The following is a 105670-nucleotide window of genomic DNA, read 5'->3' on the forward strand; positions in this document are numbered from 1 at the left end:
ACTGGAGTGAACAGGGATTGAGTGAGCAGGTCCTACTGGAGCAAGCAGAGGTCCTAAATCCAATTCTCAGCAACCACATGAAGGCTCACAATCATCTGTACAGCTCCAGTGTACTCATATACATAAAATAAAATAATCTTTTAAAAAGAAAAAAGGAAAAAAAAGACAGAAAACAAAACATAAAGAAACACAAAACCAAGAAACCCAACACTAAACAATCAAAACCAAAGAAACCCAAAACACTAAACTGTCCTAACTATGCCCAAAGGGCCTTCAGGAGAATGAGTGTGAGTGGGCTGGAATTTACCAGGTTTCTACTGAACCCCAGGCTCTGGACCAGTGAGGCACCTTGTTATATCTACTTATCTCAGAGAAAAAAAAAAGAGGAAAAAAGACCTCTCTTCAGGGTCTTGGAGCCAGAGAACATCAAACTGGGTTATTTGGATTCCTTGAGCTTCAAAGTATGCTGTGATATATTACTTTCTTTCTTTTTCTTTTTTTCTTTTTTTTAGGTTTATTTACATGAGCTCACTGTAGCTGTCTTCAGACACACCAGAAGAGGGCATTAGATCCCATTGCAGGTGCTTGTGAGCCACCATGTGGTTGCTGGGAATTGAACTCAGGACCTCTGGAAGAGCAGTCAGTGCTCTTAACTGCTGAGCCATCTCTCCAGGTCTGATATATTACTTTTTGAAAATGTATTTTTAGTATTTTGTGTGAGAGGGTGTTGCTCTTCTGAAGAGGCCAGAAGAGTGGGGTTGGAACCCTAGAACTGGAGTTCAGTTTGTGAGCTGACATGGAGGTGCTGAGAATCGAACCTGTGTCTTCTGGAAGGGCAGCCAGGCCTCTCAATCTCTGAGCCATCTCATGTCTTATTGATCCTTCTGTCTCTATAGCTAGAATGCTGGGACTACATATATACACTCTCACACCTGGTTTACACTTTGTGGACATCACACTCCAGGTTTAGTATGTTGGGCAAGCATTCCACTAACAGCTACAACCCCCAACTTTGGAGGGTTTATGTGCACTGCAGTTTTGCCTATGTCTGTGTAATGGTGCCAGATCCTCTGGAACATGGTGAGCCACCATGTGGGTGCTGGGAACTAAACGGCTGAACCATCTCTTCAGTCCTGGTTAGTTTGTTTTTAAGATTAAAAAAGCAGCGCTGTGGGGGCTGGAGAGATGGCTCAGTGGTTAAAAGCACCGACTGTTCTTCCAAAGGTCATGAGTTCAAATCCCAGCAACCATATGGTGGCTCACAACCATCCTTAATGAGATCTGATGCCCTCTTCTGGTGTGTCTGAAGTGTACTTACAGTGAGTGTACTTACATATAATAAATAAATCTAAAAAAAATAAATAAAAATAAAAAAGCAGGGCTGTGAAACCCTGTCTTGAAAAACCAAAAAAAAAACTGGGCAGTGGTGGTGCACGCCTTTAATCCCAGCATTTGGGAGGTAGAGGCAGGAGGATTTCTGAGTTTGAGGCCAGCCTGAGTAAGTTCCAGGACAGCCAGGGCTACACAGAGAAACCCTGTCTCCAAAACAAACAAACAAACAAACAAAAGATTTTTAAAAATTATTATTTTGGGGGGGGGCGTTGCATACATATATGATTGTGTGCCATGTGTCTCCTTGATGCCTACACAGAGGACATTGGATCCCAGGAACTGGAATTACAGATAGTTGTAAGTCACCATGTGGATTCTGGGACTCAAACCTGAGTCCGTCGGTGTTCTTCCCTGTTGCTGAGCCGTCTTTCCAGGTGCTGGTTGTGCCACTGTACCCAGCTGTGTCCCATCACACAGAAATGCCTACTGTATGATGAGTAATAACTATGAGGGAATGCTGTGGAGCAACATTCTATTAGCCCTTCTGTCATGCGGCCTGGAGCAGCCAAGTCCCCAGCCTCCAGGTTCTCACCTGCCTCATTTTCCTCAAAAAGGCAAAGCTCTATCTTCTGAGGCACAAAATCCAGGCAGAAAGCCACATGGCACCAAGCTCTGCACAGCCCTCTCACTCAGAGAAGACTTCGGGTCTTCTCCGTGCCCTGAGCTGCCCTGAATTTGGCTCCAGCCCACTTCCCTCTGGCTTTATCCCAAAACACCTTACCACGCCTACTCCGGTTACACACACAGGACAACACTCACAGGGCACTGCCCTCTAAGCCTTTGACCAGGCTGCTCCCAGTCATGAGGTACTAAGTCTCTAAGTTCCCTCTGCCACCAAATTCTTTATGGTCCAAGCTCAGACACCATCTTCTCCAAGAAGTCAGTGCCTAGCTACCTCGTACTTCTCACCGAGCACACGCTCACAGGCCAAAACGTAGTCTGGTCTCTGTATGCTCCTTTGCTAAGGATTCTGGATCTCCTCCCATGAGTTCCCTAAGGTGACAGCCCTGGCAGCAGGTCAAGGCAGAGTGTCTGGGAGGGTGGAGGTAGATGCTAGGAGACCAGTTGGGCACCTGCAGCCATCCAGACACAAGGAACAAGTCACTACAAGTCAAGACTTGGTGGCTTCTGGGCTGGGAAGCCATGTAAGACAGTGAGAAGGGAGGGGGTAGTGAGTGCGAGGGAGGGAAGAATGTGGCCTCTCCCTGGGGTGAGAGATACCAAAAACAACCCAGCATGCCCAGCACGGTGGGGTACAGTCCCCCTTCAGGCCTACACTTCAGCTCTCCGGCACAGTGAGTCACACAGGCATGCGAAGGGAAGGCAGAGTTCAGGAAGGATGGGATACAGCTGTGTGGAAGCAATCCTCCGACTTCAGTTCCTTACAACCAGCTGGCAGGGTAGGTGGGGCCTGACAGTGCAACCCAACCTGGGAAGACACTACCCAGAAGCCAGCCCTGGCTGCCAAGAGCCGTGAACCACAGCTCCTCAGCCCAGCTTTCCAGTTGTCTGTTGGAAGACAGGCCACTCCCTGGCATCCTCGGGGTGGAGAGGGTGGAGCCTACTCTGAGTCATAAAGCTCTTTGCCCAGGCTGGAAGTAAAAGCTGCAGATCATGCCACCAAAGGCCTCTCCTTCTTCTCTGGCCTCCATTTGCATCCTAGGATGAGTACTCGGCCAGAAACTCAGAACAAGCTTATAAGGCATTCTGAAAACTAAAGAGCCAAAGCACCTCGTGACCAGCCCAGAGAACAGTGAACTCTAAAATGGGAGCAGCCTACTGCACACCTGTACAACGGCAGGGTGGGGAATGAGTGTGGACGCTGATTTTCTAGTTAGATGCTTCTGAGGAATAGGTTAGCTACGTGAAAGAAAGAGACCTTCCTAGCTTCCAATTCTGGCTTTGGAGCAAAGGACTGTAAACTGTACATGAGAGGCAGAAGCAGGAAGACTGCTACAAGTTCAAAGCCAGCCTTGTCTACTTACCTACGTAGCAAACTGGAGGCTAATTGGAGCTATGTAGTGAGGCCTTGTCTCAAAATAAAAGGAGAATCCAGAAAGATTGTAAAGACACTTGCCACCAAGGCTAACAACCCCAGAGTCCCAGATCTCCAGAACCCAAATAGAGGAACAAACACAAGTTGTCCTCTAATTGCTACATGAACATGTGGGACGCACACAAATAAATACAAAAAATTAAAAAGTCCTAGCTGCATAATAAACCAAGTGTGTAGCCTTACTTGTTAGTTTGTTTCTGTTGTCAGAAATTTTCTGTTTTTATAGATGTATTTACTTATACGTGCATATGCATCCATATGTTGGATGTACATGCCTGAGGCCAGAAGAGGACATCAGGCATCCGTCCGTCTGTATGACTTTCCATCTCTTCCATTTTGGAAATATCTATCCCTAACCTCGGGGCTTGCAGTTTTCAGGTAAGTGGGAAGTAGAAAGCTCCAGATAACCTCTTGTCTCTGCCCCTCTTGGAGCTGGGGTCACAGGTATGAGTGTGTGAGTGTGTGTGTGTGTGTGAGAGAGAGAGAGAGAGACAGAGATAGAGACAGAGACAGAGAGACAGAGACAGACAGGCATCTGTCTTGTTACGTAGATTTTGAGATCCAATCCCTGATTGCATAGCAAATATTCTTCTTAACCACTGAGTCATCTCTCTGGCTGCTCCTTTTTTGTTTTGTTTGTTTTGAGACAAGTCTCGCTATGTGTAGCTCAGAGTGGTCCTGAACTGAAAAGATCTTCCTGCCTCTCTCAAGCTTCCTTATCTATACTTTTAATTGTCAGTTCCCTTATTCCCAAAAGCAGATAAGAATAGTACCTCTTATCTTAAGGGCTGGCTGAATTAAGAGTTAACACAACTTGGTTGTGTATACCTTTAATGCCAGCACTTGGTAGGCTGAGGCAGGAGAATCTGGAGTTCAAATTCAGCCTGCCTTACAGAGACACCCTGTCTCTAAAGAAGTTAACATGGGGCTGGAGAGATGGCTCAGCAGTTAAGAACACTGGTTGCTCTTCCAGAGAATCTAGGTTCAATTCCCAGCATCCATAAGGAGGCTCACCACCATTTGTAACTCCAGTTCCAGAGTACCAAATGCTTTCTTCTGACCTCTGTAGGCACCTTGTATACATGTGGTGCACATACATGAATGCAGACAAAACACCCATATACATTAAAAAAATACATTAATGCTAATAGTGTTTGTTCATTTATTCACTTGTATACACTGCTAACTAGTTATGAAATATAAAATAAAAGTAATTATTTATTATGCATGGTTGCTGCTGGCTCTGAAAGCCAGAAAGCAGAGCAAGCTGATAAATATGTTCAAGGCTGGTCCCTTCATCTCAACCTAAGAGAGAGGGCAGGGCCCTCAGACCCTCCAGGAGCCTCTGGGAGGAGAGGACTTGATGTTAACTTTCCTTCCTGCTGTGAGCACTGATGGCTACTGAGCAGTGACTGTGACAGGGACTGCAGTACAGAGGGCAGCATGTGTCCCTTGTCCTCCAAGTCCCATCTTTAATCCTGCATGAGAGCTTTGTGGACAAGATCACAACCAGCAGACTGGCATGTGACATGACATTGGATTTGCAGTCAACAGCACAGCTGGCCTCTGATATCAAGACGATGGATTAAAGGTACTTCTACAGAATGAAAGACCTTACATCTGCAACAGGACTGCTCTGGGACTCCTGTTCCTGTTTGTCTCAAGAAAAGTACTATAGTTGTATCTCTCTGGACAACCTCGGTGACATTTTGCCTTTCTGCCTCCATTGGTACCCACAATACTTCACTTTACAGATGAGGAAACCAAGGTCCAGGGTGAAGAAGACTGGTATTTAAAGGCAATGTGGGCTGACCAAGACTGGGTGTTTGGACTCTGAACCATGAGTTTCACTGTAGCTGGATCTCGACCAGTAGAGGGCAGCAGGGCCCAGGAAGAGCAACCTTACTTGGTTAGAGGAGGCTGGCCAGCCTGTGATTTGCCCTAGCATTTTGCAGCATACTTTCTTTCTGGTTGTCATCAGAGGGATGAGGCTTACTGCACCGATACTTTACTGAAAAAAAAAAATACCCAAGGTCCGGAGTGGTCCTGTTAGTTGCCAATTTGGTCAATATAAAACAAACCTAGATTGAACATGGTGCTGTCCCAAACCTACAGTCCCTTTGCATTTGAATCTGAACTCTGCGTGTAAGGACTACAGACAGCCCAGGTAACCCAGACCAGTCTCATTTGTCAGTGCAAATAAAGGAAGCAGTGGCTAAGGGCCACTAGTTGTCCAGTTCCCAACCCCTACCAGAATTTGAGAAGTTTTGGGAAAAGATTGGTGGGTCTCCATGTAGACTGGTCTACACAATTCGTTCCAGGCCAGCCAAGACAAACCAAAAACAGCCCACCTGGTTGGGAAGTTGGTTCAGCTAATGCTCACTGTCAAGCCTAATGCTCCAGGACCCACATAGTACAAGTGAGAACCTATGCCCACAAATTGTGCTCTGGCCTACATACTTCCTCCAATGTGTGCCCAAACACAATCAACAAACAAATATAACTATCTTAAAATTATTGTTCATTTGCCTTTTTATTTATTTATTTATTTTTACAGTACTAGGAATGAAGCTAGGTCCTCAGACACACTAGGCGAGCACATTAGGCTCCTGATCTTCTTGTGGAATCCTCCCTATGGGTTCTGCAGCTCAGCTGTCAGGCCCAGTCCAGGACAGTAACATTAACACCAACAAGGCAGAAAAAAAGACCTAGAGAACCAACAACCCTAGGGAGTTCCTCTGACTACTAAACAGATTTCTCCTGACTAATATAGTTAAATTTTTAAAAGTAACCACTTCAGGGTTGGGTTTGGTAGCACAGGCCTTTGGTTCCTGAATGGGAAAGGCAGACCAGCGTTGATCTCTATGCACCTACCCTGTTCTAAAACAAAACACACAAACCAAACAAACAAAACAAGAACCCAAACAGCCAAGGATCCCAGAAACAAATGGAAAACAAACACTAGATGCCTAGTGGTTGTATGACTGTCCTTCCTAGTTCTCCACAGTCAACAGGACTCAGCAGGCGACACCCTTGCAAGGGAGTATAATCCTGGCGGAGGAGGTGGCTACCTATAGGGAGCCAGGGTATGGAGAATTCACTGAGGTGTAAACAAATAACGGAGATGTAAATAACCCCAAGGACCACTCACCCTTTCTCCACCCTGGCTCCTTTCTCCTGGATTAACAGGAGGCTGTCTAAGTTAGTAAACGCCCAGGATTTCAAACCAGAGCACTTTATTCAAACTAAGCAAAAAGCTTAGTTTGGTGTCCCCGAGGCACTGTCCTGAGCAGCCCAATAGTCTAGATAGGGCCCTGGGTTTCTGGGCTGCTGGCACAGCTTTCCCCAAGGCTTTCCAAGAGAACTGGTCCTCTTATCAAAACCTGTCATTATCTGAAATAATTATGACAGGTATTAAAAGCTTGCTAGAAAACATCAGATAGCTCAGTCAGAAAAAATGACTTCCATCCCCAGAAAGCCACATAGTGAAACAAGAGAACCAAATTGTTCTCTGGATTTCCACATATGCACTATGGTATAGCGCACACATGTGCACATGAACACACACAGGACACAGTACCTGTGTGAAGATCAAAGGACTTGAGGTTATTAGTTCTTTCCACTGTGTGGGTTCTGGTATCAAATATGAAACTCAGGTAGGCAGGCTTGGCAGTGGGCATCTTTATCCACTGAGTCTTTGTAATGTCCCAATTTTTTTTTTTTTTTTGAGACAGGGTTTCTGTGTAGCCCTGGCTGTCCTGGAATTTGATCTGTAGACCAGTCTGGCCTCAGTCTTAGAGAGCCACCTGCCTCTGCCTCCAAAGTGCTGGAATTAAAGGCCTGTGCCACCATGCCCAGGTTTTAAATTGAATTGTGCGAACAGCTCCAGGGGCGCATTGCTACCCATCCTGGGGGGCAGTGAGTCTCTCAGTGATGCAGCTGCCTGAGTCCCTCAGGCTCCTGGCTCGCTGAACTACACTTGGATAGAACTGTTTCTCTGGTTTGTTTCACGATTATCTGAATGGATGCTTACATCTCAGGAAGAGTCATGTAACACAAGCAACACCCTGAGCTGTTTGTTTTTGTTTTTGTTTTTGAAATGGGATCTCATGAAACCCAGGCTGGGCTAACATTTCTATGTAGTTGATTAAGGCCCCTAATTTATCCTCCTGCCTCTGTTTCCTGAGTGCTGGATTACAGGAATATGCCACCAACCACCTGTTTTTTAGTTATTTTGGTGAGAGAGAGACACGCAGATGCATGTGTAGAGAAAACTAGTCAGTTTTCTTCTTCCAGTATATGAGGCCTAGGATTGACTCAGGTTATCAGGCTTGGTAGCTGGCACCTTTGCCTACTGAGTCATTTCACCAGTCTGATGGCCACATTTCAGTGTTATTCAGACATAGAAATCTTTTTTTCTTTTCCAGTTCCCATCTGCGCTTGGAACTGACCCTGTGCCACAGCTCTCTATGCCCACATCCTGCCTGGCGAGAGCTGGTCTCCTAGGAGTGCTGACACACCTGAGTGCACAGGTAAGACCACCACTTCTGCTCAAATATCTGGCCCAAGAGGGACCTGCCTGGAGCCCTCAGGACACAGGAACCAAGGAGCAGGAGCAGCCTGGGACAGGATCCTTCCGGATTCCATCTGCACTCCAGAGCAGACCCTGTGCTAAGCTTTCCATATCCAAATTCTGCTCGGAGAGAGCTAGTCTCCCAGGAGTGCTGACACACAGGCTTACAGGAGGGACAAGCCACAGTCAGGGACAGCAAGAGCAGCTAACACCAAAGATAACCAGATGGTGAAAGGCAAGTGCAAGAACATAAGCAACAGAATCCAAGGCTTCTTGGCGTCATCAGAACCCAGTTCTCCCACCACAGCAAGCCCTGGATACCTCAACACACCAGAAAAGCAAGATTCTGATTTAAAATCACATCTCATGATGATGATAGAGGACTTCAAGAAGGACATAAATAACTCCCTTAAAGAAATACAGGAGAACATGAGTCAACAGGTAGAAGCCCCTAAAGAGGAAACACAAAAATCCCTTAAAGAATTACAGGAAAACACAACCAAACAGGTGAAGGAATTGAACAAAACCATCCAGGATCTAAAAATGGAAATATAAACAATAAAGAAATCACAAAGGGAGGGATAGAAAACCTAGGAAAGAGATCAGTAGTCATAGATGCAAGCATCACCAACAGAATATAAGACATAGAAGACAGAATCTCAGGTGCAGAAGATACCTTAGAAAACATTGACACAACAGTCAAAGAAAATGCAAATTTCAAAAAGCTCCTAACCCAAAACATCCAGGAAATGCAGGACACCTTTGAGAAGACCAAACCTAAGGATAGTAAGTATAGAAGAGAGTGAAGATTACCAACTTAAAGGGCCAGTAAATATCTTCAACAAAATTATAGAAGAAAACTTCTCTATCCTAAAGAAAGAGATGCCCATAAACATACAAGAAGCCTACAGAATTCCAAATAGATTGGACCAGAAAAGAAATTTCTCCCATCACATAATAGTCAAAACACCAAATGCACAAAACAAAGAAAAGAATATTAAAAGCAGTAAGGGCAAAAGGTCAAGTAACATATAAAGGCAGACCTATCAGATTATACCAGACTTCTCAACAGAGACTATGGAAGCTAGAAGATCCTAGGAAGATGTTGTACAGACTCTAACAGAACACAAATACCATCCCAGGCTACTATACACAGCAAAACTCTCAATTACCATTGATGGAGAAACCAAGATAAGTCTATGACAAAACCAAATTTAAACAATATCTCTCCACACATCCAGCCCTACAAAGGATAATAGATAGAAAACTCCAATACAAGGAGGGAAACTACCCTAGAAAAAGCAAGAAAGTAATCTTCTTTCAACAAACCCAAAAGAAGATAGCCACACAAACATAATTCCACCTCCAACAACAAAAATAACAGGAAGCAACAACCACTATTCCTTAATATCTCTTAGCAAAATGGACTCAATTCCCCAATAAAAAGACATAGACTAATAGACTAGATACATAAATAGGGCCCAGCATTTTGCTGCATACAGGAAACGCATTCCAGTGATAAAGACAGACACTACCTCAGAGTAAAAGGCTGGAAAACAATTTTCCAAGCAAATGGTCCCAAGAAACAAGCTGAAGTAACCATTTTAATATAGAATAAAATCGACTTTCAACCAAAAGTTATCAAAAAAGATAAGGAAGGACACTTCATACTCATCAAAGGAAAAATCTACCAAGATGAACTCTCAATTCTGAACATCTATGCTCCAAATAGAAGGGCACCCACCCACAAAAGAAACTTTACCAAAGCTCAAAGCACACATTGTACCTCATACAATAATAGTGGGATCCCACTTCAACACCCTACTCTCATCAATGGACAGATCATGGAAATAGAAACTGAACAGAGACACAGTGAAACTAAAAGAAGTTATGAACCAAATGGATTTAACAGATATCTATAGAACATTTCATCCTAAAAACAAAAGAATATACCTTCTTCTCAGCACCTCATGGTACCTTCTCCAAAATTGGCCATGTAATTGGTCACAAAATGGGCCTCAAATCCATTGGAAGTCAGATCCAAAAAGACTGAAATAATCCATGCATCCTGTCAGGTCACCACAGGCTAAGGCTGGTTTTCTGGATTTTTTTTTTTTCGAGACAGGGTTTCTCTGTATAGCCCTGGCTGTCATGGAACTCACTCTGTAGACCAGGCTTGAACTCAGAAATCTGCCTGCCTCTGCCTCCCAGAGTGCTGGCTAAGGCTGGTTTTCAATAACAACAAAACCAACAGAAAATCCACATACACTTGGAAGGTGAACAACGCTCCACTCAGTAACAGGTCAAGGAAAAAATAAAAAAAGAAATTATAGACTTTTAAAAAGCAATTATACATCTGATAGAGGGCTAATATCCAATATATACAAAGAACTCAAGAAGTTAGACTCTAGAGAACCAAATAACCCTATCAAAAAATGGGGAACAAAACTAAACAGAGAATTCTCAACTGAGGAAACTTGAATGGTGGAGAAGCACCTAAAGAAATGTTCAACCTCCTTAGTCATCAGGGAACTGCAAATCAAAATGACCCTAAGATTCCACCTCACACCAGTCAGAATGACCAAGATCCAAAACTTAGGTGACAGCAGATGCTGGTGAGGCAAGCTGGTAAAACCACTCTGGAAATCAGCCTGGTGGTTCCTCAGAAAATTGGACATAGTACTACCTGAGGACCCAGCTATACCACTCCTGGGCAGATACCCAGAAGATGCTCCAACATGAAATAAGGACACATGCTCCACTATGTTCATAGCATCATTATTTATAATAGCCAGAAGCTAGAAACAACCCAGATGTCTCTCAACCGAGGAATGGATACAGAAAATGTGGTACATTTGCACAGTGGAGTACTACTCAGCTATTAAAAACAATGACTTCACGAAATTTGCAGGCAAATGGATGGGTCTAGAAAATATCATCCTGAGTGAGGTAACTCAGTCACATAAGAATACACATGGTGTGTACTCACTGACAAGTGGACATTAGGCAAAGAGTGTGGAATACCCACAATACAACTCATGGACCACATGAAGCTCAAGAGGAAGGAAGACCAAAGAGTGGATGCTTCAGTCCTCCTTAGAAGGGGAAACAATATAATCAATGGAAGTAGAGGGTGGGAGGGACTTGGAAGGAAGAGAGGAGGGGGAGGGAAAAAAGAGGGGAAGAATCAGGTAAGGGAGGAGATGGAGGAGATGTACAGAGGGTCAGGAAATTTAACAGAGGTGTGTGGCAATGGGGGATGGGGAACCAGGAGTAGCAACCAGAAAGTCCCAGATGTCAGGAAAGCAAGAGCCTCCCAGCACCCCATGGGGATGACATCAGCTGAAACACCCCACTAAGGGGATGGAGAACCTGTTGGGACCATATCCAGAGGTCAGGCATGGCCCCTCAGTTGAGGGATGGGGCCACCCACCCATCTCCAAAATTTAACCCAGAATTGCTTCTGTCTAGAGGAAATACCAGGGAAAAAGAGTGGAACAGAAACTGCCCTACCTGGGGATCCATCCCACATTCAGACACCAAACCTAGACACTATTGCTGATGCCAAGAAGTGCTTGCTGACAGGAGCCTGATACAGCTGTCACCTGAGAGGCTCTGCCAGATCCTGACCAATACAGATGCAGATGCTCACAGCCAACCATTGGACTGAGCACAGGGACCCCAATGGAGGAGTTAGAGGAACGACTGAAGGAGCTGAAGGGACCTTATCTGGCATCAATGGAGGGGACGCTCTTGATCCTGTGAAGGCTTGATGCTCCAATGTAGAGGAATGCTAGGGCAGTGAGGAGGGAGTGGGTGGGTGGGTGAGCAGGGTAAGGGGGGATGGGGGAGTTGCAGAAACCAGTAAAGGGGATAACATTTGAAATGTAAACAAATAAAACATCCAATTAAAAAAAGGAAATCTTTTTTCCTTATGTTTTTTATTTTATTTATTTTTGACTTTTCAAGACAGGACTTTTCTGTGTAACTCTGGCTGTTTGTCCTGTAACTTACTCTGTAGACCAAGCTGACCTCTGCTTCCCTCATGCTGGGATTAAAGGTATGTGCTACTAAGCCTGGCTATGATGTCCAGTGTTTATTATACAGTTCTGAGGATTGAATCCCAGACTTTATGCATGCACGATCAGCGCTCTAGTCTGCCAAGCTAGATCCCCAACCACTTCAACTGTGGTTTTAAATAACTTTCTGGGGAGCACAGGCCTGGGAGCCACACAGCTTGGGCTCAAATCCTGGTTCTTAAGAAAGCTACATAATCTTAGGCCCTTGGTAAGATCTCAGCATTTCCTCAGTCTCTGAAATGTGAAAAAACTATAGCAACAGTGGTGGCAATGGTTGGTGGTGGTTGTGGTGGGAATGTCAGAGTTGGGATAGGCAGGGACCTTTCTAGCCAGGGACCTCTGTAGTTCCACAGTTAACGGCTCGGTAGGATCAAGCTGGTTATTAGGTGGGTAGGATCATTGGTCTGTATGTCTTTTCAGTTCACCTACTTGGGGGTTTTAGTGGCCAGAGAAAAGGATCTGCTGAGTCAAAACAAAGTCACACAGGCTGTAACCAGATAAGGCCAGGAGAAGCAAGCTTCCTACCATCCAGAGGGAGGTGACTCTGAATTCTCCTGGGATCATCTTGGATGAATTTCCAAGAGAGTGACCGGGCACCTCTGAAATTTCTATGCTTGCTTTGCTTGCATGTCAGTCTGTCTGTGCACCATGTGTGTGCTTGATGCCTCTGGAGGCCAGAGAAGGGTGTTGGGTTCTCCGAGACCGAAATTAAAGTTGTGGGCTACCACATAGATGCTGGGAAAGGAATCCAAATATTTTGGAAGAGTGGCCAGTGCTTTAAACAGCTGAGCCATTTCTTCAGCCCTATCCTTTTCTTTCTATCACAGGGCAAAGCTAATACTAATTTACCACTTTCCATACTTGTGTGAATCTTGTGCCCACTGTGAATCTCTGTCTCACTTGCAGGTTCTTAACTCTCCATCAACACTCTATCTTTCAAACCTGCTAATTACACTCTCTTCCAGCCCAGCAAAGGCTGGCACTAGGCCAGGATAGTAACTTTTCCCACTTCTTGACTTCAGTTTATGATACAATCCCTTCAGAGGCTGTGGAGGCCATCAGTGACCAATCTGTTCCAACCTGAGCTTCAACTAACTCACCACGAGCTCCTTCTTGACCTTTTCTCTTTTTTTGTTCCAACCTTATTCCTATTGTTTGGCCCTTCCCAGAGCCTTCCAAAATTAACTGTTCCATCTTCCCAGCACTGCTTAGATGCAAATACTTGGTAAAGGACATATGAGAATTTGAAAAACAAGAGAGGGTTGGAGAGATGGTTTAGCAGTTAAGAGCACTGGCTGATTTTCCAGCGAACCAGGGTTCAATTCCCAGCAACCACATGGAGGCTTACAACTATCTGCAACTCTGGTTCCAAGGGGTCCCACACGCTCTTCTTGCCTTTATGGGCACTGCATGCACACGGTGTACAGAAGAACATGCAAGCAAAACACTTGGAGAAAGCATGCAGTAAATGTTGTAGAGGATGAATCTCCAGGGCTAGGGGAACACACAACAAGCAACAGGGAGGCCTGAGAACTGGTAGTTGGAGGTAAAGGAATAAATGGATGGAGAGTGACTCAAACCTATTTGGAGGTGATGAGGATGAGTACAGGTGAGCCCATGCTTTACATAAGACTAAGGGAATCTCCACCAGTGAGGTAGGTATCTAATCAGGTAGTAAAATAATGGTAGGTGTGGGAGGGAGTCAAGCCCACAAAGACAAGATAGTTGTGAGAATCCATAGGATTTTACTGGACTAAGAATATAGAGATGAAAACCAGATTATGTAAAAATTCTATAGGCAAAAATGTACAGGTTGATCCAGAGAAGGTAAAATTCTTATTTACCAGTTACTATGAGCTAGGGAATTGTACTTTGAATACAGATCTCCTTCCTATTTTAGATCTTTCTTTGGCTGTGCATAGACCTGCCCAAGTCTTCTTGCACCTCTGACACATAAGCATAAGAGACAGTAAGGCAGCTTGCCGTGACCCTTTAGCTGAGTTTCAAACCTACCCAAGCCTTTCACTTCAATGGGGTCCACATACAATTGAGAGAAAGAAGGAAGTTACAAGAGTGTTGATAGCAGGGCTGTAGAGAATAGAATTTCCAGGGCTGGAGAAATGGCTCAGCAGTTAGTGTACTGCTCTTGCAGAATTATGGATGTGATTTCCAGTACTCACAGGTGGATGAACAGTTCCAGGAGACCTGAGGCTTTCTTTTGACCTTCTCAGATTACCTACAGGTACATGGTACACCCACACTCAGGCATATACAAAGAAAAAAAAAATAGAATGGCATTCTCAACTGGGCCTGGTGGCCCATTCCTTTAATCCCAGCACTTGGTAGGGTGGATCTTGTCTACAGAGCAAGTTCTAGGATGGTCAGGACTATATAGAGAAATCCTGTCTTGAAAAACAAAACAAAACAAAAAACTGAGTTCTCTCTGTCTCTCTCTATCTCTTTTAATTTTAGCATTTTTAAAAGATTTATTTACTTATTAATGTAAGTACACTGTAGCTGTCTTCAGACACCCCCAGAAGAGGTCATTGAATCTCATTACAGATGGTTGTAAGCTACCATGTGGTTGCTGAGATTTGAACCTCTGGAAGAGCAGCCAGTGCTCTTAACCGCTGAGCCATCTCTCCAGCCCCTGGATTCTCTATCCCAGTCTTTTCATGCCCATGTATAAAGAACAGAAAGTTATTTCTTCCCATCTCTAGAAGTAGTAAGTAAAAGATCAAGATGCCAGCACCTGATGAAGGCCTTCTTACTATGTCTCTGCATGGCAGAACAGGGGAAAAGAGTCAAGTGTGCTACCTTACTACGGACATTGATGTAGGAATATTCCAGACAGAGGCTTTCACATATAAACTCCCTCAGTCTCCCATGTCATTATCTGAAAATGAGCTTTCTGTGCTAGCCATGGCGACCTCCTCCCAAGCTAGGACAATTTATCCCTTCTTAGCTGGTGCTGCTCTTGGTCACCAACTCTTCTGTATGCTGTGGCAGTGAACAGCTCTTGCCCTATCCCTGACCTGAGGTTCTGCCCTCTGCTCTTCACAACCAAATTCCTCAAAGGGGAGGAGGTGACATACTCCCTCTTCCCATTCATTCCATTCAGACTTCCTCAGGCAGCTGCCACACTCCCATCCTCCACACCAACCTTCTTCCTCTTCTCTTCTAATGAGACAGGGTCTAAGTAAGTAACTCTGGCTGTCCTGGAACTAGTTATGAGTTCAGGCTGACCTTGAACTCAGAGATCCACCTGCCTCTGCCTCCAGGGTGCTGGGATTAAAGGCATTTGACACCAGACCCTACTCACCACACCCTGTTCCTCCAGTTTCCTGGAGAATTTCACAAGTGATGTCACAATAGTTACACCCAGACTTGGTCTTGTCTACCCTGACTCTTCTCTTCCTCATACTGTCCTCTAGGTACTTTTGTCTTTCCTTCTTCTCTGGTCATTCCTTCCTAGCTGTTTCACAGGCTTCTCTTAAATTGGTAGTCATTTGGTATATCAATTAACTCCTCAAGCAGTTACAGGACACCTACCCCTGCCCCAAGGATTCTGGCCTCTCTCCTTTATCCATGCAGGGCATATTTCTCTTGTGACTTGATCTGCTGATGTCTCCAACCTCCTACTCTATCACAGGTTACTCTTCCAATCCTTGTAAAACCAGCAGGTGTTTCAGAGTCCCTCGGATATGCAGATGTGATGGTGTCCTTTGGGTAGAAACAGTCACCCTTGTCCTCTCCCTCTTCACATTCTATACAGGAATGTGTGGACAAATCTTGTTGAGTCCTCTTCCTTTACCTCTCATCTCTCTTCTGAAAAGAAGGGATTGTACCATGTTGCCTAGGCTGACCCCAAATGCCTGAACTCAATGATCCTCCTGGCACTGGTGCATGCCGGGCTCCTATTTCTCCCCTTCTCCTCTTACTCTTCTGTGTGGGCCTACTTTCTTGCTTTCTTCAGGAAAAGAAGATCTTTTTTTGCTAGCATTCTGTTTTTGTATGGGAGTTCTGAGACTTAATCTTGTCTTTGTCATTTCCTTGCATCTAAGAACATAGGCTGTTCCATCTTGGCGGTGCTCTTGGCCGGCTTCAGGCCACATGTGAACTGGCCAGGCCACAATGCAGCTCACAGGACCATTCACTTTCACCATATGACTCCCACTGCGTGGCCTGGTGCTTTTTGAGTATACGTCTTTTCTCTACCCAGAATATTTCTTTTCGTCTTCCAACTCCAAATGTTTCTGCCTCAGATAAACTGTCAGTTTTCTCTGAAGAGTCACAGACCCAGCCATTTGTTTTAGTTTCCCCAAGTTAACTTTTATCTTACCAACTTGTGAAAGTTTAACACTCACTTCATTTAAGAACCATCTGAATACAGGGACTATTAACCCTTTAGTTCTCCTAACAAATACCTGTGAGAAGAGATTCCTATCCCTATTTTGACAAACTGAAACCTTAAGGAATGTTTAGAGCAAAGTGCCATTCTTTTTTTTTTTTTCTTTCTGAGACAGGGTTTCTCTGTGTAGCCCTGGCTGTCCTGGAACTCACTCTGTAGACCAGGCTGGCCTCAAACTCAGAAATCCTCCTGCCTCTGCCTCGCAGAGTGCTGGGATCACAGGCATGCGCCACCACCACCCAGCAGGCTATTCTTATTGGATGGCGCAGAAGGGTGAATGGTTTGCTGTATGTCACTAGGATCATATTACATTGTAGTGTCTCTCAGGACAGTGTTATGTCCTGCTCCAGTGTTCTAAGTACTCACAGCTATAGTTGCCAGGAACTGTCAAAAAGTATTTGCTGTGGGCTAGAGAGGTGACTTAGCTGGTAATGACATTTGTCAAGCTTGACGTGTAAATTTGATCTTTGGGCCCCACACACGGCAGGAGGAAACTGACTCCCACAGTTGTCCTCTGATTCCAAAAGTGCTTCTTCTCACAACAAATATTAAGATTTAAAAATAGTCATCTGGAGGACTGGATGTGGTGATGCACACATTTAATTCCACGAGGAGGCAGAGGAAGGAGATTCTGTGAGTTCAAGGCCATCCTGGTCTACATAGTGAGCTCTACGACAGCCAATGCTACATAGAAAGACCCTGTCTCAAAAACACAGATCAAACAACCAAACACAAAGTTCCCTCATAAGCTCCTCCATTATGAAAGATTTCCCCTTGCTGAGTGTGCTGAGTGATTCTTTAGGATAGGCTCCTCTTCTCTCCCCTTTGCAGGTCAGCTCTAGGCTGTCACTGACCAGCTGAGCCCAAACACACCAGGGACAGGACTCTATCTCCCCCATAGTCACTAGTTTGCAATTCAGCTCAAGCATTCCACACTATGACACCTCCTCTGACTAGATGTCCTTCCACCTCGGCAGTGCTGCCCCCTCCCACCACTGTGCCTTTAACAGTCTGCATTGTGTGTTCTTCATATATCCTATGAAGACCTGGCGTCCATCACCTACCCATTCTGGTTTACACCTAATGTGTACATACAATTATTGGACCTGTTCTTTTTTTCAAAGGTCTCGGTTGTGAAGCTGCTTTCTTTGATCACTTGACTTCCTCCCTTGACCATATATCCCTCATGTTTCATGGTGCTCTTCTTGCAACCAAGTGCCAAGTGCAGTGCCTCGTATAGGCTGATGCTTTGCAGTGCCTCGTACAGGCTGATGCTTTTGCTTCTTCGTGGGAGGTGATGATCAAGTATGTCCATGCACCGTGTGCTTGCCTGGTGCCCAGGAGGTCAGAATTGTATTTAAGGATGGTTGCTCGCGGTTGCTGGTAATCTAATCTGGCTCCTCTGCAAGAACAATGTTCTTAACCACTAAGCCATCTCTCTAGCCCCAGGCCAAGTTCTGCACTGTCATTCTATCTCAGCTTTTCTCCTGATCTAGTCTTAAGAAGTCAGTCTTTAGGAATCCACTCCAGCCGGGCGGTGGTGGCACATGCCTGTAATCCCAGCACTTGGGAGGCAGAGGCAGGCAGATTTCTGAGTTTGAGTTTGGAGTCCACTCCAAAGCCCTTCTGCCTTCTACATTACCAGGGAGTAATCCCGAGGCCTCAGGCCCAGGCCAGACTCAGCTTGCTTGTTTCTGTTCTTTGTTTGTTTGTTTTGTTTTTGAGAGAGTCTCTGTGTAGCCATGACTGACCTGGAACTTTGAAGACCAGGCTGGTTTTGAATTCCCAGAGATTTGTCTGCCTCTGCTTCCTGTGTTCTAAGATTAGAGGCCTGTGCCAACAGCCAGGGCATGTTGTTTCTGATTTTTAAAATAGGATTTTATGTGACTCAGGCTGGCCTCAAACTGGTCTGTGAAGGAGGGTGGTCTTGAATTTAAGATCTTCCTGTTAATATTATAGGTGTGAGCCACCACACCCAGTTTATGCAGTACCTCAAATATACTACTGGCAACCTACCACTAAGCTATACCCCAGTCCCTTAGAGTACAGCTTTTGTTATTTTGTCTGTTTGAAACAGGGTCCCCCTGGGCTGGAGAGGGGGCTCAGCGGTTAAGAGCACCGACTGCTCTTCCAGAGGTCCTGAGTTCAAATCCCAGCAACCACATGGTGGCTCACAACCATCTGTAATGAGATCTGTTGCCCTCTTCTGGTATGTCTGAAGATAGCTACAGTGTACTTATATATAATAAATAAATCTTAAAAATAAAACAAACAAAAAAACAAAACAGGGTCCCATTATGTAGCCCTGATCAGCCTGTAACTGACTATGTACACCAGGCTGGCCTTGAACCTCAGAGATTCACGTGTTTCTGTCTCTTAGTACTGGGATTTAAAGGCATGCATCACCCAGCCTTGTTTTCTGTTTTGTTTTTTATTATTTTTGTTTGTTTGTTTGTTTGTTGAGACAGGGTTTCTCTGTGTAGCCCTGGCTGTCCTAGAACTCACCCTGTAGACCAGGCTGACCTCAAACTCAGAAATCCGCCTGCCTCTTCCTCCCTAGTGCTGGGATTACAGGCATGCGCCACCACCGCCAGGCTCTGTTTTTTATTTTTTGAGACAGTGTTTCTTTGTGTAACCCTGGCTAACCTAGAACTTGTTATATAGACCAGGCTGGCCTCTGAACTCAGAGATCCTCCTGCTTTTGCTAGGATCTAAGGCATGTACTGCCACCAGATGGTTTTTTTATTTTTTGAGATAGGGCATCATATACCTTAGTCTAATCTCAAACTCAATACATAAGTGAGAATGATCTTGAATTTCCTGCCTTTATGTCCTGAGTGCTGAGATTATAAGCATGTGCTACTACACCAGGTTTCATGAGGTGCTAAAGCTGGAACACAGGGCTTTGTGCCTGCCAGATAAACACTCTTACCAACTGAGTTCCATTTCAAGCCCAGAGCATGGCTTTTGCTGTGGTAATACAAATTTAATATCTCGGGGCTGGAGAGATGGCTCAGCAATTAAAGAGTATTGATTGCTTTTCCAGAGGTCCTGAGTTCAATTCCCAGCAACCATATAGTGGCTCACAACCATCTGTAATGGGATCCGATGCCTTCTTCTGGTGTGTCTGAAGACAGCTACAGTGTCCTCATATATGAGAAATAAAATAAACCAACAAAATTAATATCTTAAAACAACAAATTTAATATCTCTATTGTCATTTCCCCCAATACCTCTTCAATAATATTCATTATATTTGAGGTATATAAATTTTAAATTACACACACACATACGAAAACTGCTTGCTAAATGTTCCAACTCTGAAATGTTTTAAGACTTCACTTTTTAGCTCAGTCTGTCTTTCTTGCTCTCTGGAGGGACTCCAAGACAGTCGACTGTGTTTCAGGTAAGATTTTCATGTCATAGTTTTTGAAATTATATGTGATTTCATCATATACCACATATTGGAGTTCATGTTCTGATTTGGCCTTCATTTTATTTTATTTAAAGATTTATTCATTTTATGTATATGAGTACACTATAGCTATATAGATGGTTGTGAGCCACCATGTGGGTGCTGGGATTTGAACTCAGGACCTTTGGAAGAGCAGTCAGTGTTCTTAACTGCTGAGCCATCTCTGCAGCCCGGCCTTCATTTTAGATATAGCTGTCTTCTTGGTGAATTGCATCTCCTTAGATTTCCATTTCTGCCTCAAATAAATAAATATATACATATAAACATGCATACATAAATACATAAACAAAGTTTAAGATCCCTAGCATTGCTACCCAGCTCAAAAAATAAATAAAAGAAAAAAATAGAAAAGAACTGGCAAACTTTTAAAATATGTTGTGTCTCAGCTTCCAAGGGACAGTCATGTTTTTGTCTTCTGACTCTACAATGAGAAAAGAAACAGGCAATCATTAGTATCTGTTTTATTCAAGAGAACTAAGGTTAAGGCAGGAGGTTAAAAACACAAAACTGGTAGGCATTCCTCCAAAAGCAGCTGAAACAGTCTTAGCAGATCCTGAGGAGAGATGGTGTTCATCCTTGAAGAAGGTAAACAATGGTTTGACCTAGAAGGGTCTGGATACAGAAAAGTATCTGTGAAAGTAGCCTTTAGGGGTATGGTTGGAATTCCTCAGTTCCGGTTTGTGGCAGAGCAGCAATTCTTTCAGAAATGGTATGCATGGGTAGCCTAGCAATACTAAGACTGTAGGAATAACATGCAGATCACAGGCTGTCCCAGCTACCCCAACAGCCAAAGTCAACCCACTACTCAGGAGATGCTAGTCTGTAGAAAAACCAAATGCCAGAAGATGGTGGTAGAGAAGCACTGGGTCAGAGAAAGCTGAAGTTTCCTGATCTTGAGGAAATGGCCAACTACATTCCATGTAATTTATGAGTTCCATATGTGTCTTAGTTTCATGTGGCCTTATCAGAAGAGATGTGTCACTTAGAGCAGGCTTTGAGGTTTAAAGAGCCCACACCGGGCAGGCCCAGAGTCCCTCTCTCTGCCTGATGATCAGGATGTAGCTCTTCGACATTTCTCCAGCACAATGTCTTGTCTGTTGCCTTGGCCATGTGCTTCACCAAGATGATAATAGATTAACTCCTCCTCAGATAGTTTACCAACTGCGAACTAAGTATGAACATATGAGTTTATGAGAGCCAATCTCATTCAAACCACTACAATGTGTCATCCATCCTCAATGACAGAAGAATTTACAGGGCATTTTTGGCTTTTCCCCTCCCCAACCCATTTAGATTCTTTTTCAGGATGCAAAAGAAAATTACTCATCATTCCTTTATGTCATGATCATCTAACATACAGTTTTTATTCCTAGAGTTAATAGTAGTACTGATTTCAGATGCTTTTGGATGATACCCTTGTGGCTCAGTTCTCCTCCACAAAGAGCTTCTCTCATATGCTCACTGTGCTCACTAAATAACGAATCTAAAGATTTAAGTGCACTAGACAGTAAAGGAGAATAGGTACACAGGCCGGGTAGACAGTGCACCAAAAAAGTAAGAAAGAACATGGACACAGAAGGTAGGGATAGTACAGAATAATGGAGAGAAAAAATAGAGACCAGAGACACAGAATGGGAGAGAATAAGAGACCAACCACCCTGACTGAAGAGAGCAGCTATGAATAAGTAACAATCTGAACTCTAGAAGACTTGCGCATCATGTGAACCCTCTTCATTTGCTTAAATACCAAGCATCTTTACTCAAAGCTGTTTTTCTGTTTATTCTGTTTACAGATAAAATGTAGCCTAGGCTGCAAATAAATAGGCAATACAACCCTGAACTTCTGATCCTCCTGCTTCTCCCTCCTGTGTGCTGGGATTATAGTTATGCAACATCATGCCCTGTTCTATGAAGTGCTAGTATGGAATCTTGAACTTTGTTCTTACTAGGCAAGCAATCTACCAACAGTTTCCAGCCTATTCTTAAATTTAGACGTCAGAAATATAGCACCTACCAGATGGCTAAGTGAATAAAAGTATTTGCCGTCAAGCCTGACACCCTGAGTTCTATACTTGGGACCCACAGGTGGGGAAGAAGAGAATCCTCTTTCACAGGTTGTCCTTGGTGTCCATATGTATGCCTTGGCATACACAAATAAAATCTAATGTTTTTAAGCACATGCTTGTTATCCTAGTTGCTCAGGAAGTTCCTGCTGAGGCAGGAAGGTCTTTTGAACCCAGGACTTTGGGGCTAGCTTTGGTAACATAGTGAGACTATCACTGAAAGAGAGAAATCATAAGCATTGGCTACTATGTCACAAACACTAAACTTTAAGAGATTATTCATTTCACAACTGAGACCTTGAAGAGCTCCTTAGGAAGGAGTATTGGAAACCAGCGGGGGAGGGGGGAGCATGCTGTCTCTGATTTCAGAGCTATTTAAGCTCTGCTGATTATGCTGCCTCCTGGGAAATCTTCAAGACCACCTTCTCTGTTCTGGCTCAGATCTGCAGATTTAGGGACATTCTTATTTTCTCTTTAACATTTAAAAACAAATTGGAAATAGTTTAATACAGTTAATAACAAAGTTTTTGTTTCATCCTCCATTGCATACACAAGGAAAGTGAGTGGTCTGGATACTTTTTAAAAACACCTTTTGAAAAAACAGATTTGAAAATTCTCTGGATGGGGCTGGAGAGATGACTTAGTGGTTAAAAGCACTGACTACTCTTCTGGAGGTCCTAAGTTCAAATCCAAGCAACCACATGGTGGCTTACAACTATCCATAATAAGATCTGATGTATTCTTCAGGGGTATCTGAAAAATAGTTACAGTGTACTCACATACATAAAAATAAATAAATCTTTAAAAAAATTCCCTGGATGCATGTGTGTCTTGGGGTGGGGGTACGCATATATGAGTACAGTTACTGGTAGAAACCAATAGTGGTTGTCAAGATATCCTGAAGCTGTAGTTGCAGGTTGTTAATGGGTGTTGGGAACCGAACACACGTCCTCTGCAAGAGCAGTACATGCTCTGACCTGCATTTATTGGGTGTTACTTTTGTGAAAATGAAACTGGGGGCAGGAGCACTGACTGTTCTTCTGAAGGTCCTGAGTTCAAGTTCCAGCAACCACATGGTGGTTCACAACCATCTGTGACTCCCTCTTCTGGCGTGTCTGAAGACAGCTACAGAATACTTAGATATAATAATAAATAACTCTTTAAAAAAAAAAACAAAACTGTGTGGTGATGGTCACCTGTAATACCAACGTCAGAGACAGGCAAGTGTCTAACTTTAGGCCACCTTGGTCTACATAGCAACTTCTTGACTTTTCAGGACTGTACAGTGAGACCTTGTCTCAAATGAAAAACAAAACAAAAAACAAAGAGAAAGAAAGATGGAAGCTGGGTATGGTAGCATTTACTTTTAGTTTCATCACTTGGGGAGGCAGAGGGAGGCAAATGTGATGGCTATGCCTGGTTGTCAACTTGACTACATCTGGAATAAATTACAATCCAGAAATGGAGGGCTCACCTATGATCTTGACACAGGCTTTTGATTTGGATCTTGACATGGGATGACACATGCTTAGTAGGTAGCCATGGAAAGCTCAGGATTAGGCAAGGTAGCACAGGAGATAGGCAAGCAGATCTCTGAGTTCAAGGCCAGCCTGGGACAGAGCAAGTTCCATTTAAAGAAAAGCTGAGGTCCAGACATGGTTTCATACACCTTTAATGTTGGCCGTACCTTCTGCTGGAAGCCTGCGTAGGGACAATGGGAAAAGGAAGGTTCGTTCTTCTTCACCTGCTTGCACTTACCTGCCAGCATAGCTGATGGAACCTACTTCTTCAGGATTCCAGCCTATACAGAAGACTGGCTAAACACCCAGCCTTGTGGGACTGAGCAACCACTAGATTCTTGGACTTCCCATTCATACCTGCCCATTGTTAGGTTAGTTGGGCAGCAGACTATAAGTCATTCCAATGAATTCCCTTAATATATAGAGACATTCCATAAGTTCTGTGACTCTAGAGAACCCTGACTAATACAGCAGATCTCTGTGAATTCAAGGCTAGCCTGGTTTACAAAGTTCCAGGACATCCAGGGCTCTGCTATACAGAGAAACCCTATAAAAACAAACCAACAACAACAAAGAAAGATACTGGGGCTGGTAAAATGGTCTAGTTGGTAAAGTGCTTGCCTGAGTTTGAGCCTCAGAATTCATGTAAAAAGAGATAGGTACTCATAGAGTCCTTGCAATCTTAGTGGTGGAAAGGCATAGACAAGTATTCCCTTAGAGTTCCCCTGCTAGCCAGCTTACCTACTTGGGAGTTCGAGGTCAGTGGGAGACTTTGTCTCTAAAAGAAGAAAGAGGTCGACAGTCCCTGAGGAGAATGATAACCAAGGTTGCCCTCTAGCCTATACACACCTTGCCTCCATATATACGCTCACATATTTGGGTATGTATGCACTGTGAGGACATGCAGACACAGACACTGACACACATGTGCATAAAAAGCTGAAATGAATTTACAGCTTATTAAGACACCAGATTATTCTAGATAGGGACCATTTTATCAAGGCTTCTAGGATATTTTTTAGTTCCTTCTCATAAACCACTTAATCTCCTCTTCCTTTAGCGCCATAGTTCAAAGGTCTAGTGGCCTTCTTGGGGAACTGCCCCAGTTCTAGACTTTCTGGAATGGTTCTTTAAAAGCAAAACAGTAATCGTTCTCACAGATCTGCCCCTACCTACCAGAGCCACTATGACTTGGGGTGATGGTGAGCCACCTGCATAGCCAGCCTGTACAGACAGTATTGGACACATTTGTTTAGTCAGTTTACTGCAGCGTAGTTGAGATTTTTGTTTTATAAATACAAAAATCCAGATGTCTTTGGGGCCACACCTGGCGTGATTATTGCCTTTTTTTTTTTTTTTTTTTTTTTTTTTTTTTGAGTGACGGTTGCGCTCTGTAGACCAAGCTGACCTGGAACTCATTATCTAACACAGGCTGACTTTTAATTTATGGGAATCTTCCTGCCTCAGCCTCCGTGGAGTCCTAGGTTTACCTTCCAAGTGTGAGTCACTATACATGGGTAGAGTACTAGTTTAAAACATATTTTACTATAGCCTGGAAAATCAAAAAAGGCCTTCAATCTGGCGAAGTTTCCGACATTATCTCTTTGAAGCAATGCTCTAAAAAGTCTGAAAAGCAACTGGTATCAGAATAAAGCGACTTTACTCAGTGACTGGCTGCGAGATAATGAGACCATACAAACCAATCATGTTTGTTGTGAGATGTTTTCGATGGCAGTTGCAGAACTGTGCACCTCTATCCCAGTAATATGCACACGTTTAATCTTATATTCCAATTGCTTTGTTTTAAAATGAGTTTAGAAACACAAAAGGATGTGAAAAGCAGCAGAGAATGTCTGTAAAAATCCTGTGTGCTTTAGCAGAACTTTTTGCTGTATTAAAATAATACACTGGGTTTAAAGAGTGTCTTTCTTTTACCCCAGTTCAAACTGTGATAGCAAAAGAAAGTATCATTTTTCCAACTGTCGATCACTAACGTCTTCCTAAAAGACCTAGAAGGCTGTTTATGAACGTTATTTGTTAGCTGTACCACGGTGGTCGGTGGTCGTCCTCTTCCAGTCCAGACTCTTCAGGATCAAGCTGAAGAGTTGGAAACCAAGGCAGGGAGAAAAAGATGTGACACCAGTCAGCGTGGGGAAAGTGCCAACCTCAAGCACTTGGATGTGTAGCGTCCAGGCCACCGTCCTTTGTGGGATTTACAATTTAAACGGGCCTCAAAGCACGAGATTGGCTGGGGAACTGCCCTGAGCGCAGTTGGGCTGCTCGCATGGCACCGCTGTTACCTCTGGCTGGGCTCCGTCGACGTCCGGAGCCCACTAGCCCGTCGGGCAGCTGTCGAGCCGCGGGAGCCGGTTCGTAGGCAGGGCCGAGCAGCTTGGGCCGCCGCTGCCCCGTCGCTGACCCTCGCGCGAAGCTGCGCACACAGACTGGAGACATTTTCCCGGCTGGGCCTCCCTCGCAAGCCGCGGCCCCGGGGTTAGGGGCGGCCCGCGCCCCTCTCCGTGGGGGGTGCCCCGACTCGCCGGGGGCGGGGTCACGTCCCACCCGGGCCGCCGAGGGCACCGGCGCTACGGAAACCTGAGCGTGGCCAACAGCAGGGGCTTCCTGGGCCACCTCCCCGGGAGCCTGCGGCCCGCAGTGGGTGTGCTAGCTGCTGCCACCCCTGAGCCGTCGTGGATCCCACTCTCGCGCACAGCACCTGTGGACTCCCTTGTCAAGCGGCCGGAGCTCCCCTGAGGGACCAGAGCCCAGGATAGACATGCTACTACTACCGTTTCCTGCCCCTGCCGAGCGGCGAGAGTGGGTGAGGCGAAACCGGTTCGCTGCACCGAGAGGAGCCCCCCGAGCGAAGGGCGGCCAGGCCCTGCAGCGGGGGCGCAGGGCCTACTCCGGGATGGCGAGCAGGTGGGCCTTGGCCCCCCGGCCGGCGCGAGAGGGAGGGCGCCCGGCGGGAGGGCGCTGCTTCTCTGCACCCCTGGGTCTGAGAAGGCCGCAGCGCAGCGCAGCGCCCGGGTCTGGCTCACTCCCATGGCGTGACCCCGGGGGGACCCCGCGTTGAGGCGGCCAACGGCTGCTCTGACCCGGGCCGCCTGGCCCTCATTAGTGTGACTGTCTGACCACCTAGCAGAGGTGGCTGTAAGGGGACGGGGAGATGCTTCCTACTGCTAGGGTGGGGTGTTGTGTTTTGTGGGGGTCGGGGGTCACAACCCTCCCTAGAGTAGTGGGGGAGGGAGGCTGGCGCAGCTGGCCGGCGATGGGCGGGGTCACAGGCGAAGTTGTGTGTGTGTGTGTGTGTGTATGTGTGTGTATGTGTGTGCGCGCGCGCGGCTGTGTGTCTGTGTGTGCGTGTGTGTCTGTGTGCGGGTGTTGAGAGTGCGGGTGTGGGGGAGAGAGCGCGCGGAGGAGGCTCGCGACTTGCGCGCAGGCGCAGGCATCCGGCCGTGCCAGAAACCCGAAAGGAGGCGGGCAGGGAGCGGGGGCGGTAGGCCGGCCAGAGGGCGTGCGGGCTGACGCGAGGGGGGAGGGCGGGGAACCGCGTCGGCGTCGCGGGGCGCGGGCGATTCGAGGCCGACGCATCCGCGCGTGCGCGCTCCGGCGGTGTGTCCGCGTTAGAGGGGGAGTGACGCGTGCGCGTTCACGTGTGTCCCGGAGAGCGGTAAGACGCGTAGAGAGGCTTGAAGGAGGTGGGGGTGGAGAGACAGCGGGAGGAGGGGGTGGTGGTGGAGAGAGGGCGCCTGCGCAGTAGGCCCGGAGGAGCTGTGTGTATGTGAGAATCTGACGGGTTCAAAATGGCGGCGGCTGCTTCAGCGGATCCTCCTGTGTGAGGGAAACAACACCCCTCCCCAGCAGCGGCGGCGGCGGCGGCGGGCCGCAGAGCACCTTTCCAGCTCCTGGGCCTGTCGCAGCTGTTTCCCTCCCGGGCAGTGGGCTCTTCGTGCGGAAGGGCAACGTCAGGGGGCCCATCCCCCGGAGTCCTTCCTCTGCTACTGGGGAGTAGCTGGGGGTGTAAGGGGGATCGTCCCGCAGCGCGGAGCCCCGGCTCAGGGGACGACGCAAAGGCAGCCGAGGGCCCTCAGTCAGGGCGCTCCGCTGCTCCCGCCCTCTCCGCCCCCCGGGGCCGGGGCCCGCGTTCCGGGGGGCCGGGCGGCGCGGGGAGCGTCGGCCGGGCGGGTCTCAGCTGATCGGCCGCGGCTCCTGGGCTTCGGAAGCGGCTGTAGCCGGCTGAGGGTACCGAGAAGAGGGTGTTTCCCGCGGCCCGCTTGGCCGGGGTCTCGGGCTGGGACTGCTGCTGACCGCCAGCTTGGGGGAGTAGCCGAGTGGTCTTGCTTTCCTGACGCCTCGGACGCGGAGTCTGTAAAGCCAGAAGAGGAGGTTTGATTCAGTAACTGTTTCCTCTTTTCCGGGTCGCTCTGACCCTTCTCTGGATACTGGGTTAATATACAGAAATACCGAAGACGACGTTTGGGATTTTAATTTTTCTGTGTTTGGAATTTTACTTCTCTCTTGGACAAGAACTCAAGAACAAAATCCTCGGTGAGATTTCCCCTCCCCCCTCCCCCGCCCTGGGAAGTTTGGTTCCCGGTCTTATCTAAAGACTTAACGTAAAGTTTTTATTTCTTTGAAAGGGGTGAGCCATAGAAACGCCTTTTTCCTTAGAGGAGCAGTCGAGGTTTACCGCTTTGCTGTCCGGCCCTGGCGGCACTCGTCCAGGGGGTGCAGACTGTGTCCCTCGAGACGGAGGCCGAGGAGGACAGTGCCACGAACTGCTCTCGCAAACTATGTCATCGGGTCCTCTGAAAGGATTGTTAGTGTGGCTGTATTATATTTACAAGAGAGAAAAACATTTGTATACCCAATGGAAGCCATTATTCAGGAGAAAGATTATTTAGAAAAACGAACCTTGCTTGGTGTTGTGGATTGATTGACGTGCCAACCGGTCTTTATTTAATGGATATTTCACCCGTATCCATATATCGAGACTTTTCATTTATTATTTACTTTCTACATTAGATAGTATTTTTGCCTCTGTTTGCAAGTCTCAAATTTGTTCCATAGTTGTATACCTTGAAGTGGATGGAAGTTTTAGGAAGGCAATTCCTTAGGATATGAGGCATTGGTTTAGAGTCTTTCTGTAAAAACTAATTTTTCTTGTCCTCTTTTTTTATGAAAGTAACCCGCCCGTTTTGCTCATAATTTGTCATTACCTGTTTGAGAACTCATTGGTTTAGGATCTGGATTAGTTTTATGTGTTCTTCACCTGGCCATTCAGCACTTTAGAAATAAAAGTCCTTCTTGGGTTTGGTGCTGCACACCTTTGCCAGCACTGGGCAAGCAGAGGCAGTCGGATCTCTTATAAGTTGGAGGCAAGCCTGATCTGTCTCGTGAGTTCCAAGACCACCAGGGCTATGTAGAGAGATCCTGTCTCAAAACAACAACAAAACTTAAACATACACACACACACACACACACACACACACAGAAAACATACAGAAGAAGAGAAATAAAAGTCCTGCACCTTTTCATATGCGTGTGTATCAGTGTAAGGGTGTTGGATCCCTTAGAACTGCCATGCCGTTGCTGGGAATTGAACTCCGGATCCTCTTGAAAGCTCAAGCACTGAGCCATGTCTCCAGTCCCATCTGTCTGTCAGTCAGTCTGTCTGTCTATCTACTTATTGCTAATGTTAGCAGGAAGAGTTTTGCTAATTGCAATCCCATGAGCAGAAACAAGTGATGTGGCTGGTCCTAAGGAACTGAAACCAAAGTCTCCTTTTGCTTAGGTCTTTTATAGTTGTGATGTGATTAATATTGACAAGACACGGCACCATTTGTCCAAGAGGATAAAAGATTCTCAAAGAGCCTTTAACTTAATGAGAAAGAGGTATAAGTTCCAGAATGAGTTCTTATTTCTCTTCATTTCCTTTGTAAATTTGGATCCTTAGGAAGAGGAAGGCATCCCCGGAGTGGTTTCTTTACAGTACTTCTATCAGAAGAGTGAGAAATGGAACCTGAAGAAGAAAGGATTCGGTACAGCCAGAGATTGGTTAGTATTTTCAATTCTCTCCTTTTGGAAAAAAAATATTTTAGATAGCTTTTCTATGTACCAGAGGAGTGAAAGTATATTAATATCTCACTTTTTTTTGTTTTGTTTTGTCTTTTTGTTAAGTAGTTAGAACCATAATTTATAGTGTTTGGAATTGGAGTTAAAGCCATAAGTTTTATAGAAATCATTGAAGTTCTGTAAAATCAAAGGATTTTTGTGGATTGTAATGAAACAAAGATTCCTAACTTGGCAATAATGACATTGTAGCAAAATCTAATTGAGTAAGTTATATTAAAATGTAAATTTTAAGAACAAACCAAGGAAGGGTAGTTTTATTTAATATTTTAGCATTAGTGTTATTTAACTATTTAACAATTGTAGTTTCTGAGCTGGGGAGTTAATAAGCTATGGATATTTTTGGTAAGTTAATAGTATAATTATTTTAATAATTTAACAGTTTGGTAAATTTGGAGTATTGCTATGACTGATTTGAGGACAATACTGGATGCTGATAAAGTTTTTTGTCTTTTAATATTTTAGAAGGAATTTATGAGACATGTTACTGAAAGAAAACTTTATAGTTTAGACATTAGCTCATACATGGGTTTGAATACTTTTAGTTCTGTTTTTCTTTCAAGGTTACTCTACTGGAGTTTAATGATCTTTTTTTTAAAGTCAGAGAGACCCTTATTAGTATTGTTTACTATGTATTTATTTTGAATATTTGAATTTGTGTTTGTAGAGTAGGATAGGAGAGACACAGGATTGTATGTAGTATGTGAATTCTAGACCTAGAATATTGCTGAAGATTTTATGTGGTTTCATTTGGCACTGTTTGTTTTGTTTTGTTTTTTGAAGAAAAGTGAGAAATATAGTTCTCTAATCCATTTTCTGTTGAACTTCATTCTTAGGAAAAAGGCTATAGATTTCTTTTATTTGTTTTTTTGAGATAGGTTCTCACACTGTAGCCCATGGCCTGGAATTTGTGGCAATCTTTCTGTCTCAAACTCATGAATGCTAGAAATTCAAGTGTGAACTACCTTACTTGCTTTCTTTTGGCTTTTTATTTTGTTAACGTGCTTGTTAAAGTGCATTTTGAAGTGGAGGATTGAAGAGATGGCTCAGTGGTTAAGCGCACTTGCTGCTCTTCCACAGGACTTGGTTCAGTTTCCAGTATCACATGGAGGCTCACAACTATCTGTAACTCTAGTTCTAGAGACTCTAATATCCTCTTCTGACTTCCTGGATACCAAACACATACACGGTGCATAGACATACATGCAGGCAGAACTCACATAAAATAAGATGTCTAATTCAAAAAAAATTAAAGGTTGATATGAATTGGCAAGTGGATCTAACATGCATATGTTCTGGTTAGCCTTATTTTAGGGACTTTGTATTTCTAAAGATACATTCATAAGATTTTATCCCAGGTCAGTGGTGCTGCACACCTTTAATCTAGCATTTGGGGGACTGGGATAGGCAGCTCTCCTAGTTCTTAGACCAGGTTGGCATCAACTGGGAAGTCTACCTGCATCTGCCTCCCAAGCACCAAGACAGAAGGTGTGTGCCAACATGCCCAGCCAGATATTTTCTAATGAATGTAAATTTTAAATACTTAAAATGAACTTGTTTATTTATTTACTTATTTATTTTAGACTGGGACAGGGTGGCTGTAGACCAGGCTGGCTTCTAACTCAGATCTCCTTTCCTCTATGTCCCCAGAGCTGGGTTTAAAGTTGGCAATGCTACATTGCCTGGATCTTGATATTTCTTGAATTTCTTTGGGAACAGAAAAGAAAATGCTACAGGAACTTAGCCATTGATGATTGGAATTATTGTTTAAGGATTTCTTATTTTATGTATATGAGTGTCTACCTATATCTTTGAATGTATACCATATGCATTCAAATGCCACAGAAGCTAAAAAAGAGTATTGGATCCCGTGGAGTTGGAGTTAGATTTTTGTGAGCCACTGTGTGGGTGCAGGGTACTAATCCTGGATCTCCTTCAAGAACAGCCAAGTACTCTTAACTGCTGAGACATCTCTCTAACCTCTGGAATTAATTTTTCAAGTTTATAGAATTGTTGAACTGTTTTAATAGATACCTGGAAGGTCTTAGAGTCTAATGTTTAAAGGGATTTGCTCTTTCAGCAAACAAAATTTCACATTTTTAGCAAAGTTTTGTTATAAGGATATCTAGAATTTTTGTGACTTTTGTCCTGATGAGATTTTTTTTGAAAATGTGTTAGGGTATTAGATGATTTTTACCTGGACACCTTTTCTAGCATTTTTTTTTTCTTAGTTAATAGACTGTCGCACAGTTGTGTAAAATAATATATTTTATGTTTTAGGAAAGTCTTTCTTAGCATTTTGAATAATAATTTTGAGGTTTAGAGTGACTGATGTCTCTTCCTTTTTAAGTCAGTGTCAAAGTTTTTATCTCAGACAGGCTAAGGTTGGCATATACCTTTATTCCCAGCAATTGAGAGGGAGAGAGAGGCAGGCTAGTTAGTAGTCTCTTGAGTTCTAGGCCAGCCTGGTCTATAAATCACGTTCTAGGACAGCCAGGAAATCCTGTCTCAAAAAAACAAAACAAACAAATATATATGTGTGTATCTCAATTATAAATGCTTTCCATAAAGAGCTTTTTTGTATGTGTGTATATTTGTGTGTGTGTGTGTGTGTGTGTGTAGTGGTTATGGTTATCTTTCTTGGTCACTTCACCATCTCTGTTTTCTGTGTGCCCGTATTTGTGTTCACCTGGAATGTTTATGCAGGCCACAGGTTAACATTTAAGTGTCCTCTTCTACTGCCCTCACTGTTATTTGTAAAAATGTTTTTGAAAGAGGCTTTCACTGACCCCACAGAACCTGCCTCTTTGTACCTCCTTTAGCTTGGGGTTACAGTTGTTCATGACTACATTTAACTATTCAGCTTTAACATTAGAGCCATCTTTCTAGCCTTCCACTTTTTTTTTTTTTTTTTTTAAGATAGGGTCTCATAGCCCCAAGTTGGCCTTTTGTATTTTTGTATATAGCTGAGGATGACTTTGAACTTAATGATGTTTCTACCTCCACCTAAGTGCTAGGATTATAGACATGTTTCACAATGTTCAGCTTTTTACCAGGGTGGTAAGGATCAAACTGAGATCCTCATGATTATAGGGCAAATTCTTTATTAACTGGGCCATCTCTCCAAGCCCCATAACATAACATTTAAATTATATATATATATATATATATATATATATATATATATAGAGAGAGAGAGAGAGAGAGAGAGACAGACAGACAGACAGACAGACAGACAGACAGACACACACACACACACACACACGCACACATATGTGTGTATATATATATATATATGCACACACTTACATATACATGTGTGTATTTAACATTTATCCTTTTAAAAAAATAGGGTTTCCTATGTAGATAAATAAGGCTGATCTAAAGCTTCTAGTGATCCTGTCTCCTTCCATCTTGAATGCTAGGATTATAGGTCCCATACCTGGGTTTAGTAAGATACTATATTTTTAAGTGAGTTTTAAGACTCATATGAAGCTACACCACCCTCCTAATTGCTATATAACTCTAGTTCCAGGGGTTCTGATGCCCTCTTCAGATCTCCATGGGCTATTGCCTTCTTGTGCTAGATACCCTCCCATTCCCTGCCAAGACAACACCTGGGCAACACTGAGAAACCTTCTCTCTCTCTTTCTCTCTCTCTTTTTTTTTTGGTTCTTTAAAAGTTACAGATAGGGCTGGAAAGATGGCTCAGTGGTTAAGAGCATTGACTGCTTTTCCAGAAAGCTTGAGTTCAATTCCCAGCAACAGTGTGGTAGTTCACAACCACCTGTAATGGGATCTGATGCCCTTTTCTGTTGTGTCTGAAGACATATAAATAAAATAAATAAAAAATTTTTATAAAAAAATGAGAGTTTAGAATTAAGAAAAATAGTTATATAGATAAAGAAAGTATCTCACTGTGATAGGGGAAAAACACACTGTTACTAGATAATAGCACATATTAATTGAATGTGTAGTTGGTCCTTTGAGTTTCTAATTCAACCAGCCACGGCTTGAAGATAGGTCTTACATTGACCATGTACAGACATCTTTGTTTTTATTCCCATACAATACAGTTATTGATTGCAGTGATGTGTCATAAAAATAACATTGAGGACAGACTGTGTGTTATATAGGTTATGCCTATAGATTTTTTAAATTATTTTTTAAAAGATTTATTTATTTATTTTTATGTGTGTGAGTACACTGTAGCTGTCTTCAGACACACCAGAAGAGGGCATCAGATCCCATTACAGATGGTTGTGAGCCACCATGTGGTTGCTGGGAATTGAACTGAGGACCTCTGGAAAAGCAGTCAGTGCTCTTATTTACTGAGCCATCTCTCCAGCCCATGCCTATAGATTTATATAAATGAGCTCTATGATGTTTGCACGACAGTGAAATTACCTACCTAAGGGTGCATTTCTCAGAGTGTATCTCTGTCTTTAAGTAATGCAAAACTACTTGCTAGTTTGTTTTTTTAGCAGCCTTTAAGGTGGATTCTTTTTGCCCTGGCTGTTATGAGACTAACTCTGTAGACCAGGCTGGCCTCAAACACAGATAGCTATCTGCTTCCTCTCTCCCAAGTTCTGGTATTAAAGATATGTACTAACACTGCCTGGCATAGGTGGATGCTCTGATTCCCATTTTACAGATTTGGAATACTCGTAGTGCCTTAAGTAATTTGTTCCAAGTTACCCAGCAAGATGGAACAGAGGTAGGATTCAAAGTTGACATTTTTTTTCTAGAGTGTGCTATAAGCTCTACTGAACTGCTCAACATTGTTGGTTGAACACTTATGTTTTTGTTTATATATTACTTATAAAAATATTTTATATGTTTTTATATGATAAACTAATTTGAGATATTTACCAAGTTATCGTTCTCATTCAGAGGATTAGTTCAATTAAATGTTTGTTGAGTGCTTATGCTGAGCCAGACACTTAAATTTTCAAATATTGTAATGTCGGTACTGAATACTTTTAAGGAAATTTGAGGGTCATAGAATACCTATAGAGTTAGGATCACTTCTTTTAGTGATTAGTCAGTGAAAGGTTTTCTAAGAAATGGCATTTTATTCTGAGACCTGAAGCTGCTCTTGTGGACTAGCTAATGCAAAGTCTTAAATAGAAATGAGAAATACCAGTAACATTTAACTATGTGTTGTTTTGTAAGCAAGACTCTTAGAATTTGCAAAATAGATATGTTTGCCATGGAATCTCTACTTTGATGAGTCAAACATTTAAAAATGTTTATAATAGTCATGTAAATTATGGTCATGCAAAGGGCTACAAAGCAACACAGTATGCTATCAGTGTAATAATGACCTAATCTAGTCTATCTACTCTACACTTAGTAATGGGGCTGAGGTATCAGATGACACTTGATAAAAGTGTTCAAAACTGAAACCTGAAGGATAAGGTAAGAAAGGCAAAATGGAGGACTGATTAGTATATATAAAAACCCTAAAACTGGAAAGGATTTGAGGTTTTTGAGAGACTTCTGAAGCAATTGAAACTCTAAAAAGGCTGGGCAATTTTGGTTTACACCTTTTAATCCCAGCACTCAGGTGGATCTTTCTCGAGGCCAGCCTAATCTACAGAGCCATTTCCAGGACAGCCAAGGCTACAGGATTAAAAAAAAAAAGGTCAGTATAACTATAGAGGTATAATTGAAGGAGTTAGAATATTGTCAAAGTAGTAGGAGAGGTCAAGCATTACAAATGCAGTGGGAAGAGGGTGCAGACTGAAGACTCTGAAGATTCAACAGAGTAGTCTTATGTTTAGATTACAGTATCTGTGACCAAATTGCAGAAAAGATTGGAATTATAATACATAGATAATCCCAGGGAGAGCACAGGAATGGATTTTTTGACCAGTTAGGACACCATGGTGGTTCAAGTAGTATGTTGGTTTTGGATTGTTGAGAGTTGAAAGAAAATTAGAGGAAATATTTGAAAAATACTTACAGAAAGCTTCATAGACTTTTCAGTCTATAGACTTAGATGTTTTGAGACATGTAAAGGAGGTGTAGATGTGATTTCCAGGTTTTCCTTCTGTGTGGCTTATAGTGTACTACCTCCATTAAGATAGGGCACACTTATTAAAGAAGAATACATTTGGGGATTGAGCAGAGGAGCACACTTTTTTTTTCATTTTATTTATTATGTACTCATTTGTTCCATGTTGCATATATGGAGGCCATAGGACAACTTGGGAAAGCTTGTTCTTTCCTTCTACTACATGGGTTTTGGAGATTACAAATTTAGATTGTTAGCTTTGTCATCATCTTAATGAACCTGCTGTCCAACAATTAGTCTAGACTGGCTAGCCAGCAAATCCCAAGAATCTCTTTCTTCTTTCCCAACACTGGGATTATAGGTATCATCTCTGCTACCACTTCGACCTCTAGCATTTTGTTATTTGAGGAGGCTTGTTAAAATGTTGGGGTACATGGGTGTGGAGTTGGACATGTACATATGGGTTTGGAGAGACCAAGTATTGGCCCCCATTTGCTCTTCTCTTTCCTTACTGAGTCAGTTCTCTTCCTAATTGCTACTCTAGATAGCCAGCTTGCCCTAAAGATTCCATCTCTGCTTTCTGAGCACTGAAATCATGTCTATCATGCCCACCCAATTTTATGTGGGTGGTGGGGATCCAAACTATGATCTTACTACATATCTGTGGGTTTGGGGAATTGAACTTATGTCTCCATCCCAGACCTCTGCCTTGTCCTTCTGAGTGCTAGTATTACAGGCATGTATCACCACTTGTAAATGCTTGGTCTATGTGGTAATCAAACACAAGGACTCCTATATGCTAAGCAAGCACTCCTTTAATTCAGCTACAGCCCCACCCCTAATTAACCTTGGTGGACTTTAATTTTTTTCATCTGTTGAAGAGTGAAAGTAAAACTAAGTATTGGAATTGTATTCCATCATCTTCTGAGCTCTGGGTTCAAGTGTTAGTACCACAGAACAAAGGTGGAGGAAATAGTGTAAGTTTTTAAAGCTTTTTAACATTGTAGGGCAAACTTACTAGCCTAGTGTTTATGCTCCAATTATCACAGTGTTGTTTTTATTTTACTTTTATCCTGGGTGTAATTCTGACCAAACCAAATTACCTGCTTAGGTTTTTCCACTTCTATGTAATACTGTTTTCTGATTCCTGTTTTAGTTCCCACTTCTCTCTGTCTCTCTTTCTAGCTCTATGTAGTATTGACTGGCCTTTGAGCTCACTATGTAGACCCTCCCTCTCCAACCCCCCAAAACTCAAGAGATCTACCTTTCTTTGCCTTCCAAGTGCTGAGATTAAAGGTGTATGCCACCATTGCCCACTCCAGTCAATACTTCAGTTTGCAGTAATTGTATGTTGGAGGAAACCCCTTGAATCCTCATTTTTCCTGTGCCTCTTGGTATCTAACAATACAAGATAGAAAGCTCAGTTTTGTCTGTGTAGTATGGTAGTATGTTTCCTACGGCCAAGCATGATTCGTTTTTCATTGCATATACATAGCATGGTACCACTTACTATTGAAACTCTCATGTTACTGTGGTTAACTGAATACACAAGGACACACTAGAACGTAACAATTTAATCTTTTCTGTGTGGTAAAGTGCTGGTGATGATGCTATACTTATCAAGAGAAAGGTGGTCAGGAAAGAGTCAAAGGGAAGCAGGGTGCTAAGGAATGATAATTTGTTCTGTCTTTTGGCCTCATTTTTGGAGAAAGAGAGTATTTATGTTCCTTGAGACCATTACTTTTGTCCTGTTACTGTATTCTCCAGTTTACTGTCATGATTAGTTTGGGTTCCCTGGTTCTTTGATACTGGAAAATGGTTTCCTTGGATAGCAACAGTCATGACTAAAGTACAAGACATCCTGAAGACATTAATTTAGCAGTCTTTTGGTTTTGCAGAGCTGAATGCTAGTCTACCAAGGTCTTTCCTTTTAACTTTAAAGAAGAAAACAAGGTCTGCCTAACAGTAATTTAAACTGTAAACACTTCTCTTTTTTAATGTTTTTTAAAGATTTATTTATTTATTATGTATACCACAGTCTGTATTGCATGTATGCCTGCAGGCCAAAAGAGGGCACTAGATCTCATTACAGATGGTTATGAGCCTCCATGTAGTTGCTGGGAATTGAACTAAGGACCTCTTGAAGAACAGTCAATGCTTTAAACCATTGAGCCATCTCTCCAGCCCCTATAAACACTTCTTTTACATGCAAATATTCCCCTATTTCTATAGAGACTATTCAAATTTTTATATGGACTGCTAAGGGATTATCCTTTATGCTTACTCAGTTTTTTCTCAAGAAAGCATTTTATTGTACTATTATTATTTTATTTTTAATTTTAAAAACTTTTTCCCAGACAGGGCTTCATTATATGGCTCTGGCTGTTCTGGAACTTACTGTATTTACTAGGTTGGCCTTAAATTTACAGAGATCTGCCTGCCTCTTCCTTCTCAGTGCTGAAAGGTGTTTAAAGGATTAAAGATATATACCACTATGGTTGGTAAGCATTTTCTTTTATTTCGTTTTATTTTTTTAATTTTTTTTGTTTTTCTGAGGCAGAGTTTCTTTGTGTAACTTGTCCACCTACCTTTGCCTGGGGTGAAAGGTGTGCACTACCACTGTCCAGCTTTATTTTTAAGATTCTAGCATTATTTATTTGTGTATGTATACATGGGAGCATGTGCTTTCAGAAGCATGAAGAGGCTATCAGATCCCTTGGTGCTGTATTAAAGGCACTTGAGAGCTACTTGGCATGAGCACTAGAAACTGAACTCAGGTCTGCTGAACTTTTAGAGAAGCAAACACTTTTGATCACAAATAACTGCATTTCTTGGATCCTGGAACCCTGACTGGGACTACTAGAAACTACAGGACAGACACACAAAAAGTCGAAGTTAGGTGGCCTGTGATAGAGTGGCACTACCTATGCAACACAGAACCTAAGCACCTTTCTTATGTACAGAACAGGGTAAGTTAGCTTGTCTTGGTAGGAGATGTGCTTAGGTGAGCAATCTCATACTGTAAAATTGGAGGAGGGGGGGCTTCATTTTATTTTATTTTATTTTATTTTATTTATTTATTTATTTTTAGTTTGTACCAACATTTGCACTTAACCAAAGGAAGCCATTGCTATTCCTCTGAGCCTTACTGGGGAGTCAGGAGGCACTTTGCCATTCCAATGGGACTGAGGCATTGGGTCCTTGGCATGGCAATGCCATGTTAGCAATACTCATTGACTCAGGACTTACTAATCTGTGCATACTCACTCAGGGCTTCATTTCCTCTCTTCACACTTAGCTACTAAACAAACCACCTCTCCAGCCCTATGAAAGGTTTGTTTAAGTTTTTATTTTTCTTTTATGCATATGAGAGTTTGACCTGCATGTATGTAAGTGCCTGGTGCCCTGAGAGGCCAGAAGAGGGCACTAAACCCCCTAGAATTGGAGTTGGGACCTTTATAAGCACCATGTGGATCCTGAGAACTGAACTGGGTCCTCTGTAATAGTAACAAGTAACTCTTAACAGCTCAGCCTTTTCTCCAGCTCTCTTATTTTTATTTTTATTTATTTTTAAAAAAGATTTATCTATTATATATGTAAGTATACAGTATCTGTCTTCAGACACACCAGAAGAGAGCATCAGATCTCATTACAGATGGTTGTAAGCCACCATATGATTGCTGGGATTTGAACTCAGGACCTCCAGAAGAGCAGTCAGTGCGATTAACCACTGAGCCATTTAGCCAGCCCCTTATATTTATTTTTAACAGAGATAAAAGAACATAATGAATGGTCATTCGATGCTTGGTATATTCACACCAAGTGTGGTAGCACATACCTTTAGTGTCAGCTCTGGGGAGGCAGAAGTATGTAGCTCTCTGAGTTTGAGGCTAGCTTAGTCTCTTTGGAGTTCCAGGATAGCCAAGCTACATAGGGGGACCCACTCTCAAGACAGCCACTTGTATATGTGAGTTCAGGAGCCCACAGATGAGATCAGAATTGCCAAATCCCTCTGGAGCTGAAGTTACAAGGGCTTGTGAGATACTCAACATGAGTGTTAGTAAACAAACCCAGGTGATCTGCCAATAATGCTCTTAACCATTGCTTTCTTTGTAGCTCAGGAGTTCTGGGAATAAAGACATGCAGCAGCACCAGGCCTACTTGCCTTCTTTCCTTCTTTTTTTAAAATTTAAGATAAGAGCTCTCAATAGTGCCCAGGTTTGCACTCATGGTAGACTTTGTGTTTTAACTTTCTTGGTCTAGGGATTATAGGCATGAGCCACCATGCCTGCCTAAATAAAAAAATAAAGATATTTATTTATTTATTTATTTATTTAGGTCAAGACAAGGTTTCCTCTGTAGCTTGGCAGTCCTTGAACTCAGAGATCATCTGCCTTTGCCTCCTGAATGCTGGGATTAAAGGTGTGTGCTGCCACCTCCTGGCAGCCTGCCTGAATTCTTTAATAAACATTTTAAAAGAAATTACATGTGTATGGTGTTTTGCCTGCATATGCTTGCAGAGGCCAGAAGAGGGTGTTGTATATACTGCAACTGGAGTTACCACTAATTTTGAGCCACAGAGTGGATGGAATTCCTTAGTTCATAACTGCTGTGAGCCATTGGAAGGTCCAGTTTGACTGAGGATAACACAGACATAAAATAGGGGCTTTCCTGAATATATTATTAGAATGGCCACATGGATTCCAGAAAAGGAATTATTTAGAAGTAATAATTTATTTACAATTATAAAAAACGAGAACCACCTGGAAGCAACTTGAGTCAGGTTACTGGGTCTTCATTCTCAGAGTTTCTGATTAGGTTTAGCATAAGATTTGAGCATTTTATTCCTATATATTTCCCAGATAATGTGGTCAGGAATTATATACTGAAAATAACTGGGTACAATGTTACACACTTGGAGTCCTAGCACCTGGGAGGAGGTAGTGGCCAAAAGATAAGATTTGAGGCCTGCCTTGGCCATTTGAATATGTGGGGACACCATGGGAAGGGAGAGAAAAAGAAAGGGGAATTTTAAACTATAAGAGCTGGTTAGCACCCCCAGGAGTCATGACCAGAGTTCTGTTAGATCTCTTGGGAGGTCAGTTTGGTCTTCATAGTAATATAAATCTCCAAACAAAAGTTTTGGAACAGGGCATGTTATACACCCTATAATCTCAGTACTTAGGAGATGAAAGCCAGAGGATCAGGAGTTCTGAGGCTATCCGTAGCTAAATAAAAATAGTAAGTTAAAGGCTAGCTGGAGCTATATGGAACCCTGACCTAAAAGAATGTAAGTCTAGTGTTTTTTGTTGATTTTATTATTTTACTGGTTATGCTTTTTACTTATTTTCTTACTATAATTTTGTTTTGTTTTTAGAGGCACAGCTTGCTCTATGTAGCCTTGGCTTTTCTGGAACTTTGTTTTACCAGGTTGGCTTTGATCTCAGAGATCTGCCTGCCTCTGTTTCCTGAGTGCTTGGATTAAAGGTCTGAACTGCCACCATCCTGATTGCTAATTACTTTTAAGATTAATTAATTTATTAACTAATTCATTAATTTTGAGACAGTTTCACTTGAACTCTGACTTTGAGGCCTCCCAGGTGCTGGAGTGAGAAGACATGAATCACCATATACAACCCTATTCTTTTTATTTCTATTTTTATTTTTGTTAAATGTCTTTTATTGGGACATTTTCTTTTTTTTAAAGATTTATTTTATTTATATGGGTACACTGTAGCTGTCTTCAGATACACCAGAAGAGGGCATCAGATCCCATTACAGATGGTTGTGAGCCACCATGTAGTTGCTGGGAATTGAACTCAGGACCTCCAGAAGAGCAGTCTGTGCTCTTAACTGGTTAGCCATCTCTCCAGCCCTTATTGTGACATTTTCATGCATATACTTTGTTTGTAATTTTTTCAAAATGCTTTTACTTAGTCTAAAGATTTATTTACTTTCTGTAGATGAGTACACTAGCAGTACAGATGGTTGTGAGCCTTTATGTGGTTTCTGGGATTTGAATTTAGAACCTCTGCTTACTCCGGTCAATCCTGCTCGCTCCAGTTAACCTTGCTCTCTCAGGCCCAAAGATTTATTTATTTTTATAAATAAGTACATTGTAGCTGTCTTCAGACACACCAGAAGAGGGCATCAGATGTCATTACAGATGGTTGTGAGCCACCATGCGGTTCCTGGGATTTGAACTCAGGACCTTAGGAAGAACAGTCAAATGCTCTTAACCTCTGAGCCATCTCTCCAGCCCTGCTTTTACATATTCTAAAGCAATCAATTTCATACATATTTACATGCATCTTTGTTCTGTCTGCTTTCTAGATCTCACCCTGCATAGCTTACTAGAACCCTTGTTCTAGTTTGCCTCTCTGGCCTTGCCCTGCTCTTCCCCTTCCCTTCTTGATCTACTTTCTTCCTCTAAATTGTATCCCCCCTGCTTTCTTGTCATATTCCATTAACCTCTTTTGTTTCCTGCCTTTTAAACTTTAATCTCCCATAGTCTTTTTCTACTGTTAATGCCATTTATCCATCTTACCTTGCTTTCTATCTAAATTTAAATCTTAGGTTACAAAAATGAGAGAAAACATTAAAATATTTGTTTTTCTGAGCCTATCTTTATTTTTCTTAACACTGTTAAAATTTTATTGTCTTATAGCTGAATAAAATTTTGTTTATATGTCACATTTTCTTTGTCTATTTCATCTGTTTGATAGATAGGCTGTTTCGATATGTTGGGTATTGTGAATAAGTGCAGCATATTGATAGTTTTAGATTTGAGAAATCATTATTGTATCTCTAAGCTACTTGGCCTTTCCTGTGTATGAATAGGAACTTTAGCTGGAGAATGGTTCAGTTGATAAGAGCATTTACTGCTTTTGCAGAGGACCCAAGTTAGTCCCCAGCACCCACAGTTTATGGACCTAACCCCTTTTCTGGGGAATATAGGGGATGGGGAGTGATTCCAGGGTTCTTCTGGACTCCACAGCCCTCTGCGCACCCATGTGCACATAACCACACAGATACACATATGCATAAACATTTTAAGAATCTTAAAAAAATATGTATTTTCCTTTTTTTCCCCTTTTTTTATTTATTTGCTGTATGGATATGAGTGCACTGTAGCTGTCTTCAGATACCCCAGAAGAGAGCATCAGATCCCATTACAGATGGTTGTGAACCACCATGTGGTTGCTGGGAATTGAAGTCAGGGTCTCTGGAAGAGCAGTCTGTGCTCTTAACCGCTGAACCATTTCTCCAGCCCACATATTTCCCTTTTCATAGATTTTTGTTTTTGTTTCTAATTGTGCCTCTATATACTTGGAAAGAGACAATTGTAGACTCACCTTAAGACAGGACTAGTGTCAGGCTGGAGAGATGGCTCAGGTTACACTGGCTGTTCTTCCAGAGGCCCTGAGTTCAATTTCCAGCAACCACATGGTGGCTCACAACCATCGGTAATGGGGCATCAGATGCCGCATTCTGGTGTGTCTGAAGACAGCAACAGTGTACTCACATACATGAAATAAATAAATATTAAAAAAACAAAACAAAACTAGCGTCTAAATTTTTTTGTCTTATTCTGATTTAATAATCATTTGAATGGTTTGTGTGTCCCTGGCCTATTAATGTAATTCATTGTTTTCTGTGAATAGAATGTTGAGCTGACACACTTTGCTTTGAAATCTTTTCATTTTACAGGTGATAAGTTCTTTGTCATAGGATTGGAAATAAATATCATTGCCTTAGGTATGTAACAACCCTTGTTTAATTTCTGAGGAAAATTCTTTTTTGTTTTTTGAGACAGGGTTTCTCTGTGTAGCCCTGGCTGTCCTGGAACTCACTCTGTAGACCAGGTTGGCCTCCAACTCAGAAATCTGCCTGCCTTTGCCTCCCAAGTGCTGGGATTAAAGGCATGTGCCACCACCGCCCTTCAAGACTGTTTTTCTATACACAAAGAATAGTAAGGACTTGAATGAAATTTAAATAATCCCTTATGTTTACTTATCTCCCATGTTAATTATTATCTATCTAGCCGTCTATCTGTCGTTATTTTTATGAGACAAGGTTTCACTATATAGCTTTGGTTGGCCCAAACTCCCTATGTAGGACACACTGGTCCTAAACTCACAGACACCCTACCCTGACCCCTGAATGCTGGGATTAAAGATGTGTGCTACTGTGCCTAGCAATTGTCTGTCTTTCCCTCACCCATCAATTTAATAAAACATTTAAAAAAAAACAAACAAAACTGTTCTAGCAAATTGATTTGAAGACGATAAAAGAATTTCCTGTTTTCTGAATCCCCAATAGTGGAAATTACCCATAGATTACCCCTTTTTACCTATGTATGGATAAGTAATCACGTGCCTTAGAATTTAACCTTTTGGATTTTGTTGACTACATATCCATAGTGGTTTGTTTTCATTTACTTTTAAATTTTCATATAGCATCTCAGTATCAGTGTGTGGCTCTGGTTGGTATTGAACTCATGGTGATCTTCCTTTTTAGCTTCCTGGGTGCTGTGATTATAGGTATATGCCATCATTTCTAGCTGTGATAAGGAAAATTGTAAAATCATGTTTTCTTTTTATCATGATTTGTCAAAGTTTGAAAAAAAATTGATCTTAGCCTGGTTGTAGTGGCACACACCTTTAATCCCAGCACTCTGGAAGCAGAGGCCTGAGTTCAAGACCAATACAGTCTGTAAATAAGAGATGTAGGACAGCCAGGGCTGCACAGGCAAATACTATCTCAGAAAACCAATAGTAACAACAATAATAATAGAGTTCCCTTTTTTGAGGGGAAATGTGATAATATCCTCATTTTGCTCATCAAAAGATGGCTCAGAAAAGTATGAAGACTTGCCTGGGAGTTGAACACCTATGGAATGGTAGAGATGAGAAATAAGGTTATTTTATTTGAGGTTGAATTTCTCTCATTTATACCATGTTATCCCTTTCTCTTTCCCACTAACTGAAATGATATAACACTCAGCTACTTTTCCTAAAGCTCTCTCCTAAGACTTACTGTTAGATCTTTATATATGCAGTTCCTTCAGTATTGACCTTAGCTTTCAACTGTATGCATCAGACCTTAGTTAAGATTTTACAATAGCCTCTTGAAAGTTTTAACATCTTCATCTTCATTCCTATTAGATAAAGGTTCCTCTTCTATTATTTTAATATTTGGGTTTTCTGTTGTCAGAGTAAAATAATAATGCTATTGTTCCATTTGCTCTTTCTAGACTTTTATTTTCTTTTTTTGGTTTCTTTCAAGACATGGTTTCACTGTGTAGCCCTGGATGTCCTAGAATTCACTCTGTTGACTGTGTGGACCTCAAATTCATACACCCACCTGCCTCTGCCTCCAAATGTTTGATTTAAAGGAATGCAACACCACACCTAGCTGCTCTTTCTAGATTTGGAAGACAAGAACCATGAGTCTTACTGATCATAGTAACGATGCCTGGTACATGGCAGATGTTGAAAAACCAAACCAACCAAACAAAAAGTTTGAACTTGTTATGTAGACTAGAATGACTAGGGATATCTAATCCTTCTGCCTTTTACTTTCTGAGTGCTGGAATTATCATGCCTATTTTATGCAGTTCTGGGGATTGTTTTGCTTTTCATGCTACATCTCCTCAACTCAGACAATCAATATATATATTGATATATATATATAATGAAAAATAGACTATTTTGTGTTTTTAGTGTAGCCATGAACGCCATGCTCTGTGTTCAGGTCAGTGGACAACTGTTTTGAAGTTTTTTCCCCATGATGGGTTCTAAGTATTGAGCTCTGATTATCATGATTGCACAGCATGGTGTTTTTGACCCATTGAGACATCTTACTAGACCCCAGAAACATATCTTAAAAGTGTTTTTTTTCCATTGACTTTTTTTAGTAGGTGTGCAATGTAGTGGGTTTCATAATCATTTCATATGTATATTCCACTGTAATTTGTTCATATTTGTATCTTTCCAAAGAAAAATACTATTCTGTGTATGAGGGCTCATCCCTATAATTCCAGCACTTTGAAGGCAGGGACAGATGGAGGGGTTGGCCTGGGGTTGTATTGCCATGAATCTAAACCATCTTGTACTATGTAGAGTTTCAGGTCAGTCTGGGCTACAGAGTGAGTCTTTTCTGAAAGACAGAAAAAGCTAGTCAGAGTGATGCACACTGGCAGATCTCTGGTATTGTCAGTTCTAGACCAGCCAAGGACACATAGTCAGACCCTGGTTTGTTCTCTTTTAGGATGGAGGAGTTGAGACAGTGTCTCATGTTAAACTTACCTCGCTATGTTTGGAATTCACTATGTAGACCAGGTTGGCCTCCCAAACTCAAGAGATCTGTCTCTACCCCCTCATTGCTGAGATTAAACATGTGAACCACTATACCCAGTAAAGCCCCTGTGCTTTTTTAAAAAAATATTGTGTGTGTGTGTGTGTAGGTGTATTGTCTGCATGTATATTTATTTGTGCATCATGTCCATGCTTAGTGCCATCAGAGGCCAGAAAAGGGCATCATATTTCCTAGGACTGGAGTTACTGATGTTTGTGAACTGTTTGTGGGTACTGGGAATCAAAACAGGAAAATAGCCACTCCTCTTAACCATCACTGAACTCATCACTAAGCCATCCCTCTAGCCCTTCTCCCCCAAACAGAGAAGAAAAAAACAAACAAACAAAAATTCTGAAGTGGATATAAGTAACCAGAAAAGTTAGAAATTGAAACAGATCCAATGCTTATAAAATCCAAGCGTATCAGGTTGAAAACAAACACTGTTGGTGATTTGGTATAGGGGAATAGAAACAAATCTTTTGTTTTATGCTGGCTTAAGGTTACTTACTTTATTTATTTATTTATTTGCTCATCTTGTAAAAGGTTGGATAGAAATATAGATCTTTCATTAGTTTTCAAGTTGTTGTGACCCCCCCAACCATAATTATTTTCATTGCTACTTCATAATTTTGTTACTGTTTTAAAGCCTAATGTAAATACATTTTCTGATGGTCTTAGGTGACCTTTGTGCAAGGATCATTCAACTCCCAAAGGTATTGCTGTATTGCTGTATAAGTTTTTACAGCAATAACCTCTCTTGGATATTTTACTGGTAATGTAGCTGAGTGTGGTACTTTGAATGCTAAATGTCCTCTGTAGTCTGGGGGTTTGACTTCTTGTTCCCCAGTTGGTGCAAGTATTTGATTAGGTTTAGAAGATGTTGCTGGAGATGCGTCACTAAGGGCAGTCTTTGAGATTTAAAATGCCATTTCAGTTTATTCTCTTGCTTTCAGTGCCATTTTCGATGTGAGCTCTTAGCTGTTTGCGCCACATCTGCTACCTGCTGCCACAAATCCCTGTCATGATAAATTCTTTTGTAAGGTGCCTTGGCCATGGTGTTTTATCACAAAAGGTAACCAGCCGGGCGGTGGTGGTGCACGCCAGTAATCCCAGCACTCTGGGAGGCAGAGGCAAGCGGATTTCTAAGTTTAAGACCAGCCTGCTCTACGGAGTGAGTTCTAGGACAGCCAGGGCTATACAGAGAAACCCTGTCTTGAAAAAAACCAAATCCAAAAAACCAAAAAAAAAAGTAACCAAAACACTGTATTGGTAGGGTGGGAATAGGGGTGGATTCTCTGGTTTCTCTTTATACAATCTTTATACAAATCTCTGACCTTTTACATAGTTGACTTTGTTTTTACTAAGATACTACTTGATACAGTTATTTGTCTTTATTGCTACCCTTTAAGAAAACTATGATCTGGATTTGGTATTATTGCAAGCCTGAAATCCCTGGCTACTTAAGAGACTGCAACAGGAGAGACAAGTTCAGTTCCTGCCTGGACTACAGAGTTAGCTCATGGTTATCCCTAGCAACTTAGATGAAATAAGGACTTGTACGTGGTTCCACACTTGATATGCTTAAAATCTCTTTCTAAAAAAATTTTTATAGGTGTGGCATGCTGTATATATACACACCATGTGTAATGAATAGGTCAAGACATCTCAAAATTTTCATTTTTACTTCCTTTACACTCTGGTTGATTCACAAACATACCACTTTTTAGTTTGTTGGATTTTTGAGCCAGGATATCTCTGTTATGTAGATATGTAGATATGTTATGTAGATATGTAGATGTGTTATATCTGTCCTAGAACCATGTAGACCAGTCTGGTCTTGAACTCAACAAAGATTCATCTGCTTGCCTTAAGAGATGAGATTAAAGGTGTGTGCCACCCCATCTATTTCTTAAAAAAGTTTTTCTGTTTCTAATGAATCAAGTGAATATTCCTTTCCTGAATTAACTGCATATTTACTTAGCAGTGCTATACAATCCAGATGGTATAATTCTTCTTAGGTCACATTTATGTGACCTCAAACTTTGGGGACGTTGTGCGTGTGTGTTAGGCATGTCAAAGGTCAACCTTGTTCGTCATTCTTCATCTATTTTTTTAAATTTATGTTTGCCTGTGTATGTATATGTGTCCATGTGTGTCCTGATGGCTAACTAGCATTATATACCCTAGAGTAAGAAGGGAACTGTAAACTGCCGAATGTGGGTTCTGGGAACTGGACCCTAGTCTGTAAAAGTGTTGGGTTTAAAGGCATGTGCCACCATGCCTTACAAAATTGAATTGATTTTTTTTTTTTTAAGATTTATTTATTTTATGTATGTGAGTACACTGTCATCTTCAGACACACCAGAAGAGGGTATCAGATCCCATTATAAATGGTTTTGAGCAATCATGTGGTTGCTAGGAATTGAACTCAGGACCTCTAGAAGAGCAGTCAGTGCTCTTAACCACTAAGTCATCTCTCTAGCCCAAAACTGAATTGATTTTTAACTATCATATAGATATGTAATATATATAATATGGATATGGATATTATACGTCCATATGGAAAAGAGCTTAGTTTTTCTAATTTTTATCTGTTCTGTCAGTTTGTGTATTTATTTTTCCTCATTGCCTTTTTATATGTACACATACACCGCCAGAGACTCTTTATATCAGGACTAAAAGAGATAATTTTATAGAAATTTTGTAAATACTATAATTACTGGGTATTAGAATCTATGTTTTACATATTTAGCAATCAAAGAATAGCAGAATTCAATAATCTGTTTTGTGTTGACATCTCTTACACCAAATTATATAAAAAAGGAAAACTAGAAAGAAGAAACACAGCTTCAACCAGTAAAAGTGATGTGTGTGTGTGTGTGTGTGTGTGTGTGTGTGTGTACATTTATAAAGTTTTGTGTATTCTGATCATCTGGCTTCTACCTGATTGGGGATTACAGGAATTTGCCACTGTATCTGGTTTCTACAGTGTTGGGGATCAAATCCAAAACTTTGTGTATGCAGGCACTGTAAACAACTGATTTACCAGCCACACAACATTTCCTTCACTGAAAAATACACATTTCCTTACTACCTTTTGGGGCCTGGAAAGATTTGAGGGGAAGATAGTAGTTGAAATTGTTCTTTTCATTTCCTTGATTCTTAAGTGTACTATTTATGTTTTTTTATAGTTACTTATAAAAGTTTAGTATGTTGTTTACTTGTACACTCTTAGCAATCAGATTGATTTTGAAGTGACATTACTTTTTCTAGAGCTAGTTCAGTCAGAATTTTCATTTAAATAAGGGAGCATCAAGACAAGGCTGGTGAAGATGGGCATGGTGTTGAACACTTTAAATCCCAGAACTCAGGAGGCAAAGACAGGTGGACCTCTGGTTTACAGAGTTACTGAGTTCTAGGACAATCACAGCCAGTACTATGCAGAGAGGCCCTGCCTCCAAAAACAAATAATTAAAAGGAAAAAGAAGCCAGAATTATTTTGGAATATCTGAATTGGAAAGTGTCCATTTGACATGGTCTCTTCTCTCTGAGGAATTAAACCAAAACAGTAGAAAGTTGGTAGTAGTAGATAGAAATTAATCACTTGAGAGTGAGGATGGGTTGGAAGGTGGAGCTGAACTGGAGCTGAATAGAGTGAGGCCTTAAGGGCAGGACTCCCACCCGTCCTTGGTGTGAGTGATGGGAATGTGAGGTGGCATCTTGTCAGCGATGATTTCCTTTGGAGGATATGGAAGTAAGGGTTGAGGTTAGTGTGCAACACCTTGGAAAGTAAAAGTTTGACTGAGTTACTATATTGAAAACACAGAATGACTTCAGTATATATGGAAGATTTCATATAATTAAATTGCTTCTCTAGTGACTGGTTTTCTCAGTTTTGGTTCTGTTGCTCGCTTGAACAGTTTGGAGTTGTGCTGTTCAGTATATAAATCACTTAACTCCAAATTTTGGTAGATGGGACAAGAGGACAAGGATATAGAGAATTTGAGTCTACATGAAAGAAACCATGTTTCAGAATACAAAAGCAAATATATATAAATATATTATCAAATAAAAATATGGGTATTAGAAAATTTAAAATTGTGAATGTGGTCACGTTAATTTTCTGTTTACTTGAGTGGCCTAGAACAACTCCATTAGAAGTATTTTGCCATATACCAAGAAAAAAAAAAGTATTTTGCTGTAAGCATCTTGTAGATCCCTCTAGAGATGATTTGATTTGATTAGGAACATTTGGCTCCATTGATAAAGTGCTTGCCTAATATGCATGAAACCTCAATTTTAATCAGTTTGTTTTGTAACCAACTAAGGCTCTCATGTAGCCAAGGCTGGCCTTTAACCCTGATCCTCTTTGTCTCTCCCTCCCAAGTACTGGGATTACAGCACTCCCACTTAGCTTTGTCACCAAACTTGGTACTTTGCTGTATAAAAAGAAGAGTCCAGTTCCAAATTTGTGTAATGTTGTCCCCTCTCAGTTTTTTGTCAGTGTTTGTATATGCTTTACCTTGAGTTTTCAAGTGTTAGGGGAGCAATATATTTAAATATTTCTTGGTTTTTGGAGACAGGAAGTCTCTACATAGTCCTGGAACTCGATGTGTAGACCAGGCTGACCTTGAACTCAGAGATCCACCTGCTTCTGTCTCCCAAGTGCTAGGGTTAAAGGAATGCACCACTGCACCTAACTATATATTACTATTGACATACCTAATTGCAAATAGTTTGCACACTTTTTTTTTTTTTTGGATTTTTGGATCCCCTTACCCCCCCCACCCCCCCAGACAGAGTTTCTCTGTATAGCCCTGGCTGTCCTGGAACTCACTCTGTAGACCAGGCTGGCCTTGAACTCAGAAATCCACTTGCCTCTGCCTCTCAAATGCAGGGATTACACGCGTGCGCCACCATGGCCCAGCTTAATTTGCACATCAAAGTATAATATCTGAATTATTTTAGCACTTAAAATATATGTGGATTAGGACTAGAGAGATGGTTTTGCAGTTAAGAGCACTTGTTGCTCTTCCAGTTCTACATAGTGGCTTAGAATTATTTATAACTCCAGATCTAGGGAATTCCTCTCCCTTTTCTGACCTCTGTTGACATAAGGCATGCATGTATACAGATATATATGCAGGCATAAGACTAAAAAATAGAAGCCTTTTTGTTTTTATGTATATGAATGTTTTGTCTACATGTGTGTAAATGCACTTTGTTCATGCGTGGCACCATTGGAGCCAAAAAAAAAAAAGGTTTGGGCCTCCTAGAATTAGATTTACAGAATGACTGTAAGCTACCATGTTGGTGTGGGGGCTCTAAACTCAAGTTCTCTGCAAAGCAGCAACCCCTATTTAACTACTGAGCTCTTTGCTGGTATTACAGATGTATACCAATATGTATGGCTTATTATAGGATTTCTTGTCAAAGAATGAGGACACAATATTGCCAGAAATTTTGTCATGATTAAGGGAATTGCCATTTTATAATAACTAATGATCAGAATTTTCCAATGTACGAAATAAGTCTTTGTTGTTTTTTGAGAAAAGGTCTCACTATGTAGATCAAGCTGGCCTCCAACTCTGAGATTCAGGAGTTTACTACTACATTTGCCCTAAATAAAAATTTAAAGCTCTTATTTCTCAAACCCCCTCAGTCCAGGCTTTTGCACTGCATTTGACTGTTGACTCTAGGCTCTTCTAATCTATCATAGTAGAAGTATCAACCATTAAATCAAAACAAACCTTAACTGGCCTGCAGTTTGTTATGCAAACTAGTTTGGTCTTGAAATTAGGGTTTTGAAAGTAGGTAAAATATCAGTAGTTGTGATGGGCCATGGTGATGTGTGCTTTTAATTCCAGTGCTCAGGGCTCCCTGGTCAACAGCATTCTAAAACAGCCAGGGTTACATAGAGAAACCCTGTCTCAATGCACCCCCCCCCCCAAAAAAAAAAAGAAAAGGAAAAACAAGCAAACAAGAAAGAGAAAATAGAGGTAAAAATCAAAGTCACAACTTTAAATATTTTCAACAGTACAACTCGTAGTGTTTTAGTACATTCAAAATATTTTGTAGGACAGGTGTGGTGATACATGTCTTTATTTAATTCTAGCATTTAGGAGCAGAGGGAGGCAGATTTCTTGAATTGAAGACCAGTTTATGGTATGGACTACATACAACTCTATAATAAACCTTGTCTCCAAAAAACAACAAAAAAACCCACAAACAAAACAAAGCTAACCATCAGTTTTTAAGCATCTTGAAAAGAAACTTAGTATCCATTAAACAGTTACTTCCTTCAGCCTCTAGGATAATCCACCTTAATAGGTTTTGTGTCTGTAACTATAGATCTTTCATATTTATATTTAGTGCCTAGTTTGACACAGCAAGAGTTAATGGTTCACTTGGGAGTTTCATTTTTTTTTCTTTCAGTAATTAAATACTTGCATGTTCTGTCATGTTTTCCCTTAAATGTTCCTTTGACCTAAGATACTCTGTAAATTTATGGTAAAAACAGTAATCCTAATGCCAGCTCCAAAGTGGCAGGAAATACTAAGCACTCATTGTGATAACAGCAAGATGATGACTTCTTCAATACTTATTTTCAATCTGTAGATTATAGGTTATATGTAATTAGGTTATAGATTAGGAAAATTAATATGTTGTATTGAAGTGTACTTGCATCACTGACTTTTTTTTTTTCCTAAGCCATGCTTGGGATGGAACCCAGAACCATGTCCATGTTGAGCCTGGAAATGTACAGAACATAGTGACACATGGATATATTTGGTTGTAAAGAAGTTTCCAGGAATATACCATTTCCTGGGTTTTCTTTATATGTATGGGTGTTTTGCCTGCGTGTTCTTTTGTCTACTACTATGTGTGTGCCTGATGTCCAAATAGTCCAGAAGAGGGCATCAGAGCAACTCAGCTATCTCTCCAGTCCCCTAATTAAATTTTTGCTGTTGCAAATTGTAATTGGTTTATTTTCTGTTGCTATGATAAACTATGGTTTTGAAGGCATTATATTTATTTGGTCTTATGGTTTCAGAGAGTTGAGAGTTTTACCATCATGGCTGGGAAATGTAGCAGTAGATAGGCATGATGATTGGGGCATCAAAATGAGAGCTCACAGCTTAAACCACAAGCAAGAAGCAGGAAGAAGAAATAGAGTCAGTCTTTTAAACTCTTAAAGCCCTGGCTGGGCAATGGTGGAGCATGCCTTTAATCCCAGCACACAGGTGAACCTTCTGAGTTGGAGGCCATCATTCTATAGAGTAAGTCCCAGGAGAGCCAGGGCTTGTTATACAAAGAAACCCTGGAGAAAGAGGGGGATTGGGGGAAGGAGAGAGGTGTTTGAAACTTTTAATTTTTGTTAGGCATATCTCTTCTTTTTAAGCAACTCTATCACTTGAAGCAGGGGTTTTTCCTAACACCTTATCAACATTGATCATTTCATACTAAATTGCAGTTGGTAGATTTTATATTTGGATAAGTAAGAATCTCTTTATAGAAGGTAAGGTTTCAGCTTTGAAATATTAGAGGCTTACTTGGGGAACGAGAAACACCTTACTTACTATTTAAAGAGAAGATAATGTTGGACTTGTCTCTCTAGACAAGCCATTATTTTCACAAAATAAAAGTGTAGTACAACATTGGGTCATTTTCAGAACCACAGTTGCTAATATATTTGAATGTTGGGAATTTGTTCTTGTTTAGATAGGGTTTTATGTAGCCCAGACTAGCCATGAACTCTGTAGTCAAAGATGAAGCCTGATTCCCTGCTTCTGCCTCCCAAGATCAGGAATTACAGGCATGTCCCACCAAACTTGGCTTTATTTGGTACTGAGGACGGATCCAATGTTTTATGCATGCTAGGGAAACATTTTCCTAATTGCACCACATCTCCAGCCCTATATGGTTTTCTTACATTTTCTCCCTCATTTAATCCTAATACAACCCAGTTTCATAATTTCTTTTTATCATCGTTATTAAGTAGCTTACCAACAGTAAGAGAATGGACACAAGATTTTAGGATTCAACTCCTGAAGGAAACTTTATTTCAAAGACAAAACAAAAATGTTTTAAAGTTCTTAGGTCCATTCAGAAACAGAGCCATAGTTTTTCTGTTTTAACTTTAGTTGGTATAAATGAGGTTGACACGTGCTTACAAGGAAAATGAACTTTGCTAGAATCCTGTTGTAGAGGTGGGGGGGGCAAGAGTGTATGTGTTTGTTGGAAATGTAATTTTAAATGCCAACTTTTTTTCTTCTTCTTTTTCTTTTGGTTTTAGAGACAGGGTTTCTCTGTGTAGCCCTAGCTCACCCGGAACTAGCTCTGTAGACCAGACTGTCCTCAAACTTAGAGATCTGTTTGCCTCTGCTTCCAGAGTGCTCGGATTATAGGCATGTGCCATCACTGCTCATCTTAAATGCCAACTCTGCATCTTATTTCGTTTCCTTTTAAGGCTTCTTCTTCTGGACATGAACTTTCACAAATCTCAAGGTTTTTACAGTTTTGTTTTAGTCAGAGTCTCTCTACGTAGCCCTGGCTGTCCTGGAACATCTAGACAAAGCTGGTCTTGAAATCAGAGATACTCCTGCCTTAAAGGTGTGCACCACTATACCCAATGGTTTGGTTTTCTTCCTTCCTTCCTTCCTTCCTTCCTTCCTTCCTTCCTTCCTTCCTTCCTTCCTTCTTTCCTTCCTTCCTTCCTTTCTTTCTTTCTTTCTTTCTTTTGCAGTCTTCTTGTTGAAATTACTTTGATATATTTTTTTCATACACAGAAATTATTTTACATACTGTCACTGTCTGCTGCAGAGATTGATCTAACTTGTTCCAGACTGACTTGACCAAGCTTTAATAGAACAAATACAATATTGGCAGAGACAGGAAAGAACATCTTATGTTTGAGGCCAGCTAGGCCTGTATAGGGAGAGCCTGACTCAAAAAACAACAAAAACTCAACAGAGTTAAGAACAAGTGTAGCCTTTACCAGCTGTGTTAATTCAGCATCCCTTTCTTGTCATATGTTAAAGCAGTTAAGTTTAAATCAAACGTGTGTTTCATTACTTAGCTCAAGCTTTTTATTATTTGGTGGCAAAAAAGTATCAAGTCATCATAATGGCCAAGAGTCTCAATGTTTTCATAATGATATAGGATGTTCCCATTAAAATCATGAAATGTAATGAAACAGTTTGTAAACAGTTTACTCTTTTGTTAACAGCTTACTCTTTTTGGGAAAGAGTGTTTATTCATGTATATATACACACACATACATATATACACACATACATATATACACACATACATACACATACTAAAAATTCCAGTAGTTGAGGGGAAGAAAACATTTGCAACCAAGTAACAAGTCCTTGGAACCTAATAGATGAGTGAATGAGCATGTTCTCCTACTTAATGTGTAGCTTTCGGCAATTCCTGTTAATTGTAATACCATAATTTTACATGTCTGTCTTCTTGTACTGGCTTGCCATCTTCAACAATGGGCTTGGGCCTGTTTATCTGTGTGTGAACACCAATACTAATTCTAGAAAATTTTCATTATTCGTGAAAGAGACCCACACTATTAAAAGTCACTTGACCTAACTGACCTTTGACAACTAATCTGCTGAATGAATTTACCAATATCACCCATTTCATATAAATGAAATTATATCTGGATTTTTTTACTTAGCTTTGAGTTTTCACATTGTAGCACATATCATTCTTTGCTAAGTAATGATAGTTGATGTATAGAAATAGATTTTTCCATACTTGTACCTATATTGACTGTCATGATGATAACATCTATCATGATTGCATATGGAGTAGTTTGGTGGGTTTGTTTGGTTTTTTGTTTTTTAGATATTACTTATGTATTTATTTTTATTTATGAGTACATGGTAGCTGTCTTCAGACACACTAGAAGAGCGCATCAGATCGCATTATAGATGGTTGTGAGCCACCATGTGGTTGCTGGGAATTGAACTCAGGACTTCTGAAAGAGCAATCAGTGCCACTGAGCCATCTCTCCAACTGGGTTTGGTTTTCATATATCTTTTGATGAATGATACTGAACATCTTTTCATGAGTTCACTTTTATTTGTATATTGCCTTTGGAGAGACATTTTTAAAGCTCTGTTGATGGCCTTCTAGTTAGCATTTTGTTTAGCCTTCTTGATATGAAGAAAATTTAAGTGCTTAATTTAGGCCATTTTTATAAAGGGATTTTACTTTAGTTTAGTTTAGTTTAGTTTAGTTTTTTGAGACAGGGTTTCTCTGTGTAACCCTGACTGTCCTGGAACTCACTTTGTAGACCAGGCTGGCCTCAAACTCAGAAATCCGCCTGCCTCTGCCTCCCAATCTGGAGCTAGAGTTACAGGCAGTTGTGAGCTGTCAAACATGGGTACTGGAAACTGAAAGGGTAGTAGCAAATGTTAAGCACTGAGCTGATTTTCCAGCCCTTATTTACATATTTTTAAATGTCCTCACTTTGAGGAGCTATGATAGGTATTTAGTAGGTCTGAGATGATTTTTTTTATTGTGAATTTATATCTCTAGGCTTAAAGAGGTAGCAGAAATAAAAATCAGCTGAGTTTTAGGTGAATCTAAAGAATTTCAAGATAGACAGGGCTACACAGAGAAACCCTATCTCAAAAACAAACAAAACAAACCAGAAACAAAAACCTGTAGACTTCACAGGTTGGAAGCCCAGTGGTGTATTTGTTCTATTTTGTGCATTTTGCTAATATCAGCTAAGCTTGAGCTTGGAGAAAGGAAAGTAGATGCTTTGAACTAGCAACTAAGGCTGGAAGTCACACTTTCCACATAGGGAGCCCTGGATACTTGGTAGAGAGGAAGGAAAAGCGCACGATTTTATCTTTGTGTCCTTTTTTTTTTCCCACAGCGGGGTACCATGAGACGTCGCTATGAAGACGATGGCATTTCAGATGATGAGATTGAAGGGAAAAGAACTTTTGACTTGGAAGAGAAGCTCCACACTAACAAATATAATGCCAATTTTGTTACTTTTATGGAGGGGAAAGGTCAGTATGATTTTGATTCAGACCCTGAACCCCTTGATGTAAGAGTCATTAACTTGAGACTTTATCATCTGTGCAATGTTAATGTATTACCTGTTGATGATATTTATTTTGTCTCATAATGCTCATTCTCTGCCATTGAATGTAATCTTTTATTAGAATAAGAATGTTACTGGGAAAGACCTTTTTTTCTTTTTCTGATTTCTTGACTTGGGTTTAATTAAAAATGGCACTGGTATGATGGCACATGCCTATAATCATTGCACTTGGAGATAGAAACAGGAGGATCAGGAATGGTCTGTATATAAGTTATAATGTATGTATAAATATATTGTAATGGTAAGGTAAATGCCAGCCTGGGCTACTTGAGACTCTGGATAGAAGGAGAGGGAGAAAGATATCAAAACAAAAAAAGTACAGTGAAATTCTTTTTTGGGGTTGGATTCCTTATGTGTTATGTAGCCTTGACCATTAGAAAACTATGGAAAGATTGGGTGTATAATGTTCAGACTATTTTAGCCATTAAATAATTTCTAATTAGGATCTATCAAGTGACTCATTAACATAGCTACCTACAAGCCCTGATTTTCAATATACTTTCCGTGTTTACTAAGAGGTGTAAAACATTGTATGCATGAAGTAACAAACACTATAAATACCTTTTTACTTAAAATTCCTTTTATAATTTTTTTCAATGATTTTTCTAATGTTTTCCCCCATGGTTTCAGATTTTAATGTAGAGTATATCCAGCGGGGTGGCTTGAGAGACCCTCTCATTTTCAAGAATTCTGATGGACTTGGAATAAAGTAAGTGCTCTGGTCCTTCCTGAGATGGTTGCAAATGACTTTTACACTTAGGGATTAGACAGTGGCAATTTTGAGAACCCAGAGCAGTAAGTAATTGAAAATAACTTGCCAGTTACTTTGTGAAATACATTTCTTGTTTTAGGTGATTCAGATACCTAGAAATAAAAAATGTAGATGAGCTTAAAAGAAGTTTAAGTCTTAAGTCTATAAGTCTGATATATTTGCTTTTAACATTGTGGGATTTCTTCATATATAAATATATAGTCATTTATATTTAAAAAGTATTTAAACCTAAATACAAAGATTGATGTTTCTGGAAAGTGCTTCATACTTTCCAGATCCACACTGACTAGAGAAGTAGTGCTTCTCATTGACTGGTGTTTATTTCATAGAATGCCGGATCCAGACTTTACAGTGAATGATGTCAAAATGTGTGTGGGTAAGTAACAAACTTTTGGCCTGCCTCTTCATCTTTGAGTTTAGGAATCTTAAAATATATATATATTATTAGAAAGAATTATTTGATTAGCAGCTCAGAATTTTCCTCAAAGGACATTTAAAAAGAAAACAACTCTATAAGGAGGAGATAGGAAGTTATTATATATATGTTCAGGAGAAATTTTTCTCAAAAGCAAAAGTTTTTTAATTTAGTTCATCTAAAGTCTAGGCATAGATAACTGTTACATTCTGTGAAAATGCAGTAAGATGGTATAAAGTTTTCTGTGTTTCCAACAAACATGAGCAAAAGGAGCTCCTCTGACTGTTGCTATTCTATGGAATAGTTCTATTCCTTACTTTGGAAATTAGAATAGCACCACTTTTTGGCCACTTGGATCCCTGTTAGACTGCTGGATAATCTTGCTTGATCTTGAGAAGTGAAAGTTACCAACAGTCTTTATTCTCTGATGCCAGTATTACTCATGCCCCGATGCTTGTGTTACAGTCTAAGTACCAAGATACATGTATTTCTTGGTAAATGGCAACTTGTGGACTATGTGATCAGTAAATCTATTGAGTAATCAAAATCCTTGCCTGTCCTTTCAATCAGAGCTCCCTTAGGAGTCCCAGATAATTTGTGAGTACTCAACATTGTAGAACTTCACTTAGCAGTCTGGAAAGAGGTGGCTTAGCAGTTTAAGAGCATTGACTGTTATCCAGAGGACCTGGGTTCAATTCTTAGCATCCATATGTCAACTCACAACTGTCTGTAACTCCTATTCCAGGGGATCTGACACCCTTACACAGCATACATACAGTCAAAACAGCAATGTACATAAAATAAAATTAAATACATTATTTTTTAAAAAGTTTACTTACCACTTATTATTTTTGTAGTTGTTTCTAGACAGAGAGGTTCAAGTATATTAAGCTAATCTCAAACTCATTGTGTAGCCAAGAGTGACCTTAAACTAATTATCTACCTGTTCCCCACCTCTTTTTGAGTGCTTCAGTTACAGACATTTGTCACCATACCTAGCTTATGTGGGGCTGGGATCATATCCAGGACTTTGTCTATCCTTCAATGACTAGGTTTATTTCTTCAGCCTTTCCTTTTCTTTCCTTTCCTTTCCTTTCCTTTCCTTTCCTTTCCTTTCCTTTCCTTTCCTTTCCTTTCCTTTTTCCTTTCCTTTTTCCTTTCCTTTCCTTTCCTTTCTTATCTTTCTTTTCTTTCTTTCTTTTTTGGTTTTTCAAAACAGGGTTTCTCTGTGTAGCCCTGACTGTCCTGGAACCCACTCTGTAGACCAGGCTGGCCTCAAACTCAGAAATCCGCCTGCCTCTGCCTCCTAAGTGCTGGGATTACAGGCATGCGCCACCACTTCCGTTCTCTCATTTCTTTCTTAATCAATCTTCAGGAAAGTAATTTCCTAGATCCATAGGCAGTAGACAGCCAGAACTTTCTGTGTTAGTTATTTTTTTCATGAGACAGGGTTTCTCTGTGTAGCCCTGGCTACTGTCCTGAAACTCTCTCTGTAGACTGGATCTGGCTCAAACTCAGAGATCTACCTGTGTCTTCCTACTGAGTGTTGGGATTAAAGTTGTAGGCCACCACCATACCTAGCAGACTTATTTTTTAGTGATATATGTATGTGTGTGTTTATGTGCTCACGGAGTAAGAAGGGTTGAATTCTCTGGAGTTACAGGTAGTTGTGAACCACCTAATATGGGTATTGAAAGTAGAACGTGGGTCTCTGAAGGAGTAGCCCCTGCTCTTTATTGCTAAAATTCTCTCTAGTGCCCTTCTTAGAATCTTATGGTCATGGTTCACCAGTGACCTGCCCAAGAGGCATCTGTGATAACTTTAAAGTACAGACGCATAAGAAAGGATTCTGGAAAGACGATGAGAGCATTGTACATCTACTTGATTGTTGCTCTGACAGAGTCTATCTGGTGTAACGATTGTGGAAGTCTGTTGAAGGCTTGCCTTCCAGGGAAATATTCAGAAATAAAGTTAATTTCAGGTTTTACTATAGTAATAACGACTTTCCTACATCCTCCAGCCCTCACCAACTGGAACTCATGAAACAGATGTGCATGTTTTTTCAAAAGCATGACACATAGCTTTAAGGAGCCAGAATGGGTCTTGTCATTTAAATATTTGACACTTGTGCTGTGATTGCAGATTTCTGTTTCTAACAAATGTATAGACATAAGAGTTGAGGGGGGCTGTTGTTACACTCTCTCTAAGCTGTTTCAATGCCCTTATATTTGACCCCAGTGACTCCTATAGGACTTAAAAGGCAGATGTGGTGGCACAAGGAGAACATAATAGATAAAAACAAACACAAAAGACTGATGGTTGTGGTGGCTGTACACACCCTTAATCCTAGCACTCCAGAGGCAGAGGAAGTTGGATCTCTTGAGTTTTTTTTTTTTTTGAGGATAGCCTGGTCTACAGAGTGAGTTCCAATATAACTAGGGCTACAGAGAAAAACCTGTCTCAACCCCCCCCCCTCAAAAAAAACCCCAAATAAACAAAAAAACCTAAAATAGCATAATAGTACAATGACATACATTCAGAGAATGCCCACACAGAGAGAACAATAAGATTAAAAAGAAGCTGTCTTAAATATATACAATCCATGTGTGCTTTGCACTCTTTAAAAAATCCCAGCATTTGAGAGGCAAAATGAATATGAGTTCCAGGCATTCTGGGCCATGTGACTATTAGGATTTTGTTATATCAACATTAAACAGACATGTGATGACAAGAAGGATAGCATCAAACAGACTAGAGTATATTTTGGGAATAATAGAGGAAAGAGAGGAAAGGAGAGACTAGGAAAGAAAACATAAGGGTTGGGGACTTAGCTCAGTGGTAGAGCGCTTGCGCGCAAGGCCCTGGGTTCGGTCCTCAGCTCTGTTTAAAAAAAAAGAAAGAAAGAAAACATGATAGAGGTAAATATATGGACAGTTAATTCTCTGGATGATTGCTCAGTGTGTAAAAATACTTGCCAGAAAACCTGACAACCGAACCTTAATTCCTATTCAGTGTACAACTATCAGCACTATCTACTATTAGAATTTATCATCCCAAAACAAAAGTCTGATAAGCAGTTATTTCTCATTCTCTTTTCCCTGTAGCCTCTGACAACCATTGATCTTATGTGTTCTAGATCAGGATTTATCTAATCTGTGTTTCACATATCTAGAATTATATAATAGTAGCCTTTCATCTGTAAGTTCTCTCACATGGCATACTTCCCATGTTTGACTTCATTCTTTTTATTTCCATTTATTGTATAATTTACCATTTTTGTTTATTCGTTCATCTAGAGATGGAATTGGAATTATTTTAACTTTTTGGCATATAGCCTATTTCCTTCTGCTACCTGATGTACTTAGTAAGGTTAGTCTTACACGTTGGGCAGCACTTGCTCATTGTCTCTTTTGTCAGGATCTCACTGTGTGTCATAGGCTTGGAACTATGTAGAGCAGTTTACCTCAAATTTATAGAGATTGTCCTGCTCCTGCCCTACTGAGTGCTGGGATTAAAGGTATGCACCAACACACTCAGCAGCATACTGTGTTTTGTTGTTATTATGCTTGAGGAAGAATGACAATGTAATTTTATCAGACTGTAAATATGAACTAAGTGTAAAGAAGTTTTATATTAAAAATTATTGACAGGACTGAAGAAACCAACTAAAAATAGAGAAGTTTAAACTGATAACCACTAATTCACATTCCTTTTTTTTTTGTTGTTTTTTTTGTTTTTCAAGACAGTTTCTCTGTGTAACAGAGGCATGCATGGCTGTCCTTTAACTTCCTTTATAGACCAGGCTGGCCTCAAAGTCCCAGAGATCTACCTACCTGTGCCAAGTGCTGGGATTAAAGGCATGTGCCACAATGTACAACTCATAATTCATACTGTTAAGATAGATTAGGTCAGTCATTAAACCTTTACTAAAACAATATATGTCAGTAAGTCTTTTATCTTACAAGTTACCTGGTCCTTGTTGTATCATGTATGAAATAAATACTGGCATTTATCATGTAGAGTTGTAGGGTTAAGTGAGGTATTGAATAAGAAAACCCACATTTGATAGTGATGGCCTAGGGACTGATGAGTATTTTTAACTGCATCTCTTGTCCTTTTTATTCTCTGATGTGATTATGATTATCCTTCTCAAGTAATTTCCTTATGTATTAATAATTATCTTAAGGATAGTTTGTTAATTTGAACTTGCGGTTTATATACTTAATATATTTAAGAGTAATTATGGCTTAATCAAACTCTTTTTACGCAGGGAGTCGTCGGATGGTGGATGTCATGGATGTGAACACACAGAAAGGGATTGAAATGACCATGGCGCAATGGACACGATACTATGAGACTCCAGAGGAAGAGCGAGAAAAACTCTATAATGTTATCAGCCTAGAGTTTAGCCACACCAGGCTTGAGAATATGGTGCAGCGACCTTCCACGGTTAGTCATTTTCCACATTCTCATTTATATCCATCCTTCCTTCCTTCCTTCCTTCCAAGTTATTCATTATGTGTGAGTACACTGTAGCTGTATTCATCAGACACTCCAGAAGAATGTCACATCTCATTACGGGTGGTTGTGAGCCACCATGTGGTTGCTGGGATTTGAACTTGGGACCTTCAGAAGAGCAATTGGTGTTCTTAACCGCTGAGCCATCTCTCCAGCCCATAAAGAGACTGGATTTTTCTTTTTCAAGACAAGGTTTCTCTGTGTAACCCTGGCTATCCTAGAACTCGCTTTGTAGACCAGGCTAGCATGGAACTCAAATCTTTCTGCCTGCCTCTGCCTCCCAAGTGCTAGGATTAAAGGCGTGCGCCACCACTGCTAGCTCTCGCTCTCTCTCTTTCTTTCTTTCTCCCTCTCTCTCCCTCCTTCCTTCCTTTTCTTTCTTTCTTTCTCTTTCTTTCTTTCTTTCTTTCTTTCTTTCTTTCTTTCTTTCTCTTTCTTTCTTTCTTTCTTTCTTTCTTTTCTTTTCTTTTCTTTTCCTTTCTTCTTTCTTTCTTCCTTCCTTCTTTCTTTCTTTCTTCTTTCTTCTTTCTTTCTTTCTTTCTTTCTTCTTCCTTCCTTTCTTCTTCTTTCTTCTTTCTTTCTTTCTTTCTTTCTTTCTTTTTTTCCTCCTTCCTTCCTTCCTTCCTTTCTTCTTTCTTTCTCTCTTCTTCTCTTTCTTTCTTTCTTTCTTTCTTCTTTCTTTCTTCTCTTCTTTCTTTCTTCCTTCCTTCCTTCCTTCTTTCCTTCCTTCTTTCTTTCTTTCTTCTTCCTTTCTTTCTTCTTTCTTCCTTTCTTCCTTTCTTACTTTCTTTCTTCTCTCTTCTTCCTTTCTTCTTTCTTCCTTCCTTTCTTTCTTTCTCTTTCTTTCTCTCTCTTTCTCTCTCTCTCTCTCTCTCTCTCTCTCTCTCTCTCAACTTACTGATGTATGTTTTTGTGTGTGTGTGTATGTTTCATATCATGAACCCCAGTCTTGCTCATCTCTCCATCTCCTCATATCTGCCCTTCACCATTGCAACCTCCCTTCTAAAATAAAAACAAGCAAAACAGAAAGCATCTCACTGTAGAAGCTATAGTATATCAGAGTTACAATTTATTCTACAGTATATCCCTCTGTCTACACATCTTCACTCATTCATTGCAATAAATCATTGGTCTGTTTCAAGATCTCTGGCTTCTGTGATACTATCAATATTGGATCCTCACCAGGATTTCTCCCAGCTGTCTTGTCTCCCTATGTCACAGAGATCCTGCGCTATTGAACCCCAACTGTTAGCATGTGATAAAGATTTTGGGCCACCTTAGAGCCCTGAATCTGGTCTTGGGGTGGTAGCTGAGTTTGTCAGTGTGCAGGCTTTATCCAGCACTGTTCCAACTAGGCCACCCAGTGCTGTCAGCAGGAAGCACAGTCAGCTTTTCTGTCCTCATGCCCTTGGCCTGCTCTACTGAACCTGTGCTGCCGAGTCAGGGTGAGGGGCCCATTCTCCCAAATGCTGCAGCCTGTAAGAGGCTGGACCAGCTCACCCGCTTACACCCTCAGGATTGGCTCTCCTGTGTCTTTGCCAGTGAGGGAACAGGGCTAGTCCATGATCTCAAGCCCTGGTTTCAACTCTCCCAACTTCTGACTACTGTAGGTGAGCGTGGGCATTGGTGAGGTGCAGGGCCTAATCTCTGGATTGCTGCAGCTGGCAAGGGACATGGCCAACTCTCTTGACTGCTGCGGGTGGTCAGGGCAGGGAGCTATATTCTCATTTTCAATAGAAGGTCTTTATAGTGGAAGCATTTTTATAGCTCTGTGCATGCCAAAATTAAGCTAAATGTAGGAAAGAGTATTCAATAGCAGTAACTTTCATTTTTAGCAGAATTCATTTTCCAAAATCATTTCATTTTCACCAAGAACTTAATTGGGAACTTGGTCTTTCAGTGATAGATAAGAATCTTAAAGTGTTACTGGGAAACTGGCTTAAATGAATTTCTGTCCAATAGCTTTATGTTTGCTAAGAAACTTAAGGGAATTAATTGGGTTAGGTTTGAGAATGTGTGCCATGTTTGGTGGCATAAGTCTTCAATCCCAACCCACAGAAGACAGAAGGAGAAGAGTCTCTTGTGTTTGGGGCCAGCATGGTCTGCATAGCTAGTTTCAAGACAGCCTGGGCTGTATAAGAGAGATTCCGTGCAAAAAATAAAGAACAAAAATTAAGGGACATATTGTTGAGAGCAAGGTGAATTTTGCACCACCAATCTATCCACTTCACTAGGTGAGAATTTTATGTAACATGTTATAGGATTTAGTAGGTAAAAATAGTAGTGATGAATGAGTTGGTTTCATTGGTTTTTGATACCCTATTATCCTAAAGTTAATTTTCATTTTATCTATCTTTGGGTAAAGTACTGGCCATCTACTCTATTGGGAAAGCTATTCGGAAAGTGGAGTTGGCTTCACTTTTGAAATGTACCTATATATATTTTTGAGTCTCTCCTCCCTTAATTCCTGACTGTGAATGAACTCAAGCTAGGTATGGTGGTTCCAGCTACATGGAAGTCTAAAGAAGAAGGTCTTTTTTTAAAAAAAAGGTCTTAATTATACCCATACCCTTTGCTTTCCAAAATTAATATATGATATTTGCTAGTAATATGTTTACTCTTTCTAGATGGACTACAGCTATATTACTATATTTCCAATATTATAACTATAGTTTATTGGTATGTATAGCAAAGAGAAAAATAACTCAGTATTTTGCTAGTTTGTGAGTCAGTGTATATTTTGTGTTGTTTTTAGTTTTTTTAGGTTTTTGAAGATAGGTTCTCTCTTGTGTAGCTATGCCTTTCTTGGAACTCACCATGTTGATCAGGCTGGCCTCAAACTCAGAGATCTACTTGTCTCTGTTTTCCCGGTGGTGGGATTAAAGGTATGTGCTACTATGCCCAACTTTTTTCATTGTGTATGATTGGACCAGATATTCAGCTAAAAGCAGAGATTCTTGTGAAAATAGGCTTCTTTCCCACAAGAATGACAAGAATCTTTCCTATATTAGCATAAATACACCTACCCCCCAGTGCTAAGATAATGGTTTATGCCACTAACCATTTTTAATAATGTTCATTTTTAATAAAGAATTCAGTAAAAGGAAACATGAAGCCAAAGCATGGTGGTCCTTGTATGTTATCCCAGCATTTGGGAGGTAGAAACAAGAGGATTGCCTGTACTGCAGAGTAAGTTTTTGTCTCAAACAACAGAAAACAACATGAGAATTACAGTTGCATTGCTTACAAATGTATTCCTTAATAGTTCTAGAATTTAATTTAAAGATGATTATTGCTATAAATATAGAGCTTGATTATTAAAGATTGGGAACATTAAAACCATTCATATATGAAGTCTACTTTGTAGTATTCTGAGTATCCCAAGGTTTGGCTTTTTTAGTTTTTTGTTTGTTTGGTTTGTTTGTTTGGTTTGTTTTTTTGTTATTTGTTATTTGTTTTTTTGGTTTTTTGGGGTTTTTTTTTTTGTTGTTTTTTTTTTTTGACAGGATTTCTCTGCATAGCCTTGTCCATTCTGGAACTAACTCTGTAGTCCAAACTGGCCTCTAACTCACAGAGATCCACTTGTTTCTGCCTCCTGAGTGCTGGGATTAAAGGTGAGCGATATCACTGCCCAGCTCTTAGTTTTGTTGTTGTTGTTTTATTTTGTTTTAAGTAATTTATTTTTATGTGTATGGGTGTTTGGTCCAGGTGTTTTATGTTGTAAGCTGCAATATGGGTGCTAGGTATAGAACACCTAGTGCCCTTAACCATTAAGCAGTCTAGTTGTGTTGTCTGTCTGTCCTTCCATTATCATTGTATCCCCTTCCTTTCTTTGACTTTTTTTTTCTTTTCTTTTTCTTTTTTCAGAATCACTATGTATGGCTGGCTGGCCTGGAACTTAGATCCTCCTGCCTCTGCCTTCTGAGTCCTGAGATTAATGTGTGCACTAAAATGCCCAGCCATTTCAAAGACTAGAGCTAATTACCAAACTATCTCTTTGAGCTCAAATTTTTGATAAATTAGGAACTTATGATTACTAACTCAGTAGTTTCTATGCCACATACTGAATTTTTTTTTTTTCTCCCCTTTTCGGTCTTTTTTTAAGCATTTATTTTATAAGCATGTACATATGCACATCATGGTACACATGTATGGGAATTTTCTGTCTTTTCCACTATGTGAGGCCTAGGGATCAAACTAGGTCATCTTGTCAGCCTTGATCTTTGTATCTTTAGAAACTATCTCTTAAAATTTTCCAACCTCTATTATACCAATATTGACAGAAGAAAGTTTCTAGTTGTAAACTGTCTTTAATGAATTCATTTTGGTCAGAGCTGGTTGTACAATTATGTTATTGGAACCAGTTCTCTTTTTTTATCTATTTACAGAACATTTGTCTTTTGACTCTAAGGCTCACAGATTTTTTAAATTTTATTTTGTGCAGTGTACATTTAAAGGAGTTGCTTTCTTGACCTTAAAATTCTCTGTAACCCCATTGCTTTTCTTGGACCCTAAACATCTCTCTTTTTTTTAAAAGGTGGATTTCATTGACTGGGTAGATAACATGTGGCCAAGGCACTTGAAAGAAAGTCAGACTGAATCAACAAATGCCATCTTAGAGATGCAGTACCCTAAAGTGCAAAAGTAAGTTACTCATTCTTGTGCAGTTTGAGTGTTCTGTGAGGTATAACATTGATAACAAGGAATAGTCCATCCCTTTTCTAGCTTTGCTGTTTTAAATCATCAAATTGATAAGAAAGAGTATGTGACAAATTACATGGCACATTATCTCATAATAAAGAGGAAAGACTGTATGGTCCTGGAAATGTGACAAAGAACTGAATTTCTTTAGCAAGATATGGATGGTGCCTTGATGCAGAGGTTCAAGGCCAACCTGCTCTAAGTAGCAAATTCCAGGACAGACAGGAAACCTTGCCTCAAACCCTCCAAAAAGGAAAGAAAGAAAACCTACTAGAAGTTTATTAGATGCCAAGTAGAAGGGCTCACTGGGAGAGAGAATGTCCATTTGGTGGGTAGTTCTCTTAAACAGTGTACTAATTATTCTGCTGGTTCTCTTTGGGTCAGGTACTGTCTGATGAGTGTCCGAGGCTGCTACACTGACTTCCATGTGGATTTTGGAGGTACTTCTGTTTGGTACCACATCCACCAAGGTGGGAAGGTACGGGCACAGTAGCACTGGAATTAGAGATGATTTGCATGCTTAATAAATCTGCACACCTAGTAATACAATACCAGGAAACATCATCCATTCATATCTGAAGAGAGTTGTAGATTCTGTTACCTTTTGTAGCTATTCCATTGGAGTTTTAGTATTTATGTAGGCCAGTGTCATTCTACCAATATTTGGCCAGTTCTTAAAGCAGAAATTTTCTAGGTGAAGCTAAGAGGTAATTTTAGGAGGACAGTATCATTTTTGTATCTGTAAGAAAAGTAATGTAGAGGAAGGGAGCATAAGTTTTGGATATACTAACCAAAAGTCCAGCAAATTAGGATTTAGCCAGCTCTTCTTGTCTCTAAGTATTGTTTTGAAATGTAACTAAAGGGAACATTAAGTCTTTTTGAGGACTGGAAAAGAGTTACATACCAATAATAATAAAATATATTCCATCTTAATGAGTTTTTCTAAATAGTGTATCAGAATTGCAATCTGGAATTAAAAGCAGAGATCTGTAGCGTTATCATCCTCCACTTGCAGGAACTACATCTGTTAGCAGGAACAGCTGGGATGAAAACAAGAGCTTAACACAGAACTTCTGGACTTCCGTATCCAAAGCTCTTTTGTTTACTTACGTTTGTGTAGGTGGGATCATAATTTGTCCTATTGATCTTGTTACTATATTAAGACAGAGCAGCCTAGACCAATATCTTAGAGTTGATTAATTATGTCTAAATAACTGGGCTATTTAAGCCTCTAGCTAGTTATTAAGGATTACCCGCATAATAAGCCCAAGGCCTTTTTCATTTAGTGTTCAGGGTTCTTCTACTGCCACAATCCCAGGATATCTAGATCCTGTCAGACCAAGTGACTGGCAAGATGGATCTGTTTGTTTGGGTCCCGAACTACCCAGATAGTCAAGCCTTCTACCTTCCAATTCTCTTTGTGCCTGTTTATCAGTTGAGGGAGACGACTGGATCATGTCAATAGCTGTTAACAGACTGAAGTTTTTTAACTCACAGGTCTTCTGGCTCATCCCCCCTACAGCCCACAACCTGGAGCTGTACGAGAATTGGCTGCTATCAGGGAAACAGGGAGACATCTTTCTGGGTGACCGGGTGTCAGATTGCCAACGAATTGAGCTCAAGCAGGGCTATACCTTCGTTATACCCTCAGGTAAGCAAAGTGGGGGAAAGTAGATTGCTTTCTAGGTTTCTTAAAGCTGATTATGCATAAGACTCTGAATTCAGTGTCCAGCGAGGCCTGTATGTGCATGGCTATATAGTCAGCAGCATATAATGGTGTTTTCCTGTTTTTATGGAGAATACACGTAGAGAATATGTATTTAAAAACAAATAACAAGGGCTGGAGAGATGGCTCAGTGGTTAAGAGCATTGACTGCTCTTCCAGAGGTCCTGAGTTCAATTCCCAGCAACCACATGGTGGCTCACAACCATCTGTAATGGAATCCAATGCCTTCTTCTGGTGTGTCTGAAGATAGCTACATTGTACTCATATAAATAAATCTTAAAAATGAAAAATAACAAAAGCAGTGCTTAATACTGGTACAGTGCTTCTCACATATATTCATTTGGACTATATATTAAATCCAGTAATCCAGAATTTTTACATGTGATGTGTCCTCTCTAGTGAGGAAAGCAACTTTCCCCACCTAAGTGGGCAATGCTGAATCAGCAGCTTTGGTTTGTTTTTGTTTTCTAGGCAGGGTTTCTCTGTGTAGTCCTGACTGTCCTGGAGCTTGCTGTGTATTATAGGCTGGCCTCTGCCCTTGCCTCTTGAGTGCTGTGATTAAAGGTGTACACCACCAAGCATGAGTAAATTATAGATATTTTCATTGCATCTTAATTCTAAAATAAATGCATATAAAAGGTACAAGTTTTTGAGAATTCTAGCCATGTATTTGCCTGCTCAGTACTACTTTGGTCAAATACTTAAACAAATCTGTTTTTATTTGAGAAACTACACAGGAATATTAATAAACTATCTTGTATGGAGCTGGCACATAATTGGTGCTTCAAAAAATGGTAGCAGCATTTATTTAAAAGTTCCTTGCACTGAGTGAGTTACATGATGGTAGAGTGTTTGCTTAGCATGCATAATACCCTGGGTTTTATCTCTAGCAATAAAAATTTAAAAATCCACACATCTTCTACTGAGTGTGGGATCATATACTTATAGTCTTAGCTATTGGCATGTGTTTGAGACTAGCATGAACAGCATCTTAAGACCCTGCCTTAAAAATAAATAAAACTTGTTCCTTAGATATATAGTCTCATTTAATGCTCACCATTATATTATAAAACATAATTTATTCTAGAGAAAATTAAGGCAACTTGACCAACCATTAAAGGAGCATGGGCTGCATCAAGGATTTGTTTCCAAAAAAAGAGAAGAATATAATTTAGAAGTCTTAGACTATTCTGAAGAAACTAAAATTGCAGTATGTGCTTTCAGTCCTGACTCTTAGACCCTGTCTTCCAGGTTGGATTCATGCTGTGTATACTCCTACTGACACATTAGTGTTTGGAGGCAATTTTTTGCATAGCTTCAACATCCCCATGCAATTAAAGATATATAGCATTGAAGATCGAACACGGGTGAGTAATGTAACAATTATATGTGAAGATGTTTCCCTATTTAAGACTGATAGAGGTTAGGTAAACATGGTTACATGTGCCTATCATCTTCGTAACACTCAGGGAAAGGAAGATTGTGAGCTTAAGACAAGCCTGGCCTATGTAGCAAGACTGTGTTTTGAAGAAAAAGACAGGTTTAGTAAAGAGATTGATGGGATGAGATGGCTTAGCAGGTAAAGATACTGATGCTGTTTGATAACAAGGTTCAAGCTCTGGGATGAACATGGTGTAATGGATAGAACTGACACTTGCAGGTCCCTCTACCCAGCATACACATGCATATACTGCTATGTCCCATCCCAACAAATCACTAACTGAATCAGACAGGGATTCATGGATAATTTGTCACATTTTCAGATATTTTTTTTTTTTCATTAAAAAGTTGCCACAATTGAGAACATAATAAAAAAATACTGGATGTTTGACTCTCTTGTTTTGGGGGACTTTTAAGTCTGTGAAGCTGCTTTCTGGATATTTGTATAATCTCTTGAAACATGTTTTTCATTTTTATACTCATTAATAATTTGTGGAATGGGGATGATCACTTCAAATTTCACAACTTTGAGGTTTTCTGTCTTTATTTTGATTACCAGTTCTCCCCTTCTTTACATTTCCATTGTAAAAATACAAACATCTTTTTAAAATTAAACTTTATTTATTTTGTGCATGCATTTTGGTTGCTATGCCTAGGCATACGAGTGGAGGTTAAAAGACAACTTGCAGAAGTCAGATTCTTATCCAGGCGGTGGTGGCGCACGCCTGTAATCCCAGCACTCTGGGAGGCAGAGGCAGGCGGATTTCTGAGTTCGAGGCCAGCCTGGTTAACAGAGTGAGCTCCAGGACAGCCAGGGCTATACAAAGAAACCCTGTCTCCAAAAAACCAAAAAAAAAAAAAAAAAAAAGTCAGGTTCTCTATTTTCACCATGTCCCAGGAATGTAACTGAGGTCATCCATCTTGGCAGCATGCGTCTCTAACCATTGGTAAAGGCCATCATGTTGGGCCCATCCCTCCCCATCATAAGTGTCAGTATTAATCAGCTTCCATAAAATTTATTGAGTTATTTTTATATGATTTATACTTGATCTTAACTCAAGAACTTTCCCAAGAAGTATTAATACACTTCAAAGGCTAATCAAGGAACATAGTATATTGTACTTAGTTTAAGGAGTTCCAATACCTGTTAGTTCCTAGCTCTCTACTCTTTTGCAAGAAAGAAATTGGGTTTTAAATGAGAAAGAAGAAATTTCTGGTTAAAGCCATAATCATTTAAAGAGCTCCAGATTTGGGTCTGGTCGTATGCTTCATTGGTTGTGTGCTTCTTGTCTGATGATAGAGTGATTTCCCTGTGACCTGGTGAAAGGTTTAAAACTTTCATTTTAAATTCACAAAGATAACTGGACATCATAGGAGGTGCTATTTGGCCTTAATATGTAGCCTTTCTAAAAAGAAGGTGGGGGCTGGAGAGATGGCTCAGCGGTTAAGAGCACTGACTGCTCTTCTGAAGGTCCTGAGTTCAAATCCCAGCGACCACATGGTGGCTCACAACTATCCATAATGAGATCTGATGCCCTCTTCTGGTGTGTCTGAAAACAGCTACAGTATACTTACATATAATAAATAAATCTTTAAAAAAAAAAAATAAAAAGAGGGTGGCAGGCAGGCAGAAAGAAAGAAAAAAAGAGGAAAAAGAAGAAATGAATTCGACTTTTTTGTTTTTCAAGACAGGCTTTCTTTTGTGTATAACAGCCCTAGCTGTCAGTGGCTGGTACTGGTCCTGTGCCTTTAATCCCAAAGGCAGAAGCAGGCAGCGCTCTCTTTCTCTCTCTCTCTCTCTCTCTCTCTCTCTCTCTCTCTCTTTTAATTTTTATTGAAAAGGGAAGTAAAGGGAAGTAAAAACACTTTATGATAAAATTAAAGATTTACATGGAAAATATTTCAGATAAGCACATTACAATTGACAATTTTCATGGAAAATTAAGGAGTAAAGTGGTAGACATGTAAAACATTGCTAAATTAATTGAAATATGGGATAGAAACATTTTATGATAGAATTGAAGATTTACGTGGAAAATATTTCTGATAAAATTGTAGAAAAAAAATGTTAGAAGTGAAGGTTATCATGGAAAATTTTATATAGACATAATAATGGTAGGCATAGAAATATTCCTAAATTGATTAAAAGTGGAATTATAAACATTTTCTGATAAACTTGAAGATTTACATGGAAAATATTTCTGATAAAATTGTAGAAATATATAGAAAAACATGTTAAAATTAAAGATTATCATGGAAATTATATAGATAAAATGATAGGCATAAAGATAATTCTAAATTGATTGAAGGTGGAATTATAAACATTTTCAGATAATATTGAAGATTAAATGGAAAATATTTCTGGTAATATTCAAGAAATAAATAGGCAAACACATTAAAATTGATTATTTCATGGAAAATTTTACATAAAAATGGTTGATGTAAAAACTCTAAATTAATTGAAGGTGGAATTAGAAACATTTGTGATAAAATCAAAGATTTACATTGGAAACATTTCTGATAAAATAGAGGAAGTATATAGAAAGACATATTAACATTGAAGAATATCATGAAAAATAATGCAGATAAAATGGTAGACATAAAAGAAATTACTAAATTAATTAAAAGTGGGATTACAAACATTTTCTGATAAAATTGAAGATTTACATGAGAAATATTTTGTTAGTCTATGTCTTTTTATTGGGGAGTTGAGTCCATTGATGGTAAGAGATATTAAGGAATAGTGATTGTTGCTTCCTGTTATTTTTGATGTTATTTTTATGTTTCTGTGGGTATCTTTTCTTTTGGGTTTGTTGGAAGATTACGTTCTTGCTTTTTCTAGGGTGTAGTTTCCCTCCTTGTGTTGGCATTTTCCATCAATTATCTTTTGTAGGGCTGTATTTGTGAACAGATACTGTCCAAATTTGGTTTTATCATGGAATATCTTGGTTTCTCCATCTATGATGATTGAGAGTTTTGTCTGGTATAGTAGCCTGGGCTGGCATTTGTGTTCTCTTAGGGTCTGTATGAGGCCTGCCCAGGATGCAGGCAGATCTTTTGAGTTTGAGGCTAGCTTGGTCTACAGAGAGAGCATTCTAAGACAGCCAAGACTACATGAAGTCTTGACTGGAAAAAACTAAAATCAAAATAAACAAAAACAACCCTGGCTGGTATTAAACTCAGAGAGAATCACCTGCCTCTGGGTCCCTGATGTTGGGATTAAAGGCATGGACCACTATGCCTAGTTTAGTTTTATTTTTTAGACAGAGTTTCTCTATGTAATTCTGGCTGTTCTGGAACTGACTATGTAGACTAGGCTGGCCTCAAACTCACAAATCTGTTTGTCTCTGCTCCCTGAGTGCTAGAAATAAAGATATTATCCAGAGCGTAGCAGATATATTTTAGAATGGCATCTGGCACTCATCTTCCTTGTTCATTGATTTATGATTATTTTATCTTATTCTTGACAATAGTATGTCAAAGGGGCATTCCTTTTTTTTTTTTTTTTGATTTTTGGTTTTTTTGAGACAGGGTTTCTCTGTATAGCCCATATAGTTCCTATGTTCTGGAACTCGCTCTGTAAACCAGGCTGGCCTCGAACTCAGAAATCCACCTGCCTCTGCCTCCCAGAGTGCTGGGATTACAGGCGTGCGCCACCACCACCGGGCGAAAAGGGCATTCTTTATACTTGCTCTAAATTAGAAAGAGTGCTCATGCTACAAAGATAGTGACGGATAAAACCACACAAATTAGTCTCATTGGTGGGTATACTACAAAGGACAAGCCAGGAAAACTGAAGGTAGATGTTGGACAAAGGCTTAGTCTTCTAAACAGCATGCAGCTTGAGAATGAGTTTAAAATTATACTTTCATGCATATAGTGACTTACTATAAGTGTAACTTTATGTCCTGTGTATGATTCATTAGATTCTTTGTCCTGTGTTCTTTAAGATTCAGAAAAAGAAAAAGAAAAAAAAAAAAAAAGACAAGGGTGGAATGCCTTCATACTTACCCTAAAGCAGTATTTTTCCTTTTTGAGATAGGGTCTCTATGTAGTGCAAGCCTGCCTTGACCTTGCTTCTTGCCTTAGCCTCTAGCGTTGGGATTGCAGTTACAAACTACCATTCCTGTCTCTCAAAATTGACAGATTGACTAGAGTTCTTGCCTCAGATACCAGCTTGAATTCATAGATTGACTAACAAGAATTTTTCCTGGGTTAATTATTACAGTTATAGAGATTGTCTTTCATAGTCTCTTCCCTTGAAAATTGTCATTGCTTTGTTTTCTCATTATTCTTTTTCTGTGCAGGTTCCAAATAAATTCCGTTACCCATTTTACTATGAAATGTGTTGGTATGTGTTGGAACGATATGTATACTGCATAACCAACCGATCCCACCTAACTAAGGAATTTCAGAAAGAATCCCTTAGCATGGGTAAGTATCTTGATTCCATGAATTTTTAAGACACACTAGAGCTGACGATATACTATAGTTACAGTTTAGAGGTTTTTTGTTTTGTTGTTTTTGTACTTGTCTGAAAATTCCAAATTCATTTACTGCGATTGAACACTAAATACATATGTATTGCTGGGCTGAATGAGATACTGCTTTGATTAGATTGCTCTATTCATATATAAGTGTTACATTGTTTTTGTTTTTTATTAACATATATATACTGACTTCCTTATGATATATTCAAACATCTATCCCTCGTTACTCTAAAGTCTTATGGTCCCCTGCATGCAGATCTCCTTTCTTCTTCCTATCTAGCCCCTGTCTACTTTCATTTTCTTTTTTCTTTTCTTTTTTATTTTAAGATTTATTTATTAATTATATGTGAGTACACTGTAAGTAGCTGTCCTCAGTCACTCCAGAAGAGGGCATCAGATGGTTGTGAGCCACCATGTGGTTGCTGGGAATTGAACTCAGAAACTTCAGAAGAGTCAGTCAAGTGCTCTTAACCGCTAAGCCATCTCTGCAGCTCCTACTTTCATTTTCTTAAAGAGAGGTTTTATTCCTTTTTCTTTCTTTTTCTCTTTTTAAAGAGAATTCAGTTTTATTTTATGTGCATTGGTGCCTGCATGCATGTCTATGTGAGGGTGTTAGAAGAGCCTCTGGAACTGGAGTTATAGACTGTGTGGTATGTCTGTGTATTGAACCCAAGTCGTGTGGAAGAGCAACCAGTTCTCTTAACTGTTGAGCTCTCTCTATAATACCTTTAGGGGGTTATCAATTAATAAATGCAATTAGAGTTACCATAGAATCCTGTGTGAAGTATTATTTAACTGGCTACACCACTTAAGAAAATAACTCTCCCTCTTTCGACAACCAGAAACTGCCAAAAGATCCAGGGAGGAGAGGGAATTGGGAGCAATACTTACCTAGCAGTACTTGACTGTCCATAGACTTACGGGAGGGTCAGGGCCTTATGATCCCCTCCCATCTGTGATGGAAATTGATGGCCCAGTTTTATGCAGTTCTTATGCATCATAAACAGTCAGAGCCACTTAAAATTCAAGATTCCTGTTTTATTCCTGAACTGTAGCATTGAATAATACACCATCCCTTCCTTCAGCCATTATATTTTTTCTGTCAGCCATTATATTCTTTCTGTCTCTTCTGGTTCTTGAGAGTTGGAAGAGGTGTTGTATTGATGTCCTATTTAGGATTGAACATTCAAACCTTTGATCAGTTAAATATGTTTTATTATATACATGTGGTCAAAATCTTCTGTTATTAAGTAGTTTGCATAGTTTAAATTCTTATATATGATATATGCATGTATAATATAATCATATACCTGTGAGGCAGATATAATTAGCCTGATTTTACAAATGAAAATCTTTTTTTTTTTTTTTTTTTAGTTTTGTCTTTTTGTTTGTTTATTTTTCTAGACAGGGTTTCTCTGTGTGATCCTGTTACAAATGAGAGAGTCCTCTGAGACTCCCCTACCCCTGCTTCCCAAGTGCTGGGATTAAAGGCATACACAACCATCACCTGGCACATATGAGAAGTTGAACTTTCAAGATTTTTTAAATTTTTTATTATACTATAGTTAATAGCTGATAAAGTGACACCGTAGACTAGTCTGATCAGACTCTAATATCTTTGTTTTTAAAGCTCTGTGCCTTAACATTTGCCTATTATCAAAAAGAAATGTAAATGTCCAACTTTTTTTTATTCTCTCTCTCTCTCTCTCTCTCTCTCTCTCTCTCTCTCTCTCTCTCTCTCTCTCTCTCTCTCTCTCGTCAGGGTCCTGGAACTCAGAAATTCACCTGCCTCTGCCTCCTGAGTGCTGGGATTACAGGTGTGCACCACCACGCCTGGCTTAAATTTTTTTTTTTATTATGGGAATATATGTATGTATTTGTACCACATATGTGCTTGGTGCCTGCGGTGGTTAGAAGAGGATGTCAGATCCTGGAGTTCTAGATTGTTGTGGGTAGATCTGTGGGTACTGGGAATCGAACCTGGATCCTTTGCAAGTACAAGTGTTCTTAACTACTGAGCTATTTCTCCAGTCTTGACATGGTAGTTTTATATACTTTATTTTTGGTTTTTGAGGCAGGGTCTTGCTCTAACTGGTGTGGAACTCACTATGTAGACCATTTTAGCCTGGAACTCTCTGAGATCCTCCTGCTTTCCTTATCAATACACTGGGAGTAAAGGTGTGCACCACCCCACCCAACTCCTACAGGGTTATTTCTGTTTATAACTATGATTTTCAGAAACATTGGCCTCGTCATTTATAGCCTTGTTATGTACTGCGATGTTCCTCTTGTTGATAAACTAGCCAACTAGCATTTATTTCCTTGCATTGGTAGATATGGAATTAAATGAGTTGGAGTCTGGAAATGGTGATGAGGAAGGGGTGGACAGAGAAGCCCGACGCTTGAACAGTAAGCGATCAGTGCTTACCAGCCCTGTTGCTAATGGAGTCAACCTGGATTATGATGGACTTGGCAAAGCCTGCCGAAGTCTTCCAAGTCTGAAGAAAACTTTGTCTGGAGACTCATCCTCAGACTCTAGCCGGGGATCCCACAATGGCCAAGTTTGGGATCCCCAGTGTAGCCCTAGAAAGGATAGGCAAGTGCATCTGACCCACTTTGAACTTGAAGGTCTTCGATGTCTTGTAGATAAGTTAGAGTCACTGCCACTGCACAAGAAGTGTGTCCCCACAGGGATAGAAGACGAAGATGCTCTGATTGCTGATGTGAAGGTAAGCAGCCATTGACATGTGCAGGAAAGTCAAGTTTCTTGATTTAAGGGGAGAAAGTACAGGGATTATGGATCCTTCAACTACAGGGAAGTTAGTATGTGCCTGTGTAAGTGCCACCTAGTGTTTCAATTTCTAGAGTGACATTAAGTCACCATTTTGAAAATGGGAACATAAATGTATTTACTGTTGATTTAAACTTGAAGCTTACCACTTGGGGCAGGGCAGGTGAGATGGCTCAGTGAGTAGACCCGATGACCTGAGTACAATTCCTGGAGATGGTATAGCAGGTGCACTCCCTTGCTGCATGAGCATAAGGACTTTGGTTTAGTTCCCAGGGCCTATATTTTTAAAACAAAGAACAAAAAACAAATAAGGGAAAACTTAATGCAGTGGTGTCTATCTGTAATTCTAACATTCCTAATGTGAGATGGGAGGTAGGAAACTGGCCAGAAGCTGATTCTGTCCTTACCAACCATAGTCTCTGCATTTCTTTACCCTGTGTTCTTTCCTCTTCTCTCTTCCTTTCCTCCTATGGTTTCCTTTCTACCCCATTCTCTCCTACACAAATATAGATTCTAAATATCCTGTAGTTCCATCCATTATCTTGAAATGCCATGGTTTTATTTTTCAAAAACTTTATTGTGTAATTATGTGCCACATTTTCATTATCCATTTATCTGTTAATAAGCACCTCAACTGGTTACATTTCATAGCTATTATGAATAGTCCAGCAATAAAAATGTCTATCCAAATATCTGTGGTACGGTGAATTGGAATCTTTCAAGTATATACCCAGTATTGTAGCTGGATTATGTAGTAGCTCTTCTTTTAGCTTTTTGAGGAACTATCATACTGATTTCAGCAATTCCTGTACCAAATTGTATTTCCACCAGAAAAGTATAAGAATTCCTTTTTACACAGGTCCTCACTAGCATTATCACTGGATTTCTTTCTTTTCTTTTTTTCTTTATTATCATTATGATTGGACTGAGGCATATATGTATTGCAGTGAGATAGACATTGAACTCTGGTCCTTAGGGTTGCACAGCAAACTCTTTACTACAACCAGCTCCAGTCATTGGTCATCTTTCTGATTATTTGAACCAGAATGAGATGAAATTTCACAGCAGCTTTAGTTTATTTTGTATTGATGACTGAATACACCTTTTCAGATAATCATTGAGCATTTGTATTTCTTTTGTTTATTGTTTTTGAGATTGGATCTCTGTATATAGTCCTAGCTATAACTCACTCTGTAGAACAAAGAAGCCTCAAACTCATAGAGATCCTCCTGCCTCTGCCTCAGAAGTTCTTGGATTAAAGGTATGCACCACCATCACCACCTGGCTTTGTTTTATTTTTTAATAAATGGTTGTACATTTGTGTGTGAGTATGTGCACATGAGTACAGGTGTTTGAAGAGGCCAGAGGTATCAGGTTTTCTTGGAGCTGAAGTTTTTGTGTTTTGAGTTGCCCAATACAGATGCTGGGAATTGAATTCTGGTTCTCTGGAAAGGGTTAATTTTCTTCTAAAAAACATACCTTCTGCTGCCTCATGTGTTTATGCTCACAGTACATTTGAAGACTAAAAGAAACACTCTTCTGGATATTAGCACAGAAAGGAACACATATGCATTCATGTTATAGTGTGTTTTGTGTAGGTCTGAGCACTTTTCTTCCAGCTATAATGCGTTGTACAGTTTTCACTGAGAAGTGCATGTAAAAATACAACATAATAATGAAATACAGTGTTGCAGAGTATAGAAAAACACATATGAATAAGAACTTCCTAGTTACATTTAGAACATGACATCTCCATAGTGCAAAAGTTCTTATTTTCCTCTAAACAATACACTTTTAATGCTTAATGTGTTTAAACTAACAGTACATGTGACTTCTAAAAGAAACCCTCTTCTGGTTATTATCACAGGGAGAAACACGCTCAATCACTGAGTTATCTCTCTAGATCAGGTCTTTCTATGTTGCCTTGACTGTCTTGGAATTCCCTGTATAGATCTGGACGGCCTTAAACTCACAAATATTCTCCTGCTTCTGCCTCTTTAGTTGTTGGGATTAAGGGTTTATGCTACCATACCTGGCTTACAAATACATCTTGAGGTGTGTTATTTTTTTTTGTTTTTTTTTTTGTTTTGTTTTGTTTTGTTTTTTTGTATTGTTTTGTTTTTTTGGCAGGTGGTGGTGATGGCTTTCCAGGCCAGCCTGATCACAGAGTGAGTACTAGGACGGCTAAGGCTACACAGAGATACTACTGTATCTAAAAATAAAATAAAATAACCAAGTAATGGTGGCACATGCCTTTAATCCCAGCACTTGGGAGGCAGAGGCGGGTGGATTTCTGAGTTTGAGGCCAGCCTGGTCTATAGAGTGAGTTCCTGAACAGCCAGGGCAATACAGAGAAACCCTGTCTCGAAAAACCAAAAAATAAAATGTTACTTATACATTTGTGCCTGCTGTTGTGGCCAGAGGAAAGTGTTAGACGATTCCTGGAACTGTAGTTACAGGTGTTTCTGAGCCATGTCCATTGGGCTAAATAGCCAAACTGCTGTCCTCTGAAGAAGCCACAGGAGCTTCTAACCACTGAGCCATCTCTCTAGCCCCTAGGCTCCTCCGTTATTAGAGGTATGTTTGATTTTGAGACTGGATCTCTCTATATAGCTCTAACTGTCCTGGAACTCACTATATATAGACTAAGCTGGCCTCAAACTTACAGATAGCTACCTACCTCTGCTTCTTCCTCCTGTGTTCTGGGATTAAAGGTATCTGCTAATAAACTCAGCTTCCAATTTTTTTTTTAAAATATATTGTTTCTCACTTTCCATGACATGGGTTCCAAGGATCAAACTCAGGTCTCCAGACTTAGCAGAGGTGCCTTTTCCCCACTGAATGGTCTCACTAGCCCACTTTCATGTTTTCTTCTGTCAATTTTGATGCTATAGGTCTTTGACCCATTTTGAATTGATTTTGTTTAGGGAAAAGAGTCTGATCTTTTACGTAGATAGTCTAAGCTAGTTTTCCAAACATCATTTGGTAAAGCTGACTTTTTTTCAGTGTGTATTTTACTACCTTTGTTATAAATTAGGTGTCTATACCTGTAATTACAACAACCTCTTTTTTGCAGTTTTTCCATCTCAAGTGCATGTGGGAGACAATAAATTTTGACTTTTGAGACTTGTTTAACTTGAATAATTGTCTTTAGGAAATCTATAAAAGAAACAATTCCTAAGATTATCTTATAATTATCCTTTTGATCTATGTGTTTCTAGTTCATAAAAATGAGTATCTTTTTTCAGTTCTAAGTATATCTAAGTATGCCTGTGGATCTAATTTTAACTAAATCCAGTTGTAGATACCATATTATACTACAGTATTTTATTGTTCAAGGTCAAATTTCCTGCTAGAAATACAAAAACTTGCTTAAGTAAGCAATTTAATATAGCTTAAATAAAGAAAAATTGTTTGGTTTGGTTTTTAGGCAGAGTTTTGCTGGGGAACCCAGGCTGACCTCAAATTAGGAATCTTCCTACTTGAATCCCAAGTACTAGGATCACAAGTGTGTACCAGGCTGCCATGCTTGGCCTCTGTATGGAAATTAAAGGAAAAAGAATGCAGTTTAATAGATTACCAGGAGAGAATGTAGAAAAAAATACAAAGGAAGCAGCAGTAAAGCAAGTGGATGAGTTAAGGGGAGGCTTCCAAAGAACTGCAACCATATGAAAATCACACAGAACTAATCAGAATTACTAGGAAGTATAGCTGTCAACACTGGCTAAGGTATTGTGGCACAGGTTGGAACATAAGGAACCTAGTGGCCTATGACTGAATAGACTGACAGTGTTTAGATTCTTTTTTTTTTTTAAATATTTATTTATTTATTTATTTATTTATTTATTTATTTATTTATTTATTATATATGTGAGTATACTGTAGCTGTCTTCAGACACTCCAGAAGAGGAAGTCAGATCTCATTATGGATGGTTGTGAGCCACCATGTGGTTGCTGGGATTTGAACTCAGGACCTTCAGAAGAGCAGTCGGTGCTCTTAACCACAGTCAGTGCTCTTAATCGCTGAGCCATCTCTCCAGCCCCAGTGTTTAGATTCTTATTTCAGGACTTCATTCATACCTTCTCTTGTTTACCTCAATGAGATGTCAAAATGCAGCCTCTGTAGAGCTTGGCATTGGCATGTTACTGTAATAATATCTACTCAAAATGTAGATAAAGGCAGAAGAATCAGCTGAGCCTAGGAGTTTCTTTTTCTGTGAGTTTAAGACCACTTTGCCACTCTTTCAAGAGAATCCAAGTTTGGTAGTCCGTGTTGATTGGCTTACTTCAGCTCATGCTAACACTGGCTCTAGAGGTCTGGTGCCCTCTTCTGGCCTAAACTCTGTACTACTCATGCACATGCCCTTATACAAACAAAAATAAAGTGCCCCCACTCCTTTCTTTGTAAGGCAAGGTGATAGTTCCTGCCTATAAATACCAAGCATTCAGAAGACTGAAACAAGGTTTGAGAGCAGTCTGGGCTATAGAGTGAGAGACCTTGTCTCAAACAACACCACTAACAAAATTAGACCGATTAGGTTGGGTAGGTGTCAAATCACTACACAGACAGGAATCTGCAACACTGGAGAACTTAGCATTATGTGCTGATAGCTAAGTTGCAGTTGGGGGACAAAAGGAGGCCGTTTATTCTTTTAAGCAGAAAGAATTATATATTGTTAAAATCTATCTGCTTCTCAGAAAGAGTGAGTAGGGCAGATGAAAGAAAAAAGTGATCAGATGACTAAAGCCTTGAAGAAAAGTCCATTTTAGTGCTGTGATAAAGAACTTTCAACATTCTAAAATGTTAAGTTTTACAGTGTTGAAAAATCATAGAGTATAGAATTAGAATGGGATTATGTGGAAAAAATAGAGCATTTAAAGAGTAAATCATCAAAGATAATACTGGAAACATTTGAGTAACCTTGACAGCTTGAGAAAATATAATAAATGTAATAAAGATAGTATTTCTACTGTCAGATATTCTTAGTTTCTCAAGTAGAAGAGTTGCAACTTAATATATTGAATACAAAGGCAGAAGGTGATGTATAGTATGGCCCCATTCATTCAGAAGTAGCTCATTGCAAAGGGTTCTTGAAAATACATTCTAAGCTGCTGTGAAAAGGACACTAGAAAGGTGATGACAATCAACTGGAAGAATTTATTTGGACTTTATTACTTTGTTTATATCTGTTTTGGTTTATTTTGCTGGTAAAGAATCCTCAGTGTATATACACATGAACCAATCATACTTTGCAACATTAAGTTACTAGAGACATGAAAGCTTATGCTTTCCTCATATATGTGTCAAATTGTTAAAATTAATGAGGGCTGGAAGTAGGGTTCAGTGACAAAGAATGTATTTCCATATCAGCACCAACAAATATAAATCTTACTGATAGTAATTAAGTAGTAACATAGTAGCCAGTCCCAAATCTATGAAATTCATTTATTCCAGTGTTAGTCTTGGTCTCTAGGGCTTTTGAGTCCATTTGTAGAACCAGCATTACAGCAGGCTACATACATACATTGTGCATTTGCTGTGTACAGGGCTCAGAGCCAACTCTGCAGGAAGATGAGAGAGTTTATCCTACGTAAGGAGGAAGTACCAGTCTTCTCCTTTTCACCAGTTAAAACTGTCCTGGTAGATGAAACAAATTAATTATAATAACATTCCATAAATGCTAGCAGCCTTTAGTTTATTAATTGGGAAACCATTCTTTGTAGTGCAATAAATCCATGCTACTCTAAATTAAGCTTTTAAAAACTGTATCTTTTATCTAAAAATTCACACTAAGTTCTACTCCAGAAGTATAATAGGACAGAATCAGAGTTGTGGTAGCAAATAACCATGGAAATAGTAGTTATCTAGGGCTAGAGAGATGACCCAGTTTTTAAGAGCACTGGCTGCTCTATCAGAGAACCCAGGTTCCATACCAGCACCCATAAGGCAACTCACAACCATTTGTAATTCCAATTCCAAAGAAGAATGCTGGCTTCTATTTACCTCAGTTGCCAGGCATGCAGTTGATGCATATACATGCAGGGAAAGTATGCATTCACAAAGTAAAAATAAAATAAAACAATACAACAAATTTTCATTTGTAATTTTCACTAACAATATACTATGTGTGTGTTATAAGGTCATGTTCTTCTTGGATTTTTTTGTTGTGGTGGTGGAGGTGGTGATTGTTTCCAAGACAGGTTTTTTTTTTGTTTGTTTTTTGTTTTTTTTTTTTATGGCCCTGGCTGTCCTGGAACTCACTATGTAGACCAGGCTGGCCTCAAGATCCACCTGCTTCTGCCTCACAAGTGTTTAACAAGTGTTTAGATTAAAAATAGATGGCACCACCACCAGCTCCTCCTTGGCTTTTGAGATAGGGTCTCATTGTGAAGCCTAATTAGGTCCTGAAGTTATTACATTCTCTTGTCTCATCTTAAGTGCTAGCATTACAGATGTTTGCCACCATGCCCAGTTTACTTTTTTTTGTTTTTTGTTTTTGGTCAGTCAGTGTTTGCTGTTAATTATAGGAGAGGGCAAATTAGGCTGTTAAATATGTAACTTGAAAATTTATTGAGTGAGTTTTATAGTGGCATGTCTTTTCTTTATTTCTTCTTTTTTTTTTTTTTTTGGTGGGGGTGCACAGCTAGATTTTGCTATAACTAATTTTCCTTGAGGTAATATGTTCTTCTAAAGTACTTTAGCATTCCTCTAGGATAGATAGCACTGAAGATCAGCATGTTTAAAGAAACTTTTGTTTGTCATTTGCTTTTTGTTTTTTAGAATTATTTATTTACTTTATGTATATGGGTGCATGTAGCTGTCTTCAGACACAACAGAAGAGGGCACCAAATTCCATTACAGATAGCTGTGAGCCACCATGTAGTTGGTGGGAATTGAACTTAGGACCTCTGGAAGAGCAGTCAGTGCTCTTAACCGCTAAGCCATCTCTCTAGCCCCAGCTAGATCACTATTAAAACTTTTTTTTTCATACGAAATAAACTGAATATACTCGGTCCTAAAATCTTAAAATGGAAGTGCAGAGAAGCAATCTGAATTCAGGATGACTATGTAAGCATTTCCTGGAAGAACTCAATCAAGAACACGGAAGTGCCTCTTTCATTCTGAAAGCTACTATGAAAATAAGCACATGCCACATGTTCAGAAACCAGGAGGGTCACTTTAAGCCCCCAGGGGTTGGAGCTGAGCCTGGGTAGGCAACACAGGGAGGGGAACAGTCTGGCAGAAAGTATATTTACAAACACAGCCCTCGATACCAGCTCAGATCCCAGAAAGCCTATTAGGCCACTACATCTATTCCAGAAACTCATGCTTATGGTACTTACTACCAAGCTTGACAGCCTTCATTCAGAGACCCATATGATAAAAAGTTGTCCTCTGACATCCACATGCACACATAAATAAATGTAATTTTACAAAACCAGAATGGTAGCGAAAGCTAGATGTTATTTATGTCAAAGCAGCACCAGCAATTATATTAGGAGGATCTGTAAAATGCAAATTCTGCTGCTCCTTAGCCTTCTTTTCCTGCTCAGCCTCTCTTCCTATGCTGATACGCATGTGTAGGCCTCTACCCAATGAGTATATGAGCCAATTTTGAGTTCCACCCTGGCTTGAGGACCTCTAGAACAGAATAGATGATGTCACTGAAGTGTCAATAAGATGAAGGGCCGTTTGCCTCATAGAGATCAATAAGATAGTCACACCTATGTTTCCTGTATCTAAAAACTGAGGCAGTAGGATTGTAAATGAGACAGAAATCTTGCAGAGTGGTATCTGGAGTATGAGGCATTCTGATAAGCAGAGGAGACTACTATTGCTGGGAGGAAGGCCTATTTTCTGACTCCCTATACCTTATATAGAGTCAAGAGGATAAAGTGTTCTGATCTTAAGTTGAACCAGAGTAGCTTGATTTGTTCACAGTGGAATTGCTAAAAGACTGCTGCATGTAGAATTCTAATCTGCTGATGGTTCCATGTTGCAACCAAAAGTAGGCATGTACTGTACTTATGGTTGATGGGAACAGCCATGTTTCATCTCTGTTATCTGTTATATGGTATTTCTGAAGGTGTTGCTATAAATACTTGCTGGTTGGATAGAGCAATGTTAGTGTGGACATGTGTGAAACAGACAGTTGACTCAGGAAGGGCTGGGAAAAGTAAGCTGCTGCCAGCTTCCTCCTCAGAGGCTGAACTCTTGTTGGGATCCCAGAGAGGAAAGAAATCTGTGAACCATCAGTGAGAAAGCTATAGTTATAACATTAAGTGACAGTGGAATGGTGTGAGGCTACTGTACGGGTATGAAGGCAAACATAGTGCCTGTGGATCGGGTTAAAGCCGTCTCTTCCACGGCGCACCTCCTAAAGTCTGCTACCAAGAGCCCTCCGGTGGCTGACCCAGGGTTCTCCTGTTGCAGTGTTGGAGGAAAGGATCTGGGGCCAGGGCTGGCCAAGCTCCCTCCCCCGGCTATGCTTCCTCCAATCACGAGGAGGTGAGCGGCTGCCAAACACCTCCCCTCCGGGTGCTGCAGCAGAACGGCCAGGCCCTCTGCCTGGCTGGCTCACTCGAGCTGCGCTCCCCCTCCTGCCATCTTCCGTTGCAAAGCATTTCTGGGAGCTGCATGTGGGTGACGCAGCAGCATTGTTCGCAGGCACAGGAAGCCGCGGCTGAGCTGAAGGGCTTTAGAAGGAGCTCAGAGTGCTCCGCGCTGTTGAGAGTAGCCTGAAGGGTTACAACAGGACTGCCCTACCTTACGTGTTCTGGGAGATTCAAGATTTTCACGTAAATCAGGATTTTCCTAGAAGCAGAAAAGCTAACTCCTTCCGCACAACTTCAACACAGAAAACAAAACAAAGGCGCTGGGGAAACTTCACCCAAGAGCCTCTGCAGCTCCAGAGCAACAAGAAATGCAAGGTCAGGCGGTCGGTTGGCAAGCCCTTTCTGGTTTGGGGTGTGTATAACTGTAGAGACTTTGTCTCTTGCAGAAGGCAGAACTGCCTGCTGGGCGAGTCCAGGACAATGCGTGTGTTACTTGTGTTGTTTGAGCCGTTGTTAACACTTGTTCTCTAGCTGGTGGGATGTGCTTTGGAACTGGGTTGCTTGGCTTTGGGGGAGTACTTACTGCTTGATCAGAGGCCCTCCGTTCTCCTTCCCTTCCTGTGTTCTTTGGGGTGTGGGCCTGTGTTTGAATGTTCTCCCAAATGCCTGGAACCTAGATAGGCAGAGCCTTTCCGCACTCCACCCACCCCACCCCCGCTCTCTGATCCTAAATCCCCACTGGCGTGTGGTGGTGGCTCTTTTATGGTTTCTCCTAGGACCTCAGCTACAGCCTTTAAAAAAAAAAAACCGAAACCATTGCAACTTGGCCCCACCGAATTTAGGCTGGGAAGGAAATCTGCATTTCCCTCCACACCCACACATACCCCAGTAATTGAGTGGTGTATGTGTTAACTGCCCCCACCCAGCGCAGCCCACATAGTTTGTCTCTGCCCTTCTCTGTGCCCCTACAAAAGTCTTGCAGGTGGAATTAAACTGTTCCAGCGAACTTCAGTTCCTTTTCTACTCTCTTAATCATAGGTCTCTCTGTGCAGTCTGCTTTGCTGAAAGTGGAAAGTCCCTGTTTGTGGACAGCTCAGTTCTCTCCCGCAGAGGAAATGGGCAGAGTCCTACTCCCGTATGCAAAGTGGGGGAGGGGAGCCATGCACTCCTCGGTGCACATTTTGAATGGACCTGAATTTTTCACCCTAGGGAGATTAGAAGCTGGGACCAGAACCTTGTTCCACGTGGTACCACACCCTGCCTCGTCACCCCCACACAGTATGGTGCTAGCCTGAGGCTGTAGAATAGGGTGCCATAGCAACTTGAAGTAAATAAAATGACTGAAAATGAGATCCGTTTTGGGGGAAGGTGTGAGGCATCTGGAGAATTGGTAAAAGGGGATCTTAATAGAGGAATCTTTCAGAATGTAAAGAGGTTTGTGAGCCCTAATTCTGGAATTTAGAGCATAATCTGTAGGTTAGGGATAAAAGTAATTAAAAGTTCTGATTATGGCCAGGCAGTGGTGGCGCATGCCTTTAATCCCAGCACTTGGGAGGCAGAGGCAGGCGGATTTCTGAGTTCGAGGTCAGCCTGGTCTACAGAGTGAGTTCCAGGACAGCCAGGGCTACACAGAGAAACCCTGTCTCGGAAAAAAAAAAAAACCAAAAAAAAAAAAAAGTTCTGATTATAAAAAAATCCTTCTAGGTCAAACTTTAGTTTTTGCTGAAAGTTAGTGTGTACACATAAAGGCTAACCTATCTCTTATGTTCTTTTGCTGTAGAATTCATTGCTTTGTGGTTCATGCAGTCAAAGGGGATATTTATTATTCTGCTAGGCGGTTTGTGGTTCAGAATCTCTTTCACACATAAAATGTCTCAGAATAAAGTCAACCAATGTGATTTACTGGCAGCTTCTTACTGTCACATTCGTAAGACATCCAAACTTTTTATTTAAGTCATAAGAACCATTGATCTAAGACTGTTTCTTTCCTATTAATAGTTACAAATGCAAAGCAAACTCTGCTTACATGTGTGTGTGTGCACTGTGAACTCCCAGAGTGCATGCAGCTGTAATCAGCCTTGGAACAAGTCTGTACCTGGGGATATATAACTCATTGGTAGAATATTAGCCTAGAATGTGCATGTGTGAGAGTGTGGGTGTATAATCCCAGTTCTGCTTCCTCTTCCCCAGAAGTAAGTCTGCTTTTGAACCAGGACATTAAGGTTATACTGTCCTACTAATTAACCATAATTAATACTAAACATTCATTTTGATGCCCCTTTGCCTACACCTACAAAATAAAAACAAAACAGATACTAACTGCTACAATAGAAAAGTGCAGAAGAAGCTGCACTCTAATTCCAGTATTAACAGGGAGGTCTACAGGAAGACTTCGCAGACAACCCAGACCATGTGGAGAAACCTTGTCTTGAAAAACAAAACACAAACAAAAAAGAAAAGAAAATAAAAAGAAAAACAAAACACAAACAAAAAACCAGAAAAGTGTAGAAGTAATGAAAATTTTACTATCCTGTACCTGTTTAGAATTGCTTAACAAGTAACACTGTAACACTATATTATCTGCTTCCATTTCTTAGAAATAAATAGATATGGTATTGAGAGCAAAGATGTCTCAGTCATTGAGATAAAGCTTCACTGGGTAGCCCAGGCTGGCCTGGAGCTGACTGTAAATCTGTTTCCTCCGACCTAGAATTATTGGTGTTCAAAGGTTAAAGTCTCAATAGCAGATGGCAGTAGTCTGAGGTTTCTCTTTTCATTGTCGATGTACATGATTTGCCATAAGTCTGTATGAAAGGGAAATGCGGCCGATCTGTCCATCTTGTTTTCCACAGAGCAAGGGTAAGACTGAGTCTGAATGCTGTGGAGAGTGCTTGGCCTTTGTGTTGACCACATTCAGCTTCTTCTTCTTTTTGATCCTTAGATTTTGCTGGAAGAACTTGCCAGTAGTGATCCCAAGTTAGCCCTCACTGGAGTCCCTATAGTACAGTGGCCAAAAAGGGATAAGGTAAGAGAACCTTAAGCCACTTAAGTTTATTGCCAATTTATCATTATCATTCTGGAATTAAAAGACAGCTAGACACAGGTGGGTTTTGGTTGATGCCAGGTTGATGTCAGGAAAAGTTGTGCAGAGGCTGGTAGATCTCTGAATTTTAGAGTCTATATTGTGACTTTAGGACAGCCAGAGCTACAGAGTGAGACCTTGTCTCACAAAAACAACAAAAACGTAATAGGCCTGCATATAGTACAGGCCTTTCTTTGATCCTAGCACTCAGAAAATAGAGGGAAGAAGATTGTTATAAGTTCCAGGCCAGTCACAGCTGCATAGCAAAACCCTATCTCAATAACTGGGGAAATAAATAAAATACGGATGGTTAATCATTACTTGGTTTTGTTCTGACTCATAGTTCAGGGTAATTATTTCTCTTTGAAGTTGACTTAACAAAACTATCATGCTCTCACCAGGTTCAGATGCTTTGGTATACATTGTTGACCAAAGTAGATATTGTTATTCTTCTGACTGAGAAACTCAGCTAAATATGATTGAAAGCTAGTTTAAACTTGTATGTGTGTATCTAATACTGAAAGGGGTTTTTGTTGCTATGGTGAGACCATGATCTTAAGAATTTACCACTCTCCCCTTTTTGAAACAGAGTCTCATCAATTTTAGAGAGCTGTCCTTGAACTCATGACCTGCTTCTACCTCCTATGTGCTAGGATTACAGGTAGATTGCTATCATACCCAGCTAAGATTAAAAAGCATTTCCATCAGCAAATAAATTATCTGTTCCTTTTTTTACATACCTTCATAGCTTACTTCCTGTATAACTTTTTAACTTTTTACCTTGCTGTCTGTGACAAGGTATTCTATCCTGATTATGAGCCAAATAAGGCTTCTCTTCAGTGTTTCCTTCCTGAAAGTTGCAAAACCATAGCATTCCTGGGGTATTTAGGCAGAAAGTTTAAAGTGTTGGGTTGAATAGCTTCTTGTTTTTTTCAGATAGGATTTCTATGTGTAGCCCTGGCTGTCAAGGAACTCACTCTGTAGACCAGGGTGTCCTTGAAATCAAAAGATCCACTTGCATCTGGGCCCTCATTGCTACCCAACTTGAATATTACCTTTAAACAGCCACCTACCTCCCTCTTCCTGGGTGTCTCACTTGTCATGAGGGACTGCCTCAAAAATAATTCACTTATTTATGGCTGTTGGGTATTTCGTGCCAGAACATTATTTAGGAAATAGTGAGAAACTAAAGAAATATAAGATGGTTCTTATCCTTGAAAAGGTTTCTAGCAAGGTAAGTAAACACATGTTAAAATCATAAACATTGAAATTTATTCCACACTATTAGATGTTGTTAGATGCAGTCTAACAAGTCGTGTGTCCTTCCATTTGGAGTGATTCATGAATAAGACGAGTTTCACCTTCTAGGACTTTGTCGTCCTGTTTAGGGGTTTATTCTGAGTTACCATCAGTACCATCAGCACTTGACCCATAAAGCTTTAGGGAGGAGCAAGTCTTACAGCAGAGTATTAGGACAGGGGTTAGCAAATTTTTCTGTCAATGTTAAGATTCTGTATGTTTGTATGCCACACAGACAAAATGTCATATTCTATAGCACTTGAAAATGGCCATAGATAATACATATATGCATGGCTTTGTTCCAGTAAAAATTTATTTATAAAGATTTATTTTCATGCCTTTAATCCCAGCACTTGAGAGGCAGACTCAGGTAGATTTCTGAGTTTGAGGCCAGCCTGGTCTACAGAATGAGTTCCAGGACAGCCAGGGCTATACAGAGAAACCCTATCGCAAAAAAGAGGGAGAGAAGAGAGAAGAGAGAGAGAAGAGAGAGAAAAGATTTAAAAGATTTATTTATAAAAATCTACTGTGGCTAGTTTTGCCTACAGACATCTCTGCCAAGTCCTAGGCCAGGTATATTACCATGCAATCTTCTGCCCTCTCAGTTTTAAAGCAATTGGATATGATTGACCTCGCTGCTTTCTTTTTCCAGCTTAAATTCCCTTCCAGGCCAAAGGTAAGGGTTCCTACAATTCCCATCACAAAGCCTCACACCATGAAGCCAGCTCCACGCTTAACACCTGTAAGGCCTGCTGCAGCCTCTCCCATTGTGTCAGGAGCCAGGCGGAGGAGAGTGCGCTGTAGGAAATGCAAAGCCTGTGTGCAAGGAGAATGTGGAGTCTGCCACTACTGCAGGGACATGAAGAAATTTGGTGGACCTGGACGAATGAAGCAATCCTGTGTCCTCCGACAGTGCTTAGCAGTAAGTCATCTGGGTGAAAACTTTGCAGGGAATGGTATTGGTGCCAGAGAAATTGTATATGTGTAAAGTCAGGGAGACTCAGCTGAGATGGGTTTAGAAGTAAGGTTTTTTTGTTGTTGTTTTTTGTTTTTAAGAATTACTTATTTTTTGTATATGAGTAGTTCAGTGTTAGTACTCTGTCTGGACTCCACCCCCACAGTTACCTGGCAACAGCCAGGTGGGCCTGGCCCACTATAAGAAGAGCTGCTTGGCCCCTCCCCACTCTTACCTCTTGGGCTCTTGCTCTCTAGTTCTCTCTCAAGCTCTTGGGCTCTTCCCTTCCCCCCCTCTCTCCACATGGTCTTGGCTGGCCTCTCCTCTAGTCTCTGACTCTACTCTCTTAACTCCCCTCCCCATGCCCTAAATAAACTATTCTCTGATATACCATTGTGTGTCTGGTCCCTCAGGGGAAAGGGATTCCTTGTTGTGGGCCTGCTGAGGCACCCCTTTCCCCCATACCTCACTACGTGCCATAGAATATATCATACACTGTAGCTGTCCTCACACACACCAGAAGAGGGCATCAGGTCCCATTATAGATGGTTGGGAGCCATCATGTGGTTGCTAGGAATTGAACTCAGGACCTCTGGAAGAGCACTCAGTGCTCTTAACCTCTGAGCCATCTCCCCAGCCCCCCTGGAGGAAGTAATCTTAATAAGAAAAGACAAGCCAACAAAGAGTGAATTACCTCTGATGGTGTAGTTCCTAGGTAGCTAAGTCCCCAGTCTTTGTCAGTCATTTCCCCACAAAACCCCCTCTCCTTCCTACCTTGTCTTTGTCTATCCCAAGTGAACCTAGTCTCCTATCTTCAAAATCTGGTCTTCTGATCTTTGTCTTCTGTAGCCCAGACTGCCTCATTCAGTTACGTGTTCTCTCTGTGGAGAAGTAGATCAGAATGAAGAGACACAGGACTTTGAAAAGAAACTCATGGAATGCTGCATCTGCAACGAGATAGTTCATCCTGGCTGCCTCCAGGTAAATAGATGCCTGAAGGCCCGAGACGTGGAACACCTGTCAGTAGAGGCTGTTATTATCCCTACTGTGGACTGCCAGCTGCCTAGTCAGAGAGGACAGCAGTAGCCCATTGTTCAGGTGTCTCCTGTGTATCAGGCTACCTAATAATTTTTGAAGAGAGAGTGGTATACAAAATAGACCAGTACATGTCCCAGGAAGCATTGGACATATCCCGGAGGGCCCTGGATAGTGTGTTCGAAGTCTTCGGGCCATTGTAATGAAACTTGAAGACATGTTTGAGGATGGTTCAAGTTCCTAAGTGTCCATGCTACATCCCTCATTATATCTAAGGATATATAGATGTAATGGATGGTGGCAAAAATGGTTGCAATAGGGGTGGGATGTTTAGAATGCAACCTCAAAGGTGGAGTCATATGATAACATTTAAATTATATATTCCTAAAATGCCCCAGGTGGTACAAGCCTGTGAAATTGGATCTGTCAAATTTAGGTCTCAGGTGCATGAGTGACTAACATAGTAAGATGCCCCCATCTCAAAGGTAGGTAGGTTGGTGGGTGGGTAGATGTGCTTTAATATTGAGACAGCCTCCCTGTGTACTTCTGGCTCATTCAGAATTCAGTTTGTAAATTAGGCTACCTTTAAATTTACTGAGATAATTCTGCCTCTGTCTCCCAAGTGTTGAAATTATAAGCAGATGCCACTGTATCTAGCCATAAACACTTTGAACTTTGTCCTTACCACAAACCAGGGTTTGTGCTATTATATCTCAAGCAACTAAGTTCATACCTTGTTATATGAATTTACATTTACAGCTACATTTACAGAGTCACTGAAATATCAATCTCCGAATCTCATTAGTTTGCCCAAATAGCAAGATCAGGTCTGGTGCCATTGATATAAGATGTTTAGGAGTAGAAACTCAAATCTAAACTGACCCAGACCCTGAAAAGTCTTTGGTCAAGTAGCCAAGAATCAGGTGGCTGAAAGCCGGTGTTAAGACTGTTTGTGGCTCGTTGGCTCTCAGTCTTTGATCTCCATGTAGAACAGTATGTTTAGAAATGGATGCTTCTTCCAGCTTTTTCCTCTCTGTTTTACTGTGTGATGTAGAAGGCAGAAGAGACTAACTTCTTAAAACATCCCTGTCTGCCTGTAGATGGATGGAGAGGGGTTGCTCAACGAGGAATTGCCAAATTGCTGGGAGTGTCCAAAGTGTTACCAGGAAGACAGCTCGGACAAAGCCCAGGTAAAGGAAATATTCAGTCTGGTAGGTTGCTGTGCAATGGCCTTTGCAATAGGGCTCTCTCTAACCCAAGATGATTAGTTTTTGATTTCTATATTACTAAATAACTGTTCCACTTGGGAGTCCTGATGTCCTTTTTATTCTTTAGGGTACTAGAAAGGCAGGAACCATCCCTGGGCTATTGAGTTAGAGAATTAGGCATGCAACTTTGTCCTGAGGAATGTAACTACAGGGGAGCCAGGCTTGGCCTGTGGTGCTGTTTCTTGGTGCTGTTTCTTACTGCATTCATACACTAGAGTTTCCGGTTAAGCAGGTTTTTTTTTTTTTTTTGTCATCTTTAGCTCTTTGTCCTTACTTGCCCCATGCACCCAAATGTACAGTTCAGAAGCAGCCATTCTACTAGAGAGAGTGGAGACCAGCTTCATGACATTAGCCCAGGACAGCGAAGGTTACTGCCCTAATGGTTACCAGTAGCATCAGTATGCCAAAAGGACTCTGGTTACTCAAGCTGGCAAGGCTAGATCTGCTAAGAGCACAGACAGCAGGAGATGACTGCCTCCTGTCAGTTCTTCAGGGATCCTACACAGGCATGAGGAAGAAACCTAAAGGAAATTGCTTATCTTTTGGTTTTGGGTTTGTTTTTGTTTTGTTTTGTTTCAAAGACAGAGTTTCTCTGTGTAGCCCTGGCTGTCCTGGAACCCACTCTGCAGACCAGGCTGGCATCGAACTCAGAAATCCTCCTGCCTCTGTCTCCCAAGTGCTGGGATTAAAGGCGTGCGCCACCACTGCCCGCCATTGCTTTTTGTTTTTTCCACTTGGGCTCCGGGGCAATAGAAATTTTGAATAAGATTTCTTATTTGCAATTTGAGACAAAAGTCTCACTGTGTAACCTTGACTGGTCTGGAATTCAACCATTTAGATCAGGCTGGCTTTGAACTCAAAGAGATCCAACTGCCTCTGTCTTCCCAGTGCTGAAAATCAAGGTGTGTCCACCATGGCTAGCTGGTTGAAATATTTCTGAGGATGAGGGTTTGTGGAGCTGACTACTACCAGAGTTCTCATTCCACTTTCTTGGACTAGCAATTTTTTAACTTATCTTTACTGATGCTGTTAAGAATGGCAGGTGCCCCAGTGTACACCTTTAATCCCAGCTCTTAGGAGGCAGAGGCAGGCAGATTTCTGAGTTCGAGGCCAGCCTGGTCTACAGAGTGAGTTTCAGGACAGCCAGGGCTACACAGAGAAACCCTGTCTCGAAAAACCAAAAGAAAAGAAAAGAAAAAAAAAGAAAAGAATGGCAGGTGCTGTGTTTTTGCTACATTTTATCCTGTGCAAAATAGCCTCCAGAACAAAGATGGTCATTGCCTCAGTATTAACCAAGAATGTAAAGAACAAAAGAAATGCAGACCAAGAGTGCTACTGGTGAAGGAGTGTCTCCTTATGGAAATTTTGACTTATTAATAGGATATTTAGTGGCATATGTTGACTGAATTTTGTCTCAGCATAGACAAGGGTGGTGGCAGGAAAGGACAGGTTTCTGGAAAGCACTAGATACTACAGGATGAGGTCTAGGTCTAGCAGGATTCTTCACCATAATCATAACGAGGTCTCTGTGGTACGGTGGCATGGTTCCTGACAGAGCTGGATTGAGATACTGCAAAGTCTACACAAATGGTAGAATAGTAATGCGAAAATAGCTTTTTTACCCAAAGAGTTACCAAAAAATTGAGATGCAATGAATATGATAGAATGAAGAATCAAAGAGCCTTATATTCGAGATTTCATTCCTCTGTACATGACCCTTTCTCATGGATAGGTTTCCCAAGTGACCATTTAAGGATTTTGTGCTCTGAAATTAGCATTCTATGAGCATGACCTGGGTGTGTGAGCTCAGTTGCTGATCTTGCCAGTCTGAATCACCAGCTTTGAAAAAACAGCTCCCTTAAGCAGCAGTAACCTGACTTCTCTCAGGTTCTACTTATTATTTTGAAGAGTTTAGAGGAAAAAAGCAGTGCTGTTTCTCTTTTCTATGCATTTTGTAGAAGCGGAAAATAGAAGAGAGTGATGAAGAAGCTGTACAAGCCAAAGTCCTACGGCCCCTGAGGAGCTGCGAGGAGCCCCTCACACCCCCGCCTCACTCACCTACTTCCATGCTGCAGCTCATCCATGACCCGGTTTCTCCCCGGGGTATGGTGACTCGGTCATCCCCTGGGGCTGGCCCCAGCGACCACCACAGTGCCAGCCGTGATGAACGCTTCAAACGGCGGCAGTTGCTGCGGCTACAAGCCACAGAGCGCACCATGGTACGGGAAAAGGAGAACAATCCCAGCGGCAAAAAGGAGCTGTCTGAAGTTGAGAAAGCCAAGATCCGGGGATCGTACCTCACTGTCACGCTACAGAGGCCCACCAAAGAGCTCCACGGGACATCCATTGTGCCCAAGCTGCAGGCCATCACGGCCTCCTCTGCCAACCTTCGTCCTAACCCCCGAGTGCTAATGCAGCACTGCCCAGCCCGAAACCCCCAGCGTGGGGATGAGGAGGGGCTTGGGGGAGAGGAGGAGGAAGAGGAGGAGGAGGAGGAGGAAGATGACAGTGCAGAGGAGGGGGGTGCGGCCAGGCTGAATGGCCGAGGCAGTTGGGCTCAGGATGGAGACGAAAGCTGGATGCAGCGGGAGGTCTGGATGTCTGTCTTCCGCTACCTCAGCCGCAGAGAACTTTGTGAATGTATGCGAGTGTGCAAGACATGGTATAAATGGTGAGCAGGGATGCAGGGGTCAGGAACAAGGGCAGGGGGTAGGTGACAGGGCTTCTGTGTGCACCTTGATATCGGCAGGCATAAATAGACATGCTCTGTGGGTGCTGTTAAAGATGTAGTCCGTTGTACCTGCAGATGTTTGTGAAATTGGAGCCTTTGCCTCTTCTGCCTGCTGGTTCCCTGTCTGAGCTGTGGGGGGAGGGACCAATTTAAGGGATGGATTTGTACAGTTTGTGCTAAAACTTAGGGTCTTATAGGTTGTAAGCTTGTCTTTCCTCCCCTAACTTAACTTGTGCTGGTGGAGAGTCTGTGACAAGCTGTGATTGCACCAATAGGAGTGGTGACTGGATTTGCAAACTTTCCAAAGTGAATTTGAAGGTGCTCCTAATATTCCCGTTCTAGTACTCTTTGGTCTCCCCTTCAGTATTCATTTTCAGTTTTAATTATCCCCCAAACTTGAATTATTCCTTTCTTCAACAAGCAGAGCCCAGTCCTGAAGCTGAGATTTAATTATCCTTCCAATGGAACATTTTTCCTCCAGTTCAACAGATATTTAGTGGAGAAATCCCTAGAGCTAATAAATGAAGAGATTGCTATGGAGCATTGTGAGGTTTTCTAGAAGGGTGTATAATTTTTATTTTGGTCATATATTATTACTGTTCTCAAAATTTGCTGTCTTGACCAACAATATATGTCTGGAAACTTGTCACAGTATTATAGTGCCAGAGTGTGGTATTACATGTATGATACCAGCATTCAGGAGACACAGGAAGATCTGCAGTTTCAGGGTAAGCAAAGGCTGTATAGCTACAGACCAATCTGTGCTAAAGCATGAAAAGAAAAGAAAAGCAGATTCCTAGGTCTGCTAAATCAGAGCCTCTGAGATGGGTCTGCAGTGTGCTCTGAGATGGAGCATGTATGTTTGTTTGTTTTATTTAAGGACTCCTACCATCAACGTTTGGTGTGCTATCAGTGAGACTTTTGTTAATTGTAATACCTTTGCTAGTATAAATCTTTGGTTTTTTTGAGACAGGGTTCCTCTTTGTAGCCCTGGCTATCCTGGAATTCACTCTGTAGACCAAGCTGGCCTCAAACTCAGAAATCCGCCTGCCTCCGCCTCCCAAGTGCTGGGATTAAAGGCGTCCGCCGCCCGCCCGCCCGCCCGCCCACCACCACCACCACCACCACCACCACCCCCCCCCCACCCCCCACCCCCCCCCCACCCCCCACCCCCCCCCACCCCCCCACCCCCCGGCTGCTAGTACAAATCTTATTTCTTGAGTTGGAATTTATGTGAACTATCCATATTATCTTAATTTCTTTTAGTTAAGCAAGTAGGCTTCCTAGTCTCTAATGCTTGGTTTCCAGGCCAAGGCACATAAGACTCCCAATACATATTTCTTTGTGTCCTGCCAGGCAGGCTGAGCTCAGAGGTGGCGACTATAACATTGTAGAGTGGGGTGGAAAGGCCTCTCACTTTCAGTCTTGGATGGACTGGCTAGATATTAAGCTAGCAGGGAAGCAAATGACTAAGGGTGGAAAAGAGTGGTCTAGATTGAAAAAGAGCCTCACTTGGCCTGAGGCAGTAATGAGCTAGGCAAGATGTGATGGTGTTGGGTAGCATCCTTGATCTACCTCAGCTCCAAACTATAACAAGGGAAAAGAAGAAGCAAGCTAAGAAATTCTAGGCAGTAAGAAGTCAAATCTTGTAACTAAGTTAAGATTAAAGTCTATTTCTAAAAATTGTTGAAGTGTTTCTTTACACTGTAATAATAGAAGCCACACCATTTTAGTACAAAGGAAGAAAATACAGCATACTATTGTGTTGACTTGCCAAACCATGCCCAGCCTATCCTGGATTTGCAAAGTGTCTAGTTATAAAGGGGCGGGGGCAGTTTTTTGTCTGACTCTGAAGTAGAAAAAGACAGTGATTTCTAGTTTTCTATAGGAGAACTTACAGGAATGTCCTTCAGATATTGACCCTTTACCAGAAGCCTTCTAGCAGAGTGCCTTGGGAGCATCTTTGACAGGATTATCAAGTTAGTTAAATTCTCTTCCATCTTACAGGTGCTGTGATAAACGACTCTGGACAAAAATTGACTTGAGTAGGTGTAAGGCCATCGTACCACAAGCTCTCAGTGGTATCATCAAGCGGCAACCAGTAAGCCTCGACCTCAGTTGGACTAACATCTCCAAAAAGCAGCTGACATGGCTGGTCAATAGGCTGCCAGGTAGGTGAGCAGCCAGACCTCCTATGGTCCTAGGTCCCAGAAGACTACCAGGAAACATTAGGCTTAGAACTAATACAATGCAATTTGAGGAAGTAGTCCTGTGCCATGATTGTTGGGGGGCCATTGTAGCTGCCAATGTGTAAGGCATTACTGGATTGGTAACTGTACTAGATACAGAGAAAATAAATTAGGTTGCTGTTGCCATCCCTGCACATTTCCTGAGCATAAAAGAGGAAATTTGAGTCAGATTTTGCTTCCATCAGCTCTTTGTTAGCTCTTCGGCATCTTAAGATCCCAGAAAGACAGAAGCTACACAATATCTAATGCTCTAGTAGAAATTTAGTGACTGGGTCTTTATTCTCCTTCTTTTCATGAGTATGAATGTAGGTGAGTGTGCATTTCTGTGTACATGTATATTAGGAACCTTGGATCACTCTTCTACTTCAAAAGTTGAGGCAAGGTCTATCAGACACAGAGCTTGCATCTGATGTGGCTAGTCTTGCTATATCCAGCTTGTGGAGATCTCCTGCTCTTCCTTTCAATGCTGTAATTACTGGTAGGATGCCATGTCCACCTGGCATTATATATCTAGTTTCTGGGGATATGAATTCTGGTCTTTTCAATGAGTGTAAATATTTTTTTAAATTTCTTAGCTATCACCCAAAAGTGCCCAGAAATTGTTGTGTATGTTAGGTGCTCTCACTTTGTGGCCTTAAACTCAAAAGAGATCAGTCTTCCTATTCTTTCTGAATGCTGGAAGCACACCCAATACCAGCATTTTGGGTTTTTTTTGGTGGTGGCGGCTTTTGTTTGTTAGTGTTTGGGGGGGGCAGGTTGAGACAACCCTGGCTGTCCTGGAACTCACTCTGTAGACCAGGCTGGGCTTGAACTCAGAAATCCACCTGCCTCTGCCTCCCAAGTGCTAGGATTAAAGGCGTGCGCCACCACTGTCTGCATTTCAGTTTTTTGTTTTGTTTGTTTGTCTTTTCCAGACAGGGTTTCTCTGTGTAGCTCTGGCTGTCCAGGACTCACTTTGTAGACTAGGTTTTCTGCCTGTCTCTGCCTCCTGATTGCTGAGATTAAAGGTGTGGGACACTACCATCTGGCATTCCAGCTATTGGTTTTTTGTTTTGTTTTGTTTTTTGCTTTGATTTTTCTTTTTTAAAGGTTTATTTATTATACATAAGAACACTGTAGCTAGCCGGGCGGTGGTGGCGCAAGCCTGTAATCCCAGCACTCTCGGAGGCAGAGGCAGGCGGATTTCTGAGTTCGAGGCCAGCCTGGTCTACAGAGTGAGTTCCAGGACAGCCAGGGCTATACAGAGAAACCCTGTCTCCAAAAAAAAAAAAAGAACACTGTAGCTGTCTTCAGACACACCAGAAGAGGGTGTCAGATCTCACTATAGATGGTTATAAACCACCATGTGATTGCTGGGAATTGAACTCAGGACCTCTGGATGAGCAGTCAGTGCTCTTTTTTTGTTTGTTTTTTTGTTTGTTTGTTTTGGTTTTTTTTTTTTGTTTTGTTTTTTTTTTGGTTTTCGAGACAGGGTTTCTCTGTGTAGCCCTGGCTGTCCTGGAACTCACTCTGTAGACCAGGCTGGCCTCGAACTCATCTGCCTACCTCTGCCTCCCAAGTGCTGGGATTAAAGGCGTGCGCCACCACCCACTACCGCCAGCCATAATCAGAACTTTTAATTACTTTTATCCCTAACCTATGCTCTAAATTCCAGAATCAGTGCTCTTAACTGCTGAGCCATCTCTCCAGCCCCCCAGCTATTGGTTTTAACACCAAAGTAAAAGTTATAACTTAGAGGCCTTGATACCATGAGAATCTTTAGACTTGGTTACTAGATTAGAACACAGTCTTCTCCCAATAAACTAGAGATCCATTCATGTAGCTCAGAACAGCTGGTGACTGTGGATTTGAATTCTTTATGAGTATGTTGTACGTCTGTTTCCGTTTGTTGCAGGATTAAAAGACCTCCTCCTGGCAGGCTGTTCCTGGTCTGCAGTATCTGCCCTCAGCACCTCCAGCTGCCCCCTTCTCAGGACCCTTGATCTTCGGTGGGCAGTAGGAATTAAAGACCCTCAAATTCGGGACTTGCTGACTCCACCCACAGATAAGCCAGGTATGATCTGAGCCTGCCGCTTGAAACGTAAGGTCTCAAAATTAATTAGACTGAAAGATTGGAATTATACAAGGCTAAATACAGTGGTAGTCCATGTATAAGTGCTGGTTATGTACAAAGAAATAACTCAGCAAACAAACAGGAAGAAGTCCATTCTATACATTTTAAGAATTTGGTCCCAGAGAGCATAAACCTGATCAAATCTTCTAAGACTTCTGAGTCAGAGGCATCAAAAGTGTTTTGATGCTGGATGGTAACAAAATCATAGGACTATGAGGAAAGAAGACCCTTTCTACACATCACTTCCAAAGTGAGGCATACACTCTGGCACTGAGAAGACCAAAAACTTAGCTTGTTCACTCCCTACAGGAAGGGTTGAGTGTGGGCAGTTATGCTTAGCCCTGTCAAGGGGGTCCTAACCAGTGCATAGCTACTGCTACTTGGGGCTTTAGTAGAGAATTCAAAGTTTTGATGTAAGTTCTTTTTTTGCCTGTACAGGTCAAGACAATCGAAGCAAACTCCGGAACATGACTGACTTCCGGCTGGCAGGCCTTGACATCACAGATGCCACTCTCCGACTCATTATTCGTCACATGCCCCTTTTGTCTCGACTTGACCTCAGTCACTGCAGCCACCTTACAGATCAGTCCTCCAACCTACTAACTGCTGTCGGGTCTTCCACTCGATACTCCCTTACAGAGCTCAATATGGCAGGTATGTTCTTTGTTTATATGAGGTGATGACCCTGATTTCTAAACCATGTCCATATCTGCATAGCGATAGAGAACTGGATCATAAACACCTGTAACTCTGGCATCTAAGGATCTGACACTGTCTAATCTAATCCCAGGGTTTTGAAAGCAGTGGAAGGTAGATTTCTTGAGTTTGGGGTTAACCAGGGCTATATAGTGAGGCCCTGTCTCAAAAAAATAAATAATAAATTTTAAAAATGTATATCTGGCCAGTTGTGGTGACACACACATTTTAAAATCACAGCACTTGAGGTGCAGATGTGGGCATATCTGTAACTTCAAGGCCAGCCAGAACTTCATAGAGAGGCTTTCTCAAAACAAGAAAGTCGCATCTGCATGACAATAAGAGACTTTTCTATTCCTTTTTAAACTAAAGATCTCTGAAGTGAATAGTAAACTCAGGTGCCTGAATGTCTGGCTGCAGTCCAGCTGTAGTCTGGTCAGCCAAATGGCCCTTGTGCTGCTCACTTGCCTACAGTCCTTAGAGGCAGGCAACAAAAGGCCACAGTACTTATGGCAACCCTGGTATCTCTGTATGGTGACAAAAAGAACATTGGAGAAAAATACTGGGATGACAGTGGCAGAACAGAAATGGGCCTCTGTGGCTATGTTTGTGATCTTTGTTCTCTTGGCCATGTTGCCTACAGGTTGCAATAAATTGACGGACCAGACCCTGTTCTTCCTAAGGCGAATTGCTAACGTCACATTGATTGACCTTCGAGGATGCAAACAGATCACAAGAAAAGCCTGTGAGCACTTCATCTCAGACTTGTCCATCAACAGCCTCTACTGCCTGTCTGATGAAAAACTGATACAGAAGATTAGCTAAGACATGCTCAGCCCAGACTGAACAGGAAAATCTTCCCCTGCCTTCCCAAGGAGAGTCTCTCCCTGACCCTGCGCAGGCTTTGAGGCCAACGACACATTCCCTCTCTGCTCTCTTTTCTCTGAGCCCTTCTCCCCACAGGTGGGGCAGAGAGGTTGGTGGACACCGAGGCCTGCCCCTCTCCCTCCCAAGGAAAAGAAAGGAGAGGTTGATCAAGGAGAAAGCACAGGCTGTGCTATCCAGTACCTGCTTGCTTGTTCGTCTGCCAGCTAGGAAGCTGGGCTCTCAGTTTAGGGGAATTTGTGTATCTTTCACCTGCACTGGGCCTCCCTTCTCACCCATAGTCCCCAGCAGTGCCTGGTTCTGAGCAAACTCTAGGGAGGAAGGCAGCCTTGCCTCCATGGCCAGATTCTCCTCATGGTGTCCGTTGCGTGTCTCTCCTCCGTTAAACTCTCCCGGCTTCTGCAGGAGGAGCCAACAGCCCTAGAACACCAGGCCTGGCAGGTCTCCATGGTGCTGTGAGTTGTCTGAAGCTTTGCTCCGTATCTGTGATAGCCCTTTTTTCTTGTCCCCAAGCTTGATGCTGTCCAACACTCATTCATATATAATACAGTCCCCATTCTGCCATCGCCCCCTAAACTTTTCCACTAGTCACCCACTTGTCCATTGTTGCACTTACTTGGGGTTATCAGAAGCTCTTCAGAGGAGCTGGAACTCTACCCCCAGAAATGCCCATATCATTGCTACCCAGGCATATTCTAAGACAGGCATCATTATCCCTCCCCACCCATTGCTGCCCACCAACCCTTTTCCATTTGTCCTCTTTCCTGCCTGAGCAGGGCTTTTCCAGAATTTGTGTCCTCAGAAGGAGTAGCATGTTTCTCCAGGTGGGGGAAACAAGACTGGTTGAATCCCCACCTGCCTCCAAGCCAGGCTTTTCTGGGCTCTGGTTTATCATGGCCCTCTGAGCCCAGGCCTGTGTATAACCTAGCAGCTCACTGACCTGGTGCCTTTTAAGGGGAGTCCTGATTGAAAACCTACCCTCTGCCTGCAGCCTTGGAAGTATGTGTGCATGTGCCTCTGTGTGTCTGGCTAAGTGTGCTGCACATATGTGCAGGGGAGGAGGGAGGCATGATGTCTCCCACTCCTCATTGCCCTTCTTTAAGCCCCATCAAGCTGCCCCCTTTGACTTTGCATTGAACGGCCTGTCCAAAGATCCTCTCTCTAGGGCAGCAGAGAGCTTTTTGCACTTTAAAAAAAAAATGAAAGAAAGAAAATGGTCGGAACTATTCTGGGTCAATATTTAGAGTATGAGGAGATGCTCAGCAGAGGCCTGTGGCCAGAGTTCGTCAGTGATACATGCAAATTTGCACTCTGCTCCCCATCTATAGGAGATTGATAATTGATAGCACAGCCTTGCCCCGCCTTCTCTTAACCCCAAACATATCCCTTCCCACTTCCCACCCCATTTCCTGTTATCTAGCCTCAGACTTTCCTAAACTCCATCAGGAGGGGACAGAGCCCGGGCACCATGAGTCTGAAGTGTGAACCGCCCAAGGAGAGATGCTAACTGTACCCTTGCCACTGCCAAAGCAATAGAGGCAGAAGTGTCCCCTCTGCCACCGGCCCAGCTTTTACCCTGGCAATAACCAGACTTTTTCCAGGAAAACTGGGTTTCTGGCAAGGGGTGGCATTGTTTCTTCCAATCTGCTGATTTCTCTTGGCTGCACCTTAAAAACAGCAGTCTGCTCCCTTGACCCTCTGCCATTCCATTGGTCTTTGGGTCCCAGAATTCTGGGACTGAAGTGTTGAGGAAACGCCAGTGACTTATTCCAGAGTGCCTCAGTTGGGGGAACTTCTGTAAAGAACCCTGGGTGTTGAGCAAAAACCTTATTAATACTATTAATGACCTATAATTAGAAGCTTCCTGACTTTTTTTTCTTTTTGGTTGCTCCTGTGGAAAATACTAAAATTACTAAGTTTTGTTTGTTGTCTTTTTATGAAAGGGAAGGTGGAGAGACCCTTTCAGAGCAGGGATTGTGCCGGGAGAGTGCCTCTGACCTTTGGGACAGTTCATCCACAGAAATTTCTAAGCTGATGGCTTGTCTGGGTTTTGGTCTTTGCGTTTGAATTTAGAAAAAACAAGCGTTTTACCGCACAGAAAATTGTCAGTTGAAAAGGGAGCTCAGGATGGTGGCAGATGGACTGAAGCCCTTGCTGGGTCTTACTTTTCTTTTAGGACTATGAGGGAGAATGGTTTTTAGAGGTGAGAGTTGATCCTTGCAAAAAAGAAGTGTCTCCGAGGATGTAGAACACGCGAGTTCATAGTCCTGCATCTACTCTTAGCTGCAGTCTTGCCAGAGCCTGGCCTCAGACTGCAGGACCTGACCTCTGCCTTCATCTTTCCACATACTGGGGCGAAAAACCACAAAGGAAAGGAAGAAAATTATATATATATAATTATATATATATATAATATAAAATCACTTGGTGATTAAAAAAATAACTGCTCAATAAATAAAACTCCTAAAGTCACTATGTTTAAAGGGTTTGGTTTTTTGGGGGGGTCGGGAAATACTGTAAATATATATTTTTTGTTGCTTATTTAGAGTCGATCTCCAATGTTCTGCTAAGATTTTTAAATTAAATGTAAGCATTAAGGGAATGAGTCTTAGGCCACCAGCTGACACATTGGCATTATTTTGGGTCAGGGAAGGAAGAAAGCTAGTTGTACTTTGTTTTCTAAAAGTTTCCCACTTGGTTTTAGAAAGAGCAAAGTTGTCTTT

General features: G+C 41.0%; 1 protein-coding gene across 4 annotated transcripts; it reads left to right on the forward strand.

Moving 5' to 3' along the window:
- Positions 1 to 26400: 26400 nt before the first annotated feature.
- Kdm2a (lysine demethylase 2A) lies at positions 26401 to 105419 on the forward strand. Of its 4 annotated transcripts, none has more exons than XM_052193427.1 (21): positions 26401 to 26491; positions 29529 to 29629; positions 56992 to 57130; positions 57856 to 57934; positions 58327 to 58373; positions 62683 to 62861; positions 67468 to 67574; positions 68016 to 68109; positions 69129 to 69282; positions 70609 to 70724; positions 75105 to 75231; positions 77622 to 78016; positions 89576 to 89659; positions 91668 to 91937; positions 92820 to 92951; positions 94106 to 94195; positions 96232 to 96944; positions 99012 to 99175; positions 101148 to 101306; positions 101805 to 102020; positions 102706 to 105419. In XM_052193427.1, the coding sequence occupies exons 2-21, from the start codon at positions 29588 to 29590 to the stop codon at positions 102885 to 102887; spliced, it is 3489 nt and encodes a 1162-aa protein (XP_052049387.1). In that variant the 5' UTR covers positions 26401 to 26491; positions 29529 to 29587; the 3' UTR covers positions 102888 to 105419. The 4 variants fall into 4 exon arrangements, with proteins under 4 accessions (XP_052049387.1, XP_052049379.1, XP_052049372.1 ...); XM_052193419.1 differs by lacking the exon at positions 26401 to 26491 and adding an exon at positions 27146 to 27242; XM_052193412.1 differs by lacking the exon at positions 26401 to 26491 and adding an exon at positions 27382 to 28120.
- Positions 105420 to 105670: the final 251 nt, after the last annotated feature.

This window comes from Apodemus sylvaticus, chromosome 1 (assembly GCF_947179515.1).
Source record: "Apodemus sylvaticus chromosome 1, mApoSyl1.1, whole genome shotgun sequence".
NCBI lineage: Eukaryota > Metazoa > Chordata > Mammalia > Rodentia > Muridae > Apodemus > Apodemus sylvaticus.

Excerpts from the sequence above, each read along its gene's own strand:
- Kdm2a (XM_052193427.1), top strand. The coding sequence starts at position 29,588 with ATGGAACCTGAAGAAGAAAGGATTCGGTACAGCCAGAGATTG. Across the intron at positions 70,725-75,104 it reads GCATTGAAGATCGAACACGG|GTTCCAAATAAATTCCGTTA; the intron begins GTGAGTAATGTA and ends TTTTCTGTGCAG. Across the intron at positions 89,660-91,667 it reads AGTGGCCAAAAAGGGATAAG|CTTAAATTCCCTTCCAGGCC; the intron begins GTAAGAGAACCT and ends TTCTTTTTCCAG.